This window comes from Vombatus ursinus, unplaced genomic scaffold (genome assembly GCF_900497805.2).
Source record: "Vombatus ursinus unplaced genomic scaffold, bare-nosed wombat genome assembly UNPS02014785.1, whole genome shotgun sequence".
Classification (NCBI taxonomy): Eukaryota; Metazoa; Chordata; class Mammalia; order Diprotodontia; family Vombatidae; genus Vombatus; species Vombatus ursinus.
The window spans coordinates 10,166,744-10,310,922 of record NW_020954563.1 but is presented as its reverse complement, the minus strand read 5'-3'; the positions used below and the strand labels follow the sequence as shown (position 1 = coordinate 10,310,922).

General features: G+C 40.4%; 4 protein-coding genes across 15 annotated transcripts in view; 1 reads left to right on the top strand and 3 right to left on the bottom strand.

Annotated features, from left to right (window-relative positions):
- Positions 1-34,828, bottom strand: part of PIGU (phosphatidylinositol glycan anchor biosynthesis class U) — a 111,143-nt gene extending 76,315 nt beyond the window's left edge. Inside the window, exons 1-3 of the mRNA XM_027867090.1 lie at positions 34,688-34,828; positions 5,110-5,174; positions 4,262-4,321 (exon numbers count right to left, since the gene is read on the bottom strand). Coding sequence (XP_027722891.1) covers positions 4,262-4,321; positions 5,110-5,174; positions 34,688-34,817 — 255 coding nt within the window. The 5' untranslated portion in view covers positions 34,818-34,828. The remainder of the gene's footprint in view (positions 1-4,261; positions 4,322-5,109; positions 5,175-34,687) is intronic.
- A 20,900-nt stretch (positions 34,829-55,728) lies between these two features.
- On the top strand, positions 55,729-67,723 carry TP53INP2 (tumor protein p53 inducible nuclear protein 2). Of its 5 annotated transcripts, none has more exons than XM_027867324.1 (4): positions 55,729-55,781; positions 61,960-62,143; positions 62,809-63,073; positions 64,311-67,723. In XM_027867324.1, the coding sequence occupies exons 2-4, from the start codon at positions 62,014-62,016 to the stop codon at positions 64,558-64,560; spliced, it is 645 nt and encodes a 214-aa protein (XP_027723125.1). In that variant the 5' UTR covers positions 55,729-55,781; positions 61,960-62,013; the 3' UTR covers positions 64,561-67,723. The 5 variants fall into 5 exon arrangements, with proteins under 5 accessions (XP_027723125.1, XP_027723127.1, XP_027723124.1 ...); XM_027867326.1 differs by lacking the exon at positions 55,729-55,781 and adding an exon at positions 58,730-58,994 and having other exon boundaries at positions 62,902-63,073; XM_027867323.1 differs by lacking the exon at positions 55,729-55,781 and adding an exon at positions 58,730-58,994.
- Positions 67,724-69,041: 1,318 nt separating this feature from the next.
- On the bottom strand, positions 69,042-138,319 carry NCOA6 (nuclear receptor coactivator 6). Of its 8 annotated transcripts, none has more exons than XM_027867267.1 (17): positions 138,269-138,319; positions 129,531-129,675; positions 123,403-123,474; positions 119,734-120,015; positions 115,400-115,555; positions 115,132-115,218; positions 110,394-110,516; positions 106,094-106,222; positions 99,881-100,708; positions 97,435-97,581; positions 94,343-95,468; positions 86,049-86,170; positions 80,577-83,576; positions 77,970-78,038; positions 74,674-74,710; positions 72,726-72,874; positions 69,042-69,626 (listed from the first exon to the last, which is right to left on the bottom strand). In XM_027867267.1, the coding sequence occupies exons 4-17, from the start codon at positions 119,966-119,968 to the stop codon at positions 69,580-69,582; spliced, it is 6,255 nt and encodes a 2,084-aa protein (XP_027723068.1). In that variant the 5' UTR covers positions 119,969-120,015; positions 123,403-123,474; positions 129,531-129,675; positions 138,269-138,319; the 3' UTR covers positions 69,042-69,579. The 8 variants fall into 8 exon arrangements, with proteins under 8 accessions (XP_027723068.1, XP_027723074.1, XP_027723069.1 ...); XM_027867273.1 differs by having other exon boundaries at positions 81,879-83,576; XM_027867268.1 differs by lacking the exon at positions 138,269-138,319 and adding an exon at positions 137,715-137,802.
- Positions 138,320-140,236: 1,917 nt separating this feature from the next.
- The window catches only part of GGT7 (gamma-glutamyltransferase 7), a 37,471-nt gene continuing 33,528 nt past the window's right edge, over positions 140,237-144,179 (bottom strand). Inside the window, exons 15-16 of the mRNA XM_027867078.1 lie at positions 143,423-143,522; positions 140,237-140,942 (exon numbers count right to left, since the gene is read on the bottom strand). Coding sequence (XP_027722879.1) covers positions 140,779-140,942; positions 143,423-143,522 — 264 coding nt within the window. The 3' untranslated portion in view covers positions 140,237-140,778. The remainder of the gene's footprint in view (positions 140,943-143,422; positions 143,523-144,179) is intronic.

Sequence of the window (144,179 nt, the reverse complement as noted above, 5' to 3'; positions counted from 1 at the left end):
TAGGCTCTTTTTTTATCATGGCTTTCAGGTAATCCAATAATTCTTTTTATTTTTTTAAGGCAACTGGGGTTAAGTGACTTGCCCAGGGTCACACAGCTAGTAGGTGTCAAGTGTTTGGTCTGAGGCCGGATTTGAACTCAGGTCCTCCTGACTTCAGGGCCAGTGCTCTATCCACTGCGCCACCTAGCTGCCCCTAATCCAATAATTCTTAAATTATCTCTCCTCCATCTGTTTTCTAGGTCAGTTGTTTTTCCAACGAGGTATTTTACATTTCCTTCTATATTTTTTTTTCATTCTTTTGATTTTGTTTTATTGTACTGTGATGTCTCATGGAGTCATTAGTTTCCACTTGCCCAATTCTAATTTTTAAGGCATTACTTACTTTTTTTTAACTTGAGAAACATATTTTACCTTTTTTTATTTTTGAAACTTGTCCAATTACAAATAAATAATCTTTGATACACACTTTTTTCAGACAGATAAGAACAACCACCAAGAATACACTGAAAATGAGCTTACATTAAACAACCAATTACAACATACAACTGGTCATTCAGTTACAATTTCAGCATGGTCCAATATGTACACTATTTAAAAGTGGACCATTTTATATAAAACACAGATGTATACAATTTTCTTATAGGCCCAAGAGAATGAACATACATCAGAACTCAAAAAAAAAGTTGTTATTACAGGGCCTCTAAGAGTTCAAATACAAAAATGTTTATAAGCTTGTGAATTTTAGTAGCAAATACGAAAACATATGCCAGGCTACCCTATTCTTGTTGGCAGGTGCTGGAAAAATTGACAAGTTCCACAGGATTTTATAGACATTATCAAGTCGAAATTTTAAAAAGATTATTACTTAGAGAACTGACATCACCTAATGCCATGTATTCAATTTTGCACTGCATTCAGTTTATATCTCAGCAAACTATTTTACTAACAGAAGAATGCTTCCTTGGTAGGCACATCTTATCTTCAGTAAACTGTGGAGATCATTGCATCAACAAACTTATGAGAACCCTTCAGATATCTCATTTTCCCAATCAATAAGAAATTACTTTCTTTAGTGAGCTTTTGTACCTCCTTTTCGATTTAGCTAATTCTACATTTTAAGAAGTTCTTCAGTGAATTTTTGCAAATCTTTTTCCAGTCGGCCAATTATGTTTTTAAAGGTATTATTTTCTTCAGTATCTTTTTTTGTGTGTGTGTGCCTCCTTTACCAAGCTGTTGAATCTTTTTTCATGATTTTCTTGCATTACCCTCATTTCTCCTCCCAATTTTCCCTCTACCTCTATTACTTCACTTGTAAAATCCTTTTTGAGTTCTTTCATGGCTTGAGACCAATTCATATTTTTCTCAGAGGCTTTGGAAGTAGCAGTTTTGACTTTGTCTTCTGAATTTGTGTTTTGATCTTCCCTGTCACCACAGTAAATTTCTATGGTCAGATTCTTTTTTCACTGCATGTTCATCAGCCTATTTCTTGACTTTTAATTTTATATGTTAAAGTTGGGCTCTGCTTCCAAGGCGAAGGTGGCACTGTCCCAAGATTCAGGATTTTTGTGTAGCTGTTTTCAGAGCTAGTTTCAGAGGAGTGGGGGAATCTGTAAGTTTTCAGTTCTTCCATGGATTTTTTGTTCAGCTGTTTTCAGAGCTAGTTCTGGGGGTCTGTAAGCTTTCAGTTCTTCCAAAGTGGTATGATCTAAGGAGAGGTATGTTTACTTCTCTCCTGGCCTGTGCTATGATCTGTGAGTGTCCATAAACATTCTTTTCCACCCTGGAACTGTGACCAGGATCCCCACTCCCCTGAAGCCACAAGCTCTGGCATGCTGGTGCTTCTCCTTGCAACCCAGGACTGTGACTCAGATCCAAGTATGGGTAATGCAACAGAGTCCTGCACTGCCAGCAAATGGACCCCTGTAATCACCTTCTGACCACCTGTCCAACCCCTTATCATCTGTGGGCTAAGAGCTACAGAAGCCTCAGCTGCCAAGTTGATTCAGTCACCCCCAAGGCCTGCTGCTGGTTTGCTGGAGCACAGCCTGTGCTGGACTGCACTCTACTCTCATGCCATGCAACAGACCTTTCCTGCCAACCTTCTGAGTTGCCTCAGTCTAGAACCCACTTCTATGGGTTCTGCTGCTCCAGAATTTGTTTTAAGCATTATTTAAAGTTGTTTGGAGGGGAATTTGGGAGAGCTCAGGCTGTCTTCTGTCTTTTCTCCACCATCTTGGCTCCACCCCCCCCAAGAATGTTTTTAAATGTAAAAAATTAAATACATAGTTTTATAAAGGAAATCAACTGTATTGAAATACAGATATCAATTTTTTTTGTTCACACCCCAAGTTAAGAACCCCTAATCACTTAGTTCAACCTTTCATTTTATAGATGAAGAAACTATAGCCCAGAGAGGTTAAGTGACTAGGCCAAAGTCACACAGGTAAGTAAAAAGAGGTCAACATGAAGGTCTTGAATCAGAAGGTCTAGGTTTAGGTCCTGGCTTTGCCACAGGTTCTTAACTAGATCATACTGTTTAATTTCTAGAAGATCTATAGTTTCCTCATTTATAAATAGTCATATCAACATTTGGCCTATCATTTCTAAGGATCAAAGGAGGTCAATATATATATAATGAACTTCGTAACTGTAAAGCACAGCATGTCATACATATTAAGCACATATTTAACTTGTTTAATATGTTAGTTTTTTGAAGATTAAGTGACAAACATGAGAAAATGACACCTTTTCTATAAAGAACTTTTCCTTATTCACCCACCTACAAATGCTCTCTCATCTAATATCACATAGCATCTTCTATTCCTTTTATAAACTTGTCATATTCTAATTTGCATTATATCTATCTGTGTACATGTCTTATCCCCTTCCTAAAAGACTAAAAATCCCACAATGGTACACACTGTCTTAATTCATCTATGCTCCACTCTGAAGAATAAGAAAGGAGGGACTCTGAATACCAAGTGCCCCTTTTACCCCACTATACTCCTTCCTATCTATTTAGCCAGAGATTTTGGAAAATATTCCTTGCTTCCATGACACTACAACAGTTCTAAGAATTAACATGTATCAGAATTTGAGGCTACATATAAACTATTACAATCAAGATAAGTTCTGATAGACTCTTACAAACATTATAACAATGGTTTTTTAAAAAAGTAGATAGCTTATAAACAAGAGATAGAGAGCACTGTGAAATAAAAAATGGATAATTTTGATTACATTAAATCAAAAACTTGTAACTAAGATTAGAAAGAAAGTAGAAAATTGGGAAAAAAATTTATAGACAGTGTCTCAGGTAAAGGTTTCATATCTCAAATATATAGAGAACTCTGTCAAATTTATAAGAAATCAGTCATGCCCCAAATGATGGTCAAAGTATATGAACAGGGGTTTTTTTTGATGAAGAAATCAAAACCATATATGGTCATATGAAAAAATCCTATAAATTATTATTGATTAGAGAAATGCAAATCAGAACAACTTTGAGATATCATCTCACACCTATGAAGCTGGTTAAAATGATAGAAGGTGAACATGACAAATGTCGGAGGGGATGTGGAAAAATTAGGACATTAATACACTACTGATGGAATTGTGAACTAATCCAACCATTTTGGAGAGTAATCTGGAATTATGACCAAAGAGTTATAAAACTGTGTATACCCTTTGACCCAGCAATACTACTATTACGTCTGTTTCTCAAGGTGCTCAGGTGAAAAAGAAAAGAACCAGTATGTTCTAAAATATTTATAGTAGCTCTCTTTGTCATGGCAAAGAACAGGAAATTGAGAGGATGCCCATCAATTGGGGAATGGTTAAACAAGTTATGGTATGTGATTGTGATGGAATACTACTGTGCTATAAGAAATGATGAGCTGGCTGGTTTTAGAAAAAAAATGGAAAGGCTTGCATGAAATAATGAAAAGTGAACTGAGCAGAACCAAGAGAATGTCATATACAGTAACAGCAATATTGTTCAAAGAACAGCTGTGAAAGACCAAGTTATTCTGAGTATTATAAATACTCAATCAATTACAAAGGACCTATGAAGAAAGATGCTATCCATCTCCAGAGGAAGAACTTATAAACAGAAGTATGCCTAGTATGGTTTTACATCTATTTATAAATTTGTGTCAAATGGTGGCCTTCTCTAGTGTGAGGCAGGGAGGGAGGAAGATAGTTGGGAACTTAAATGTAACAAAAAAAATTAATTTAATTTTTTAAAAAGTACATTACTTACCATAAATACCAACTCCGCATAGTCAATCAGGAAATGGAAAAGATATATTACTAGCGGTGTCTACAAGATAAAAACAAAAAAGTTTAAGCTAAATCTCATATCGGCAAAAGAAATAACAAAATATTCCAGAATAACACAAAAACTAGAAGTTATTAGAATTGTAATCTACATCAAGGGAAAAAGTACCCATACATATAAGATCACAGAACCATCTAAATATTAACAACAAAATCTTAGTAGCTTATATCTGTACTATATTTTAGACTAACAAAGTGTTTTATATCTATTATGTCCTCACAAGCTTGATGTGGCTAGGGCAAGATTATCCTTATTTTACACAGAAGATCAGAAAGTTAAGTAACTTTGTCCAGTGAGTGGTAGAGTTAAGTCTCTCACTCAAGTGTCCTAAGTCCAATTCTCTTTCTCCTACCCCATGTCCTACTCATTAGTGAGACCTAAGAGTACAAAACCATTTCTTTCTTAATTTATGGAGATGAATATCTGTACTGTGGGTCTAGAAATAGAGATCTGGAAAGATAAGGTAATAATACTGTCAATAAAGGAACTTTGCAGAAGTCTTTCTATATTCCCAAATAACCTCTCTGGTCATATTTTCCATGGCCAAGGTCTGTTTCTTCAGTTTATACAGCAATCATTTCCATCACAATTGTGACACCAGTGTTACATGATGAGGACTTCAAACACAGAATTATTTCTTAAATGATTTTTCAAAGGATATTTTACATTACCTATTAAATAGCCAGTGTTTTATATTGGTTAGACTTTATTTGAATAGCAATAAAATATTTTTTAACACATGGAAAAGAAAGGGAACATTTAATACCTACTTCATGAAAAACTGCTCCAGAATAGGGAGACACTCCCAAATCCAACAGAGAGAGTCCTTCGACCACTGTAAAGACAAAAAAAACCAATACACATATCTGAGTCATTTGGACGCACCAATAAAAATCAAAGAAGTTAAGTCCTAAGAAACTCTGAGGCAGTTTAAATTTTGATTTTTCAGGCACTCACCTGAAATTAATGGTTGACTCTTTTATACAATCACCTACCATGTTGTAAAATGTCCAAATGCCCAGACATGAAGAGCCTGAGAGTAGGGGGATAGGGAAATGAATTTGTTGGGAACAAACTTCAAGAATCATTGTTTTTCCCACAATTCTGGGCTAATAATAACATGTATACAGCACTTTGGTTTATAAAATATTTCATATCCATTAACTAATTTGATTCTCAAATCCCTGTGAGCTAGCTACAGCAAAATGTGGCATGGTGGATAGGCAATGAATCACATGAGTTCAAATTCTAACTCTACTTGTATGACAATGACCAAAACAGTTAACCTCTCTCAGTCCCAGTTTCCCCATCCTTAAAAAGTACCTACCTCACCAGATTGTCATAAGGCTGAAATGAGATAATGTCTAAAGGGAGAAGCAGTAGTAGCTGGAACACTGAGCTTGGAGTCAGGAAGATTTGGCTGATTCCTGTTTCTGACACTTACTTGTGTGACCCTCTAGCCAAGTCACTTCACTCTTATCCTCAATGTCCTTATTTGTTAAATAGAGAAAATAGTAGCACCTACCTCATAGATCAACTGAAACAATCTATGTAAAATGTTTTGCAAAAACCTTAAAAGAACTATACAAATGCAAGCTATAATTACTATCCCAATTTTAAAGATAAGGAAAATGAGTATGAAAGTAAAGGGATTTGCCCAAGGTCAATTCAATTCAACATTATTAAATGTCTACTGTGTGCAAAGTCACATAGCTAGTACGTAGCAGAACCAACTCAGTACTTCTGATTCCAAGTCTATACGTACTCTTTCAACATGACACTAAAGAGCTTCTGAAGATTAGTTATTTTGAATCTGTTAATCGTAAGACCATAAATCTAGAGCAGAAAGGAACCTCAGAAACCATATAGTGCAAAGTAAAAACCACCTGGAAAAATGAAGGCATATTCCACCAACCCAGCCCAACACTTTCAGCCACTTTCAGCTGCTTTTATAAAACCAACAATTCTAATCAGGACCCTGGGCAGCAGCAGAATGTCAATGGTTGCCTAGGAACAACTATTGTATAGGAGTACAGTGTTAGCACAATGGAGCGAGCACCAGATGTCATTTCTGTGTTTTGTTTCCCAGATGGTGAGTGTTATACAAAAGAAGCACATTCAGCCCACCAAGAAACAATTTCTCATCTCTCAGCTACCCCCTGACAAAGTAAGATTTAGAGCCTCCCAACTAAAGAGATATTTTCCTCCCTCAGAATAGAAAGGACCTGTGCATGTTGAAAGGAAGGCAATAACCCCTGTCATTATAGAAGTGGTTCTCAAAAGGTATGCTACAGGATGCCATGAGCTCTCATTTACTAAATCAGAAACTACGGAATTTACATTTACAACTGAACACTCAAGTCTCCTAGAAATTATATGAAACTTCCACATGCAAACAATCATATGTGCATGTGCAATTCTACTGACTCCTATACCATAAGATGCCACAATCCCTCAGAAAAAAAAGTAAGAATGTGCTGTGACCAAAAAAAAAAAGTCTGAGAGCCATTGTACTATATTATACTTCTGGTTTTCCTCTACTTCTCAAACAACTTCTTTGTCCTATTTGACACCCACTTTTCTGGGACAAGCCTAACTCAGGCCAGGCCAAGCCCAGGGTTAGAATGCAGGGAAACTCTAGTAGACTACAAAATGCAATACAAATACTTTACTAATAACAAAAAGTTCCCACTGAGCAATGGGAATTCAGCTAAAACCTCTAACATCAACTCTCCACAGCATGGGCCTTTTATGCTTCACACAACAAAGAAGCCAAACCAATGATGATCCTTAGAACACCCTCCCTAATCCCTTCAACTGCCCAAACTACATAAAACAGACGTTGTTACTACCATATCTACCTTTTTACTCCTAGACTAAGTCAAAAAGTATGAATAATTTAATCACTTTGCAAGCACAGTTCCAATTCACAGAATAGTACTAGTAGGTCTGTCTTCCTACAGTTTCTCCAACACTGCCTGTTCTTTTCTTTTATTATCTTCAACAATTTTCTTGTTGTGTGTGTGATTAAACACTAATTTAGGGAGCAGCTAGGTGGCGCAGTTGATACAGCACTGGCCCTGGATTCAGGAAGACCTGAGTTCAATTCCAGCCTCAGACACATAACACTCATTAGCTGTGTGACCCTGGCAAGTCACTTAACTCCACTGGCTAACCAAAAATAATAATAATAATAATAATAATAAAATTAAGATAAAATAAACATTAATTTAATTTACATTTATACATGGAACATTTTTTTCAGATAGCTATCAATACTTTCCATTTTTTCTTTGGAAAATCATCTGTTATTCTCCAACTGATAAATGGTCAAAGCATATGAACAGGCAGTTTTCAGATGAAGAAATTAAAGCTATCTATAGTCATATAAAAAAATGCTCTAAATCACTATTGATTAGAGAAATGCAAATTAAAACAACTCTGAGGTACCACTTCACACCCATCTGATTGGCTAACATGACAAAACAGGAAAATGATAAATGTTGGAGAAGATGTAGAAAAACTGAAACAGTAATGCATTGCTGGTAGAGTTGTGAACCAATCCAACCATTCTGGAGAGCAATTTGGAACTGTCCCAAGGGGCTATAAAACTGCACATGGGGGAGGAGCCAAGATGGCAGAGTAAAAGCAGGTACTCTCTTGAGCTCTCCCCCAAACCTCTCCAAATACTTGTAGAAAATGACTCTAAACAAATTCTATAGCAGCAGAACCCACAAAAAGACAGAGTAAAACAAATTTCCAGCCCAATACAACCTGGATGGTCAAAAGGAAAAGTCTGTTGCACCAGGCTAGGAGAGGAACACAGTTTAGTGTGGGCCACACAGGCAAAGACTCGTCCTCAGCAAACCTGGAGCAGGCCTTAGGGAACTGAATCCAGGGGAGCTGTGGTGGTTTCCAGACTTCTCAACCCACAAATACCAAAGATAACTTAGAAGGTCAGTCTGTCAGCCCTGGGTGAGAGAGGAACATGGTCCAGCCCTGGCTCTAACGCAGCCCCAGGCAGTAGCCACATCTGCGGTTGCTTCTGGAGCTTTTGGTCCACAGACGGTGGGAGGATCAAGTGGCTGATTAGAGGGAGATTACAAGGATCTCTTTGCTGGCTCTGAGGCAGGATTCTCTTGCTTTGCCCATGCTTGAATCTGGGTCCAGTCCTGGGTGGCAGTCCTGGGGCAAGGAGGAGTACTGGCATAGCAGAGTTTGTGGCAGCAGTGGAGAAGGAACACTCCTCTCATTTCCAGGGCAGAAAAGAGTGCTTGTGGTCACTCACAGACCAGAGCACATGCCAGGAGGGAAGTAAACACCTCTCCTTAGATCACACCACCTTGGAAGAACTGAGAACTTACAGTTCCCTAGAAGTATCTCTGAAAACAGTTGTACAAAACCTGTGAAGCTTGGGACAGTACACCCTCCACACTGGAAGCAGAGCCTACCTTAACAAAGAGTTAAAAAGTCAAGGAACTGGCAGGGAAGATAAGCAAACAGAGGAAAAAAACTCATACTATAGAATCTTATTTTGGTGACAAGGAAGATCAAAACATACAATCAGAAGAAGATAACAAAGTCAAAGCTCCTACATTGAAAACCTCCAAGAAAAATATGAATTGGTCTCAGACCATGGAAGAGCTCAAAAAGAATTCTGAAAATCAAGTAAGAGAAGTAGAGGAAAAACTGGGAAGAAAAATGAGAGTGATGCAAGAAAATCATGAAAAACAAGTCAACAGCTTGCTAAAGGAGACCCAAAAAAATGCTGAAGAAAATAATACCTTAAAAAATAGACTAGACAAAATGGCAAAAAAGGTCCAAAAAAGCAATGAGGAGAAGAATGCCTTAAAAAACAGAATTGGGCAAATGGAAAAGGAGATCCAAAAGCTCACTGAGGAAAATAATTCTTTTTTTGTTGTTGTTAAGATTCATTATTTATTTTTCGTTTTCAACATTCACTTCCACAAGATTTTGAGTTCAAAATTTTCTACCCATCTCGTCCCTCCCCCAACTCCAAGACAGTGTGCATTCTGAATACCCTTTCCCCTAATCTGCCCTCCCTTCTATCTCCCCTCACCCTTCTCTTATTCCCTTCCCCTTCTATTTTCCTGTAGGGTAGGACAGATTTCTATACTGTATTGCCTGTATATCTTATTTCCCAGTTGCATGTGAAAACAATTTTTCAATATTTGTTTTTAAAACTTCTGGGTTCCAAATTTTCTCCCTTCCCACCTACCCTCATTGAGAAGACAAGCAACTCTATAATATAGGTTATACTTGTGTAGACATGCTAACTATATTAGGAAAACAATTCTTCAAAAATTAAAATGGAGCAAATGGAAGCTAATTACTCTATGAGAAATCAAGAAACAACAAAACAAAACCAAAGGAATGAAACAACAGAAGACAATGTGAAATATCTCATTGGAAAAACAATTGACTTAGAAAATAGATCCAGGAGAGATCATTTAAAAATTATTGGACTACCTGAAAGCCATGATCAAAAAAAGAACCTAGACATCATCTTTCAAGAAATTATCAAGGAAAACTGCCCTGATATTTTAAAACCAGAGGGCAAAATAGATATTGAAAGAATCCACAAATCACCTCCTGAAAGAGATCCCAAAAGGGAAACTAGGAATATTATAGCCAAATTCCAGAGCTCCCAGGTTAAGTAGAAAACATTGCAAAAGCAGCCAGAAAAAAACAATTCAAGTACTGTGGAAACACAATCAAATAAGATTTAGCAGCTTCTACATTAAGGGACCAGAAGGCTTGGAATACGATATCCTGGCGGTCAAAGGAGCTAGAATTAAAAACAAGAATCACCTACCCAGCAAAACTGAGTGTAATCAATGAGGGGAAGAAATTGACATTCAATGATGTACAAGAATTTAAGGCATTCTTTTTTTTTTCTTATTTTTGTTTGGGCAATGGGGGTTAAGTGACTTGCCCAGGGTCACACATCTAGTTAAGTGTTATGTGTCTGAGGCCAGATTTGAACTCAGGTCCTCCTGAATCCAGGGCCAGTGCTCTATCCACTGCGCCACCTAGCTGCCCCCAATTTAAGGCATTCTTAAGAAGCCAGAGCTAAAACCATATCTGATAAAATATCTACTGTAGTTTTCTGACTACTTACATTATATGTTACCTGTGTACAATGCAGTAGAATTAGGGTCAGAATCAATATCTGGCTTATCAGCAGATACCAATTTAACCTATGTTTCTCTCACCTGCTCTAAGAAAGAAGTTCTTTGTGTGTATGTATCTTTATTTACTCCCCGATTATGAACACTGTATCATTAAAGGATACAGGGATTATTTTAATGTGACAACAGAAAAAATTATATGGTGGTAGGTGACTTAGCCAATTGATAACAAGTTTCTATTGAATAAGTGATTGAGCATGATTAAATATTATGTAATAAAAAGTATTTCTGATAGCAAAAAAAAAAAAAGCCAGAGCTAAATAGAAAAATTGACTTTCAAATACAAGACTCATGGAAGCATGGAAAGGTAAACAGGAAAGAGAAATCATAAGGGACTTATAAAAGCTGAACTGTTTACATTCCTACATGGAAAGATGATATTTGTAACTCATGGGACCTTTCTCATTATTAGGGTAGTTGGAGGGAATATATATAGACAGAGGGCACAGGATAAACTGAATATGAAGGGATGATATCTAAAACAGAAAATTAAGAGGTGAGAGAGGAATGTACTGGGATAAGAAGAAAGGGAGAGGTAAAATGGGGTAAATTATCTCACATAAAAGAAGCAAGAAAAAGCTTTTACAGTGGAAGGGAAGAGGGGGGAGGTGAGAAGGAATGAGTTAACTGTACTTTCATCAGATTTGACTTAAAGTGGGAATAACATGCACACCCAATTGGATATAGAAATCTATCCCACCCTACAGGAATGTAGGGGGGAAGGGGATAAGTGAAGAAGGGTGATAGAAGGGAAGGCAGATTGGGGAAGCGGGTAATCAGAAGTAAACACTTTTGAGGAGGGACAGGGACAAAGGAGAGAAGAGAATAAATGGGCACTGGGGTAGGATGGAGGGAAATATAGTTAGTCTTTCACAACATGACTATCATAGAAGTGTTTTGCATGACTGCACATGTATAACCTATACTGAACTGGTTGCCTTCTCAATGAGGGTGGGTAAGGAGGGAGGAGGGGAAAGAATTGGGAGCTCAAAGTTTTAGAAATGAATGTTAGAAATTGTTTCTGCACGCAGCTAGGATATAAGATACACAGGCAAAGGGGTACAGAAATCTATCTTACCCTACAGGAAAATAGAAGAGGAAGGGAATAAGAGAAGGGGGGGGTGGAAAATAGAAGGGAGAACAGATTGGGTGAAAGGGGAATCAGAATGCAGGCTGTCATGGAGTAGGGGGAGAGGAGGGATGAGGAGAAAATTTGGAACTCAAAATTTTGTGGAAGTGAATGTTGAAAACTAAAAGTAAATAAATTGGGGGGGAAAAAAAACTGTGCATACCCTTTGATCCAACAATACCACTACTAGGTCTGTATCCCAAAGAAAACATAAAAAAGGAAAAAGGACCCACATGCACAAAAATATTTATAGCAGCTCTTTTTGTAGTGGCAAAGAATAAGAAATTAAGGGGATACCCATCAATTGGGGAATGGCTGAACAAATTGTGGTATATGAATGTAATAGAATATTATTGTTCCATAAGAAATGAGTACGCAGATTTCAGAAAAACCTGGAACGATTTACGTGAACTAAGTGAAGTGAGCAGAACCAGGAGAATATTGTACACAGCAACAGCAACATTGTGTGATGATGAACTCTGATAGACTTCGCTCTTCTCAGTAATGCAATGATCTAAGACAATTCCAAAAGACTAAAGATGGAAATGCTATCCATATCCAGAGAAAGAACTATGGAATCTGAATGCAGATCGAAGCATACTATTTTTCTCTTTTTTGTTGTTTTTTCCTTTCTTGTGGTTTTCCCCTTTTGTTCTGATTCTTTTCTTGCAACATGATTAATGTGGAAATATGTTTAATATGATTGTACATGTGTAGCCTATATCAGATTACATGCTGTCTTGGGGAAGGGGAAAAAATTTAGAACTCAAAATCTTATAAAAGTGAATGCTGAAAACTAAAAAGTAATTAATTTTTAAAATGTATAAAAAAAGAAAATCATCTGTTTAGATCAAAGAAAAAAGAAAATATTTATAGAAGCTCTTTTTGTAGTGGCAAAGAACTAGAAATTAAAGGGACACCCATCAATTGGGGAATGGATGAACAAATTGTGGTATATGATTGTGATGGGATACCACTGTGCTATAAGAAATGGTGAGTAGGATGCTTTCAGAAAAACCTGGGAATACTCATATAAAGTGTTGTAAAATGAAAAACGCAGAATCAGAACACTGAACAAAGTAACAGCAATACTGTATGATGATCAAATGTGAATGACTTAGCTATTGTCGACTTCAATAACTCAAGACAATTCTTAAGGACTTATGGTAAAAAAAAAAAAAAATGCTATACACCTCCAAAGAAAGAACTGATGGGAGTGTGAATACAGATAGAAGCATACTTTCTTACTTTATTATTTTTCACTATTTTCTTTTGCAATATGGCTAATATAGAAATATGTTTTGCATGACTGTACATGTATAATCTGTAGCAAATTGCTAACCATCTTAGGAAGGAGAAGAGAAAATGGTGGGAGAGAAAAAATTTGAAACTCAAAATTTTTTTTAAAATGAGTATTACTGATTAAACATATATAACCTATATCACAAAATGAAGTTTAATAGGAATAAATATAAAGTTCAACACTTGCGCTCAAAAAATAAATTTCATAAGTACAGATTAAGGGAAGTATGGTATGGTAAGGACAATATCTTAATCCCCTCCCCCATGCAAGTTAGGCTAGTTTTTATTCAAAAACTATTGAGACATTCCTCAAGACTGGCTCAGGGGACTAAGAGCTCAAACTGTTGATGTCATTTTCTTATTGCCTGAGAACAAAGCAGTCTAGAAGATCTGGAAAGACCTTGATGCTTGACTAGTGGATTGAAAAGGAGGGTTTCTCTCAGCTGAATTATCTCAATGACTATCCTTACTGATTGAATAGACTTCTCCCGCTATAGTGAATTAAATCTCCTTTTGTTAACTGTTGAATGAGCTACAAGTGCCTCATTTTTCCCAAAATCAAACCAAAACTACCAGGCGACTGGCCTAAGCCAGACCAGCAACCAAAAATAACTACTATCTGAAGATACTTTATGAGCATAAGAATGAGGGACTTACTTGACAATTCCACTCACTGAACTCTATTCAGATCACATATGGAATACTGAATTACTTTTAAGATGGGCATTAAAGGGAGTAAGGGGCACAAAGAGTCAATATGGTGAAGTGAGAGGTAGAAAAGTTTTCTTAGCTTCTTCACGCCTTTTTCCACAATGACCTAGAAAATGTGTCCAACCAAATTCTGGTGGAGAAAGCCAAGAAAAAAATACAGTGAGTCATTTGTCCAGCCCAGGGTAGCTTAGGAAGATAGACGAGAGATCTTTGGACACTGGGGTCAGGACTGTCCAGGAGCACAGCACAGCAGCAGTAGTAGTAGGGCAGCAGGCAGAAGCAACAGCTGGTTGTGGCTGTGATCACAGCAGCAGCAGTAGAAGACAGCCCAGGGAGTAAGGGGACTGAACATCTGGGAAGAAAGATATCCCAGGGGACTCCTGTACTAGCTCTGTGAGCATTGATGGGTTTCGCAGCTCTGGAATGGGTATCATTTAGCAGCTCTATCATCCATTACCCAGTTCAGAGTCAGAGGGGTGCAGAAAAGTGGTCATGGTCATGAGGAAACAGGGGCCCTACATGTGTAAAGAGGAAGGAGTAATTTCCAGAAATATAGCTGTGTGGCTCTGAGACCAAAAGAAGAGTGAGGACTCCCAACCTTTAGCCCTATTACAATGAAATAAAGAGGAAAGGAAACCAAAACCAAGGAAAAGTCAGCAGATCAGTCACTCTGAACCTGCAGAACCTCCCAGAAGGCTGTGACTGAGTCCAGCAGCAGTCTAAGGAAACTCAACCACACACAATCCAACAAATCCAAACCAGATCAGGAATTTGAAGAACACAGACCAGGAGGAAGTGAAGAGATTTTGGTGTGAGCTTCCCAAATCACATCACTTTGGAAGGACTGAAAATTTATAGGCCTTCAAATTAAGCTGTGAAAACAGCAAAAGGACATAAAAGAAGTTCAGGCTAGATAGTCCCTGCCCCCTCCCCCCAGCCCTACCCTCACACACACAAAGGTGAGCAGAACCAACAATAACATAAAGTCCAAAAGTGAGAAGTAGGCTAGAAAAATGAGCAACCAAAAAAAGAACTTGACCATAAAAATCTACTATGATAATGGAGAATCTCAAAACACAAGAACAGGTCAATAACATCTATAAGCAAAATCTCAAAGAAAAATGTAGATTGGACACAAGCCCAACAAGAATTCTGAGGAGTTCGAGAAAGAGATGTTTGGAATACAGTATTCTGGAAAACAAAGGAACTAGGATCACAACCTAGAATAACATACCCAGCAAAACTGTTAACTCTCCAGGGAGAAAATGATCATTTAATAAAAAACGTGACTTTCAAGTATTCCTGATGAAAAGACCAGAGTTAAATAGAAAATCTGACATTCAAACACAAGACTCAAGAGAATCATATAAAAGTAAACATGAGTAAAAAAATCGCAAAGGATTTAACAAGGTTAAACTATTTAGAAGATAATACATGTAACTTCTCAGAACTATATCATCACTAGGGCTATTAAAGGGAGTTTCTCAGACAAAGGGCATAGGTATGAATGATCTTAAAAAGAAGAATGGAAGGGTGAGAAAGAGGGATTCACTGGGAGAAGAAAGAAGGGAGAGGAAGAATGGGGAAAATCATCTCATAAATGGGACACACAAGGAAGAATTTCTACAATGGAGGGAAGAATGGGGCAGGGGACAGGCAACCCTTGAACCTCATGCACATCTGAAATGGTTAAAGGAGAGAAGACTACACACACATACACACACACACACAGAGTTCAGTACAGAAATTCATCTTACTCAATAGGGAAGTAAGAGGGAAAGGAATTAAGAGAAGGAAGGGGTGGGGGAACAACTGGGAACTGAGAGGATAGATTAAAGGAGGTGGGAGTCAGAAGCAAAATATATTCTTGAGAAGGGAAGAGGGTAAAAAGTTTAATCTTTCTTCCAGATAACAATAACTATTATGCCCTCCCTAAGTTTTTTTTAAAGGTTAAAAATATTTTTATCCTTCCAATAATTCAATTCCAAGCATTTTAAAGTATCTACTCTGTGAAAGCCACTGCCTAATATTTATTAAATTGAATTTATTTTAATGCCAAAAACAACTAGCACAAGACTCATTAAATACTCAATATTGTTGAATAAACCAAAGAACCACAGAACATACGCTTTTTATTTTAACTTAGACTATGGCAGTAATATAATGATCCAAATGTGAAGGTTATTCAAATGGAAAAGTAGTAGATCTCCTGAATAGATTGCAGTATATGATGCTATTATTATATTTCTTTATTATAATAATACAAAAAGACCTTCTGGACTTGACATTGAATCTTTTAATCAAAATGCCCACTGCATGTATAGGAACATTAAATTGAAGGAGAATTGCTACGTATACTCCTGTTAACCACAAAAACTGGCATGAGTTATCCAGCCTACATAGGTAGTATAGATAAGCTTCATATGAGCCAAAAGTGTAAGTACCTCAAAAAACTAAAGCAATCTCAGGTTAAATTAACAGGAAGCAGAGTGTCTATAGCCTGAGAGATGATGGTTCCACCTTGCCCTACCTCGTCAGACAAACCTCCAAAGTTTTAAGGTCCAGTTGCAGGCTCAATATTTTAAGAAAGGGCAATGACAAACTAAAGTTTGCATAGAGCTAGGTGACCATGATACTGAAGGGCTTGAAAACATCTCCAACATAATTTAAGCTCCTTGAGGACAAGGACTATTTCATCTTACTTTGTATTCCCAGTACCAAGCACTGGCTTGCAGACAGTAGATACTTTAAAAATGCTTTGATGTGAACTATTGGAAGGATGCAAACATTTTTTGCCTTAAAAAAAAAAACTTAGGGAGGGCATAATAGCTGTTGTCATCTGGAAGAAAAATTAAACTTCTTTAGGCTATATTAATAACAAAAGAATCAAAGAGGAATAGGATCGCTGCTTCGGATGGGTCAATCAATCAGTCAATCAATAATAAGCATTAATTGAGCATCTACTATGCTGGAAACCATACTACATGCTGAAGATACAAAGACAAAATAAAACAGACCCTGCCCTCGAGAAATGCACATTCTATTGGGATAAACAATATATACATGTAACTATGGCTTCAAAATTGGAGCATGTGCATAAGTCATAATTCATTGGTAGAAAAATTATGATTTCTTGCAAGCCCATCCAATGTGTGGAAATGGTATAAAAACTTTGAAAAGGAGATATTTTTCTTCCTTCTTGTTTTGATAGAGGGAACATGCAGTTGCAGATGGGACAGACAAAGCAGGAGGTGGAGAGAGAGACAGAGAGGGAGAAGTAGAGAAGGAGAACAGATTTTAGAAGGCAGACATATAGAGGAAAGCTGGCTCTTCAATATGTCCCTTATGTCCAAGTAGCCTCCCTAGAAACTTCAAGGAATTTTCCCTTAGATGAGATTAAGGGCTCTCTCCCAGCTGACCTGAAACATCTTGCTCCCAGTGAAAGAGCTTATGTGCTCTGTGTATTATCTGATATATTCTAATCTATATAACTTCTCTGATTTCTGTTTGCTATCTGTTTGTATAAATTGATTTACTCATTATCACTATTTCTGACGGTTTTTTATATAATTAGCATTTGGCAGGAAGGGGTCAAGCTTTCAAATATATGCTTCAGGTACCTCTTCCTCTTTAAGGAACAGCAATCAGAAAAGTACCTTGAACCTAAGAAAAAATCATTACTCTAGCCTACAATATTTAAGGGTGCAGACAGATATAACTCTAGTCTAATAACCCTCTCTCTCAGAGGAGAACAAACAAAACGGTGAGCTTCATAATCCCTTCTCCTGTTCCCCTTCAGGCAGGAATCAAACTCTCACCTGGCATGGGGTGGGCAAGATTCTCAAGATATCTACCAATGCTTCCTCAGAAGATGCATATAGACAACCCATGTGGACATATGTATAACCTACATGTGCAGTGTACACATCCTACACACACATGTAAATATATACAAAATAAATATAAGGTCATTTGGTAGGGGAGGTATTAATAGGTAGGATCAGGAAAAGCTTCATGTAGGAGGTAGTACATGAGCTGAGCTTTGAAAGAAGCCAGGGAATTCTAAGATATGGAAGAGAGAAAAAAGTACATTCCAAGCATAAGGGCCAACTTATGGAAAGGCATTGAGACAAGAGATGGAATGTCATGTTCAAGGAACACAAAGAAGGCCAGTTAGGCTGGGATGATTGAAAGGGAGTAATGTATAATAAGTGTAGAAAGTTAGATTGGGCCAAGTTGTAAAAGGTTTTACCAAATAGAAGAGAGTTAATCCCAGAGGCAACAGAGAAAGAGTGAAGTTTACTGAGCAGGTGACAAAAAGAGACCAGTGTATTAATTTAAAATATCACTATGGCAGCTATGTGGAGGATATATTAGAGAAAGGAGAATCTCAAGACCGGAAGACCAATTAGGAGGCTATGCAATAGTTCAGATGAGAGGTGATGAGGCCTTGAACTATGGGGGGTCACAATGCAAGTACAAAGGGGACAGATGCAAATGATGTGAAGGAAGAATTAACAAGACTTGGCAAATGACTGGATATGTGGGGTGAGAGGGAATAAACAGTAGAGGATGATTCAGAAGTCTGCAAACCTGGTTGACTGGAAGGATGGTGGTACCCCTGAAAGAAGGAAATTAGAAAAAATGATGAATTTGGGAGAAAAGATAATGAGCTCTGCTTTAGATATGCCTTGAGAGTAGCAATTTGGTATAGTAGATAGAGTGTTGGATTTGAAGTCAGGAAGTCCTGGGTTCAAATTCCAGCTCAGGCACTTACTAGCTGTGACCCTAGGCAACATGTAACATCATCTCATTTAACATTTAACATCAGTTTCCTCACACATAAAATAAAGAGGTTGGACTCAATAACCTCTAAGGTCTCTTCTAGCACTAAATTTGTGATTTTATGCTGAGTTTGAGATGACTATGGGATATCCAGTTTGAAATGTCCATGGGCATTAGTAACACAGAACTACCATTCAGGAAAGAGACAAGATATATAGAGTCATCTGAATAGAGATGATCACTGAACTCATGAGCTGATAAGGTCACCAAGAAAAAGTGCAAAGAAAGACCAAAAGAAAGTTGAAGACAGAGCACTAGACCACTAGTCCACTAATCCACAGTTAAGGGACTGGACATGGATGATGATCCAGCAACAACAACAAAAATCAGAAGAGTAATCAGGCACATAGGACAAGAACTGAGAGACAGACATGTCATAAAAACCCAGAAAGGAAAGAGTATTTATCCAGGAAGCCAAATGCTGCAGAGAGGCCAAAAAGGATGAGAATTAATAAAAGGTCAATTAAGAAATCTTTGGATTTTAGAAAGAGTTTCAGTTGAGTTATGAGATTGGAAGTCAGACTGAAGGAAGTTAAGAAGCAACCTTTGTTATAAATAATGGCTCACTAGGTGGAGAGACTTGGGAAAGGATGCATTCAGAAAGTAAAATGTTATAAAGACAGAAGGTGTCAACAAAAATAAGACAAAAAAATTTTAATAGGTCAGGCCAAACTAACCTCATTTCCTTTTTCTGATAGTTACTAGATTGATAGATCAAAGCAATCTACAAATTAATACTACAGATTTCAAGCAAAACATTTGATAGTCTTTAGTGCTATACCTATGAACAAAATGGATCAATATAAGCTATGTGATCATAAAGTTAATTCACAATCTGTTGAATCCTCAGGACTTGTTATTAAGGAGTCTAGTTTAGACTAGGAAAGGTTTCTAGTCGAGTGCCCCAAGAATCTAGTACTAGATAAATCTAGTACCTTGTGCTATTTTATATTTTTACCAATGATCTGATGGAATTATAGATGGCAGACCTGTCAAATTTGTGGATGACACAACACTGAGAGGGAGTTAACATCATGGATGGCAGATTCAGGATCCAAAAAGATCTGAAAAGGCTACACTTGTTTATACATACAAACAACATGTAGAGGATAAACTGGAAATAAACATCAGAAAGAAGGCACTAAAATTAAGGAAGACAAAGAAAGGCTGCCCATACAAAGTAGAATTTTAGCTGGAATTTGAAGAAAGCTAAGAGGAAAATATGAGGAAGGAAAGCATTCCAGGCCTCTGGCACAGCCAATAAAAATGTCCAGCGTTAAGAAACAAATTGTCTTGTTTTAGGAATAGCAAGGAGGCCAATGTCATTGGCATGTAGAGCATATAGGTGAGAACAAAGTATAAGGAGACTGTAAAGAAGTAGGAGGTGGGGAGAAGGCTATGAAGAGCCTTGAATGCCAAAGATTTTATATTTGATCTTGAAAATAATAAGGAGTCACTGGATTGATTGAGTTGGGGGGGGAGTGACATGGTCAGGCCTACACTTAGGGAAGATCTCTTTGACAGCTGATGGTCGAATGAACTGAAGAAGAGGGTAACTTGAGGCAGGGAGGCTATTGCAAAAGTCAAAGGCATGAGGTGATGTGAGAAAATTGGAACATTAATGCATTGCTGGTGGAGTTGTGAACTGATCCAACCATTTTGGAAAGCAATTTGGAACTATGCCCAAAGGGCTATACAAATGTGCATACCCTTTGACCCAGCAATAGCACTTCTAGGGCTGTATGCCAAAGAGATAATAAAAATGGGAAAGGGACCCACATGTACAAAAATATTTATAGCAGCTCTTGCTGTGGTGGCAAAGAATTGGAAATTGAAGGGATGCCCATCAATTGGGGAATGGCTGAATAAGCTATGGTATATGAATGTAATGGAATACTATTGTGCTATAAGAAATGATGAGCAAGTGGACTTCAGAAAAATCTGGAAAGACTTGTATGGACTGATACTGAGTGAAGTGAGCAGAACCAGGAGAACGTTGTACACAGTAACAGCCACGCTGTGCGATGACTGACTTTGATAGACTTAGCTCTTCTCAGCAATGCAAGGATCTAAGACATCTCCAAATGTCTCATGATGGAAAATGCTATCCACATCCAGAGAAAGAACTATGGAGTTTGAATGCAGATCAAAGCATACTATTAGAGCTTTTTTTTTCTTCTGTTTTGTTTTGTTTCTTCTTTCTTGTGGTTCTTCCTATTGGTTCTAATTCTTCTTTACAACATAACTAATGTGAAAATATGTTTAATAGGAATGTATATGTAAAGCCTATATCAGATTGTGCAGTCTTGGGGAGGGAGGAGGAGAAAATTTAAAACTCAAAAGCTTATGAAAGTGATTGTTGAAAAGTAAAAATAAATGAATTAATTTTTTTAAAAATAAAAGGCATGACGTGATAAGGTCTGCACCAAGGTGGGGGCAGTGTCAAAGGGGAGAAGGGGGTTACGAGATTTGTTACAAGGTAAAACCAATAGGTCTTGACTACAGATTGAATATAGAGAATGACAGAGAGTGAGAAGTCAAGGATGACACTTAGGTTGGAAGCTTAGATAACTGGGTGGTACCCTCGACAGTAAGAGAAAGGGTTAAGGGGGAAAGATAATTAGTTCAGAGTTCAAATTTGGACGATGGTGAGTTTAAGATGTCTATAGCACATAAAGTGAGATGTCCAATAAGCAACTGGAGATATGAGACTGGACATCAAAAGAGAAATTAGGGCTGGATAAGTAGATTTGAGAATCATCAGCATAGAAATGATAATGGAATCCATGAGAACTGATGATATCAAATGAAATAGTATAGAGAAGAGGGCCAGGACAGAACTATGGGACACCCACAATTAGCAAGGATGACATGGATGAAGACAAAGCAAAGAAAACTGAGAAGGAAAAGTCAGATAAGTTGGAAGAGAATCAAGAAAGAGTAATGTCCTGAAACCTAGAGAAGAGTATAAAAGGGAAGAGGGTAATCAACAGTGTCAAAGGCTGTAGAGAGGTCAAGAAGGATTCAGAGTAAGAGAAAGGCCATTAGATTTGGCAATTAATGGACTGTTGTAACTTTGAAAAGAGTGGTTTTGTTTGAATGATGGATTTCTCAAGTTCAGCTGCAAAAAGAAAGAGAGATAGGGGATGACAGCTAGTGGGAATGGATGAATCAAGTGAGTTTTTTGAGGATGAGACACACATGGATATGTTTGTAGGCAGTAGGGAAGAAGACAATAGACAAGACGACACTGAAGATAAGTTAAAGTGGGGATGACAGAGCAGCCAATCTGCTGGAAAATACAGGATGAAATAGAATCACTTGTGCACATAGAAGGATTTGTCTCAGTAAGAAGACAGGTCACTTCTTCCTGTGAGAGAGAGGTGAAAGAGAATATAGTGGCAATACAACATGAAAATCAAAAAAGCTCATTAAGACAGTCCCATTGTCCTCTACCCTGATCAGACTAAATCAGAAACATGTTTATTTTTATTTACCACAATTTAAGAACACTAAAGACATTAAGCTGGAGCACATCTAGAAAAGGGCTACCAAGTTGGTAGAGGACAGAATGATAGAGTGAGAGGGATAAATAGAGCCTTCTTGAAGTATCTGAAGAGCTATCATGTGGGAGATGGATTAGACCTATTCTGCTTGGCACTAGTCAGCAGAACTAAGAACATGTCTGAAGTTATAGTGAGGCAGTATTGTGCCAGAAATTGTCTAAAAACAGAATGTAATGCCTCAGAAAGTAGTGGTTTACTCCTTATTTGGTCCTTAAAGAAAAATTGGATGGTAACTTTTGAGGGATATTATAGAATCAGGTATGGGGTGATTCTATTATAAGCCTCTAATGTACTTACAGTTCTGTGACTCTACTGAGCCCCAGAGAGAAGAACTACGACCACTGGTGAAAGTTTCAGGGAGTAAGATTTTAGCTTTATATAAGAAAGAACTGCCACTATTGAACAAGTCTAATTGTTGTTACAGCTGCCCAATAACGGAATGGGCTGCCCAATGAAAGAGCAAACTTTCTGTCACTACAGAAGTTTAAGCAGAGATTGGATGTCCATTTGTTGGGGATATTATTGAGGCCATTCATGCTTCAAGTTAGGATTGATCTACATCAGGGGTCCTTAACTCTTTTTTTTTTTAATCATGGCAGGCTAATAAAGCCAATGAGTCCCTTCTCAGAATGTTTTTCTTTTTTAGGCAATTGGGGTTAAGTGACTTGCCCAGGGTCACACAGCTAGTAAGTGTCAAGTGTTGGATCTGAGGCTGGATTTGAACTCAGGTCCTCCTGACTTCAGGGCCGGTGCTCTATCCACTGCACCACCTAGCTACCCCCAGAATGTTTTTCAATGCATAAAATAAAACACATAGGATTACAAAGAAAATTAATTCTACTGACATAAAGTTATAAAAAAAATTTTTTTAAGTTCACTGACTCCAGGTTAAAAACCACTGTTTCTGCCCTGAGACTTTATGATTCTATCATTTTTTTTGAATGCAACTGTATTGGAGCCAAGATATTTTATTACTCCATTCCTTTGCCTCGTTTTTTTTTTCTTACACCTCTCATCCTGCAATACATTTTCCACAATACTGAATAACCATACCATCTAGGTTTTGGATATGTTAAAAATATACATTGCTAAAAGATGCACACAAGTGGAGACTGTCAGATGCTACAAACTATCACCCTAAAATATTAAAATGATTAAGAAAAAAGATTAACTGAAAAATGAGCTACTCATTTAGCCGAAGGAACCTAAGGAAAGCACTAACCACTACTATTTTATACTTCTCTGAAATAAGTTTATTTTTAAAAGCACAAATATTATTAACCAAATCACACACATTTCAATATATTGTATAGAGATCATTAAGGAAATAACTGAACACGATTCCCTAACAGAGAGGTTTCAAAAAATATACTTGGAATGTACCTGTTTTCACAGACCTGTAAAATCTTAACTGACTTTCTCATACTAGCCACACCTACAACTGTTCTTCATGACACCAGATCTAGGATAAGACAACATAAATGTTCCAAAGTCATGTAAAAATTGTATGTGCTGCCTTATGAGATGAGGGGCTTTCTACCATTGGAGGTATTCAAGCAAAGACCAGATAGTCGCTTGTAAAAGATGATGTTAAGGAGGTTCATCCATTGGCCAGGGAGTTAGGTTAGGTGAAATGGAGGTCCCCACCCAGTTCTAGGATCCTGTAATTCTATTTCACTGACTAGTTCTGCGTTAATCTATCACACAGGCCCAAAAGGTTTTCATGTGCACATCAGTGCTATCTCTCTTGAATTATAAATTTAAAAGGCAAGCTTTATATAGCACTGTAGACAGTGTATTAGTGAAATACAAGTGCCCCAAATGAAGGCATCCCTCGAATTTGGGAACAAAACTTTTTTAAAATTGCCCTTTGTAATGATTTAACTCTGTTGCTGATAAGACATAAGAGTGCTTCCCAAATTTTATCAAGGAGATGAGGCTATCTGTTGAATTTCATCAAAGAAACTGAAATGATATGCTGCAAACTAATTTTAAACAGATGACAATGCTGTCACAAGAGGAGTGCCCTACATAGAGTCTTGCTGCTCTCTACATCCCAGTCAAACTGGACTTCCAAGCTGCTCCCCATCAGCTTGCTTGGCTTTGCACACTCCAAACACAGAATGCTTGCTCACCCTCCTTCCCTCCATTTCATGGAATCTTTATCTTCCTTCAAAGCATTGGCACTGTTTCGATGCCAGCTCCTACTGGGAAGGACCTCTCCTGATCCTCCCAGTTAATAGCCCTTTCTGGCTCTTGAAATTACTTTTTATTATCTTTTGTGTATTTTGTACATAGTTAATTGTGTACCTTTTACCATGCAACCAAAAAGTTCCCTGAAGAAAAAGACTTTCATTCTTGTCATTGTATTGCCAGTACCTAACACAGTACCTTGCATGTGGTGGCACCTAATATTTGTTGAACTGAAATGAGAGTCAACGTGTTATATAGAATAAATCACAGCGTTACTGTGGATTGATTCAAGTATTCTGGTCTGCTTAGCAGATCTATACATCCCAAAAGTAACACTATCCACTAAAACCCCCACAACTCCTTTTTCTCTGAGTCTATTCCCTATGAAGCTTTCCAATTTTAATTCCATTTCTTCTTAGTAAGAAGAGAAGACAATGACCAACTGACATAACAACAACATCCTTCTCTTGCCACCGCCAAATATCTATCCCTGACCCTCTCCTCTTGTGTATTCAAACTCCCCTTGGCAATTATATTTCTTCATGTAAATTTCAAAACTGGCATTTTAGCTTGTCTAATGAACATGAATCATTCAGTCCCCCTAAAACCTGATAATTATCAACTGAATAAAAAAATCAATTTTCTGAACCCACCAGGGTGGTGACCCTACCAGGATACAGATAACCTAGGAAACTCTGCCTGTTATTCTATCTTAATAGTAACAAGCAGCATGTACAAATAAATAGGCACTTTAATAATATGTTCTGGCAATTAACATAAGTACCTAACTTTAGCCTCATCATTCATCTAAAAATATAAATAAATCACTAAGAAAATACAATAAAAACGTAGGTCAGATAGAAAGGAAGTCCATATCTGATAAAAACTGCTAGGAAAACTGGAAAGCAGTCTGGAAAAAATTGGGCTTAACCCAATATACCTTATGCCATATTCTATTTACCCTCAGAATAAATTCTATGTGGTATGTGACCTTAATATTTAAGATCACAAAATAAAGCAGCTTGTATTCTTTTCACGGCTATGGTAAGAGATGTATTCTTAAATAAAGAGAGATAATTACAAAAGATAAAATTAATAATTTTGATTATATGAAACTGAAAAGCTACTAAACAAAAAAATTAATGAACATTGGATAAGAAGAGAAGTGGATAAATAGAGGGGGAAATCTTCATATAAAATTTCTCAGATAAGGTTTTCTATCCAAGATATATAAAATATCTAAACAACTAACAAATCAAAAGCCATGCCCCATGAGATAACTGGTCAAAGGATATGAACAGTTCTCAAAAGAAGAACTGCAAACTATTAACAACCATAAGAAAGAATGCTCCAAATCACAATAAGAAAAATGCAAATCAAAACAAACCTTAGGTTTCACCTCACACTCAGCAAATCGGCAAAGATGACAGATGAGAATAGTCAATGCTGGAGGGGTTGTGGAAAGATAGGCACACCACTGCATTGTTGGTGGAGCTGTCAAGCAGTATAACCATTTTGGAAAGCAATTGAGAATTATGCAAATAAAGTAATTAAAATGTCCATACCCTTAACCCTGAGATTCTATTACTGGACTTACCAAGGAAATCACTGATATGAAAAAAGTCACTATACATACAAAATTATTTATAGCAGCATTTTTTGTAATAGCAAAGAACTGGAAATAAAATCAATACCTATCACTTTGGGAATGGCTAAATAAATTGTGGCAAATTAATGTAATGGAATATCTCTGTGCTAAAAGAAACAATAAATATGATAAATGTGGAGAAGCATGTCTTATATGACCTAATGCAAAGTGTAGTAAGCAGAGCCAAGAAAACAATATACACAATGATGGCAACAATATAACCGAAAAGAACATCATCATAAGAATCAAAAGCAAATGTTGCAAAATTACAAAGAAAAAGAGATAAATGAAAAGACGTCCCCCTCTGCACACCTTCGCAGAGGTGGAAGGTCCGTGGGTATGGAACATTACATATATTTTCAGACTCCTTCAGTGTATTCAATGGTTTTACTGATTTTTTTTTCCTCTGCCTTTTTTTTTCCTTTAAAAACAGTATGTTATATGGGATGACTCTCCAGAAGGAAGGGATACTGGGGAAAATTCTGGTGACATAAAAAATATATCAACAAAATATATCAATAAAAATGTGTATTATAACTACATACAAAAAATAAACTTTTTATTACCTTTAGCATATTTGGTAAATCTCAACATATACAGGACCCCATCTTTTCTGATAGTTTTTAAGAAGAAATTAAAACTATCAACAGTCATATGAAAGAATGCTCCAAAATACTAATAAGAGAAATACAAATTAAAGTCACTAAGTTTTCATCTCACACTCATCAAATTGGCAAAGATAACAAAAGACAAAAATGGTAAATGTTGGAAGGATGAGTTGATAGAGTTAAGGACTAGCCAAACTATTCTGGAAAAAAATTTGGAACTATCCAAGAAAAGTTATTAAAATGAATATACTTTTTGACCTCAGGAAACCAGTAACAGGCAGAAATTCCCAAGGAAGTCAAAACACTGGAAAACAGGAAGCATGCTCCCCAACTCCTAACAAAGAAGTGATGCACTCAGGTGTAGAATGAGACTTAAACTTTGGCCATGACTGATTCAGTCATGATTGATTCATGACAATTTGACTTGACTATGTATATTTGTTATAAGGATTTTGTTTTTCTTTTCTTTTCCTCAGTGGGGAAAAGGAGATGGGAGAGGCTTAAAAAAAAAAAAAGAGAGAGTAGGAAAGTTCCCATATACAAAAACATTTATAACAGCCATTTTAGTTATTTAAAAAAACTGGAAACAAAGAATATCTCAATTAATTCAAGAAGAGTTGAACAAATTGTGGTATATTAATGTAATAGAATATTATTGCATCAAAAAATAAAGGAAACACATGAAGAGTTCAGAGAAATTTGGTCAGACATACATGAATAGAGTGAAGTAAGTGGAGCCAAGATAACAATTTATTCAATGACCATAATAATGTAAAAAGAAAACATTGATCCCAGAACTCTCATCAGCACAGTGACCAATCTTGAATTCAGAGTACTGATGGTGAAACATATCTTCCTCCCTTCTGCAGAGAGGTGGTAGATTATGGCTGCAGAATAAGGCATAATTTGTCAGACACGATCAATAAGTTGTTTTGTTTTAATTATACCTCTTTGCTAAAGGTGTAACTTCTACATGGGTAGGAGTTACTAGAAAGTAACATCAATGGTTTTTTTTTAAGTCATCAATAAACATAAAACCAAATTATTCTTACAAACTCATGTCCCAATTTTTTATTTGCCCTTGGTTACATGCTTCTGCTTCCATCATTTGTATATTGTCTTCTTAAATCTAAACCCATCTGATAATTCTCCTAAAACTACATTAGAACCCTCTTTAGATGCCTCTTCTCCCTTCTTCATAATCTGTATTATTCTCAACTGTGTTGTTGGCCTCTTATCTATTCCTCTTCAGTCAATTTCCTTTTCAGGCCATATTGTCCAATTTACTTTGTACCTTTACTTTTAAAAAATCTGCTTTACTATAAACTAGTGAATTCATTACCTATACCCAGGCTTTTCCACTCTAAAATTACACTTTATGCCAATATTCATGTACCCACTTTACCAACCAGTTTCTCCTTATCAATCAAAATTAACTATACTCTTTAACCCAGAGAATCCACTGCCAGGCATACGCTCCCAAGGCACATAGATATTGACAAAATATTTACAGCAGCACTTTTTGTAATTAACAAAGAAAAGGAAACAAAGTAGATGATCAACTGGGAAATGATTAAACAAATAATGGTACAGGAATGTAATAGAACATTGCTGTGCAGTAAGAAAAAACAAACATGATGAATACAAAGAAGTATGGAAGAATTTACATGAACAGATGCAAAGTAAGCAGAGCCAGGAAAACAATATTCAGGATAACATCAATATAAATGGAAAGAAAAATTACTACAAAATAAGTGAAGCTGAAATTGGGAAATTATAAAAAACTAAGCTTGGCCCAAAAGAAGAGACATGAGAAGACACCTCTCTCAACTCTTCTACAGTTACAGAATATTGCATGTAACAGATATTTTTCAATGTATTGATCAGTTCTGTTGATTTTTTAATCTTTTTCTTTTTTTAATTCTTTGTTCTAAGGAACAGATATAGAAGGGGCAAGGAGAAAGATATGAGAGAAATCTAGGCATTGTAAAAATAAAAAACCAAGATGTCAAAATTTATTTTTAAAAATTAATTCTTAGCACTCTAGTGTCTCTCATCACTTATTCTACCTTTTGAGGAATAAAACTATTAATCAAGCAAGTCAAAAATTAATTAGATAGAAAGCAGAGTCAAGATGGTTGAGTAGCAGGAAGTACAGCGAGCTCTCCTCTCAAAACTCCAAACAGATCTAGAAAATGCATTGGATCTAATCCTAATCGGAAATTTTAAGGGGGAAAAAATCATGGTAAGTCATTTGTCCAGCCCAGTTAAGCATAAGGATACAGAGAGGCCTGTAGACACAGGATGGAGTATGGCTAAGAGATGCTGAAAGGAAAGACGAGGTCTCAGATCCAGACCTCCTGCAGGGTATGGGAAAAGGTACCAAACAGTAATACTGTCACTTTTTTTTTTTTTTTTTTGGTGAAGCAATTGGGGTTAAGTGACTTGCCCAGGGTCACAGCTAGTAAGTGTCAAGTGTTTGGTCTGAGGCCGAATTTGAACTCAGGTCCTCCTGACTTCAGGGCTGGTGCTCTATCCACTCTGCCACCTAGCTGCCCCCAATACTGTCACTTTTTACGCAGTTCTGGGTCACAAGTTCAGATCAGATTGAGAAAGTAACCTGAGTCCAAAAGTGAGGAGAGGCTACATACCCTACAGGCCATATGTGGCCCTCTGGGTCCTCAAGTGAGGCCCTTTTACTGAATCCAAACTTCACAGAACAAACCACCCTTAAAAAAGGACTTGTTTAATAGGAAAAGGACCCACATGTACAAAAATATTCATAGCAGCTCTTTTTGTAGTGGGAAAGAATTGGAAATTGAGAAGATGCCCATCAATTGGGGAATGGCTGAGCAGGTTGTGGTATATGAATGTGATGGAATACTATTGTGCTGTAAGAAATGATGAACAGGCTGACCACAAAAACCTGGAAAAACTTGTAATGGTCTGATGCTGAGTGAAGTGAGCAGAACCAAGAGAATGTTGAATACAATAATAGCCACGTTGTGTGATGACTAATATTGATAAACAACCCTTCCTGGCAATACAAGGATCTAAGACATCTCCAGAGGCCTCATGATGGAAAATGCTATCCACATCCAAAGAAAGAACTATGGAAGTTGAATTGCTATTTTTTTTCTCTTCTGTTTAGTTTTGTTTCCTCTTTCTGATGGCTCCTCCTATTGGTTTTAATTTTTACTTACAACATCACTAACATGTTTAATATGAATGTAATGTATAATATGAATGTAAATGTATAGCCTATATCAGATTGTGTGCTGTCTTGGGGAGGGTGGTGGGGAGGAAGGGGAAGAAAAATTTTAAACTCAAAAGAATATGGAAGTGATTACTGATAAATCAAAATAAATTAATTTTAAAAAGTAATAAACAAATAAATAAATAAGGATTTGTTCTCTAAAACTTAGACTCAGGCAAAGGCCACACCCAAAGACCTAGAAGGCCACTTGTGGACTTTAGGCTGTAGGTTCCCCACCCTGCCCTAGTCTGCGTACCTATACCAAGTAAAGAGGAAGTACAGAAGCAAGCAGCAATTTTGTGGCTCAGACCTCCGGAGCAGAGTGGGGTCTCAGCTCCAGTTTCTAGCCTAATCAGAAATCTGTGAAAGGATAATTAGGACAGGAATTCCAAACCAAAGGGGATCTGGAATCTTTATCCCAGCCTACAGTTCTGTCACTCTGAACTAGTAGAGCTTTCCAGCTGCTGACAGTGGCTTAGTCTAGCAACACTCCACTGTTACCCAAACCCAGGTCAGGAAATTGCAAAGCTCAGACCAGGAGATCAATGATCAGATTTTGCTCTGGATATGACACTTTGGAAGTACACAAAGCTGGCAGGTCCCTAACGTGCATTACATTATCCCTGAGAACCTGGAATAACACAACACTCACCACCCCCAAGAAAGCAACAACAAGGCTGACCCAGCCCTTTCCTCTAAATGTGTACATGGCCTGGCCCTAATATCAATTCTAAAGTCAGAAAGAAGGCTGGAAGAATGAGCAAACAAAAAAAGAATATCACCATAAAAAACCATCATGGGTACAGGGAAGCTCTAGACACAAAGCAGGGAGAGATGTCCAAAAGGGGGAAAAGAGAAAGGGAATTAGCATTTAAACTATACCTACTGGCAAAGAATTGGAAATTGAGGGGATGCCCATCAAATGGGGAATGGCTGAACAAGATGTGGCATATGAATGTAATGGAATACTATTGTGCTATAAGAAATGACGAACAAGTGGACTTCAGAAAAACCTGGAAAGACTTGTATGGACTGATGCTGATTGAAGTGAGCAGAACCAGGAGAACACTGGACACAGTAACAGCAATACTGCAATGATTAACTTTGAAAGATTTAGCTCTTCTCAGGAATACAATGATCTTAGACAATTCCAAAAGAATTATGATGGAAAATGCTATCCACATCCAGAGAAAGAACTAAGGAGCCTGAATGCAGATCAAAGCATACTACTTTCACTTTTTTTGTTTTTTCTTTCTCTTGATTTTTACCTTTGGTTCTTTTTCTTCTTTCACAATACGACTCCTGTGGAAATATGTTTAATATGATTATACATGTATAGTCTATATCAGATTGCTCACTGTCTTGGGGAGAGGGGAAGAAAGGGAGAGAGGAAGAAAAAAAATTTGGAACTCAAAATCTTACAAAAGTGAATATTCAAAACTATCTTTACATGTAATTGGAAAAAATAAAATACTATTAAGTGGGAAAAAATTAAAAAAAAAATAAACTGTACCTACTAGATGCCAGACAAACAGAGGTCAAGTGACTTGCCCAGGATCACATGAACTAGTAAGTGTCTGAGGTCACATTTGAACTCAGATCTTCCTGACTCCAGGCCCAGCACTGTATCCACTACCAGCTGCAATCCAAAACATCTACAAGCAAAGCCTCAAACACAAACCCAGCTTAGGCATAAATTCAACAAGTTTTTGGAAGAAATGAAGCAACAATTTTAAAAAAAAAAGTTAAAAAGCATTTTTATAAACAAAATAAGTGCTAGAGGGAAAAAAATGGAAAAGAAATGAGAGTAAGTACCAAGCAGGTAAAGACACAGTGGATAAAGTGCTGGGTCTGGAGTTAAGAAGACCTGGGTTCAAATACAGCCTCTGACAAGTACTAGATGTTTGACCCTGGGAAAGTCACTTAAACCTAAGTTTAATTCAGTTTCCTCAACTGTAAAAAATGGGAATAAATGAAAAGAAGCGAGACCTATGGAAGAAAGAAATGGAAAGGGAATTAATAGCTTAGCACAAGAGGCACAAAACCTTGCCAAACCAACAACTCTGAAAATCAGACTGTACTAAATGGAAGCCAATGACTCCATGAGACAATATTAAACAGTAAAGAAATAATAAGACAATAAGAAATATTAAAAATCACAAGGCTTAAAAATAGAAGACATTGTATGACATCTCATAGTAAAATCAACTGACAAGGAAAACAGACCAAGGAGAAAAAAGTTTAAAGAATTACTGATTGTCGAAAAGCCATGACCAAAATAAAAAGAGCCTAGTTAGGGCAGTTAGGTGGTGCAGTGGATAGAGTGGATAGAGTGTTAGGCTTGGAGTAAGACCTGAGTTCAAATCCAACTTCAAATGCTTACTAGCTGTGTGCCTCTGGGCAAGTCACTTAACCCTGTTTACCTCAGTTTCCTCATCTGTAAAATAAACTGGAGAAGGAAATGGCAAACCACTCCAGTACCTTTGCCAAGAAAACTCTAAATGGGGTTACAAAGAGTGAGACACAACTTAAACAACTGAACAACAAGAAGACATGTTTCAACTTAAAAAAAAAAAAAATTGCCCAGACCTCTTAGAACCAGAGGGTAAAGAGAAATAGAATTTACCAGTCACCTCCTGAAAGAAATTCCAAAATCGAAACTCCCAGGAACAGGATAGCCAAAACCTAGAGCTTTTAGGTCCCACAACAAGAATCACACCAAATACAGGAGCCACTGCTATAACGGGGTGCACAAAAAGACATCTATACAAACAAGGAAGGGATAAAGGAAGCAGCTGAAATTTCAACCTCTCATATGAACTGATTAAAGGAGGACTACACACACAGAGTGGGGTACAGAAATATATTTCATTCAAACAGGGAAATAGGACCAAAAGTGGGAAAGGGAGAAGGTGAATTAGAGGGACAGTATATTAAAGGAGGGAGCAGTCCTAAGCAAAACAAAATCTAAGGATATACAAAAATATTTATAGATTTTTTTTTGAGGTGGCAAAGAACTTGAATCTGAAGGGGTGCCAATCAAACGGGAAATGGCTAAACAACTTATGGTATACAAATGTGACAGAAACCTAGGGAGACTTAGATGAATTAATGCAGAGTGAAATAACAGAACAATGAGAATAATTTATATAGTGACTACAATATTATGACACACTTTGAAAGACTTAGAAATTCTGAAAAACATAATGACTAGCCAAGATTTCAGATGACTACTGATGAAATGTGTTACCCATCTCCTGATAAGAGATGAATGACTCAAGAGTACAGAATGAGATATGTATGTGCATATATATTACATATATTCATACTTTTTTATTTAAATGTGGCCAATGAGGAAATTTATTTTGCTTGATTATATCCGTTTGTAACAACGGTTTTGTTTGGCTTTCATTCTCAATTGGGAGGAGGGGTAAGAGTTTTCTGATTGAAAAAATAAAATTTAATTAAAAAAATGAGTTATTTTGCATTTAGTGGAAAGTTAAGAATGGCAGATTTCCTGATAGTTGATTTATCAAGTCTCACTGTTATTTTCCCTCTAGGAAAATGAAAACTCTGAGAGCAAGGGCTGTCTTCTTAAAATTTGTAGTCTTAGTACTTAACATAGCGTCTGGCACATAATAAAACACTTAAGTTTTCATTCATTCATACATTCGTTCATAAGCACATATGCCATAAGGATATGCCTGAGATATGGAAGTTAAATGACATAGCAAGGGTCAGAGGTTGAATATGAACCCATGCTTTCCTGATTCCAAGCCTAACATCTTATCAGTCAATACATATTTATTGGTGCATAATAAATATTTTTAATTGAATTGAATTTTGAGATATGTATCAGAAACTCCAGGCCAGTTGGTCTGTAGTATATTCCCATAACAACACTTCTATTTCTCTTCTTTTATCCTTAAAAATGTTGTTTATCTTTCTTCATGGATTTCCACACAGGTGCCTGTTCCATTCTCGACACATACAACTCCACTGGCTCCCTCCCAATTTTAGAATCAAAGGATTCAGAGTTAAATGAAATCCTAGAGATCATCTACAGATAAAGAAACTGAAGCTCTAATAAATGCCTTGCGTATAGCCACACCCAGAATCTCCTCAAGAGTCCACTGCACAGTGATTCTTTGCAGTACAGCTTAATTGAATGAATGGAAGAAAGAGCGGAAGTAACTACCCCCTAAGGAGGGTGGTACTGGGGTATTATTTCAAATCAGTCCACTCTTCCAGAGCCCCGGTACTCAATAACCTCATCCACGAACCTGCCCAGAAAGCAGAGGACTACGCATCATCCTCCGCTCCTGCCCAGGGGTCCCAGGCTGGGGGAGGTGACTCACCAAGACCCAAGCACTGGAGGTGGGGCACTTCCACAAGACACGCCCCCTCCCCGATGGCCACGCCCTCTTCTTTGACTGGGAAGGTAGGGGACAGGAATAGGTGGAATACACCACCCCCCCCGGGGCTCACAGCCACAGTCACCACGGGTAGGCTTTCCAGGCTAGACTCCTACGGGGATGGGAGGAGGATCTGGCCTAAAAACAAGCCCCAGGTTTTAGGGGCCACACCCTCTACATTCAATGGCCCTGCGGCCCCTTCCCCAACCCCCATCCTGGAGGTAGAGGCGTAGGTTCCCCACTCCCCCCACCCCGCCCGCCTTCGATGGGCCCGCCCAAGCTCGGATCACCACTACACCCCCGCCCCGTAGGGGAGGGGGCAGCAGAGCCCCTGGGAACGAACGCGCCTCTCTTCTCTCCCTTCCCCAGCCCCCGCCTCACGGCGCCTGCTGAGGAGGGGCCAGAGCGGGGGCGGGGCCGGGTCCCGGGCGTCCGGAGGCGGAGCTGTCCTGCACAGACTCACCTCGTTTCCAGGCGCTGAGTGGGGACACCACCTCCACCCTCTCGGAGATGAAGTCGGCTAGGCTGGAGCGAAAAAGCAGAGCCCGTACAGTGACGGCAGCCACGAGCACCAGGGCGAGAGGAGCCGCCATGTTAGCGGGGGCGGGAGAGCAGGCGGGCACGCGGAGCAGGGCGGGGTCGACGCTAGGTGGTGCGGTACTCCGCATGGAGCATGCGCCCTACGCTGTAGTTCTTCCCGCCAAGGTGGGCACCACGACAGATAAGGGGGTACCTTAGAGAAAAAACTACGACTCCCAGAATTCCTCGGCCGTGGTGAGGGCCTGAACGACGGAAAGCGAGGAGGGATTATTCATTCTAGTGACGCAACTTTTTCGTTCCAGCTCGTAAGCCCTATGGGTGAGATGGAGATTTCTGTGCTCCACTGATTGTTAGAGACCTGGAGAGGGCGCTTGTTGCGCGTCTCTCCCAAACCCTTTGTACTTGTATCTGCAACCACGTGGTGCTTTCGAAGGGCGCTTTTCCAGGGTATAAGGCAAGGGGACAGGGCTGGGGAACGTGGAGCATGAAAGCTCGGCAAAGATTTAGGAATCATCTCTTTGAAGCTGTAGATTGAGGCCTTTGAAGAGCGTAGACTTCAGGGTTACCCAGTTAAATCATGAACAGAGCCGGGATTCAGGTCTCCTGATCCCAGGCCCAGGGACATTTCTGTTCCAGCCCGGATTCCGAGGGTCATCTCCCCATGAAAGCCTCCCAGATAGCCTCTGCACCCTAATGAGCCTGAGCTATGTATTCTACATGTATACATACTTTAACCAATTAATCAATCCACAAGCATCTATTAAAGCCTCACTATGTACATGTTGCCTCCCCATTAAAATGTAAGCTCATTACCAGAAGAGACTCTTTGTTTCTTTGTACTTGGACCTGTAACACTGCGTGGTGCAAAGCACTGACATGTTGATTGATTGTGTAAAGTCATCGTAGTATAGTGGATAGAGAGCTGGCCCTGGAGCCAGTAAGACCTGAACTTGTGTCCCAGCTCTGATGAATACTGGCTGTGATCCTGGACAAGTCATCTAATGTCTGGATGCTCTAGTCTAGGCAACTATCTAATAAGATATATTCCAGAGAAGGTGTTGATATAATGACCTAGCATTGGTAGAAGGCCTTTAGAAATAGTGACAGGTTCAGTCACCATCTCTATCCCTACTCTGTGCCAGGGCTGTGCTAAACACTGGAAATACAAAGAAAAAGCAGTCTATACTCCCAAGTTAACAAGCATTTATTAAACACTAGGTTACAGACAGTGTACCAAGCCTTGGGGATACAAAGCAAAAAGAGTCCCTACCCTCTAGAAGCTCACAATCTAATGGTGAGACAATATGCAAACAATTATGCACAAACAAGATATATACAGGATAAAGTGGAGGTGATTTCAGAGAAAAGGCACTAGCATTAAGGGATACTCGAACTATTCTTGCAGAAAGTTGGATTTTAGCTGAGACTTGAAGAAAACCAGAGAATTTAAGAGGCAAAAGAGGAGGGAGAGCATTCCAAATATGAGAGACTTAACAATGAAAATGCACAGATCAGGAGACAGAATGTCTTCTGGGAGGAATATCTAGGAAGCTAGTGTCACTGGCTTATAAAGTAAGTGAAAAGGAATAAAGTATAAGAAGATTAGAAAAGTTGAAAGGGGTCAAATTATGAAGGGCTTTAAAAACCAAACAGAGGATTTTATATTTCTTCCTGGAAGAAATATGGAGCCAGTGGAATTCACTGAAAAAGAGAATGACATGGTCAAACCTAAACCTTAGGAAGATCACTTTGACATGTGATAGCAGATGGACTGGAGTAAAGAGAGACTTAAAGCAGGGAGACCTACCAAAAGACTATTGCAAAAATCCAAGCATGAGGTAATAAGGGCCTGCACCAGAGTGGTGGTGGTGTCAGAGGAAAGAATGAGGCATATACCAGAGATATTTCAAAGGTGAATTGATAGGACTTGACAACAGATTGGCTAGGGAGTGTGAGAGACAGTGAGGAGTTGAATTGGTGTTGTCCTCCACCATCCTGAGAAAAAGGAACATAGGAGGAAGGAAAGATTTTGGGGTAAGGATAAAGAGTTCAGGTTCAGATATATGAAGTTTAGGTGTAGCTAGGTGGTGCAGTGCATAGAGCTCTGGCCTTGGAGTCAGGAGGACCTGAGTTCAAATCTGTCCTCAGACACTTGACACTTACTAGCTGAGTGACCCTGGGCAAGTCACTTAACCCCATTGCCTAGCCTAAAAAAGATATATTGATTTTAATATGCCTATAGGGCATCTAGTTTTGAGATGTCCAAAAAATGGTTGCATATGTAAAACTGGAGATCAGGAGAGAGGTTAGTACTGGATGAATGGATCAGAGAATCAACATAGAAATGATCATTGAAACTGTGGGAGCTGATGGGATTACCAGGTGAAATAGAACACAGAGAGAAGAGAAGAGAGCCAGGACAGAAACCTGTGGGACATCCACAGTTAGTAGGAATGACATGAATTAAGATCCAACAAAGGAAACTGAGAAAGAGCAGTCAGACATATAGGTAGAGAACCAATGTAAAGTAGTGTCCTGAAAACCTAAAGAAAAGGGAGTATCAAAGAGTATGACTGATAGTCTCAGAGGCTTTAGAGAGGTCTGGATGAATAAAGATTATGAAAAGGCCATGAGATTTGTCAATTAAGAAATCATCAGTCACTTTGAAGAGAGTAGTTTCAGTTGAATGTTGAGATACCAAACCAGACTGCAGTGTTAAGAAGAGAGTAGGAGGAAAGCGGAAATGACTATTGTAAACAGCCATCTCAAGGAGATTAGCCATGAAAAGAAAGAGAGATAGAGGATAATAACTAATGGGGATGGTTGGATCACGTGAGGGTTTTTTGAAGATGAGGGGAAAAACGGGCATGTCTGTGAAGTAACTGATAGGGAAAGACAGAGTAGGAATCATGAGGTAATCTGCTAGATAAAATGGGATGGAATGGGATCACTTGTGCATGCAAGTAGAAGAATTTGTCTTGGCCAGGAGAAGAGCCACCTCTTTATGTTAGAGAGGAGAAAAGGAGGAGATTGTTGCAGAAGGCATCTTGGTAAGATAAGAAAATGGGGAGAAAAGGCAGCTTACTGGCCAATTGCCTCAATTTTTTCAATAAACTATGAAACAGTGTTCTCAGCTGAGAGAGTGAGAGGAGGAAGAGCCATGAACATTTTGCGGAGGGATGAAAAAATTTGAAAAAAGAAAAAAGATTTGCTGTGGTGAGTGGGATAGTGAATTGATTAAAGAGGTATAAAAGGATTACCTGAGGGCCCAGTTGAGATTCTGTAACATAAACTTATACTGGACTCAATCAGCATGGTTTTGTGGTTTTGCCAGCTTCATTTATCAGTAGGAAGAAGGTAGCAGATGGTGGGAGCAATCTAAGACTGTGGCTTGGCAATGAAGGATCAGTGACACTATATAGGCGCAAAGGATTCAAGAGAAGAGGATAGTGTAGAGTTGAATTGGTTCAACAAGGAATCAGATTTGGGGAAGGAAGAATAGTGTAGCCAGTACAGGGGTGATAACCAAGGAAAGAACTATGATGTAGAAGGATTGGAAGTCATGATAGAGATGAACAAAGTTAAGAGTTGAGAGATAGAGGGACGGGTAAAATTAAACAAATTATAATCACATAAAGGAATATGAGATTTCATGAACATGAAAGTGAAACACTTGTGAGTGATGACAAGAGCAAGAGTATGACCATCTATAGCTGAGGTGAAGTGGGGGAGTAGGTCATGGGAAATGAGTAAGTTGGAGAATTAGAAAGTTTGAATGTTTAGTATAGTATCAATATGTTGAAGACTCCTAGTATGAGGGCATGAGTTGGGGGGAGAGAAACAAGTCTGTGAGTCAGGTACTGGACCTACTGACAAAGAAAGAGAGAATTCTAGAGGTCAGAAGATAATAGCTAGAAGAATCTGGATTGAGTGATAAATATTAATTGAATGAACCTCAAAGGAAGAAAGGTTATTGAGTGATGGTAGTAGAGGTAGAGATTGGAAGTAGCAATGGGGAGCAAGGACTATGTTGACTCCACCACTGTGACTAGTGATTCAGGGGGTATGAGAGAAAATGCAACCAGTTCTGAAAAAGAAAGCTAGCTGTGCTATCAGGAGGGAGCTAATTCAAAGAGAATGCAAGGAGATGGAAGGAATGAGAAAGGAAAAGATAAAAGCAAATTTGTTACCTATGGAGAAAGCATTCCATAGAGCACAGTGAGAGAGATGAGGAGATCTTAAGTGGTACATTGGAGTTGGGGGTTGGGAAGGTTGGTCAGGAACAAGTGAGTAGACAGAGGAGTGTGGGGAACAGGGTTTGTACAATTATAGCAAGTGTATAGGACAAAGCAATCAATCAACAAGCATTCATTAAGCCCTAACTATGTGTCAAGCACTCTGTAGGTAATAGAGATACAAGTACAATGAATGAAACAATTCGTGGGAATATGGTATAAGACCTGTTCTGTCTGGTCCCAAACCACAGGTATAGGAACAGACTATAGGGAAAAATGGTAATGAGGAAGGTTTTGGCTTGATACAAGTTCAGAGTGAGCACTACATGTGGAGAAGCCCACATGTTGCAAGGGGTTGAAACCCTATCTGTAGCAGGGGAGTGTTATTGTGTGACTCAAAGGGAAACAGAACAGACATCTCTAAACTTCTCCCTCCAAGGGAGTCTTTAATTCTTGCCAGGAGGGGAAGCAGGAGGTAGGGGCTGGAGGCCACTCTGCTCTCCTCAGAGAGAGAGGGGGTAAAGGGCTGGAATTATATCTATCTGCTCCTTTAGATATTTTTATTCTAGGGGATATTCTAGGGGATAGGTTCAATCTAACTTCTGATCACTGTAAGGGAAAGGAGAACCCCCAAGCTTTATATCCAAGGCTTGACCAAATACCAGTTCCACAATGAATATACATAGCAAATAGCAAAGAAACCCATGTATCCATATCAGAGAAGGTATACATAGGAGAAAATATACCAGATAATAGAGAGTGAAGGAGCCCTTCCTATTGGGATTGAGGTAATTCAGCTCAATCAAGACAGAGGGTCCTAGATCTCACTCAAGTAGAAACTCCCCATGGTCTCTAGAGTAGCAAGCTGGGCATGGGGACATGATAGAACCCCTCCCACTCCTCTCATGTCTTCCCAGAGTCTTTTCCTTCAGTAGCCTTAAGTGGAGTTGGCCTCTCCCATCTTCCCTCTTGAAGATGGAAGTCTCCATCTTCAAGCCTCCAAAGAGACTCCTGAGCTTGAAGAGTCCCAAAGAAGACTCAAAGCTCAAAGAATAAAGAAGGCTGGCAGTCTCTTGCGCTCAGCAGGATAGGGTCCTCTTCACCAAATGAGGAGTGCTTGATACCAATGGCCTTTGGGACAGGGGTTACACAAGGAAAAACAGGAATAATCAGAAAGGGCCAAAAAGAAAATGGAATGCCTCAAGAGGAAGTGAGTTTCTCCCAAAGCAGAAGTTGGATGGACACTTGTTAAGGATCTTGGGGGTGGGCATTCATAGTTATATTTGGATTAGACTAGAAGAGCTCTGAGGTTCCCTTCCAAATTTGAGATTCTGTCAATGCTTCAAGTGTAACTCCCATTGATATAACGCTTAAAGGTAAGTGGTGCAAATATCACTATCCACAATTTTACAGATGAGGAAACTAAGGCATAGAGTTATACTAAGTTCCTCAGGGTCACCTACAGAGAGTAAGTAACAGAGCTGAGAGTGGAATCCTTATCTTCTGAATCTAAACCTATTTTCTATAGGGAACTATAATATATATATAATTATAATATATATTTACATTTAAATATATATTTACATACATACAGATGCTCCCCTGAGCTCTCTAACCTTCCAGTTCCTAGCCTCCTTAAGTCCCATGAGCTACTCAATCACTTCACCTCAGTCACACATGTGGATGGTCGCACACTGGATCTCACCAATACCCACAAGTGTGGTATCACTTTCCTAATTTGACCATAACTTCTTGTCATTATATCTCTTACTACGCCTCATTCCTCCTAAACCTATTATTCACCATCATGGAGACTTCCCATCCTTTCACCCCTCAGTACTTTCTCAGGACACTGTTGCTGTTATTCAGTTGTTTCAGTCTTGTCCAACTCTTTGTGGCCCCATTTGAGGTTTTCTTGGCAAAGATACTGGAGTGGTTTGCCATTTCCTTCTCCACCTCATTTTACAGTTTAGTAAATTGAGGTAAACAAGGCTAAATGACTTGCCCAGGGCCACACAGCTAGTGTTTGAAGTTACATTTGAACTCAGGTCTTCTTAATTCCAGGCCCTGCACTTTATCCACTGTGCTACCTTGCTGCCTGTTCTCAGGATATTACCTCTGTTCTGACTTTAATTTTCCTTCATCTTCAATCTCAACCCAATGATTAGCCATTGAAACTCTACCCTGTCCTCTGATCTCAAATTCCTTGTCCCTTTGTCCTATTGCAGTTTGTATCTTGCTTTGTAATCCTCAATCATGGATTATGTCCATCATTGGCCTTTCTTCTGCTGCTGGATACAGCTGGAGAAAGCCTAACAAATGTGCTGAATTACATTACATTACATTAAAAATTCATGTTGTTCAACCTCAACTTGGCCCTCACTGTGGCAAGACAGTATTTTTATTTGTCTCTAGTTGATTCCCTATCTCACTCCCAGTGAAGCTATACCAATCCTCTTCCCTTTTCAGTCCCCTCACATCCTTTTCTCTTACTTTACCGAGGAAATGAGGCTATTTGATCTGGGTACACTTTTCTCCCATTCTCTCCATCTCTAAAACCCTTGACACCATCTCCCACTCTCTCCTCCTTTCCCCTTGTCTGATTTTTCTCTTTGGCCAAGGCCAACTCCTTTACATCTACACTTGATCCCATCCCTCCTAGTCTTCTCCAACAGATAGCATCCACAATCGTCCTCTATCCCTCTTGCATTTTCAAACTCTCCCAATCTACTGGGTTTTTTTATTATTGCTTTCAAATTTGTCCAAATCTTTCCCATCCTTAAATCTTCATTAGGCCCTACCATGCCCTCAAGCTATATCTACCTAAATTTCTCCTCGGCCAAACTCCTTGAAAAAAATGTTTATACTTACCATGTCCCCTTCCTTTCTTCCCATTCACTCCTCAACTTCTTTAATCTGACTTTTGACCTCACTACTCACTTGGAAGTGCTCTCTTCAAAGTTACCAATGTTCTCTTCTTCTTCTTTTTTCTTTTTGACTAGGCAATGGAGTTAAGTGACTTGCCCAGGGTCACACAGCTAGTAATTGTCAAATGTCTGAGGCTAGATTTTGAACTCAGGTTCTCCTGACTTGAGAGTCAGTGCTCTATCCACCAATGTTCTCTTCTTAATTACCAAGCCCGATGGTCTTTTTCAGTCCTTGGGCTTCTCAATCTCTCTGCTGCATTTGACAGTATTAATCATTCTCTCCTCCTGGATACCTTCTCTGCTCTGCATTTTCATGACACGACTCTTCTGGTTCTCCTCCTACCTGTCTGAGAACTCCTTCTCAGCCTCCTTTACTGGCTTATCAACCACATCATGCTTCCTAATGGTGGGTGTTCCTTGAAGCTCTATCCTAGGCCATCTTCTCCCACTGCACTCTCTCTCCATAATCTCATTGGCTCCCACTGGTTTAACTATATTTTCTATGCAAATGACACGTATGTATAATAAGTATCACATATCATATGTGCATATAATGTGTATCTATCTATATGTCTTGAATGTACATATCTTGTTTATATATGTATGTATGTATGTATGTATGTATGTATGTATCTATCTATCTATCTATCTATCTGTCTGTCTATCCCCATTTGCTCCTCTGAGCTTTAGTCTTATAATTGCCTATTGGACATTTCAGATTGAATTTCCTGAAGACTTAAATTCATCATGTCCAAAACCAATGTATTATCTTTCCCTCAAAACCCTCCCCTTTTCCAAATTTTCCTATTGTGTAGAAGGTATCACCATCTCTCCAGTATCCCAGTTTTGTAACCTTGGCATTATCCTATATTCCTTATTCTTCCTTACCATAAATATCCAATCAATTGCCAGATCTTTCCATTTGTACTTTTACAACATCTCTCTCATCTGATACTTTTTCTCTACCCACACAGTTACCATTCATGTTGTCATAAATTAATTAATTTATAATTAATTTATATAATTATATATTTTATATAAATAATATATATAATATATATAAAATATATGTATAAATAAACATATATATTTAAAATAAAATAAAATAAATAAAATAAAAATAAATAAAAATAAATACTAATAAAATAAAATAAAATTTAAAAAAATTAAAAAATAAAATAAATATTAATTTAAAATAAAAAAAATAAAAAATAAAAAATATATAATATATAAATAATTTATATGATTAATATATAATAAAATATTAATAAGTTAATAAAAAATTTTCTCCCCCCATCTTTAAGCTTTTGGAGAGAAAAAAAAAGAAACTTCAAACCCTTCTAACACATAAGCATAGTCAAACAAAACAAATTCTCACATTGGTCATATCCAAAAGTGTCTCATTTAGATCATGACAACAGCCTCCTTGCCTCAAGTCTCTTATCACTCCAGTCTGTCTTACATTCTGTTGCCAAAGTAATTTTCCTTAACTGTAGATCTGATCATATGGCTTCCCTACTCAATCACTCCAGTGGCTTCCTATTGTCTCTAGGATTAGATGCAAACTCTTCTTTTAAAGCCCTACACAATATCCAGCCTCACTAGATACAAATCTCTGACCTTTTCTCTGTTCCCCACGTACAATGCTTCCATCCTTGCTCCATCTATACTTCTGCACTGGCCATGCCACAGGAATGGAATCCATTTCCTCCTGACCTCTACTTCATACAGTTTCTCTAAGAGGTATCTCAAGTGTCATTTTCTACATGCAGCCTTTCCTAATTAGGCCTCTCCATCTCAAGCAAATGTGTATTGAATTGCTTTGCATATATTTGTATTTATTCCCCTTACATTAATTCTGTATATTTATATATATACTTGTCTCCCTATTAGATTATAAGCTTCTTATGAGTAGGGATTGTTATGGTCAAATAGGGTCAGAGTTTCAAATTAGGAAAGTGATACCACACTTGTGGGTATTGGTGAGATCCAGTGTGCGACCATCCACATGTGTGGCTGAGGTGAAGTGATTGAGTAGCTCATGGGACTTAAGGAGGCTAGGAACTGGAAGGTTAGAGAGCTCAGGGGAGCATCTGTATGTATGTAAATATATATTTAAATGTAAATATATATTATAATTATATATATATTATAGTTCCCTATAGAAAATAGGTTTAGATTCAGAAGATAAGGATTCCACTCTCAGCTCTGTTACTTACTCTCTGTAGGTGACCCTGAGGAACTTAGTATAACTCTATGCCTTAGTTTCCTCATCTGTAAAATTGTGGATAGTGATATTTGCACCACTTACCTTTAAGCGTTATATCAATGGGAGTTACACTTGAAGCATTGACAGAATCTCAAATTTGGAAGGGAACCTCAGAGCTCTTCTAGTCTAATCCAAATATAACTATGAATGCCCACCCCCAAGATCCTTAACAAGTGTCCATCCAACTTCTGCTTTGGGAGAAACTCACTTCCTCTTGAGGCATTCCATTTTCTTTTTGGCCCTTTCTGATTATTCCTGTTTTTCCTTGTGTAACCCCTGTCCCAAAGGCCATTGGTATCAAGCACTCCTCATTTGGTGAAGAGGACCCTATCCTGCTGAGCGCAAGAGACTGCCAGCCTTCTTTATTCTTTGAGCTTTGAGTCTTCTTTGGGACTCTTCAAGCTCAGGAGTCTCTTTGGAGGCTTGAAGATGGAGACTTCCATCTTCAAGAGGGAAGATGGGAGAGGCCAACTCCACTTAAGGCTACTGAAGGAAAAGACTCTGGGAAGACATGAGAGGAGTGGGAGGGGTTCTATCATGTCCCCATGCCCAGCTTGCTACTCTAGAGACCATGGGGAGTTTCTACTTGAGTGAGATCTAGGACCCTCTGTCTTGATTGAGCTGAATTACCTCAATCCCAATAGGAAGGGCTCCTTCACTCTCTATTATCTGGTATATTTTCTCCTATGTATACCTTCTCTGATATGGATACATGGGTTTCTTTGCTATTTGCTATGTATATTCATTGTGGAACTGGTATTTGGTCAAGCCTTGGATATAAAGCTTGGGGGTTCTCCTTTCCCTTACAGTGATCAGAAGTTAGATTGAACCTATCCCCTAGAATATCCCCTAGAATAAAAATATCTAAAGGAGCAGATAGATATAATTCCAGCCCTTTACCCCCTCTCTCTCTGAGGAGAGCAGAGTGGCCTCCAGCCCCTACCTCCTGCTTCCCCTCCTGGCAAGAATTAAAGACTCCCTTGGAGGGAGAAGTTTAGAGATGTCTGTTCTGTTTCCCTTTGAGTCACACAATAACACTCCCCTGCTACAGATAGGGTTTCAACCCCTTGCAACATGTGGGCTTCTCCACATGTAGTGCTCACTCTGAACTTGTATCAAGCCAAAACCTTCCTCATTACCATTTTTCCCTATAGTCTGTTCCTATACCTGTGGTTTGGGACCAGACAGAACAGGTCTTATACCACATCCCCATGACAGCCCTCTAAGTACTTGAAGATAGCCATCATGTCCCTACGACATCTTCTCTTTTCTGTGCTAAACATCATCCTTAGTTCCTTCCTTGGATCCTTATATAATATTGTTACCAGACTATTATTGTTGTATATATTATAATGTGAATCTAATATGATTGTTTCATATATTTTATGCAGTTAACAGATGGGCTATTTAATCTCTGTAAGGAGGTGAGGATCTATATCTTCTCTGTAATGTATAGTCTAGAGTTCCCTGGGCACTGAGAGATTAAGTGACACAGTAGCTATGTGTCAAAGGCAGGACAAAGCCTTCCTAATGCTGAGGCCAATTCTCCCTCCCTTACCTAGGCTCTTGGTTCCCATATTGTGCACAGTGGGGCCTTGGGGCACCAGGACAGACTCACTAGATATTTTAAGTTAAATTTTCAAGGGAAATACAGCAAAACTCAACATCTCTCAAACTTTACTTGTACTAGTAACTCAATGTTGGTTGTTTCAGTCATGTCTGACTCTTGGTGATCCCATTTGGGGTTTTCTTGGCAGAGATTCTGGAATGGTTTGCCATTTCCTTCTCCAGCTCATTTTACAGATGAGGATCTGAGGTAAATGATTAAGTGACTTGCCCAGGGTCACACATCCAGTAAGTGTCTGAGGCTGCAATTCAGTTCTTCCTGACTCCGGGGCCAGCATTCTATCCACTATGCCATCTACCTGCCTGTAACTCAGTGTAGTTCAATTTCAACAATCAATCAAACTACAAGCTACATTTTGTTTGATGAAGTTCTTGAATCGCTCTTTCTCTCAACTACTCCAGTAACTTCTCTAACTTTCTAGTTATCTCAATATCTCATCTCCTATCTTTGTGAAGGTGAGTTTTCAGTGGTTGCTGTGACAAAAAGCAATTATCCCTCAAAAATCAATATGAAGCAGGAAATAAGTCTGGTAGTATCCAATCTGATTCCAGAGTTTGGGAAGTTGTGCTGAATTCAACTATTCTGTTTATTCCTCTTTGTCATTTCCTGGCCAAGGCTACCATAGGCCATTTCCTCAACCCTATACCAATGAGGGAAGCACCTACCCTTGGCCTTGGGGTTTGTCAGGGTCTGAGGCTGCCGGAAAGATGGGGCCATAAGGACTTTACTTCACTAACTGGTTGGGCCCCAAGGGCTCCTCCACTTCCTTCCTTCCTGTCCAGCACAGGCATGTAAACACATCTGGGACTTGTGAAAAATCCATGGCATAATTACAAACTTAACCCAGTTGTTGCCACCTCTGCCACGAAGACTTGCCTGGCAGCTCTCATTCTCGTCCAGCAGAAATTACCTTTCCCTCCTCAGAGTTCTCAAATTAACTCTACGCCTTCGGCCTTTATGAGTTTTAATCTACTTTGAACTTACTATAGAATTGCAGGGGTTTCTAGATATACTGCCCCCCTCCCCAGCAAGACAGTTACCCTTTGCAAGGGCAGAGTTCAAGATTTCATTATTTATTTCCATCAGTTTTGATGACTACTACTCATACCCATCAGGATCACTAGGCTTTGCACATAGCAAGTTCTTACTGCCTGAAATGGTTGTTCAATTCAATTTAATAAATATTAGAATATGTGCAAGTCTAAAGGGGCATGGAGTTAGGAATGCAATCAGATGATTCTGGAGTCAGAAGACCTGGGTTCTAAGGGGCAGCTAGGTGGCACAGTAGATAGAGCACCTGCCCTGAAGTCAGGAGGACCCGAGTTCAAATCTGACCTCAGACCAAACACTTGACACTTACTAGCTGTGTGACCCTGGGCAAGTCACTTAACCCCAGTTGCCTAAAAATAAAAAAGAAGAAGACCTGGGTTCAAATCCCAAATCTAACATTTTATAGCTTGGTGACCTTGAGTAAGTCACTCAACTTTCTTGGGCCTCAGTTTCCTCATCTATAAAATGGTTAGGACTAACTGGCCTCTGAATCTTCTTCTAGCTCTGTATCTATGGTACTATGAAATGGAGGCTCATTAACTAGGTATGGACAGCAGATTTCATATTTTAAATTTCTGAGTAATATTCTATGTCCCTTATATTAATTTTAGACCTGACTAGCAAGGATTAATACACATTGTTTAATGCCTCCACCCAAATACGGGCTTGGAAGTGTGGGGAGTAGTCTAGGTATTTATAGACTGAGTATCCTCTGGTAGCCACTAAAGCCTTTTAGGGAGGCTATACTGCTTGTACTAGAAGAAGAAACTACTAAGGTTATTGGATTAGTGGTTGAAGTCAAGTACTAACTGGTAGGCAACTTAAATTTTGCATTCCCTTGCTGGATGATTAATATAGTGACATGCTGTCTTAATGCACACTTAAGGAAAGTAGAACTCAGAAACCTCAGGCACAAGGCAGGGTTATACAAATGTCTCATTTAGAAATTAATTTAGAAATTCTCATCATTATTATTACATTGGAATGGCCTTATCATTGGCAGCCTAGGCCAGGCAATGGCCAAAAGAAAATAATACTTCTCTCCCCATCAGTGGCTAAACAAGTTATAGTATATGAATTTTATGGAACACTATTGTGATATAAGAAATGATGAAGAAGATGGTTTTAGGAAAAACCTGGGAAGGTTTGTTATGAACTGAAACAAAGTGAAGTGAGCAGAACCAAGAGAACAATTTATTTAGTAATAGCAATGTTGTAAAGATAATCAACTTTGAAAGACTTGAAAATTGATCAACATAATGACCACCCACAGTTCCACAGGACTCATGATGAAATATACTCTCCACCTCTAGATGGACAGCTGATAGATTCAAAGAACAGATTGAAGCATATTTTCTTTTTCTTGCTTTTTTTTTGAGGGGGGGAGAAACATGGCTAATGTGGAAAATTGTTTTGCATGACTATACATATTTATAATGGGTTTTGTTTGGTGGAGGAAGGGGAGGGAGATGAGAAGAATTTAGAACTGAAAATAAAATTTAAAAAAAAAGTTAATACCCCTCCAATTATTTATCTTCCTTTATTTTTATAAAGTATTTAGTATTTGTATTTATATATCTTAAATGTATCTTAGTAGGTCATAGCACTTTGAAAGCAGTTTACAGTTTACAAAACACTTTACTTGCAATCAGCCTGAAGCAGGTTGTAAAAATATCTTCATCTTCCAAATGAAGAAGTAGGGGTTGAGAGTCCTTAAGTGACTTCCCCCCCGGGTCACGTAGCTAACAAGTGTCACAGCCAGCACTCAGGCCCAGGCCTCCTATTCCCGGTTCATTCAGAGCTCTTTTTCCAGAATCTCCCTCTTTCTCTTTCAGGCCCAGGCCCAGGCCCAAGTAGTCAATTTAACCTGACAGACGCTTCCAGAGTTAGGGACGAGAAACTACCCCTGGACCCAGGCATATAAGCACTAGAGGAATCTATCTGGGGAAGCAGGGTCCCATCTTTGAATGAATAAAAATGTATGAATGAAAAAAGCCTAGTCCCCTAGGTATGGAATTTGTCCCAATACTATTCTCCGATGACCTCTTACCCACTCCTAGCCTGAACTATAGCTTTCCTGGCTCTTCCTGGGTCACTTCCTAACAGGAAGAAGTAACGTATACTTGGGGCTCAGTCTCTGGCAGTTGGGCAAGGTAGGTGCTGGCAGATTTGTGCATTCAATGTGGCTCTCTAAACTTAAAGCCCTAATTTCCAGCTTTCTTGTGCTCTCTTCCCTGGCCCCTATTGCCTACTTCCTCTCTTTTTTTGGTCCATATGTATGCCCCTCTCTACCCCTACAGAATAGGAGAGTTGTAAGGGACCTCAGATTGTTGTCCCCATACTGTCCATGGGGTTTTCTTGGCAGAGACACTGGACTGGTTTGCCATTTTCTTCTCCAGTGGATTAAGGCAAACAGAGGTTAAGTGACTTGCTCAGGGTCACACAGCCAGTAGGTGTCTGAGGAGGCCCAGTGCTCTTGGTTGGTTGGTTGGTTGGTTAATGTTCTTCATTCTCAAAGAAGACCAAAATGGCATCACTATGTTGGGGTCAAGGTACAGTGTTTCCAACTATGGCTAATCAGACCAATATGAGCTTGGAAGGCTCTGCCAGAGGTCGGGCATAAATAATCCGTATGAACATTTGGAGCGAAGATATCTCTAAATTCGCACAACTCACGTTTCTTTTGAGCTACTGCAATTCTGCTTTGCACATAGAACACGGCACCTTCTTTGATGCAGGCAGGCCTTGCGGGGTGGTCCTGGGCCAGTGATTTCCATGTCATGTAATCAGTTCCAAAGTTCTTCAGAGAGATCTTGAGAATGTCCTTGTAAGGACACTTGTAAGGCCCAGCACTCTATCTATCCACTGAGCCAGTGAGCTGCCTCTGAGAGGCCTTAGAAGTCTAATCCATCTCCTTGCCCTATTCAGGAAACCCCTGGAGGAGATCCTCGGAAGGCATTGGTCTAGCCTCTGCTCATATACTTCCAACAACACTAAGAGCTAGCATTTACATAGCACTTTAAGGTGTGCAAAGCACTTTACATATATTATCTCATTTGGTCTTCACCAACAACCCTGTAAAGTAGATGCTATTATTGTCCCTAATTTTACCAAAGGAGACTGAGTTTGAGAGGTTGAATGACTTGTCCCAAGTCACACAGCTACTAAGTGTTTGAGGCAGGATTTGAATTCAGGTCTTCCTGACTCTAAGCCAACACTCTATCCAGTGCACCATCTATCAACAACAAAGAATTCTTCAGCTTCCCCAAACCTCACTTGTAGGCTCATAGGACTTAGAGTTGGAAGTTACCTTTGATATCATTTAATCTGATTCCCTGATCTTAGAGCTGAGGAAACTGAACTCAGAGAGCAGTAGATATTTGCCCAAGGTCCCACATCTAGCAAATGACAGAGCTGGGATCCAAACTCACATTTTTTTTTTTTGTGAGACAATCAGGGTTAAGTGACTTGCCCAGGGTCACACAGCTAGTAAGTGTTTGAGGCAGGATTTGAACTCAGGTCCTCCTGACTCCAGGGGCAGTGCTCTATCCACTGCGCCACCAAGCTGCCCCGAAACTCACATTTTTTTGACACCAGTGTACTTTCAGCTCTATCTTGCCACTAACTTCTCTCATTCCAGGCTCAAAGCTGCTGTCCATAGCACCTCTGCCCCACTCCCACTTCACATCAGCTTCATCCCTCAGCTCTCTTTCCGAAGGCTTTTTAAATTCTCTCTCCTTCATGAAGTTGTCCTTGACTGACCCCTTTGCCCTCAAACAAAATTTCCCTCAGAGAATAACCTTTAGCAGAGTCACCTTCTGAGGGCAGAAGCCCAGCCAGATTGTCAATATTTATCTATGGGTTTCTGGGTCTGTCATTGCTGTTGCATCACCTTGCCTTTCCCTGCCCCAACCCCCTTCTATCCCAATGCTCCATGAATTATGCTGTCATTCTGGTCTCATCTTCCCAGTTTTCCTGGCAGGGCCTTGTTTCCTCTGATAGCAGTAAGTTTCATAAATGCTACTAATAGGATGAAAAAGAAACATCTGAGTCCTGTCACTAAATAGATCATAGAACATCAGAGCTAGAAGGGAGCATAGAACATAGAACAAGGAATGTCAGCCTTAGGAGGGACCTTAGTACATAGAACATAGAATCTCCAAGCTGGAAAGCATCTCAGGATATAGGACACAGAGCTGTTAGGGATCTCAGTGCCATCTGTTACAGGAGTTCTTGACCTTCATAGGCCCTTTTGGCAGTCTGGTGAAGGTTATAGACCTCTTCTCAGAATCATATTTTTAAATAAATAAAGGAAATTAATTTATGTAGTGAAAATAAAGATGTAATTTTTTCCTGTCCAAGTTCAAGGACCTCCTGAAATCTATCTCATAGGTGTCTTCAGAACCTAGGTTAATAATCCCTAAACTACTCCAACTCTAACATGTTACAGGCCCAGAAAGGAAGAATACCTTGCATAAAGTTATAACAAAGAATCAATGTGTGATTGCCCAGACTAAAATTCTAGTTTCCTGACTTCTAGCCCGAGGACTCTTTCCATTACAGGACTGATTACAGCTGCCAGGGGTTGAAGAAAGAGAAAGGAGAAGGATGAAGATGGGGGATGAGGGGAAAAGTCAGAGCTGTAGGGCATCTAGTTGGAGTGTCTCATTTTACCGGTGAGAAAACTGAGGTCCATATAGAAGAAAAAAGGGCAACAGATAGTGACAAGTGAGAGAAGGGGAGGAGATGGAAAGGCAGGCAGATCTTTATGAATGAAGAGGCAGGGTAGGTCCTAGACCTGGGAAAGGGCCCTTTGGCACAGCCAAGATTTGATTGTATGAAGCACTGCGCAATATCAGTTTCCCTCACCTGGTTGCCCTCTCCTTTCCGTTCCTCTTGTTTAAATCAAACCCAACCCAGGCCCCACTTCCATAATGCAGTGTTTTCTGACTTATTGGACATTGCTAGCTTAGCTCTTTAGGGCCTTGAAAACTAATTGAATCAACTTCCAAAGCTTCTGTCCAGCTATTCTCTTCCAGGCCCTATTGAGGGGGCCAAGCAGGGCTGGGTCTCACTCTCCAGAAAGGAGCAGGGAGTGCTTAGTAGCTCCTGAATTTCCTAACACCCCCTACCTCAGGATCAAATTTCCAGCTTTTCTTAGGGAGTTATGTAAAAGATTGGATTAGAAGGAAGTTTAGAAATCATCTACTCTAATCCTTTGATTTTTTTTTTTAGATGAGAAAACAAGCCCTGTCTGTGAGGTAAGGCCACTTCATTAAAATCACCCAGGTGGCCCAGGTCATTTGACTCCAAATCCATTGCTCCTTCCACTGAACTACATTTCCTCTCTCTCCTACACACACACACACACACACACACACACACACACACACACATACACACACACACACTTCTTCTCTTAGTCCTGTGACCAAGCCCAGAAATGTCACATCCTCTTGACCTTTGAACTGCTCTAGCATCCCAAACCCTAACTCAGAAAAAGGGAAATCAAGGATGAACAAGGTAGAATAGCCCTAGGGCAGAACTAGGAATAGAATTCTAATGTCTTGACCCTGAGCTCAATACATAGCTCCTACTCAATTAATTACTAAGCACCTCTTAAGGACATATCACGTGCCAAGCATTGTGCTAGGTTCTGAGGATACAGATACAAAGAATGAAAGTCTTTGCCTCAGGCAGCTTATATTGTAACCTATTATACAGCACTGGGGCTACTTCCAAGACCTTTACTATCACTAGTAGTTCAGGTCATCCTGAGCAAGGGATAGCTCTTTCCTTGGAGTTCTGGGGATATCCTTTAGGGGCAATGAGGTGCTTCTTCTAAAGCTATTGCCTTAAGCCCCCATTTCCTTAACATGATTTGCTAGTTGCTGAGGTATCAATCATTGATTGACCCAGTGATTAGTATCCTGATATCATTTAACCAAATAACATCAATTCACTTTTACAAAGGGGTTATTTATTGAAGAGATACATTAAGAACAGCAGGGATCCACTCTCCTCTACCACTTGTCTCTGGGAAGAGTGAACTCAAACTTCAAGTTATAAAGCTTTAAAAAAAATTTAAAATGATCAAAGCTTTGCCCCACCAAAATTATTTTCCACTGCATGAGCTGTTCCTTTGCTTGAAGAAACCAGTATCTGAGGGTCTATTCAGTACTGGCCTGAATCAAGAAGGTGGCTTGGAATCTTCACTCCCCACTGGCCTTGGCTGCTTGTAAACTCTGACATTGTACTTCCATTCTTGGATTCTTAGTTCCCTCTCTCCCAACCAGTAGACTTAATTGAAGTCCTCACCTCCCCACCTCAAGGCATCAAGACAAGAAAGAAAACAAGATCAAATCATTAGAACCTTTTGTATTCACATTCTGTTCCAGCTCAGAGGCCAGCTGAAAAGTCTTTCTTCACCATGAGGACCAGAAACAGTTATACTTGTGCGGGCTTTGATGTTCATATGAGGGATTGCATCAGGCTGAACGTGCTGTGCGAGATCATAAGTGCATGGCTGTCCCTGGATGATTTCCATATTATACATAGTAACAGGAACATATTATACATATTATACGTAGTAAGAGTACATACTTATGTACACAGCTAAGTATATATATATATACACACACATATATAGACATATGTACGTGTGTATATATGTATATATATACATATATATATGTATATATATATATATATATATTAGAGTGTGTTCCAAAAATCTTGGTATAGTTTTAAGCTCTAATAATAGCTTTAGTTACTTAGAACTACACTAAAACTTTTAGGACACTCTGTGTATACAAAAGAAATACAAAGTAATTTGGAGGGCGGGGGAAGCCCTAACAGCGCTAGGGGGTGGGTAGATCAGAAAAAACTTCACATTCACCCATGGTACTTGAAGGTTTGTCCCAACACTGGGTAAAAGTGCCCACAAAACCTCAACATTACCAGCTATGTGGGTGCATGTCTGTAATTGAATATGCCTGTGTACATGTATGTGAATGTGTGCAGTTACTAGAACTCACATTTCTAGAGTGCCATTAGCTGACGTTTCTCTAATGCTTTGAGGATTGCAAAGTGTACATCAGCTTGCAAAGCTCATTTGATTCTCTAAACCAGTGGTTTTCACTGGTCTGGAGACTCCTAGGGGTCCCAGAGATTTTTTCAGGGGGCCCCTGGGGTCAAAACTATTTTTATAATAATATTAAGATATTATAGTTTCTAATATGGTATATATGGATAGGTATAACCCAAGTAAACAAAAGCTCTTTGCAGAGGATCCTCAATAATTTTAAGAGTATAAAGGGGTCTTGAGATCAAAAAGTTTGAAAATCACTGTTTTAAACAACCCTATGAGGAAGGTAAAGGCATTATTATCCTTGCTTTACAAAGAAGGAAACTCAGATTAAGATAGGTTAAATAATTTGCCATGGTCACAAATGAGTCAGAGGTAGGATTTAAATTCAGGTCTAGAACTTGCTCCTACCCTAAGATGCTTTTCCTTACAATAGTTCTGTGAAGTCTGTAGGTACAAGTGATTATTCTCATTTTACAGATGGAGAAACTGAGGGTCAGGCAGATGAATTTACTTCCCTCAGCATTACACAGCTAATACGTATCGGAGCCTAGACTTGTACTCAGGTCTTCTCATTCCAAGGCCTTCTTCTACCTTTATACATTTATGTGAGAGTGTGTGTGTGTGTGTGTGTGTGTGTATGTGTGAAAATATATACTGAGTATTTTTATAAGGGAAAGGGGAACATTCATCTACCTATCCACCTGAGGAAAAGTTTCTAAATTGCCCTCCAGTGGGAGCCTGGTCTGGATTGTCTTCTATATTCTAATCCAGTCAGGATTAATGATCATGGCTGATATAGTGCTCTCCCCTCAAAGACATAGTGCCACTAAATCTGGGCTGGGATGAAGAAGGGGCCAGGTCCTTGTCTCCTACTCTTGGTATCTGTAAAGAGAGGAGAAAGAGAATAAGAAGGTGATCTCTGAAGGCCTATGTAACTCTAAATCTGTGATCTTAGGAGAGTGTGTTTGTGAATCCTAGAAGTCTCCAATGCTTGGAATTCACTCCCTCATTATTACTTCTCAGGATCCTTGTCTTCTTTCAAGATTTGCCCCAGCTGCTAACTCTCCTGTGAGACCTTCCTTGATTCTGGGTTCTCCATCCCCTCCCACTCCCCCCACATACATACAAACACACCCCTGCTAATGCCCTTTCCTTCTCAAATTACCTTGTATCATACTTATGTATATATCTCTTGTATCCCTCAAGTACCATTGACAACTTCTTGAGGTTATTTTTTGAGGTAATTGAGGTATCCCCAGTCTAGCATGGGGGTATCTTGCATATAATAGATACATAGTGTTTGTAGAATGAAACTGAGATATGATCCATGGCCCCTAAAACCTGAGAGGCCCCAAAACGATACAGTTTCTCCCTCCCCAATCATGGGGAAGTTCTGGGATGCTATCCATTTGTTCCACAGAGTCCTTCAAACACCAAACCTTGACCAGGTCAGAGCTGTAGTCAAACCCTAACCCTGTGATCTTAGGGACTGATTGGGGTGTTGGAGCAAAGCCCAAGGCAGTGACCACATTTGCCCTTTCTGGGCTCTAAGATAAGAATTCTGACCCTCCGATTTCTCTGAGCCCAAATTCCTCCCCCTCAGGCAGCCAATCCAGAAACATTTATTGAACATCTGTTATGCACAAGGGCTGAAAGGCAGACAGCTGAATAACATTCTGTCCCTGCCGTTCAGGGTTCCACATTAGCTGAAAAACAACCAGTAGCTCCCTATGAGTTGATTTTCTCGAGGAAGCATGAGTTGGGCTAGGCCTTGAAGCATTTTAAGGTTTACAGAGGAGAAAGACATTCTAGGCAAGGGGTAAGTATGATCAAAGGAAGGGGGCGTGTGTGGGAGCCCACAGGGGATAGTCTAAGCTGGGGAATTATGGATGATACATTGACAAGGTAGGGAAGTGCCTGGGACTTGAATGCCAGGCTGAATAAATAGCACTGCTTTTGTAATATGAAGGCCTAGATTCAAATTCCAGCTCCAGGCTCTTTAGAGCCTGAGTTTTCTCATCTGTGACATAAGGAGGCTGGACAAGACGATCTCTTAGGTCCCTTACAACTCTAAATCACATTGTAATCCTGTGACTTTCTCCTCTGGACAATAGGAGCCATTGAAGCTTCCTGAGCAGGGGAGAGATGTGGTCAGAATCATAATTCGCACAGCACTTTAAGGTTTGCAAGGGGGATTATGTATATATTACCTCATTTGATCTTACAACAATCCCATGAGTAGGTGCTATTAGGGTGGGAGAAACTAAGTGGCTTAGCCATAGTCAGTCATAGCTATTAAGGGTCTGAGGTAGCATTCAAATCCAGCAGTCTGCTGACTCCAAATCCAGCACTCTTTCCTATACACATTTGTTGTCTTTTGTAGAAGGTTTAGAAACCAAATATTGGTCAAGAGGTCAGGGTGAGGGTGAGGAGTTCACAGCTCTTTTGCTGCTTAGGGGCTGGTGCCTATGAAGTCCTGGTGCCTGGGCTCTTAGCAAGGGCCAGCCAGCAAGAAGATTGAGTCATTACTCTGCCAGATTCAGGCATCCTGGGCCTCACCCTTCTGGGTGAGCCAGTCACATGGGGCCCCTTCCTCATGTCCTGGGGCCAGGCTTGGTGTGGTCAGTGACAAAGCAATGAGGCATGTACCTGGCCTAACCCCAGTTCTAGCCCAAGGTTCCCTAGGATTCCCAAGTCCACAGCTTCCTGTTGTGCCAAGGTAGGCAGACAAACATGGTCCCCAAAGAAGCTCATGGGTCAATCTAGGTCCCACCTACTGATCCCTTTTCTAGCACAGAGAAAACTCAGGCCCTACTTCCTCCCCTCCAATATCTCCTCATCCTGGGGGGGGGGCGCAGGTGTAGGACCCTGGGAGTGGCAAAGTCGGGGGAATCCTATAGCAAGTGAGGAACTGGAAGTATTAGGGTGTGGGGCTGTGGATTCTGAGAGTGGAAGCATAGAATTTTGAGTGGAAAAAGACTTTAGAAATCAAGTCCCATCCTTTCATTGTACAAGTGGGGAAGAAAAAAGGCTCAGGGGAGACAGCATTTGCCTAAAGTCACATAGCAAGTTAATGGCAGAGCTGGCTCTGAAGGAACCCAGTGAAAAATCATAGGACTTAAAGTGTCAGGAGACTTAGGTCCTCTGTGTGATTTGGACTCCTTAGTGTCTTCCCTTTTCTGGTCTTTAGTTTGTTTCTCTATAATCAGAGAATTGGACTACGGTCTCTAAGATGCCTTCCCATCAATTACCAAGCACCCACTAGGTGCCAGACACTGTGCTAAGTGCTGACAATACAAAGACAAAAATGAAACAGTCTCTATAGTTATGGAACTTGTTTTCTATTCTGTCTCCAGTTTTGAAGTGCTAGGTTTGTAGGTTGCAGAATTGGACTGCTGGGGAATGAGTTCAAATTCCACCCAGACTCAAGTTTGAGGGACTCCCTTATTCCTAAAACCTAGGGGCCCTCTCCGTTCTGCACTTTCTCTTGGTTAGGAAGTCTCTTTCCCCTGCACCTACTACTCCATAAAGATCCTGGGAGCCAGAAGCTTCTGAACTTTAACCTCCAGCCCTGCCTTGAGAAGTACCCAGCTAGCCCTTAACCATTATTTAAGGTCTCTGTCCTATATCCTTAAGCTCTGGAACGTCTGAGACCACTGAACCTGAGTGAACCAAGGTGGTTCAAATGTGAGTGGTGCAGATTTGGTTTCCATTGCTTCTAGCCTCAAATCCCAGGGGAGAAATCAAGTGGGAGACTTAAGGAAGTGCCATGGGCCATCTTGAGGAGTCAGACTTTGGAGTTGAAGAGTCAGAGGTTATAGACCGTAGAAAAAACCTCAGAGCTTAAAGGGTCCTTGGAGATCATCTAGACCAGGAGTTCTTAACCTGGGGTCTGTGAGCTGGGTTTAAAAAATCGATAACTACTTCGACATATTTGATTTCCTTTGATTTCTTGTGTATTTTATTTTGTGCTTTAAAAAATATTATTGAGGTGACAATTGGTTTCACCAGATTGGCAAAGGGGTCCATAGTACAAAAAAGGTTAAGAACACCTGATCGAGTCCAACTGCCTTATGTTGTAGATGAATAAACTGAGGCTGAGAGGAGCACGAATATACCTAAGGACACATAATGAGTGGACCTCTTGTCCAGAGCTCTATCACAAGAGCTTTTCCAGGAGCCCTAAAGACCAATTTAGGACTTTGTTTCTTTCCTCCCTATTCTTTGGGCAATCCTGTATCTTCCTGACGTCCCCCAGATTTCCCTGGGATTCCTCAGGAAGAATCTGATTGACTCACTCTTGAGAACCAGCAAGGGGCCCTTCCATGCAGAGCAATCTCCCCTAAAGCTACTAAGACCCGAGAGGCCAGTATTTCTGGATCTCTTCTCTCACCTCCCTCTTCTCCAGAGGATAGGGGAGGGGTTGGTTAAGGAATAGAGAGGGTTGATAGGGTCAGGAAGAACTGGGGAGGCAGCAACCCGACCCCAGAGCCCATGGTGGAAGGAAGAGAGGGAGCACCAGGCTAGAGAATAAGCTGGGCCCACCCAAGTGGGTCAAGCTGCCTTAACCCACTGGGCTGGCGCAGGACTAATGAAGGCTGGTCGGAACCTAAAAGTGTACATGTGCCCTGTTGTGGGTGGATCACCGGGTTGGGGGTAGGGAACCCGGGGACACACAATTCTTGATTGGCCTCGGGCAGCCGTGGCCGTGACGTGAAGGCGGGCGGGCCCCTTTGTGACGTCACAATCAGCTGTTTGAGCGTTCCAATTTGTGCCGTGAGCCCCGGCGGATCTGCTGCCAATACACCAACCCCTGCCGGGAGCGCTGGAAGCAAAGCTCGCATCCCCGCAACTAGCTACCCCCGAAGCCAGCCCCCAGTCATGCTGCTGGATCTCTAAGAAGCCTCCTGCCCTGGGACACTGCCACAGCAGGCTCCCTCCCCCTTCTCCCATCGCCTGCTCCCCAGCTCCGGCCCGGTCAGCTCCGCGCTCGCTGCCCCGGGACGTGGCCGGCGAGTGGAAGCAGTGCCAGGTCAGTGCAGTCCGGACTGGGCCTCTCTCTGCAGCTCTGAGCCGGGATGACCTGAGCGCTGTCAGAGGCGGAGCGTGGTGGGGGGGCTCGGGGCTATTTTTGTGGCTGCTCAAGGACCCGCACCACTCAGGGACTTCGGGGGGCCGTTTGTGGCTCCGACTCCCGGCCCCCGGGGAACGGCGCGGAGGTGTGGGCGGGAAGAGCAGCCGTTGGAGGTCGAAGTGGGTGAGGAAGGTGGCTTGCGGCTCTCTGTCGGACCGGGGGCTGCTCGGGGACGCTCCTGAAGCTACGCAGACGCTACTGCGGAGGGGCCTGAGCGGGGTGGAGGAAGCTCGGGGGCTCCAGGGATCGCGGCTTCGAGGCCTGGGTGCAAACCCTGCCTCTTCTGAACGCAGCGACCCCATGGCTGCCGAGGCTAGGCTGTCCCGGGACCGCTGAACCCTTCGTCCCGCGGGGCTGCCCTCCCTCCCTCGCTAGAAATCCGGCTTCGCTCCTGGGCCTTTGTCTCTTGGCTTTCGCCGCTTCACCAACCGCAGGAGCCCGGAGCCCTACTGCCCTCTGCCCATTGGCTCCCTGGGGTTGTCCGCTGCGGTTACGTCATCATATTTGCATATGACATTGAGTCGTCACCAAGGCCAGCTCCTCCCCGCCACCCTCAGCTCCCCCAACTCTGACTGTCCTCTGGTGACCCGGCTGGGTTGGAGCTGGATAGAGGCCTGATGGGGCGAGGCCTGTGGCTGGACTGGAGGGGCCCGGGAGGGATGGGGGGCGGCGGTTAGGGTTTGGCTTGGGACCCTATCGAGGAAAACCTGAGGCCTCACATCTGGGTTTAGTGGGTCTGGTCTCTCTGTAAGGCCACTCAGGGCAAATAATGATATGCATTAGACTTTAAAACTCCTGGGAAATTGAGACCTTTCTGTGGGATCAGAGAAACAGAAGCTCAGGGACTCCCAGGGTTGGAAGGTTGATGCTGATGCTGTTTCCCCTTAGCCTACCTAGCTCTTTCACTCCATAGTGAAAGACTACCCTGGGAATGAGGGAAGTGAGGCATCAGGGGCAAGTAATACAATCCTGGAGCTCATGACCTCTGGGACAACATTGCCTGTCTGTGGTCCAGTTGGAGCTGGTGAGGTTTGTATTACTTTTCTCTGCTGGCCTGTCTGCTTTTCTGCTTCTCTCCTTGCCCTTGAAGAGGAGCTAGGTTGAGTGGGCAGGCAGAGAATAAGGCAGTTATCCTTCTGAAGGCGTAGGGAGGGAGTGGTGCTAGTGGTAAATGTGCCTAGTACTTGGCCTGCCCATCCTGCTTGATGCAGTATAAAAAGCAGTGAATTTGGGGTCAGATTACCTAGATCCTAGGCCAGGCTGAGCTACGATGGGCTTCTGGGCAATTTTTTCCCCCTTTCCAACTGTCAAGTTTCCCCATCTGTAAATGGGAACAGTAAGACTATCTACCTCACCAGGTTGAAGTGGGGTAAGCACCCACAAAGCACTATAAATGTCAGCTGCTCATGCTATGATGATGATGATCCCCTTTCCTGTCAAAGCAGTTGTACCTGGAGGAGACCAGGCAAGCATTTGGTTGAGAGGCCTAGTTTTCAGAGCTGAGGTTCTGGGGTCCCATTCCTAGCTGCACCACTGACTCATTGGGAGCCACAGAATCTATTTTGGGCACTTCTTGCAATGACTAAAGGGATTTGTCCTCCCAAAGGTTATTTGGGGAAGTTAAAAACAAGGAAGTTGTTTGCCTAGTAGGAACCTGCTTGGGTTCGGATGCACCCCTGAAAGTGGTGGGATGGAACTGAGTGAAGGTAACCAGGTGTGTAAGGATCCCAATTCCTGAGAGTTGTGTGGAATGCTCAGTTCATGAACCAAATCTGCCTTGATCTTCAAATAAGCCACAATATCCTAGGATGTCAAAGCTAAAGGTGACCTTAAGAGGCCACAATGTCCAATCTTCTCATTTTACAAAAGGGAATGGTTCGCCTAAGGTCACACAACTAGTAAGTATCATAACCAGAACTGGAACTCGGGTCTCCTGACTCCAAATCCAGTGCTCTTTCCATCATATTTTGCAGCCCCCTGGACCTCAGAGCTCTTCTCCCCTACTCATCACTCTCCCTGTGGTACCAAGCCCCCTTTCATAGGCTGAGCAATCCCTTTTCTTGGAAGTGAGAGAGGTCTAGTACAGGGAATGCATGGTAAGGGAACTGCCTGTACCGATACATATCAGAAACTCTCCAGCAATTTATACAGTCTTACTTGCCTGGGGAACTGACTTGCTTGAGATCATATAATCCAGTGTCAGAAGTAGAACCTGAGCCTGGGTCTTTTTGACTCCAAAGCCGGATTCTCTATCCACTGTCCAGGCTTATTTTAATCCCCTAAGACAGGCCACCGTTCAGACTCTTTAGGACAGGTGGGGATACAGGAAGCACTGGGCAGAAAACCTAAGTGACTTGATGCCCAGTCTCAGGCCTGGAATATATGGGCCCAAGGCTCTGAATTGTCTCAGATAAAATAGATGAGAATATTTATTTAGCCTGCTGTCCTTGGGGGATAAGGAGGTATGGGAGGGAGTGGTGGAAAGAGGAAGATACTCAGTACTTATGGGAAAGACTGCCTCCCTGGGCCCACACTTTGTGCCTCAGGATTCCTCTCTGGAGCAGGAAACCTTGCTCAGCTTTTAATAGAGGGGAGGGGATGAATTTCTCCCTTGTCTTCCTTCTACTCCCTCCAGGAAGTTTTCCTTTCCTGCTAGGGTTAAAGGTTTATTACCCTAATCCTACATCCCTTTGTCAAAAACTGTCCCCACTGGGATCTGGGACATTGCTACCTCCTATCCCATGGCTTGGGGAGCATCCATGGGTGGAAAGAAGGGTCCTCCCTACGCCCAGCTTGATGAGATATGGGAGTGGGAGCCAAGACCTGACTGATTTTTAGCTTCCTTTTCCTCGGGTCTCTGCAGGATCATTGAAGCTGGGTCTTCCACTGCTACCTCCCCAACCCCAACTTGTGCATCATGTTCCAGCGCCTCACCAGCCTCTTCTTTAGCACCAGCCCTCCCTCTGAGGAGCCCCCCTCCCCAACAGCCTTCATCTGCCCTGAGGATGAGGAAGAAGTGGATGGATGGCTCATTATCGACCTACCTGGTAAGTGGCTGGAGAATACCTTGGGTGCCTGCTCCAGCTAAGAGTCTACACAAGGGTTTCTGGGCTCCGAGAGCTGGGGCTGGGAGTAAGGATAGAATTCCTGGGTCCTCATATCCCCCAAATTGGGAGGGGATGATGGCTAGGAGATATTCCAGAATTCTCTTTCAAGGCCCATTTGAAAGTATTCAGGGCTATTAGAGCATGTGGAGGTCCAAGAGAATGACTTCTATTGTAAGGGTTGGGGAGGGGGAATACCTCAGATCAGCCCAGAGAAGGGAGTGTTGATTCTTGAAGCAGAAGATCCTAGGGAAGGGGGCAGATCTGGATCCAGAGGGGGATACTAGGCCTCTGACTGGCTGAGCAGAAGGGGATTGTTGCTGAGGCCAGAAGGGTCTTTCACAGCTCCCTTCCCCCTGGGGCAGCAGCTGCTTCTACAAGGGTTGGTCTTTGCTCTTGTCCTAGGAGAATAGCAGTGGGCCTGGCCTGGGGGAGGAGGAAAGAAGACTTAACCAGAGAAGAAGGGCACCAGCTGGGGGGAAAGGATACCCTAATGCCAGTGGGCTTTGGGTCTGACTAATTATTCCCCTTTCTTTTCCCTATCCCATCATGTGTCCCTGTGTGTGTGGTCCCCTGCCCCTGCTGCTGCCCCACTCCCCTCCCCTCAGATAGTTTTGCTGCCCCACCAAGCCCCAAACCAGCCCCCTCCTGCTTGCTGGATGAGAGCTGGTTTGTTACCCCTCCCGCCTGTTTCACTGCAGAGGGGCCTGAGCTGGGGCCTGCCCACTTGGAAAGCAGCCCCTTGGAGGACCTGCTCATCGAGCACCCCAGTATGTCTGTCTATGTCACTGGCAGTACCATCGTCCTGGAGCCTGGGCCTGACCCCACCCTGACCCCACCCCGGACCCCGCCCCCAGCCAGAGCTGGCCAACGGTGAGCCCCAGGGACAGGGATAGGGAAGGAAGAATCTAGAATGAGACCAGGGAAAGGGGCAGGGCAAAGGCCTAGGGCATAGAGGGGACTGGGGGAGCTGAACCGACCTGAGAACACTGATGGAAAAGGCCAGTGGGGTCTGATAGGTGCAGCCTTCTACCAGATAGCCTACAGAGGCTGAGCCCTAAGGTTATCCAGAGGCAGAACCATGTCTGAAAGTGCCACTTCTGCTGGTCTAAGCACCAGGGCAGCATTCTTTACTGGGCTAGTATTGAGTGGGCTTGTGTCACCTGAGGTTGGATCACTTAGGTTTTATAGAGACCTTTAGTGCTAGAAAAGGGAGCTACTGTGTGTGTGTGTGTGTGTGTGTGTGTGTGTGTGGAAGGAGTGGGGGGGTTCACAATGGCATTTCTGCTCTGGAGCTATGGTGATGGTTAGAATCATCACCGTCCCTGGGAGTTCAAAGGGTGGAAAGGGAGGTGTCAAGCTAGGATGTACTGGTATCCTTTTGTCCCAGATCACTAGGCTACAGAAAAATTCTGTACCAGGTAGGGCTTGGCTATGCCTGGAAAGGCTAAGAATAATAGATTCCCTGGTGATGTGGAAGGTGAGGATATATGGCCTAAGCCAGGGGTTAACACGTGTGTGTGTGTGTGTGTGTGTGTGTGTGTGAGAGAGAGAGACAGAGAGAGAGAGAGAGAGAGAGAGAGAGAGAGAGAGAGAGAGAGAGACAATGGACCCTTTTAGTCCATGAAGCCTATGGATGTAATTTTTTTATTTTTAAAGTTCACAGACCTCAGGTTGAGAACTCCTGGCCTGAGCAGGACTCTGGTCCTTCAGTTAGCCCAGCTTGAGGGGGAGGGGAGTGTTCCTGAGTAGTATAGCCAGAGAGGAGCCAGAAAGTAAGGCTGCAAGAATCAATAAAGGCTATCCTTTGGGGAGGACTATAAAGAGAAGGAACTTGCACGTTAGATACATCATGTAGAATGGATTGGGGGAAGGAGAAAATGAAGGCAGAGAAGTTAGGTTGCTAAGAGTCCAAGCAGGAAATGATGAAGCCAGTTTCTAGACTAGCAGTGGAAAGGACACTGTGAATCAAAGCCTGGAATTAGGGGTCATGCAGGATGGGGAGTTTAGGGGATACTGGGGTCTGGGCAGTGGAGATGGGCTTCCTCCAAGCAGCCTACTCACTGAGTACTCTATATACTGAGTCTACTATATGTCTCCTCTCCCCAAGGGAGGTCATGCAAGTCCGAAGGGATCCAGGCCCCAGGCACCACACAGCCTCGATGCCCCCTCGGACAGCAGTGTTGGAAAAGGCCAGTCAGGCCCGGTGGGTGCAGCGGGCCCGTCAGAGGGCTGACAGACAGAAGCTGAGCCCAAAAATTGTCCAGCGGCAGAACCGTGTTCGAGAGCGCCATTCCCGCCGGTTTAAGCACCAGGGCAGCTTTCTCCACCAGCCGTGCCAGCGCCAGTTCAATTACTGACGTCCCTGAGGTCGCCTGTCTGCCCATTCTGGGCTGCTCCAATCTACACTGCTCTCAAATAAACCTCTCACCAGCCTCCCTCCCCCACCCCCTTTCCCCGCTGACACTACCCCTTACCCACTTATTCTCACCAGCCTGCTCCTGCCACCTGTTCTGGACCCAAGTGGTGACTCCCACGTGCTCCATGGACCTGTTGGCCAAGGCCCTGCTGCCCCAAGGGAGCCTCTACCCAAGTAGAGTCTAGAGGGAAAGAGGTGCTGCTAGCCATCCCTGTGGGGTAACTGTCCCTCTGTCCATTCCCCTGTCCAGAGATTCCAGTCCCTTACTTTGGATCTCTGCATTCCCCAACTGATTCCTCCCATTCCCTCCCTCTAAATCCTGTCCTGTGAATTCTGATCCCCTTCCTCATCCCCCAACCTCGATCCGGTTGCCCCTCCCTAACCTCTCTCCTAGTCTATCTGTCAGTGAGTGACAGAAGTCTCTTTCTAAGGCTCCCTGACAAGTCTTGGCAACTAGGTTGCAATGCCCTAAGGCCCAGTTCCTATTGTCTTTACTCTAGGACAGACTCCTTAGAGCTGGCCCAGGTCTCTGAAGGTAAAGTATGTTGGAGAGGGCTGTGAGATGTGAAATTTGAGAGTGAAAGAATGGAGGGATTCAGACAGGGACAGAAAGTCAGAGACAGACTTGAGAAAGATAAAGAGTCAGGAGAAGCAGCTCTGGAGGAGGGAACCCCCGAGCACAGGAAAGCTGGATTTTTACTAGCTGAGAGGGACCCATCACCCTGGCTTAGAAAACTGCTTTATGGAGTAAACAGGTGGTTTCTTCAGTCTGCTGCCACCACACACCGACTTCTGGTCCAGGTGACTCCTCCCTCCATTACTCTGCCCCAAGGTATTGGAGTTGGGGAGATCCAGAAGACCCTGTGAAGCCTGGGCTAGCAGTTTTCCTGAGGGTAGGAGAGGGGCTCTCTAAGGACTGGGTTGAGGGCAATGAAAAGGATAACTTCTGACCTCAGCCTGATGGCTCTAAATGACTAGGCTGCTCAATTTACTTCCTGCCTCAATACCAGAGTTCAGTGCTTTGCATTACAAATGTCTCACCCACCCTAGAGCTAGGGAGAATCCTCTCTGCTCCAGGATGGACAGATCTTCTGGTGGTCCCAAACCTTCCCATGGGGACTATTTAGATCCAGGCCTTGGAAGAAGGGCAGAGAAGCACCTCCTCTGGCCCTTTTACTGCCCACTCATTCTGAGGTTCTTACCCCTAGGAAACTAGAGCTATTAGTATCAACCTTTACTGAGGTTCCCTGTCTTTCCACCTGCAGAAACCAGGTGGCTGTTCTTTATTTTTTCCTGAGGTGTGTGGGAGAGGGAGAGAAAGTCCCAAAACCATGGCTAGCCTCAGACTTAAGAAGTAGCTGCCCGTTTTGATGCTGTGGGCTGTGAATTCTGGGCTTAGATACCAGCAACTGTCTCCTTGCAATGCCCTGAATCGCCCCTGTCAGTTTTTCTAGATGTCATTCTTTTTTCCTGTCTCTTCATCTTGATTTATTTCTTATGATAGTTCTGTCTCTTGACATTTTCAAGGATTCTTCCTCTAACACAAGTCATTCTGTCCACATACTCCTTTCCCCATTACTTGGCCCTGGCTCCATAGTCAGAGTACAACAGGGTTGGCTTCTGGAGTCCAGGTGCCTATAGCTTCATTGCTACATGGGCAGAGGCCCCAGCCCCAACGGGCAAACTAAATTATTTTTTAAAAATTAAAACAAGATGACATTTCAAAAATACTTTCAGCTTACTCAGAAGTCAGTGACTAATATTATACCCTGTCCCTCAACCCTCTTTCAAGAATCTTTCCCTAAACCGCCCCTCACACCCAGCTATGCTGTGGCTTCCTAACATCTGACGTTTTCAGAGTTTCCATCTTCCGTGTTCCAGTGCTGAGGAGCTGGGTTGGGTTCCTAGTAACTGTTTGACGGGGACTGGAATGAAGGAAGTCTAGAGAGTAGGAGCCTATCATCCTAAACCTTGCTTGCCTCCTGTTAATGCCTCCCCTCAAAACTCCTTCAAGTCTTTTTACCCAAGGATCAACATGAGCTGATCATAAGACTTTTCTATCATCCCATAGACACTGTAGCATCTAAGTGTGGCAATATTTTATGTCTAGATTTTTAAGACCTGACACCACTCTGTCCCCTGTGTGTTTGACTACAGAGCCACCAGATCTTCTCATACTATATGGACTGTGTATGTGCCTTTCACTCTTAGCATGGTTCAAGGTTTTTCAAACCACAGAACTTGAACAAATTAAGGAACCAGTATTCATGAAGTCCTATGCAACCTAAGACAGGGAGTCAGAGTTTGCAGTGACAACTGTTTCAGAGACATTGAGGAAATGACCAGTTTGTGGAGTATTAGCAAGACATCAGTATAACCAGCACTTCGACAAAATTGTGTGCATGCATGAGTGTGTGTGTGTTGGGGGGAGATGCCCATCTTTTTGTTCTAAGAGTTTGTTTCTAAAGAGTAAGCACTGTTCACAAGGGCAGCATCACTCTTTCCCTGTTGAGTCTTGAGAGCATGAACCTGCCCTTCCCTTGCCCCAAGTATCACTTCCTGGTCCCCTGCTCCCCACTCTTAGTCCCAAGAGGGCCACTGTGTGTGTGTGTGTGTGTGTGTGTTTACCTGTACGGTTGTGACCAGTTTTAAATATATGTGCAACCAGGAATCCACCAATCCACCCCTTAGACAGAGCGCCTCCTCTCCTCACTTAGAGGGCATCACTGCCCCCCCAGGTGCTCCAGATCTCAAATGCCTTACTAAATCCACATGGCTTTGAACTAGGGGGCTTAATGCAGACAAACCACCCACTTTCTGATACCTATGACTGTAGCCCTGCCGCCTGGTTCCAAACAAAGCTAACAAGCTGCGTCTCTGTCATATGCTGAGCCCAGACTGTAGAAGGAACCTTCCTTAGGATGTTTAAAATGTGTGTTGGTGGACTCAAGGATGCAACCACCTTGACACTGTCGTGGTGTGTGTGTATGTATGTGTGTGCGTGTAACAGGACTCTTGAGTGTTAGACTGTAACGCTATTCCTCTGTGGGGGAAAAAATTAATATAAAAGAAAACACAAGAAATAAAAATCTATTTAAAGCATATACTGAAGTTGAATTGTCTTGGTTTGGGGTGTGCCAGAAATCCCATGCTTACAGGGCACTGTGCAGGAAAAGTGACATGTGGGCATACAATGGGATAAGGCCACATTCCTAGTTCCCTTTTGCTTCCTGATGGGTGATGATGATGGGGGATGCTGACATCTTAAGAGAAAGGGCTGAGGCAAACTCAAGAAAGGCAGTCAGCCCAGCACTCTTCTCTCCCTCCCTAAAAAGATCATCTTCATTCTGGGCTGCTCTGCTCTAAATGGCATGAGCCTGAGAGTCACAGTATCCACAGGCAGAAGGCTTGAATATAAGGAAATAAGAGCACAGAAATGTGGCACCTCTTTGGCACCACAAGCCACACTTCTTGTTCAGGGCCTAGAAGGTCTAGCTCAGGGGTGGGGAGGTGGGGAGCCCCACTGGGCCTTCAAATGTGGTTCAGATTACCCCCTGGACACGATGCTGATCAGGATACTTTCTATGACAGTGACTGTCAAGTGCCAGAGAGGAAGGACCACAAACGAAAAGGCCTATTGACCTAATGGGAAAGATGACAGCACAGTTTGAAGCTGAAGACCCAGGGATAGAGCAAGGGAGGAAAGAGAAAGCAATGCACAGCCATCTTGGGCCTCCAAGGGCTCCTAAGAAACCTACATCAAGGATCGAATCCTCAGACTTCAAATCTCTTACCTCAGCTGAGGGAGATAAGAGTAAGGGATAACAGCTAATATTTATATAGCGCCAACCATATAGGCACTGTGATAAGTGTTTTACCATTATCTCGTTTGATCCTCAACAACCCCGGGAGGTTGGTACTATTATCATCCCCATTTTACAGATGAGGAAACTGAGACAAAGAGGTGAAGTGACCTGCCCAGGGTCACAGAGCTAGGGTCTGAGACTGGATTTGAACTCAGGTCTTCCTGACTCCAGGCCTGGTACTCTATCCACTAGGCTACCTAGATGCCCAAGAAGAGTTAGAAACTTGTGAAGAGAATGGCTGATGCTCAGCATCTTCAATGAATAAAAACTTCCTTCTATACACAGGGTGATAGATTTAGAACTGAAAGGCATCTTCAAGGTCACTTAGTCCTGAATTTGCAGTCAGGAGCTGGTTTTGAATCCTGGTTCTACCACTTTTTCCTGTTTAACCTTTGGTAAGTCTCATTTCACCTCTCTGGGCCTGTTTCCTTATCTGTAAAATGAGAGGATTGAGGTTCCTTCCAGTTCTGCATCTCTGATCTCTCATTTTATAGATGAGAAAACCTCGCCCTTTCCTCAGAGGAGGCTCCACTATTGCTAATAATACCCTTCATGGTCTAAAACAATGACATTTATTTAGAGCATTTGGAATTCCACATTATACAAACCCTTAGATTCTTTTTATTCACTGGTCCATTTTTCTACAACAAATATGTCTGAAATCATCTATAATAAAATTATTTACAACATTTCCAAAGGAGAGGGATTTTTTCTGCCCCCAATACAGCTATTCACAGAGTACTTCCACTGCACAAAACATCACCAGCTACCTAAGAATGGCCACTGTGTCTGCTAATTTGCTTAGGAAACAAATGTGAAATCTAGACATTTACAACAGTAGGTTGTCATTTCTTACAAGAGACAACAATTCTTTTTGGAAAACCTGAACTTCATCTTGCCACAACAAATGGGTCATCAACCCTGCCTCTCTTGCTGTTCATTAATAAAGAGGCTATGTGGTTTGAGAGACAGGCAGCATTATTAAAATGATTAACTGTACAGAAAGTGTTATGTTTGTTTTTAAAAATCACAGCTCAAAATTGCTTTTTGTAAAATTCACACATATTTACAAGTCTCAAGTTGCCTGAAGCGATTTACTTGGATTTCCTTCGTTTGGACTGCATCACGCTGGCTGCGGGCTCTGTGAGGAAGAAAGGAAAAATACGTACAGCTTAGGACATCTACTCCTTGGCTCCATTTTTCTACTAATCTTTGGCAAGTGCTGCAGTTATAAACCTTCCTCACTGGGGATCCCATGAGAGATAGAGCTGAGCTGAAAAGTAGGGTCTCCTTGGGCTGTATCATTACACCACAATTCTCAGGGCAAAGTACTGGTCGGCCAGCAGAGTAGTAGGCAATAGGATCAAGAGACTCAATTCAATTTAACATTAATTAACAATTATGCATCTACTGGGTACAAAACATTGCTTAGGTGCTGGGGATAGAAAGATTCTGAAAAAATGATAGTCTGTACCTTTATGGAGGCTACATTCGAATAAGGGCAATATGACATGCATACCATATAAAACAAGCATAATGCAAGATGGGGGCAAAGGAGAGATCTAGACAGACTGCCCCAGGAAAATCTGGAGAGGGCAATATTTCCGTTGGGTGGGATAGTGATGGTACGGAGCAAAAAAGTTCACAGACATGGAAGAGGTGACTAGGATGACGTATTCTCTGCAGCTGCTGGGTGTTGTTGAAGCAGTGCTTGGCATGTGTGCCTCTGGGGAAGCACATGCACACTCAGCAAAACAGACCCTCAGGAGAAACACTGAGTTCTCCTCCTGGAGTCCCAGAAGATGGCTGAGTGATCTGCCTACAGATTCATAAAAGCCCTTACCAGGAACAGCAGTAGCTACAGATATCATTACCTCTACAGAGTTAGCTAAGTGGCGCCTGTTTCCAAACCCTGCAGCAGTCTCAGGCCAGCCCCACTCCTCTCATCTAACTAATGCCTGAAGGGAGCCTGGCATGGGTTCTTTTGTAAAATTCTGAATTTAAACACCAAATAAAATATGCATTTCCATTTACACAGTAGAAACAAACAAAAAGTATTGTACATGAAAATTACAAGTCTATTATGTACAGCTTGCTTTTCTTTTTTAAATACAAATTCAAAATGGTCCTGCTTATCTGTGATTTTTTCCTACCCCTTCTGTGCATTTAATGACCCATTTTTCTTTCTTTACCTTTTTTTACTTTCTTCTTCTTCTTTTTTTTTTTTGGCTAGGCAATGGGGTTAAGTAACTTGCCCAGGGTCACACAACTAGTAAGTGTCAAGTGTCTGAGGCCAGATTTGAACTCAGATCCTCCTGACTCCAGGGCCGGTGCTCTATCCACTGTGCCACCTAGTTGCCCCACTTTCTTCTTTTTCTTGTCTACCCTGTCCCTAGCTTCCCTCCTACTCCTACCTCCCTAATCTCCAAACTGAAAAAGAAGAAAGCAGCATCCTTCTAACAAATATAACACATTCTGTGTAGCATTTCCTGCTGCAGACTGCTTTGGATCCCACTCTCCTACCAAGCATCCTAACTTGTTGCTTTTGTTACACTTCTCAATTTTTTGATGGTCTAGGTGAGCAAAGACCAGGAAGATCTCAACAACCCAAGGTGGCTTCCAATGTTGGCCATTTCAATGTTTATCTTTCTTCTGGCCTTAGAGGTATCTGAAGCAGACACAGCCCAGAGACTTCATGCATGTGAGTAAGGGCTAACAATGAGGAAAGGAAAAAGGGAAAGGTATTTCAGAACCTTTCTGTCTACAATCTAGATTTAGTCCTTTGTAATACTGAGTAGTGTGAATTACAAAATGGTTTCTGCTGAAAAGACAATTTTAAGTAAGAAAGGAAATCCTCAGACACCCAGCTTCCTCTTGCTCCTTCTTTCCTGCCTGAAATATAGCTGTGTCTATGGTGTTCTCCTCTGTTAACTACAGTCATGGTGCAAAGAATTTTGTGTCCCCTCAGTCTCAAGTGGCTATGGCATGGATTCAGGGAAGATGAAAATGGTAGTTGGAGATAGGAGGTAGGATTAGGTCTCCTTGAACGTCTACTCCCTTAAATCTCCTGCCTGTGGTCATCAGTTCCTTTTTCCTCTATTATAACGTCACTGGCTAAAGAATGTGCCCCAATGCATGCCACACATATCATCTCCTCTCAGGAACATGATATGCTGAGGCCACAGGTTGTTAGTTCATGTTAGGTGAACTGAAGGCACAGGAATCAAACCTACGTAGGTCTGCACAATCCTCTGATGTTAGAGGCTAGCACCTTGATTACATTTCTAACCATCTGAGAGCTGCCCAGCCAGGTAAAGACCAGATCAAACTAAGGCAGGGTTGCAAACACAGGGTACACACTTTGGGCGGGCGGGGGGGAGTCTCTTGGATTCTGTGCTCACCTATGGGAGCACTCAGGCACACTAAAGCCAAGAAACATTGATGACTTATAACACCTCTGTCAAGCCTGGATTGGCTTTAATGAGGTTAAATCTCCTAGTAAGTTAAGAAAGTTCATCAAGAATGGAAGCCCTTGCTTATAAGGGGTACTCGCTTGTTTGACCACTACACACATGCTTTTTTTCATAGCATTTCCTATATTAGAACCTCTTCTCCCTCCATGAACCCTGTTGATAGCCTATCTACCCTACAAATATTGCCTCAAATATGAAGCTATTTTGGAAACCTTCAAGTTGGAAATGATCTTCTCATTCTTCGCCTTTATGTACCATTTTGCTTAAGTTGCTCTTATACACTTACATAGTATAATATGCATTAACAGTATTTGGGCTTGTGTCATATCCTTCTACTATAACGTAAGCACAATGAGACTAAGGACCAAGTCTTATTTCTCTTATATCTCCGTAGGACATAACATAGCACTTAGTACATGGTAAGTATTTAGCAAATATTTGTTAAACTTAATTGCAGTGTCTTCTCTTCAAGGCCAGCTATTTTATTGTTCAAAATCTAGTTCAAGGATAATTACTACAGGAAGGTAAGACTCTGCAAGCTATACAGAGAGAGGTATGAGTTTCCACCCAACTACACTACAGTTTCTATCAATAGCTCGGTGTGATCTTGTCTACCTCTAAACAATAACAACCTTATAGTGGGACTTCCAAATTCATGTCCCTTTCATTTCACTCTTATGAGTGCCCAAGTTAAAACACTTGGTTGTAATGAGGCTACTCTTTTTCCTGTCTTGCTTTCCTCTATGTAGGTACACAATAGGGCCCACCTTTTGAAGTGCTAGAAGCTGATGCCGGCCGGGAGGAACGCTTGCGCTGCCCATTTTCCCCACTCTCAGGGGCAGTGGTGGGCTCCTCAGCTCTTGAGTTTCTCCGGCTTGGAGTTTTAGACTTCTCCCCTGTCTCCTTGGGCTCATTACTAAAGGAAGGATAAAAGCACAGAATTTCTAGTAAGGGGCACATACTTGGCTATAGAATTAGGGAAGGGTATAACAAGCAGAAGTTAGAAACAGGAGGCAGGTGTTGAAGGGGCAGATTAGAAGAAAAAGTCCCAAAACAGAGGTTAGCTGGCAGAAGGGTACACTATTTCACACAAGGGTAAAGCAGTAGCTGTCAAAAGACAGGACTCTCAAAATTCAGAAAGCGGCACATGATTTCACAAGGAATTGTTTTATTCATATTTCAGGGTCATTCCTAATAATCAGATCCCTTAAGTAGAAATGGTCCTATCTTATTAATACTTCCAGTCTTAGAAACGTGTCCCTAAACTGCCTGTTGTCTGAACTAACCACTATTTACACTTCAAAGCTTGCTCTTTCACTCTATATTTAAATGCACATGTACATTACACTGTACATTTAAAACACTGTCACGGGAGAACACGGCAAGCACTGGGCTGGCTGTAAGGCTAACATATTAACTTGTACACCAGTTACTTGGACTTCCATATATGAACCACTCATGACAAGAAATAGAATGAAGGCCTTAAATCTGCCCAGCAAGTATCTTTGAGCTTCCCATTAGCTCATTAAAACGTCAACGGAAAACTAAAGAGTATCTGTATAAATGTAGACTTTTTCTAACCAACACCCTGCTGTATTATACCTGTCCCCAGGTACATTAGTCTTCTTCCCTCACCTCTATCCAGTTGCTTCTCTTTTATATCTGCCTCATCAGAATGGACAAGGCTATTCTCTATTTAACTGCCCAAAAGAAAAGCCTTGTTCCACTGCAGCACTTTCCCACCCTTCTGCTAGTCAATCACCACCAATGGCTAGTACCAAATTAAGTTCCTCTCTTCTCTTTCCTCCTGCAAAAATCCTCCATCCTCCTTCTAGTATCACCACGATCAGGAATTCTTCTGTTGGTTCCCTTCCCTGAAGTCCCATTTTTGGATAGTTTTAATTGTTAGGAAGTTTGTTTCTTAAATTGAGCTGAAATCTGCTCCTGTGCAGTTTGCACCCAATTCAGCTTTCTAAGGTAAAAAATATCTAACTGAATTTTCACAACAGCCCTTCCTGACAGTCTTCAAGCAGACACTGAATGACCACATTATCAGGGAGATTTTATAAAAACGATTCTTAAAGTGGGTACAAGGTTGGACTGGAGATTTCTTAGGTCTCTTCTATCTATAAAATCCTGTGACTCTACATATGCTACGTGTTGAAAATAGCAGTATGATGGAAAGAACCCTGAACTAAACGTCAAAACTGGGCTTAGACATAGCCCTGCTACTTATTTATTGGGTGACCTTGGGCAATTAATTTACCTCTGGGACTCAGTTACCCTACCTGTACAATGATAAGGATGGACCAGATGTAGTCTAAGGCTCTTTCTTCATTCCAATATTCAAGAAATCTATGACCTCAAAAAGCTGTCTTTCCATTGGTATAAATAATTAGTTTAACTGTATAATGTCATTCATTTCCAACGGTGAGGAGATAAGGCCCACATTCTTGCGTGCACAAGAAGCAGATAGGCATACCTATACCCACAGTAAAATAGAAATCACCAGGCTTTATTAGGAGAAACCCTAGCTCTGGGGGCTAAAGTTAATCTGCAGTTAATGACAGTGACAGCTAGTCAATTTAGAGGGGAAATACAGGTGAATGAAGTGAAGAAAAAGGAAAAGGAGAGAAGTCATTTACAAACTGAGAAAGCTGACACTCTTCCAAGAGACTTATATTCCTGCTGAATCTGCAGGAACTATCATCTTACCTTTGACTGGAGACTACAGCAGCATTTGCTTCCAGTTCTGCAAGAAACATAAAAGGAGACTAAGAAGACCTCCTTTGCAGAAGCTGTTGTGACATGGCCACAACCAAAAATACAGATGTCTCAAGTCTCCCTGCCCAAGGACACTCGTGGCAGATGGCAGAGACTCATGGCTAGTATTTATACTGCACAATGAATATGGGCTGTATGAAACCTGGTCTATTTTTTCAACAACTCTATGCTGTAAACAAGACTTTTAACAGCAATGCCATTTGACATTAAAGTAACTAAATCTAGAGCTTGACTTTTAAATAGATCCATTAAGTCCTAGACTTCCAAAAATATTAGTATTCAAGTGCTACCTAAGAATTATTCATTTTAATGCTGTTATGCTTCAGGACTAAAGTAAGTCCCCATCAATTCTGACAGTCAATGAACACTATAAGACAAGGACAGATTTAGGAGATATGGGATGAATACAGGGTTCTGGGTAATGTTTCCACCCCTCTCTGCTTTTGTCTGCCATCTTGTGGTCACTTGAGAAAGTCAGCTGGGCTGGAGCAAATTCTTGCTGACAAAAACATTCCTCAGAGACATATAACTTCATTCCAAGATTTGACAACAGATCACTCACATCAAATAGGAATGCTGAATTAAACTTTTTTTTCTGCTAACTAGGAATATTTTCTATTTCTCCGTTTATATTAACATGACATTGACAATTAAGCAATGTTATAAAAATTCTAACCAGCATCTCATCACATAGGGTTTCATACTTTAACTGTCTATGCTATAAAATTAGATTTATCATCTCATTCACTAATTGTTTCATATTGTCTACATTTTACCCTTACAATGAGGCTTAGAATAGTGCCCAGCATATAGTAGGCACTTAATAAATGTTTACTGATTGGAAAACTCTTTATGGGCAAGGACCTAGTTTTATGTTTTCTTATGAAAAATTCTAAACAATAACCATCAACATAAACCAACATTTATATACACAAACAAAAGAAAAAGATTATACAGGAAACTGATTTACAGACTAAGGAGCTCATGTAGTCAGCCCTAGGGTGTGTTTCTGTCTCTAAAACGCTCCCTCTATTGCTTATGAAATAGGCCGCCTTCATTCCTCAGTCTAGCATTTGAGGTACTCCACCAATGGATGTTAGCCTACATTTCCAGCTTTATGTTTCACTACTCGCCCCCTACTCTTGGTACTCTATGCTCCAGTCTAGTGGGACAATTTGTTACAGTTAGTCTGTGCCCTTGTACATATTATTGTTTACTGGGGGAATGCCAACCCCAATTCAATCTCTGTCTGCTAAAAGCCTATCCATTCTTGAAGACTCAGTTTAAATGTGACCCTCCTCTATTAAGCCAAAGTGATATCTTTCTCCCACAAATCTTCATAGTACTTTCCAGTTTGTATGGTAGTTGTATATGTAATAACTTCCCATAAGACTTTAAGTTTCTCAATTGTCTCTGAATATTCCAGCTCCATGCCCAAGACTCTGCATGAGTTTAATACATATCTACTGAGTTTAATTAATAACTTTCAAATTAATTCAATCAATAAGTATTAATATTGAGTGCTTATAGGTCCAAAGCATGGCACTATGGGAGATACAATGAAATTAATTACATGATCCTTGTCCTCAAGGAGCTTAAAATCTAGTTTGATAGAAAAAAAAACAAAAATTTTGCAATTTTGGACTGGAATAATTGGGTACAATCTCAAAGAGGAAGGCAGGATTTGAGCTGGTCTTTGAAGGACAGGCAGTATTTTGATGGGCAGAGAACTGCTATGAGAACATGCGTAAGCATGCTTAGGAGAAAGCTAAAAGAACAATCAGGCTGGAGCAGAAAGTTCAGGAGGTTAAAGTCAGATTGTGGGAGGCCTAAAATACTACTAGTGGCTTCTTTATTTTGCATGAAGATGAAAAGTCATCAAACATATATGGATTTTTTTTTTTGTACAGAGGCATGACAAATGGTTTGGAGAGAAATAAGCTAAGATGCTTATTATCATGACTACGTAACACATTTTTCTTTTTAATCTTTTATTTGAAGGTCTTAGGAACATGTTGCTATGCTGTGTACTACAAATGAGACAGGATAAGAAAAATGGTGTTTCTCAAGTCTGATCTTCAAGCATTTAAAGCTTGTTATTCTTATCACAACACTCTTCCTGGCAACCCTCAGTTAAAAAAAAAAAAAAAGGCCTGATTACTTTCTCTCTCTCTCTCTCACACACACCCCCCCATCCATATCTAAAGTAGACTAAGCCATGACAAAAAGACTTCTTCAATTATCAGTAAAATTCAGGGGAAGGCCTAATTAATATAATTCAGGCAGGATATGTATATGAACTTAGATCCTAACAATTGTATCCTACAGTATCTGTCAGATCACTCTGGTTTCCTTCCTCTGGAAATACTACTCCAGGACTATGTGGAGCATCCTAGGCTTAGGGGACAAACAAAAACCTACACACACATGGCTGAAATGACTTTCATTTGCTAGAACTGTTTTACAATTTAATCAGAAATCTGCTACACAAAGTCCTGACTTTAGTCATAATTAATGTGAGCACTATTTAACAGCATTTTCATTTTCTGTTAGCTAGCAATTCCCCAAGGTTCCTGGGAATGCTGAAGCAACGGGACCATAGATGAGCAACAAAAGAATACTAAGAGTTCTGTTGGTTTACAGAATATGGCACTAGATTAAGAGCAAGGATAGCTCTGTTCTAGTTGTATGATGGCCAAGAGAAGAGCCATTAAAAGTGTTTGCATATTTTTGCACAGGGAATTAACAATCTGGTGGCTACGTGGAAGATGGATTAAAGGAGGCAGAGATTAAACTGGATGAGAGACCTGCTTGAATTGTCACATGATCATATAATACAATCCTCAGTCAAGGGAGTTGGACTAGATGACTAAATGGACTTCTCTTAGAATCCATGACTTTGTGACTTGAAAGAATTAAAGTGTCTTTTGTCAGTTAACTGGTTAATTACTACTACAAATAGGGAGAAGGCAGGAAGGCTAGATAGAGTATCTGAATGCAAGAATGGAGTCAATCAAAAGCCTGTCATCTTACAGCAAAGTTGGTTTCTAAAAGGACATATAAAAGTTTTTAATGGTTTCCTTCCTTGAGCTGATATTTTTTCCTCAACAGGGTAAGAATGTGTGAAAATGAAAGCAAGGTAAGCCCCAATAAGAGGCCTAAAGCTAAGCTTATTACCCTCCAGTCCATTCTAATCCAAAGAGAAGCTTTTCCAAAGTATACTCTACCTGGTCTGTGTGCAGGTCCCTGAGGTGGTACAGCTGGGATCTCCTTCTGGGCCAGATTTGGTGAAGGTGCTAAAATAAGTGAGGAAAGCAGGGTGATCTAATTTTCTTTTTCAAAGCAAAATAAAACGTAGTGTTGCAGTGTGTGGCTTGATAACAGAAAGAACTTTTAAGCAGCCTTTCTTATAGTCCTAAATGAAGTACGGAGGAGGTGAGGCAGACTTGAATTTACAAATAAATTCCAAGCCTTATTAAGAAGTTCATCTTTATTCACTGGCAAAGACCAGCACTTGGAAGTGTGTGTATATGTACACGCAAGAATGCCAGTTCTCCTCTTCTCCAGGACAACTGCCCCTTTACAGCTCTATTTTTTTTGTTCTTTAGAGTCAGCTATTCAAAGACACTTTAAGAATCCTGAATGAAGGTCTTGGCAGGAAATTCAATCACTTCCACAGGATATATAGTCTACCGTTAAATCTTATTTTGTCCTACTCCCTAATGAGATTATAAGCTTTCTAAGGGCAAGAATCACCTCATGTACTTCTCTATAACCATCACAGTACCTAGCAGTGCTGGACATGAAATAAGTACTTAATGTGTACAAGTTTAATTAGTCCAAAATTCTGAGATCATATACCAAAATGCAAAACAAAAACAAAAATGTAGATGTCTTTTAGTAAACAGCATTATAAAGAATCAGGGCAGGCAGCCCCTACATCCCAGCATCGGAGCTGTTACTATGAGCTAAAGGCACTAGGAAATGCTTATCACTACTCTGGGGACAGCTGTCAATAATTACAAGCCTGGGGGAGGGGAGGAGGAGGAAGGGGACATAAATATAAAGGGTAGTACCAATAAGCCACTAGCTGTGAGATCTCAAAATGTGGGTCTGAAAGAATATGTAGAAGCACCATTCCAGGGCAGTTTAGAAAGGGTGATATGGATTTGAAGCTGAGGTTTCCAGGACCCATATTTTAAATCAAAGCCCATTGTTGTGTCAGGTTCTATTCCCTTACTGGTTAGCTGAATGGTTCCCTAGGGCTTTTGTCCATGTGACTGGAACCAGAGGGGATGAGTATTTTCTAAGAATAACCAAGTGATGGTGGTGGTGTCTGAAAAGACCCCACAGCTGGGGTTGTCTAAAGGTTGTAGAAGTAGAGTTAAGTGAAGGATCTGAATCATTACAAGTCACTCAAAGAACAGCTGGAATGATAAATTAACCCCAGGCTTGATTGGTATCTACTGAGGCCTTTCTTTCTCTCTCAGCTAGGGTACAATAAATAGCAGAGATGAAGCTGCAATCAACAGTAGAAATTCCACAGTCATATAGGGTCCTTGATATTTTATCCTCATATATCTACTTGGTACGATGTACTAGAACGAACATCAAACAAATGTTTCAATTCAAAGATTAGGTGGTGATGCTGACTGTAAGAGCCCCGAAATAAGTTTTGTTCTTTCCTAGAAACTACAAATTGGTAGAATCCCCTTTTTCTTCAATGATGTGGTCATTCACATGGATTCTTATTAATGTTACATTTTATCTCCTCTGACAAAGTTTAATACTATACTGTCAACCTTTTCTACTACAATAATGCCCCTTATCACAAGGAATTACACAGAAGGTATTTGGAAATTAAAGCAAATGCTCACTAGAAAGCAGTACCTACTCTTAAATAGTTTTCCAAATCCTTCTGGATAATTTTAGATGCAAAGATTTCCCTGTCACTATTTCAATAATACTATATAGTTCTGAATGCCATCTAATCATCTCAGTCTTCCTGATGTGATTGTAAATATTATTAGTTTCTTGGCATGTGAGGTAATAATGTTCCCTGAAGGGAAGAAATGCAAAAACACAATAGGAAGAGTCTACTTTAAGCAACATCTGGCTTCCACTTCATTTTTAGGTTTCATATGTATCAGTAGAATGGTGTTTGAAAAACAAATACGGGTATCACTTTTTAAATACTAGCTGCTTCTTTGTCTTAAATATCTAGTTCCAACTCTTCATATGTAAGGCGTATTTTAAATTGGGTGTCTCGAGGACAGTCTGTCTGTACGTGTCGGCAAGGATTTAGCAAAATCACAATGTGGCATAATGGAAAAAGCACTACAGTAAGAGTCCAGGGATTTGGGTTCTAATGCTGGTTCCATTACTTAAAGACAAACTAGTCCTTTTTTGTATCCGTAAAACATTATCAGCATAGTGCCTGGCACATAGTAAGCACTTAATAAATACTTATGATTGAAGAACCTTGAGGGAGGACTCCCACTTTCTCTGGGCCTCCCTTAGAAAATGAGAGGCCTGGGCTTGACGATCTCTAATGTCTCTTCCAACTCTAAAATTCTACAAATTTATAACAATGTTAATGAAAAAAAAAATTATATAAGCCTATATTAATTTTAATGCACTATTAACCAGTCTGCCTACATAAAATAAATAGCTTCAGTGGAAGAAAGGCCTTATGTTTTTTGTCCTTCAGGATAAGACATCAGGAGGGTCTTAAATCAACTTCCTTTCCTCTAGCCATGGCCCAAACTTCTTAAATTCACTGTTAAGTTGCTAACTCACTGCATGAGAAAAACCACAAGGCTCGGAGTACATACCTATATTCTGCAGAAGCTCTGGGTGGGTTCCTGCTTTCTCTTCCACTAGGCCAATTCCAAGCTGTTCAGTCACTATGCCACCATGATTACTTTTAGTATTTGGGGTTGTGGAAGCAAGCTCTGAAATCACTGGGGCATTTACCATGGATGGTGCGCTGGCAGGAGAAGCACTGCTCAATAAGCTTGGCGCCACTGATACTGAGGAAGAAGAAATAGCCATGGTGCTAACACTTTGTGTGCCAGGCCCAGGTGTGCTTATCTTTAGCAGAGTGGGTGCCGGGGGTGTGGTGGCCTTATTGTCCGGTTCTGTAGTTATCTGCTCAGTTCCCACATTACACAGGGCTGGCATTTCCAGGCCCTGGCCTTCAGCATCTCCATCCACAGAATACTGTTCCTCCCCTTTTTCAAGAGATCCTGTTACCTTCTTGCATGCCTTGGTCAACAAAATCTGACCAATCTTGTCCACTTTCCCCTTGCCCTTACTAGATGAAACTGGGCTTCTTCGGTTGCCAGAGGAACCTGGACTACTGGTAAGAAGAGGTGAAACCATCACTGCTGATTGTGCAGCTGCTACAGGGCACTGATCTGATGAAACACTAACTTGAGGACTAGCCTCATCTGGACTAAACTCTTTAACTTGCTGGACAGGGGTCTGTGTAGGAACACCTGAAGAAGCTGTGGATGGGGGAGAAGGAAGCTGCATGGGTGCTGCCCGTGAGTTAAGAACCAAAGACCTGTTGGTCGGTATGCTTGGGGAAGGACTACTGGATGGTGCACTAGGAGGTGCAGGAGCAGAAGAAAACTTTATGTTCTGGGGTATGTGCAAAGGGCCAACCACTGCCACAGGCTGTGGCATTAAATTGGAGTTAGAGGTCAGTGGGGCTGCAGGAATTGTGCTTGACTGAGATCCTTTCATAACCTGAATTATCGAGGATGAATTTATAAATACAGGTGTAATGAACTGAGGTCGAGCACTGGACTGAGCTGATGACTGCCCCTCAGAAACCATAACTTTGTTCCCCACATTGGGCATTGTGACTACTGTCGACATTAATGTAGGCTGCAGGTGAGATGGCAGAGGTGTTGATGTATTAGAAGAAGTAGTAATGGGGTTTGAAGTTACAAAGACAGTTATTTGGTTTGGTGGCAAAGGAGTAGAAATAGAGGAGCTGACAGGCCTGGACATTATTGGGGGTACGTTTGGTGTGACACTGGAGTTGACCTCACCCAATTCTTGGTGCATGTGGGCTGAACAAGGCTCATTACTGTGAGGCAAGTTTAAGGGATTAGAAGATTCCTTACCAGAAGGTGGATCCTGCAGTGGAGGAATGACAGCTATCTTTTTTAGTTCCTCCCCTGATGACACTGTAGGTGACACTTCAAGACTGGTAAGTCCAGGGGGCTTAATGGTAACATTAGGAGCTCCAGAATTATCAAGAAGTTGACTTAGAGATGTTGGGGCTTCTCTCATAGCAGAAGAGAGCATAGATTTGTTCTCTTCTACAATAGGAAGCTTGCTAGTGTCTAAAGGTTGCATCTCCTTCTTTTGCTGGTCTTCAGAAACCATCATCTTCATTTCCTGGATAGGAATGGCTTTCAGCTCAACATTTGCCTGCTCTTTATTACCCGCGGCAGTCTGGCAGTCACTGTCCGGGGGAACATTAAGACTGTCTTTGTTATCCTCCGTAATACTAGTTACTACAGCCAAAGGCACAGTTGGGTTTGGTGGATTCAGCATGTTGTTATTAGGAAAATTCCCAGGTACAGGTGTGGGTAAAGAAGCAGAATTGGCCAACACATTTCTTTGCAATTCTGCACCCTGCATCAGAGCTGGATTTGTCTGGGACGTCAAAGACAACTTAGGTGTTTTTGAGTTTTGTCTGCCTGGACTTGGTGTAGTTTTCCTACTTGACCCGGGACTAGACCTTCGACTACTGCTTGGACTAGCTCGCTTTGCTCCTCCAGCATTAGCCTGCTTTCCAGAATTAACTACAACAGAATCCAACTTATGAGTCTGTGGAGGAGTAAAGTTCGATGGATTATTAATAGTGAGATTTGAAGGGGCTTGTCCAATGGCCTTCAAAGTAGTTGGATTAAGACCCTGCTGATCAAATCCTCTATTCAGATTAGGCCTGGGAGGCAAAGGAATATTAATCTGAGGAGGAAAAAGACCTGCTATAGAAGCATTGAGCCGTTCTGGTGACAAACTTATTTCTGAAGGTTCTGTGCTAGGTGGGCGGTTGTTTGGTGTCTGAGGGTAATAGGGCCTCGGGCTCGCCCTATTTGGTGTTTTAGGCCTGGATGTCTGTGTAGGGGTGGCAACATTTGGAAAATGGTGACCATGAGAACTAGATAAAGAATTAACTGGTGGTTGCTGTGGACTTGCACCTTGAGTAGCAGAAAGGGTAGATGGTCCTGGTTTCGGCCCTGCTATCATTAATTGATTTTGAGAAACTACTAAATGTGAAGTCAGGTTATTTGAAGCCCCTGAGACTGGAGGAACTTCATTTCCACTTCCTTCAGGAAGTGATGCCACTTCTCCCAGAGGTGAATTGGAAGGATTCTGTATATTATCTGGGTATACCATCTTTCTTGCATTATTCCCCAAGGGAGGATTTACTGGCAATGGCATTCTTTGCTTATCGGGAGATGGTGGTACTGAGCCAGGACCTTGCAGGCTGACCATTACTGACATGCCACCACTCTGCTGCATGGGCATTCTCTGTGCATCTGGGTTTAGGGGACCCCTTGTGGGGTGAACATTTTGGGACACAGGCAGTCTGACTGATTTGGGATCTTGCTGCATCATCAGCATCATCATCATTTGTTGCTGCTGTTGCTGTGACTGTGCCTGAGTAGGGGGTGGTGGCGGGGGCTGTGGTTGAGGTGGCTGTGGTGGTGGCTGCTGTGGAGGTGGCTGCTGGGATGGCGGCACATGCTGCATGAGTTGAGGAGGCATCTGTTGTAGTGGCCTTTGTTCAACTTGTTGAGATGGATAACCTAGAACGAGCCCCCCAAATCAGGGAAGTTAGATTTCCAACAAGTTCAGGAATCTGTAAAGCATTTTCACAAATATTCAGTGATACTTCTGAGGAAGGCCACATCGAATCTATACAAACAGTGCAAGCACAATCATTTTTCCAGGACGCAGTCTTTTGGCACCAGGCATGCATATAGTTTAAGAAAACGTAAAGAAGCTTAGGAGAGGGCAAAATCACTAGTACTCCTGAGCCCCTGGGGTATGAATGAGGCGCTAGTGATTCCAGGTTCTGACAACCGTACAGCTATTCATTGCAAGAGGTAAAGTCCAGGTGACATATCTCCCAAAAATGTGGATTAAGGTGCCAAAGCCAATCACATGGATGCTTTTTACCATCTGGAACTTTTGTGTCATATAGATGCCATCTGACTTTCACTATACATATAAATGAAGTGATTTCCTCCATTGTAAGAATTAACTAATTTTCTCACATTTCTCATGGTTTTGTTGACAACTGTAAAGGAACAGATAGCTTTATGACTTGTAAAATTGAGATAGTTTTAAAACAAGTCTAGGATTTACTTCCTTAAGAAAAGTAAATCTTAGTGGCAACTTGGCTGTCCTGGCTCCCCAGGACATTTATCAGTTGAATGAACTATAAACTACAAGGAGATAGATACATATACAAACTCTGGAAAGGGACCTTTATGTATTTATTCATAAGTCCATTTTTTAAAATTGTCCCTTACCCCCTTATTTACTTATACTTCTTTATTTTTTCCACTTGCAGAAACATTTCTCGGTGACTCACACCATTAGAAAACATCAAGACCGAAGACATCACTATTTGACCTACTGGACAACAAAAGGAAAAGAGATGCTAGGGACATAACCACACAGAGCTTCATAAAGGCAAGGCTTAAATAGCTGCCTCATTGCTTACAAAGAAGCATTACTTATTATAGTACTGAAAATAACTACCAAAAAGGACGCTGACATCAACAATGAAGGTAAGTGGGTTGGAGGGAGAGGGGCACAGGGCTGAGATACAGCTTTTGTAATAGAAATTGTTAAAACTGTACAACAATCAGGCACAGCAGGTTTAAAAGCTTTGTAGAAGTGTTTTTTGGGTTTTTTTAAGACTTGGCAAAACTGAATGGACGTTAGCTTAATTACACACATGACTCAAGTGTTATTTTGACCCTTATGGAGAAGTGTCATCCAAGAACAGAATAAATGATAATTTCATCTGAGCTAAGATCTATTTGGCACCTAATGGTAAATGCTACAGAATCGAGATTTGGATGGTCTTATCCATGTTTTTTAAAATGCAATATAACTTCTCTTTTAAACAAACTGTTTCAAGGTAAAATACAGTATTCTTATATATTTAACTCTTGTCCTTGAGGTATTTCTCTCAAAATAAATGAGGAAGATACCTACTAACACAATCAAGCATATTATGTGATGAATATAACATTCTTTTCTATATGAGGCACAGATTCTACAATGTGCATTACTTAATATCATGCACCAAAGCAGTTATGGTTTCTCCATAAGTTCCCTGATGCTAGTGCCATGATACAGGTGAGAAAGATCCTCTTTCAAACTGCTGCTTCAGCAGCTGGTACATCTTCCCTGAAACAGGAAATAGAGCACCCATCCAGAGTGTAGCAGGGAACACTGTAGCATCATCTAGTGGAAATTACAATCCTGGATATGGATGTACTGAAAGGTCCAGGGACTGGCAGTAGCTGAACAGTCACAGAGTTCCTAACAGTGTAAAAGGTGAACAGACAGATGGTTTATGTGGGAAGATCCTAAGGAAGATCAGGCAGGAGCATCCAACGCCCTTCTACCATTAGTTACTCCTATGGACAGAGTATTGGCTCTACCTGTCCCAGGTTGGTGAACAGACATCTTAGTGAACCCTACCATTTATAGATATAGACGATATTACACCTGAAATGGGTCCTATCACATTCCTAGATGCTAAAGTGACAGTACCTAAGACCAGCACTTCTTTTTGACATCAAGCTTTCCAGTACTGAATACATGTATCATTTATTTCTTGGAAATCCACAGCTTACAACGCAGAAAGAGCAGCTGAACATATCAGATCAGATAGTAGGGAAAACTCCTCATTTAAACTTGACTTCTCTGAATATGGCTGGGACTTGGCTGTATACTGTCAGGATCAGGGAGGTCCATCCCATTTCAGTCTTCCTTTGGAAGAAGCTGAAAGGTCCAAGTGGAGGTGAGTCCAAAGGTACATGTACCTTCAGACAGGCTTTATTATTATTTTAAAGATTTATTATTCAACAACACAACAAAATTCTCAAACATCACACACGCCAAAATGTTCAGGAAATACAAATGGGTCACAATGGACAAAATAGTGTTGCTTCTTCCTTGAGGGGAAGGAGGAACACCAACAAAGCCCCCTTTCATATGTCATAGACAAGACAAGTGACATCATTATGCTTTATCACCTGGTGGCCTACTTGCAAAATCTGAGAGTTTAGGGCCTGTGCTGTCCAAGTTAATTCCTTGTTCTCCAGACAGTGGTTGTTGGTCGGACTCTTCAAGGCCAGTTGGGCGTGTATCTGGGGTACTAGGTTGAAAAAAGAAGAAATAAAAGCAAAGCATTTGAAAGTTAACAAGCAAAATTAATTTGACCTTAAGCTACCCTTTTTTATAAGCCAACATTTACAGGAATTATGATTCTTCCTATGATTTAAATAGTCTATGTGATCTGGTAATTGGGTGAAATATTACAGGCCACCAAGTTAAAAATCACATTTTTCCAAATTATTTTTGCACAACTACAATTTTTACTGTAATATAATCACCAGAATCAAAGAATTTTGGAGGTGGAAAGAATGATTCACAGACTTAGAGGTTCAAATCTAAAGTCTTTCCCCACTCTCATCAATCCTCCCCCTTCTACTGCTAAAGTGATCTTTTTAAAGCTCAGGTCTGACAATGTCACCTTACTACTCAATAAACTCTAATGGCTCCCTATTACCTCTAGTATCAAATTAAAAAACCTGTTTGACTTTTAAAGCCTTTCATAACCTGGCACTTCCTACCTTTCTAGTTTTCTTGTACTTAGTGATCCAAGGTCACTCCAGCACCTGAGCCTTTTCACTGGCTGTCTCCTAAGCCTGGAATGCCTCCCCTCCTTCCCTCTATCTCCTGGCCCTACTCCTGTTAGTGCTTTCTATCTGAGACGATCTCCCATTTACACCATATATACCTTGTACATACATAAGTTGTTTGCAAGTTGTCTCTCCCATGAGCTTCTAAAGGGCAGCTCCTATTGTTGTGTCCCTAGTGCCTGGCACATAATAAGTGCTCAATAAATGTTTGTTGATTGGTGACTAATTTGTTTTACAGATAAGGAAGCCAGGACCCAGAAAGGTTAAGTGACTCGCCCAAGGTTACACAGGTAGTTAACAGAGGCGTAATTTGAATTCGTTCCTCTGCTTTTAAATCTAGTGTTCTTTTCGCTGTACTATGCTGCCTTAGTTAAACATTTAATTTAATTCCTTAGTTTTACAGATGAGGAAACTAAGAGACCAAGATAGCTAAAACTGACCTGCCTGCCAAAGGTCAAACAGCAAAGTCAGTGACAGAGCTGGAGCTAGAACCCAGGCCTCCTGGTTCTCTTTCTACTAAACCAACCTGCCTCCCTAAGAGTCACAGGCAGAAGGCATAGTTCAAGACTTCAAAGAAGTTCTGGACTATTGGCATATGACAAAAATGGGTTTGAAGGTGCTGACTCTAAAATATCAACATCTGCAATACCACAACTTCAGAAGCTGAAAAATGTAACCAAGGGGCCTAGTACTTGTTTATTTATCGAGCAGTTTCTTAACAGTGGCTCCAAACAATTCAGTAAGTACTTAAAAGGGGGTAGTGGAGTGGGAGGACTAGAAAGTACGATGGGAAAACTAAACCAAAAAAATCTAGCTGATATTTACCAGCTCTATGACTATGTGACAGTCTAGTTTATCATAAAATGATGATAATACTTGTACTACCTACTTAGGACTTACTATAATCTACCAATATTCTCATCTGCCTGTTTTCAAAGATTATATAAAATTTAACGACTGCCAATAAGTTGAATTGGAGGAGTCTACTATCCTTTTTAGAATCACAGCAGATTAGGGCTGAAAGGAACCTCAAAGACTACACATGAGGACCAAAAAGAAGAAGGAACTTGCCCAAGGCCACAAGTAAATCAGAGGCAAGGCTGATAGTAGGACTCCTAATTCTCCATCTCAGAGTTTTAACACTACACCCTACTGTAACTTCATGGCTAGATTATTTTAGGTAGCCACCAGTCATTGACTGTCCTAGACTGATCCCAATAGCAGTGTGTAGTATATTAATGGAGGCAGCTTCTAGATGCTGAAGCGAGGCATACCTCCCTGAGGACTGAAGAAGACAGAGCAAGAATGTAAGAATATGCCAGTAGCAAATACATAACTATACATTTCAGTTTTTACCATTCAGACTATTGGGAAGAGAATAACCCTCTCAAAACAGAAAATGATGGTACTAAACAAATTATCTCATTAATAGCCACTTTTACAGAAAATAAGGTATACATAAAGTTAGAATTTAAGAAAATAAATCCGTTCTGAAATTATGGCTAGGAATCACTTTTTTTTAATGGCTAAAAGGGAACTGAAATTCAAGTGGGGTAATAGTAAGAGGGCATTTAACAGCCCTCAATGAATTAAAGTTCTGAAGCCCAGACAGATTATATTCTAGGGTCCTATCAATGACTTTTCAAAAATTATAGGGAATGGAAGAGGTGAATCGGGACTAGAGCAGCATATGAATTTGTCCTGATTTTCAAAAGGGAAAACATCTCCAAACTATAGGCTAATAAGCTGAGGAGTGAAAAAAATTCTAGACTGTATTATTAAAAGGCTAATTAAAGAGCATTTAGAAAGGGAAGCAGTGATGTGTTGGTTAGTTTTGTTGAACTGCTCTTCTCCCCCGTATAAAATATTTGGAAATAAAAGAGACTGAGAGATTCTTTTTTCTTTTTTAAAGGAAAGCAGTGACCACTAAGAATCAGTTTGGTTTCATCTAGAATTAATCACTCCTGATGAACCTCACTTCCTTTGTTGAAGGAGTTACTAGACTGCCATAGCGGTAATAGGTTAAAGTTGCAGAAATGAAAATGTAAATTTTATGCAATTAAAAGCCTCCTAGAAATTTGAGATCTTGAAAAGTGGAATAGATTGCATTGAGGGGTAGTGGATTTTTCTTCACTAGAGATCTTCAAGAGAAAGCAAGATGACTATTTGCCAGGGATGCTATAGGGGATTCCTGTTCTAGTACAAATGTCCCTTCCAATGGAAATTCTGTGAATTTGCTCCTATATATGCCTTTAGGAGATTAAATAAAACAAGTTTAATCCGTCTTTCAGCTGACATTCTTTCAAATATCTGAAAGCGGCTATTATGTATGTGCCCTTTCTCTTTTCCTGACTAAACATGATTAACTCCTTCACTTAATTCCCATATTCTGAGGTGCTATCTCATGTAAGTAAACACACTCTCCAGTCCTCTCACCATCCTGGTCAATTTCATCTGGATATTAGTCAACAAGCATTTATTAAGTTCTGGTTCCAGTTTGGCAATAGATTTCCTAAAATATGGCTCTCAGAACTGAAAACAATACCTCAGGCATGGTCTGACCAGGACAGATTCCAGGTAGGACTGTCACCTCTCTTCTTCTGGACACTATGCCTCTCAACAGTACTCTGTTCATCCCTATTACATTTGTTCTTAAATTTGGCTCCTTCAAGCCTGCTAAGATCTCTTTGGAGCCTGACTTTTACCTAATATATTAGCTGTCCCTACCAGTTTTGTAGGTCTGTGTTACCTGCAAGTTTGATAATTGTATGGAACAGCATAGGGTCAAAGACAGATACCTAGGCCTTTCCACTACAGACATGAATCCACCTAACTGGACAATCAATTACACCACTTCTCTCCATCTTATCCATAAAGATGCAATGAGAGGCTTTGTTAAAAATATAGGCATCCTATGATAAGGACTAGGGAAAAAAACAACTTCATGAAACATTTCTGATTCAAGTATGGCAGTCAAACTCCACTGGGAATCAATACAAATCTCTAAGATAAAAGGTCATTCCCCAATAGGTAAATGATCAAAGGATATGAACAAATAATTTTTAAAAAATGCAAACTATCAAGAACTATCTTTAAAAAAGCTCAAAATTATTAATAAGAGAAATAAAAATCAAAACAATTCTGAGGTATCACTTTACACCTATCAAACTGGCTAAGAAAATAAGAGTTAGAAAAAGTCAATGTTGGTGGGAATGCAGGAAAATAGGCAGATTATCTGGTAAGGAACTATGACTTATTTCAACTATTTTGAAAAACAATTTGAAATTAGGTAAGAAAACTTACAAAACCATTTGTATTCTTTGACCCAGTGATCTCATTCTTGGGTTCATACTCCAAAGAAGTTAATTAACAACAAGAAAAGAACTATGCATAGAAATATTCATAGAAGCATTATTTGCAATAGCAATAAAGTTAAAAGTAAGTTGTGTGCCCACTGAACGGGAGAACGATTGAAAAAAACTGTGGTATATGAATGTAATGAAATATTATTGCTCCATGAGGAGCACTGATTATGAAGAATCCAAAGAACTAAGAGAAAACCTACATTAAATGATATGGGGTGAGTAAAACAGAGTATAACATGGAAATTACTACAGATATATCTAAATGAAGACAACTTAAACAACAACAAAATGCAGATAAAAACTTTGACTATTACTGAGTTTAACTTATAAAGTATATACCCATCCTTTCTTTAAAGAAACTGAAAAACCACTGAAGTGTAAAGGTATATTCAGTATCAGTTAAAATTAAGCTTAACTGCTTTGAGGGATTGTACTTGTGGTGGATTCAATTTTAAGAACACAAAAAACTTATTAATAAAAATAAAAACTAAAAAGAAAAAATTACTAACAGTGGCTCAGTATTCACATCTGCCAGTTTTTGCAGAATTCTGGGAAGCAATCTGGCTACGTTTGATGAGGGGACCTAGGTATTCTTTTATTATCTCATTATTTATCTTAGGTTCCAATTCCTCATTAAACATTTGTGACCTATTTTTCCCAGTCAAAAGATCATTCTTCTTGGCAAAGAAAACAAAAGCATTATGCCTTTTTTCTATCATTCATTCAATGTAGGAAAATGCACAATACTTCGGTATTTATGATCATTAACAAATCAGAGTAATCTTTAAATTATGAGCTCTCCTAGTGTTTTTTGTATTAAAATTTCAAAAAATTTGATTTTTATACAACTTTTCAAAAACACATTTCTGCACAAAGTGAAGGAGAACAGTGCTGTCAGGAGTGAAGGTGAATCATTGTCTCCTGTTTCAGAAATCAAAACACTTCTAGCTTCTCTGTGACTCTAAAAGCACTTGATTTTACCTGTATGTGAAGTAAACCTTCTTGGTGTTATCATCTACCAATTTAAAAGTATAAAAACAAATGAAACGCTAGAGGTGCCCATAAAGATCACCAGAGATCTGCTCTATTTCTAATATAGCAAAATCTATGTGGTTGAGGTCAGAGGTTGGGGAAAGCACATGCTTTTTCCCTCTAGCCAGTCCCTGAATTGCAAGGAAAAAAAAATTATCTCAACCCTATACACCTTTTTAGGAAAAAAGCCTAGAAAACTTAAGTGTTTTGACTCAGGTCACACAACCTTTTTAGGAAAGAAAGTTTCCTACATCTTTTTTTTTCCCCACCCTCAACTTCTGCACCAAATAAGCAAAGTTTAGACAGCCAGGGTGGAAAAGACAAGTAGTGGGAAAATGTTAATTCCTCTGCATCGATTCTAACATTTAATTTATGATCTGTATTAGGTAATGATTAAAATAGTGGAAAACAGTCAAAACTTCCAGTGTTAAAGATCACAACTGCACACATCTGTCTTAAGAACAAGAGAATATAGTGGGATTTCATTAATAGAAAGTCTTGTCCTTTTTCCTGTGGGGAAAAATGTCAAGCCCAGCCAAGTCTTACTGAATTCTTATTCTAAACACGGATAGTACTACATAACATTCTGAGACCTTTCAGAAACTCAGCAAATTTGCACAAAACAAAGTCACAAAAATAACAACAAAAACTATGTCTCTATAAACTGTTGATAACCTGTCCTCTAGATAACATTCCTAATAACCATCTCTTATCAATGTAGATTGGCACCTATTCGGCAATTCAGTCTTCAAGAGGTTAAGTGGCTTGCCTACATTCACATGGCCAACCCAGGAAAGCTCAAAAACTGCAGAGATCAGACCATCCTTAAAGAAGTACAATGCTGGTGCAGTTAAGTTGGTGCAGTGGATAGCGCTGGAGTCAGGAGGACCTGAGTTCAAATTTGGCCTCAGACACATGACACTCACTAGCTGTGTGACCCTGGGCAAGTCACTTAACCCCACCGCCCAGCCAAAAAAAAAAAAAAGAAGTATGATGCTAACAGCCATTTTACTATCCTGCAAATGATAAGATTCAAGTCCTGCCAACCTCAACCTTCACAAAGTGAGCCTTTGCACCAGCCAGAATACTGAGTTTTTAGGATGTTTGATTACAAACATCCTTATGGCTTAAAGAAACCAATGAAATCATCTATAAAATTTAAAGCAAGAAGGGGTTTTGCTAGTTGCATGCTATATTTCTTAATATGAGTCTTTGAAATACAGTGCTACTCTGTAGCCACCATGACATTATATTCTAAGTAAATCTCAATGAATATATCCATCTTGGGATAAAAAGAACATTAATAAGTTCAGGGGGAAATGTACTTGGGAAAACTTCTATCTGCAAAACTAACAGGCCATTCAACTAATCTGATCTTTTTCAACCAGTTTTTGGTGGTTTATCGTCTTCTTTGAATATTTCATTATCATGTGGAAGGGGCTCCGAGTTCTCAAAGAAGAGGCAGGTTAAAAGAGTAAAAACTTTCGTTAAGCATACAAGCAAGTCAAGTTTTGAGTAAAGACCAAGCAATAAATTATGTTTTTGTCAGCAAAGAACCAGCCCAGTTTGGCATGGAGGCCCAGCTACCAAGGGATGGTATTTCTTCTTTGCCATGGGAACTCTTTAACAGATTATAATCTGCATCAGTGTGGGGAGTACCTATGCTGATGAAATCACAGATTTTTCAAAGTATTCTTATTGTACATACAGCAGGTGCTTTCTACTTTAGATTCAATCCTAATGCTCCAAGTAATGAATAAATACTACTCTGTTCTCTTCTTTGCTCACTAATCTTGAAGACGTATGATCACAGTAAAGCCCTTTGTAAGGTTGGCAGTGAAGCTAGGAACTAAATATTTACTTTTAACTTTACCAACAGGTAACTTTCAAACAGCATGGTTCTTGTCCCACATGATTATAAATAAAAACACATGCAAGGTAACTCCTCTTTAATTAATAGAATCACAGAATGAGAATTGAAAGGGATTTTAGCAGCCATCTAATCCAACCAACACACAGAAGGAACCCTCACAACATACCCATCAAGTGATTATTCAGTCTCTTTTCAAATATCTCCAAGGGAACCCAATGGACCTTCTGAGGTAGTTCATCATCTGACAAATTAATTTTTGCCAGATCTCAACCATGAGTCTTTAAAAATGTATTTCTTACAAGTGAAAAGTGGTTTATCAGATTTGATATTTTTAATTTAGCTGCAGTTGTCACAGGGGAAATCTGCAACAGCTAAAGCCTTTGCTCTGTAGCCTAATACCTACTACATATTTTTGTTACTAAAGCCCAGACCAGACATAAGGAAGAACAATTAGCCACTTGTTAATTAGGGTCCTGTTTATACTTCTACTGTCAATTCCAATTACATATTTGAATTAACCTTTTCTAACTGTATTGAAGCAATCAGTGTCTTAGTAAATTCTAACTATTACATCTCTGTCTCACGTTTTGAAGCAGAGAGAAATAGTTAAAGTTTCCTTGAAAACACTTATCATCAAGGCACAAAACAAGTCAAACTAACATTCAGCGTTCGGAAATAGAGTATAAATGAATTTGTTAATCATTCTGCCTTCTGTGAACATGCAAGGCACTCATCTGTCAGAGATGGAAAGAAGGCCTGATTTGAAGTGTCTAATCTTCCTAACAGATTTTAAGCCTCTAGAAATGATTAAGAACCAATATTCTATGAAGACACCTGTCAAAAAAACCATTTTCTGTGAAACAGCAGGGAGCTTTCTTAAGCAGGTTTTGCTTTATCAGTCATACAAGCTGTTTTTCAAAATATACTTACCCACTCTGGTTTACTAGCCATAATTAAGCCTGAGAATATAGTCAATAGCTGCTGAGGATCTATTTCTTTAGCTACAGTGCCCTGGTGACTTCCCAAGGGGGATGAGCCATGGGCTCCCTAGGACTAGTCTTCACCAGCCAGCCGGTGATTTCAATGTCTAGAGGGCTGACTAAATAAGACAACCTGGAATCATGAAATGTTAAAGCTGAAGAGTCCAAAAAAATCATTGATTCCAACCCCCTCATTGTATAAAGGACCCTAAGACCCAGAGAGAAGGGACATACCTAAAAATTACACAAGTTGGTGGCAGAGCTTGGACTAGAATTCAGTTCTCTTGACTCCTAGGCTAGTGATCTCTTTACTACAGGGTCCCCCTTGATACAGAAACAAACAAATAACATTTAGGCAAGATCATTTCAACCTACTTAAGTTCTCCTTGCTGATTACTTTTCTTCTTCCTTGGTGGTTTCTTCTTCTTGGGTTTATTTGCATTTGTATTATTTTGCTTATTGTTCACCCCAAAGTGGCCTGCAGATATGTCACTTTGTAGTAAATTCACTAATAAAGGACTTGTTAGAGTGACGTCTTTATTGACAGGGAAACCAGGATTCTGACCACAGGAGATCTGATTTCCATTTGTTGCTCCACTGAAGGGTGCATTAAAAGGCATCCCATGCCCTGAAAAGTGGTTCCCTGAGGTGCTGTTTCCTTGCATTGCCTGCATGTGGGGTGGCACCATGTTTGATGGCTGCATGGTAACATCAGGCATCATCTGGGAAATGTTGACTTCATTATTTGTGGGGGTAGTGGCATCATTATGCTGCTGGGACATATGTGAGCCAGGTCCTGGTTGTCTTATAACCTGTCCCTGAATTCCCATAACCTGAGATGGATTGCTGTTCACAGGGCCTTGCTGGGCCATCATTTGTCCTGCCATCTGTCCTGTAAACTGAACCATGTTTCCTTGCATGTTTGGAGTTGGTCCTCTCATTATCTGAGCTGGTCCCGTCATAACATTGGATTGGTTCTGACCATTAAATGGCTGCTTATTTCCTTGCATTTGATTGGTCATTATTTGTTCTATCATTGGGTTCTGCTGTAGCAAGACCTGGCCTTGAGGTCCCATCATTTGATTATGTGGTGCCATCATCTGCTGGCCCTGCTGGGGAATCATTTGTTTGGGAGGGGTCATTCTTTGCGGTGAAGGCCCAAGGTTTTGGTTTTGAGGGGCTACCATCATTTGGCCTTGTGGCATAAGTTGGGCACGAGAAAGGATCATTGGGTTTTGAGGGTTCAAGCCTCCTTGAGCCTGAGAGTTCACCATCTGTCCTTGGGAGGACACAATTTGTTGATGCATGCCCATCATTTGAGATGGGGGTCCTTGCTGAGGCTGACCTTGCATGTTGCCCATGTTCACCTGAGGAACTCCACTGTTACTAGTTTGTTGACTGGTTATATTGCTATGAAGTCCCATCATATTGGGCTGCATCATATTTGGTGGCCCATGTGACACTTGCATCTGGTTCTGGGGAGGACCAGCTCCTTGGCCACCTTTAAAAGAAAAAGCAAGACTTTAAAAAGAAATTCTTATGAATCAACTGGCATTAGTACATTCCAATTACCTTAACTATAAAGATACCCCACTCCCCACCATTCTGATTGACCAATTTAAATACCATTACCTGTCAACACACTTGAGAGTGCTTTTGGTGGGTTTTCTGGGTCATAAAGGTGTGACGCTGTATAATCATCTACATTGAGATCTTACTGCAAACAGGGATAGAGGTAAACAAGTTCTCCCCACTCCTGCCTGGCAACTCAATGATACAAATTTTTTGCTGGATAATCAAGCTTACATTCTCTCAGATTACAAAGGGAAGAGGACATAATCTCATTGTCAATACTGAATAAGATGATTGTTGCTACCTGTAAGATGAAGAAAATTAAAAACACTTTTGGTCAGTGAACTAAACTTTGCCTCAAGAGCAGCTGGGGAAATATAAGATGCAAGTGCAGAGACTTTAAGATAAGATGCTTCCTTCCTATCAAGCAAATTCTGAAGAATCTGGAGAGGCCTAAAAGGTTTCTTGAGAAGGTCATCTGGACTTTCCTCTTTAGCTACCTGGGCAAACACTGTTACATATGTAATAAGAAAGGTCAACTTCCCTTCTCAAGAGGTCACATAAATTTTCACCAGCTATAAACAAGGCTTTTCTAATTCTTTCTTAATATGCAATTAAACTGGGACCAAATGATCAAATTAACCCCAAATAAGAACATAGGGCTATCAACATATTTTTGATGGCATCAGACCAATGTTCCAATTTAAATGATGCCTTGACATAAAGGGGTAAGATAGGAATAGAAAGAGTCACTTGGTACATACATAATTAGAGAGATGAAATGTGGTCCATTGAGCACTTCTTGGCTCATTCCTGGAGTAATCAGATTCAGCCTCTTCCAATGTGTTTCCTGTAAGTGTGCGTACTATGGGGATTGACTGCACTAGAATGTTGTTGTTTCTCTGACCAATACAAAAGGAACCAGTAGCTACTCTCTGTGTGAGTCAAGTTAACATGTAGTATGCATTTTATTTACTGATTTCTAAAAGTTATTCACAGGACCTGACACTTCTCAAATAGACTGTGGAGAAAAATCCCTGGCTGAAGGGATAAGCCATTACAGATCTCCTTGACCTTTATTTTCACCTATCTTCAATCTAGCTTTACTCACTCTTCCCAGAACACATGGTCAGCTGCTGTTGATGGTAGCATTACACTCAGCCTCTCAAGTGTACTGGCTGCCAGTTAACCTGGCCCAGATGTGGACAAATTCCATTTATCCTTATTTCAATTGAGAAAAGGTTAAAGTGAGGAATAAGCACAGAAACATCTTAATTATAGGAACACTTTATTGGAGGCTTCAAGCTCTAGCCAAGGAAGGGAGTCACTGACCTGAGGTCCTTTCTTGGAAACTCTTCCCTAACTAATTTAAAGGCTAAAGTTACTAACTTCCCCAACTTGTTCCCGAACGACAAACAGCCTATTTCACTGACATTTATTGAGATGTATATGCATCACACAATCCTAGGATTTAGAAGGAACCATAAAGCTCAATTAGTTTAACCTCTATCTCAAAGGATGAATTTCTTCTCTAATATCCTGGACAAGTGGTTTGTCTGGCCTCTGTTTAAGCACCTCCAGCAAATGGGACACTTGAGGTAGTCTAGACCATTGGGGAATATCTCTGTTAAGCAGTTTTTCCCTTACAGGTAGCTGAAATCTGCCTCTTTTTAACTTCCACCTATTAGGCCAAGTCATACCCTCTGTGGCACAAGAGGATAAATTTAACCCCTCTTCCACATAACAATCCTTAAGATATCTTAGGACAGTAATTGTGCCTGTTTTATTTACCCCACCAGCCTCAAGTCTCCTTTGTTCAAATTTGGCATAAGAGAGAAATAAAATCGGTAAGATGAAAGGCTCCTATCCACAGATATAGGGAGAGAGACACAAACCTGTGTGCTGTACACTCTGGTTTCCTTGTAGCTGAGGGGCTCCTGTGTTCCCAGGGGTTCCAGAGGCTGTTGAAGGCACTTGGCCTTGCATAAAATTCTGATTGGCCTGTCCTGTCGAGAAGCCAGGTGGGAGCCGTTTAGGCATTCCTTAATAGAAAACAATGAGTAAGGCAGTTACCTAGCAAATTTGCACTTGTGCTCAAATACGGAATGAATAAGGAAGGATGAACAGCATGAGGAGTCCATTTACTTAGTTTTTTAGTCACACTGGCTATATCTTTATATTAAGTTTAGAAAAGATGATTTAAAAAATCAACACAATCTCTCACATGAGCTCAAAATAAAAAGAAAATATTTTAAAAATTTAAACTCAGAACATGCCAAGGAAAAGAGGGCAACTTGCTACCTAGAGGTGACCAGAGCTCACTGGCACAGCTAGGTTCACGTGCTCACACTGTTCTGTAGCCTACCAAATCCGGAAAATCCGAATTTCCTCAGCACAGACCCCAAAGAAGCATCTGAAACAAGGGAACATGCTAAACCCTGAAATGTGCAAAAGCATGAGAACAGGTTGATATGCAACATATCAGAATGAACAGTTGAGTTCTGATGTTAAAAACAGGTAAGCAGCTTCAATCCCATCTAAAGAAATAAATGACAATATTCCTCCATCCCTCCCTCCCCCTTAAATATTATAGTGTTGGTCTCCTTATAATGGGTGGTAGACAGAAGCTTCAAAATGAGGATATCATCAGTTTAACACAGAACCTGCCCTAAGGTTCTCTGCTCCATCCCCTGATGGTCATGATACAAAGAATCATTGTAATACGAAGTGGCCGAAATCTTGCTTCTCTTTTATAAAAAAGTTTGATGTCTGAGAATTAATTTAGAAGGAGAGTAAATAATAGAGGACTGGATGTGGTCAGATCACCTAGGTGAACCCATGAGGGACTCAATGAAAGGCATTTAACTCAAAAATCTCCTTTCAAATTTACTTGTATTAAACAAGTTTCTCGCTTTGAAAGTGTTATGTTTTCAAACTCATTCTCCTTAAAAGACATTTTCTGCATACAATTATGCATCTGTTTAATAGCGTGTCCCCTTGCACCATTTGATGGTACCTGAAAAGACAGTAATCAAATCTGTAGAACTGGACCCAGACAAAACCTGGTTGATGATCTATATCAGAATGTCCAGAATGTTGGGGGGGAGGGGTGCTGAAGTTTGGGGTTGAAATCATTTTTTTTTTCCGGAAAACATGAATTTGGTAGGGCCCTTTTCTCCAAGAGATGCAAATATTAAAGCCATAACTATAGCCCATGTCAATAAAATAAATTGCAAGCCAGTGAAAAGACTGATGAGCAACTCAAGTTCACCAGAAACTATGAGAACATGCCTTTACTATGCTGTACTAAAACTTTAAGGAGTATATTGGGGGTGGGGAAGTGACTTTCTTTTCTGAGCATGTTTATCAGATGATAATTGTAACGGTGCTTTCTATGTCTTATTGAAAAGCTCCAAGCACATTCTTGTGCACTAGATAAATGATCAATAACAATAAATAATAATAAACATGGAGATGGATAAGTTTTACGGTAATCGTTTTACCTCTCACACATTAAGCTCCATTGCTTTTTCTTCATACGAGAGACACCTTAAAAATTAATAAATAAATCTCCTTTAGGTATAACTAGAGGAGCTCCCTCTCTAAGGAGCAGTTATCTGCATTATAATACTGTAAAAGTCAATGCGTTCTGAACTTATCTTTTGCATTTGAACAAAGTTTTACCAAATTTATCAAAAGATCATGTTTACTATTTTACCAGCAGCTGGTGTACTAAAAGGGTCATCTAGGTGGTGAAGGGGATAGACAGCTGGGCCTGGAATCAGAAAGACTCATCTTCCTGAGTTCAAATCCAGCCTCTGATACTTATTAGCTGTCTGACCTTGGGCAAGTCACTTAACTCAGTTTGCCTCAGTTTCCTCATATCTGGAGAAGAAAATGGCAAACCATTCTGGTATCACTGCCAAGAAAACCCAGTGTCTTTGCTGAGAGAACCCCAAATGGGGTCACAAAGAGTCAAATACAACTTAAACTACTAAATAACAACAATGTACTAAATTTAATAGATAGGTTGTGAAGGGAAAATGTGCTTTTCTTGACACATTTTCTTATCTGACAAGTCAAAGGATTTCAAAAAACAAAATTAACACATCTAACCTGGTTACCTGTATTTGCACAAAGATGGCTGGCTCAGTTACCAAGATATCATATGATACATCAAAGTAGCTAAGTTAATGTGACAACACTACCCATGCAGTGTAAAACATAAATAAGATCCTTACATTAGAGCTTTTCCCATGCCAATTGAAAAAGTCAGATGAAGTTCTAGCAATTGTTCTCTCTAAGAAACTGAAGGGCAAAAATATGTTCAGTCCAGCTCACCTCCAAGACCTGGATGTAAACCCTGTGGACCCTGATTTTGCTGTTGCATCACCATGAAGTTGGGAGGCACATTTCCCTGTTGAACCATAGGATTTCGACCAGGAGAAGTGACAGGCTGCTGAAATCCTTGGGGAAGAGGGTTATTTTGAGGTGGCCTTGGTCCCATCTGCTGCTGTGTTTGGTTAACTGTTGGAGATGATGCAGGAGATCCCTGCTGAAAGGAGGAAGGAGATGACGCAGGAGACTTGTTCGTTAGGTGAGGCTGCTGAAGTGGGGTAGGAACCCGGGAAGGTCCCCCTTGAAGGCTCTTCATTTGAGGAGCAGTAAATTGACCTGGGTTGCTCATTGGAGGAAAGTTTGTATGGGACTGTGAGGCTTGCTGGCTACCAAAGGGATAAGGAGGTGGAGGGTGGGAAGGAGTCTGTACTGTGGCTAGAGATGGTCTTGCCTGAAGCTGCTGCTGCATAGGACCAGGAAGGGGGGCTTTTTTCCACCCTTGATTTGCTGTCAATGTACCCAGAGCACCCTGGGCTGGTGGAGGCTGAAGAGCTCCAGAAGGCAACTGGTTCCAGCCAGGAGGCACAGGCACCTGAGTCGGGGCAGTAAAAGGAGGCCGAATTCCCTGTGGCTGCTGCTGCTGATGTTGCTGTGGGGGTCTAGGTTGCATCTGCTGTTGCTGCTGCTGCGGCGGAAGTTGCTGAAAATTAGGTGGATTTATTTGTCTATTAACTGGTACAGGTTGCATTTGGTGGAGTTGAGGAGCCAAAGATGCTGAGGTATGACTCTGCTGCTGTAGAGGAAGCCCAGAGAGCAGTGGATCCACTGAATCTGTTTTGAAGACAGCAAAGGGATAATTCACTTAATGTCACTGAAAAGTAATAGTAGCTCACTTTTCTAAAGCACTTTAAAGTTTACAAATCATTATTATATTTGAAGGCTTACAAAACATTTTCCTCAAAATAACTATTATAGGTAGCTTAAATACTATTATCCCTACTTTAGAGAGGCTGAAAAAGAGAAATGACCTGCCCATAGTCACACATTAAATGCCAAAGGTAGGAATCAAATCCAGGACTTCTGATCCTCAGTCTATCCTAGGCTCTCCTATGACACAACATGTCTCATGGATTTAATCATCATCTCTGCAGACGATTCTCAGATCAATTTACCCAGCCCTGACCTCTTTCCTGACACCCAATCTAACTGCCTATTGTATATCTTGAACTGAATGTCCTGTCCAAGAGGCATCTTTAACAACATGTTCCAAAATTGAACTCATTGTCTTTCTTCAAAAACCCTCACCTCTTCCTAACTTCTTACTATCAAGGACAACACCATCCTTCTAGTCAACCAGGATTAAACCATAGGTGCATTCTTAATTCTCACTCTCTCTCTCATCTCCTATAACTAATCAGTTGCCAAGTCTTGTTTATTCAGTCTTCAAAGCATCTCTCACATATGTTCCTTTTTCTCCTCTGACCCTATCATCACACTAGTGCAGGCCCTCATCACTTCAAGCCTAGACTACTTGAAATAAGCTTTCTGGTGGGTCTTCCTGCCACAAATCTCTTCCCACTCCAGTCCATTCTCCAATCAGCTTTCAAAGTGACCTTTATAAAGTGCATGTCTTTTTAAAGCCCTTCATAACTTGGTCTCTTCCTACTTTTCCTATTTTCTTGCACTTTACTCCCCCTCTGTGTACTGAATCCAGTGACACCAGCCTGTCTGTTGTTCCTCAAACAAGGCACTCAATCTATTGACTCCAGGTGTTTTCACTGGCTGTTTCCCATGCCGGGAATGCTCAGCCTCCTGGTTTCCTTCAATTTTCAGCTAAAATCCTACCTTCTGCAAGATGACTTTCCTGGTGAACTTTAAGGCTAGTACCTTCTCTCTTAGATTACCTCCAATTTATCTTGTCTATATCTTGTTTGTACCTGGTTGTCTGCATGTTATCTCTCTCATTAGAGTGTCAGCTCCTTGAGGGCAAAGACTACTTTTTGCTCGGTATCCCTAGGGCTTAGCACAGGGTCTGGCACATAATAAGCACTTAAAAATTGTTTGTTAATCTGACTGGACGAGAAACTGCACTAAAAGGATGATTGTTGTAAAGCAAACTGAGCACGTGTGCACATGCTATTGTGTTTGATATGAATGGAAATTGTTAAAGAATTACATAAAAGCAGTAAAAAAGAAAGTATAGGTATTTATCACGCAGTATCAAATGAACAGAGCAAGAAAATTAGAGTGTGCCTATCTAATCACATAATAAATGCCTTCTGCAGAGCCTAAACAAATTAATGGAATCATAAAGGAAAGGTCTACTCATAGGCTTTAAAAGAAACAAAAGTTTCAATATGAAAGTGCTCATGCAAGAAGAAGCATGGCATAGTGGGCTGTGCTATCAGCTAGCCTTGGAATCAGACGACCTGAGTTCAAGTTTTGCCTCTGACTTATAAGGGCTGTGTGGCAAATCACTTAACCTCAGTGCCCCAGGCAATGGATTGTAAATGGTAGAGTAGGTCCCCAAAAGAGAGAATTTCCTTACTGAGAGTTCCCTATACCAATGAAATCACAGATCCGGTGGCAAACAAACATGGCTGGTGCTTAGACAGACTAAGGCACTTGAAATGGTTAATGCTGTCACAGAGAAAAATGGTCAAACAAGGGAAGAAATGGTGAACAAATACCTAAGATAACAAGATCAATGTTATCTAGAGTCAATGCCTTTGTTGGCTTCTCAAGGCTCAATGAGAAATAAGTTGGTACTAAGAAGTCATACACACATATGCATATGGGTATATGAGAATATGGCCAATGTGGAAATTTGTTGTGCTTGATTACTTTGTAACAGAGATTTTACTTTCATTCTCAATGTAGGGAGGGTGGGAGGCAAGTTTCTACTGTTTGGAAAAAAAAAGAGTCAAAAAAAATTTAAGTTAGGAGCTAAGCACTAACGGAAAACAGATCAAATCACACAAGCTACTTCCATAATCTCAAGAATTCAAGAACTAAAGAGAAAATAAACATTGAGAAGCATTGACATAATCAAGTTTTCTCCCTGATGACTGTAGACTAGTAAGAATTGATTTCCACAGGGGTGGAGGACCTGTGGATGAGGCCACATATGGCCCACTCCTGAATTACAGCAAAGTTCGATAATGAGCCAAGGTTCAACTTCTGTGAGTAGAAAATAGGGGGAAAAAAAAAAGAAAGAAAAAAAAAGAAAATAGGAGCTGTCCCACTGGGGACCCAATTGAAACTGGACAGGTGGGCAATACAGCTCTCTCTTTCTTTTTTTTCCTTCTTTCCATTTCATCTGTCCACATACGGTATCACACCCTTATCTGCAGGTGCTCTGCCCAAAGGAATGTACATTTTCATAGCTGAAACCTCCCCCCCACCACTTAAGGACCACACCTTAAACCCAAATCACTCAGGCTGTCATTGATTGGCCAATAATAGGTCCCAGGTCAAGCCCCACTTGGTCAGTGTTTGGCCCCTGATTGGCTCAGAGTGAATGTAAATAGCAATTGTTTCTGCTTTGGTCAGAAACCCAGAGGGTCTTCCCCTCTCAAATTAAACTTTCTTTTTTTGACTAGGTAAAAAGGCCATTCTCTACCTCATTTCTTACCTAGTCTTAATTACTGAATGGGTGTTGCCTCAGTCAAACTGAGGCCTGTTGAAGACCATAGCTTAAAAAGGCCAGGGTCTCCCACTGCATCCAGGGCCATCTCCAGTCACCCTGATTTATATCTTACCACTGCACCCAGATGGCTCCAAAGGAGAAAGTGAGACTGGTGACTTTGTACAGCACTCCCACACTTAAATCCAATTCGCTTGCATGCCATGACATCACCTCCCTGATGTCATGGTTCTCTTCAAGAATGAAAGACAAACAAAAAGGTTCAATCCCTGTGTTGTCTAGTTAGCTCTGCTTTGTTCCACAGCTATAATCTGCATGCCTAGTTTAGACCAGCTGTCTGGGAATTTGTATCACTGGTTACAAAGGGGACCATATAAAGGTATTAAGTAAGGTAAAACAGAATAAATCTAACCCAGACTATGAAAAGCAGTTCAAAATTTGTATCCTATTAGTTTCTACTGAGATCTTGGATTGGAATAGAAAGCCTTTCATAGTTCTTCCATCTCTGAGATTCTATGAAGATACATGATCTTCAAATCATGTATCTTTTTTTACTTGACAAGATTAAGGAAATAAAATAATCTACTAATTACAAAAAACCCCACAACAACTATGAAATAATAGGCAGGACAGAATAATAGGAGAACTAGATTCAGTAACAAAACTCAGGTTCAAATTTTGGCTCCAATATTCATTAGAGACTATGGGTAAGTTACTTCACCTCTATGAGCCTTAGTTTTTTTCTCTGTAAAAACAAAAATAATAACACACTTTCCACCTCAGGGGGTTGTTATAAGGAAAAGGCTCTGCAAATCTTGTACTGCATAAACATGAGCTAATAATAAGGTCCCTCAAAGTAGCTAATTGCTAGTATGCTTACATAGGTAAAAAATTTAGAAATCCCAGATAAAAATGGTTAAGCATCTAAATCTTTTTAGATCTGATTCCTCCTTTGTAAAATGTGGTAGGCAGAATAGCATTTTCCAGGCTTCTAGCACAACTCCTGTAGTTATCATTCAGAGAATCAGTTCTTGTGGAGGTAAGACCTAACAACTGCGTCTGCAGATGCTGCAGCCACAATTACAAAACACTGGGGAAAGTTCTTGTCACTGAAGCCTACCAAAGCACTGTCAAATGACTCAATATCAGAAATGGACATGGCGTTATCAGTAGAAACAATATTAAAGAAGATGCATTACCATCTGCTTTGTTGCTAAAGCAAAACTAAGAGTTAAGGGGCCTTACTATCTGACCGTGTGTTCAAACATTCTATGTGTATTATATCCCCTTATAAGAATATGAGCTCCTCGGGGCAGCAAGGTGGCGCAGTGGATAAAGCTCCAACCTTGGAATCAGGAGAACCTGAGTTCAAATCCAGCCTCAGACACTTGACACTAGCTGTGTGAGTCACTTAACTGGGCAAGTCACTTAACCCCGATTGTCTCACCAAAAAAGGAAAAAAAAAAAAGTAATAATATGAGCTCCCTGAAAGAAGGTACTGTCTTGTGTTTTTTATCTGTATCCTAGGTGCTTTCCACATAGTAAGTGCTTAAGATATGCTTGTTCAGGGGGTAGTTAGGTAGCCCAGTGGATAGAGCACTGGCCCTGGAGTCAGGAGGACCTGAGTTCAAATCTGACCTCAGACCAAACACTTGACACTTACTAGCTGTGTGACCCTGGGCAAGTCACTTAACCCCAATTGCCAAAAGGAAAAAAAAAATAGAAATTCTTGTTCATTCATCATAGCTCTCACATTCTATGAATGTGTTAAAGGGATAACTCCCAGAGATAACCTAGAAGTTACCCCAATTTTACCCCAATTATTCTGTCATTTTAAGGAAATGAGAGCTATTAAGATGACCAAAAAAACAAAAACAAAAACAAAAAAACAAAAAAACCAACACACATAATACGTACTTAAGAAATGTTTGTTGACAAACCTGGCCCCAAACAAAGGCAGAAAAAAGTACATCTTCCTCTTTTTTGCAGAAATAGGGGACAATGGGTAAGGAACACAATAGATAATGTCTTTTTCAATATGTTGGTTAATTTTGCTGAATTTTTCTTTTCTCTTTTGTATTCCTTATTATAAGACAGCTTTTTTGAGGGGGAGGGGGGTATAGGGATATAGATATTAGTTACAATTCATTCTTTAAAAAAGAAATGTTGAATTGTGAAATGATGAGCTTCAGGATTCTGTCAACTACTACAATTACCTATTCAAAGGCATAGAAATGTGTAGTCAATGGTTCAAAAAGACAAATACCACGTGTTCCCTTCCCCAGAAATATACAAAGTATAAACAGACTAACAAATCACAACCTCTATGGGCCTCATCTGTAAAATGAACAGGAAAGACTCAATGACTTGTTGGATTCTTTCTAACTCTAAATCTATGAATCTATGATCCACTCATTTTGGCTTAATTTTTTCCTTTCCACTTCTCAACATACTCTTAACCTAAACAAGTGAGTGGGTGCTTAGCACAACAAAGAGTTGGACAGTAACTACATACTACCACTTGATACCATTCTGCACTTTACAATGAACTTTACACCTGAGTTCATTACCTGACTGTGAAGCAGGTCGAGGTGCTCTGGTCTGCAGCTCTGGGTTAGCACCAGCTGCTATCATGGAAGAAGATACATTTCCACCCTGGGACATCATAACAGCTGCAGGATTGTTCATCCTTATTAATCCTATTAAAAAATGTGTAATCCATTAGTTTTTGTTTGTTTGGTTTTGTTTTTTGGTGAGGCAATTGGGATCAAGTGACTTGCCCAGGGTCACACAGCTAAGCTATTAGTTTTTCTTAGAGCAGAGTAATAACTTAGAATCATCCTCAAAATGCACATTTCCATAGCACTTTAAAGTTAACCAAGTGTTGTTTTTTTAATAACAACCCTGTGAGGTAGGCAGTGTAAGTATTATAATTCATCTTTTACTGAAGAGAAAATTGAAGATCAGAGAGATGAAACGACTTGCCAAGGGACACACAGCTAGTAAGTATCAAAGTTAAGATTTGAACACAAGTCTCTCCATTCCAATTAAGAATTTTCCAATATACCATGCTGCCTCATTTAATTCAATAAACATTTATTAAGCTATGCACGATATACTATATGCTACTAGCATGTGCTGTTCTAGGGATACAAAGACAAAAAGAAAACAAAAACAAACCCAGTCCTTGCTCTTAAAAAGCCTACACTCTACTAAAGGGATACAAAAGATATACAAGTAAAGTATACACGGAAAACTAAAGAGGAAAAAAGCACTAATAACTTAGGGGGTAGTGTGAGAGGTCAAGAAAAATTTCATGGACAAGGACACCTGTGATGAGTCTCGATGGAATAAAAGGATTCCAAGAGGTATAAATTAGAAGGGAGTACATTCTAGATATAGAAGATGGCTTGTGCAGAGGCAGAAAGTGACAGTCAAGTTCGGAGACAAGGTATGAATGGAACATAAAAGGCTGAACAGGGAGTATTTTGAAATAAGGCTAGAAAAGCAGGGTGGTGGTCATGTGAGTTGAAAGAACATGATAGATGCAAGGAACATGACAGAAGTAGAATCAGCAAGACTCAGCAACTGTTGTTTATGGGGATGAGGTGAAATAGAGGACTACTCGAAGTCTGGAATCTGGGAAAACGAGAGGATTGTAGCGCCCTCAAAAGTAATAGGGAAGTTTGGAGGAGTGATAAGAGAAGATAGGTTTGGAAGCCATTTTTCAAGGAGCTAAGATATGAGTGGATGATCAAGCAGAATCAGCAAGAGTAGATGATTCTTTTGAGGCATGTAGCAAGAAAAAGGAAGACATAGGATGAAAGCTTAGTGAAGTGGAAGGGTCAAGCGAAGAGGTTTTTTTGAACATTTTTGTAAGTAGTTTGGGGCAGGGGGTAGGGTGCTGTCCCAATATGGAGCCAGTAGACAGGAAGAGACTGAAGACGAAAGAAATGATTAATGGGATAAGCTTCCACAGGAGGAGGGAGGGGAGAAAAGAGGATCTATGATAGACACAGAAGGGTTGACTTTGGAAAGAAGATTCACCTGTAAGGAGAAGGGGCTAAGTAAAGATGTAAAGAAGTTTTAAGATATGGAATAAAAGAGATGAAGGAATTAATGGATCACTTCAATTTCCTCAGGATACTAAAAGGTGAGGACAGCTAGGAGAAAAGAGATTAGAGAAGCTGGAGGATTAAGCAGAAAAAAGTCTGAAACCACTGCTGAATCAAGTGGAAAGAACAACAGAGAAAGAATAAAAGTTATGCCATGCAATGAGGGTCCAGTTGAGATAAGAAACATGAAAATGGAATGGATCCAGTTGGCACAGAGGTATGACTTTCTTCAGCATAATGACTGAGAGCACCAGGAGACAAGGGAGTCAGTTAAGGGTGGAGGACAATATGTAAATGAATTAACTATAGAGTTAATACTGTTAAGTAAATTAATATGATTAATGAAGGCCAGAACAAGGATAATAAGTTGGGAGAACAGGGGGGGATAGAGGTAGTGGAGGTTGAGATAAAGATGAAGAACAGGAGGAGTGCGACAGAAATAGAAGATGTACTGGTAGCTCTTTTCAGACATCTGTACTTGCTTGCTGATCCATCTCATAGAAGCCAGATCCCCAAAACAGGAAGTATTAAATAAAAGCAGTTAGTGGATGATAATTTATTTACTGTATCTGAGTGTTATTCAGTTGTTCAGTCATGATCCCATTCGGGGCTTTCTAGGCAAAGATATTGGAGTGGTTTACCATTTCCTTCTCCTGCTCATTTTATAGATAAGGAAACTGAGGTAAACAGCATTAAGGGACTTGCCCAAGGTCTCACAGCTAGTAAGTATCTGAGGCTGGTTTTGAACTCAGGTCTTCCTGACTCTAGGCCCAGCACTCTATCCATTGTGCCACCTAGCTGCCTTATTTCTAACTGCCTATTTTCCATCTCAAATTGTATGTCTCATAGATCTCTTAAATTCAACATGTCCAAAAATGAACTCATTATCTTTCTTCCCAACTATCCTCCCTTCTTCCTAACTTCCCTATTACTGTTGAAGGTATCATTATCCTTCTGTCACCCAGGTTCCCAAACTAGAGGTTATTCCTCATGTTCAATCTACTGCCAAGTTTTGTCATTTTTATGTTCAAAAGTTCTCTCCTTTATGCCCCCTTCTCTCTCCTGACACTGCTACCACCCTGGCATAGGTCCTTATTATCTCACACCTAGACTGCTGCAATAGTCTGGTAGCTGGTTTCTCTACCTCAAGTTTCTCCCCCCTCTAGTCCATCCTGTGCTCAGATGATCTTCTTAAAGTGTACATCTGACCATATCATCCCTTATTCAATCAACTCCAGCCACTCCCTTTAATGTCCAGGATCAAATACAAAATTCTATGTTTGGCTTCCCCGTCCCCAACCTTACTTCCCTGCACAAGCTCCAATCCAATGGCACTGGCCTCCTACTCCCTATATCTGACACTCCACCTCCCAGCTGTAGGTACTCTCCTCGGCTCTCTCCTATGCACAGAGAAGGAAACGTGCATCTCCCTCCTCATCTCCACCTCCTGGCTTCCTTCAAGTCTTAGCTCAAGTCCTTCCCCCTGATATTATCTCCAATTTATCCTGTAAATATCTTATTTGTAAATAGTTCTTACTTATGATCTTCCCCATTAGACTGTGAGCTCTTTGAGGACACAGATTGTTTTTGCCTTTCTTTGTATCCCAGTGCTTAACACATTGCACTGCATATAGAAGGTGCTTAATAATTGCTTGTTAACTTATCTTATTTGCTACAATAATCCCTCAAGAATAAACAGGTAAAAATGTTTCACAGGCTCCAAAAAAACATGAAAAGATTTACATAATATTATGCAAAGTGCAGCACCAAGAAAACAACATATACAATGACTACGACTACAGAAAGACGTAAGAGCAAATGCTGCAAAATTACATAGAACAAGTACAGCTCCAAAGAAGAGCTATGAGGATACCCCACCACATACACCCCATCCCTTTGCAGAGAGATGAAAGGTCCATGGATGTGGTACACTGCAAATATTTTCAGACTTTTTCAATGTACTGATCAGTTCTGTTGATTTTTTTCTCTCTTTTAAAAAAAGTTATTATTTATTATAAGGGATGGCTCTCTAAGAGAGGAACGGGATACTGGGGAAATTTTTGGTAATCTAAAGAAACAAAAGATACAAATAAAATTTATTTTCAAACAAAAGAAAAATAGTACACGGAGAGATTATTTGTTATATGGGAAGGAAAGATAATAGGAAAAATTTTGATGCTTAAAAATAAAATATACCAATAAAATTTTTTTTTAAAAAAATCACAGACCTTTCACATATTCACATGTGTGTAATATATACTAACACATACACTGTGAAGAGGAAGATTAAGGTTTAAGAGGAATAGGAAATTTCATTAGTCAATTACCCATCGACAATGGAAGAAAAGTAGTAGCAGAAAACTCCCCAAAACACATAAACTTCACTGCAAGTCATTCAGTTGAACTATAGACTTGATTTATTTTCTTTCTGCCAAAAAAGACTTGTTTGTTTCTGTCTGCCTTAGGTCAGTATTATATTTAGTTTGCATTTCACTGAGGATGCTGAACACATTCAATGAGGATGTTGAACAAATTTACTGTGGATGCTGAAAACTGACAACTGGTTGTTTCTTAAATAAATATATTGACAATATATTACACATATATTATGTAAGTCAATAATATTATATTAAATGTTAAATAATATATTGCCATTCTTTTCCTCCCATAAATGACACAGCCGACCAAAAATGAGTCCTAGAGAGTTCAAGTGGTTACTAATAGAAGTACTTAATAGTGATAAGTTAATTCTTACCTGGACCACTTGCCATGGGAAATCCTGTTTCCATTCTAACAGAATTCCCAGCTCCCATGGGACCATTCATTCGAACATCTTGGCTTCGATTCTGAGCCAGAGCCAGGTTGATTGCACCTTCACCTGAAAAGGGCAGTCAGGTTGAAAAAAGGAAACTACTTCAATGAGAATAATCAAGCTTCTAAGGTCAATTCTGAAAATGACCTGGATCTTTCCCAACGGACTTAAGTATACAGTCTTAACTGGCAAGATGTCAATCCTTTCTATAGGATATGATAATTGGACAGCTAGATAGCGAAGTGGATAGAGTGCTGGGTCTGTAATTAGGAAGAATCATCTTCCTGAGTTCAAATCTGGTCTCAGACACTTACTAGCTATGTGACCCTGGGCAACTCACTTAACTCTGTTTGCCTCAGTTTCCTCATCCATAAAATGACCTGGAGAAGGAAATGGAAAACCACTCTAATATCTTTGTCAAGAAAAAAACAAATAGGGTCACAAAGAGTTGAACACGACCAAAAACAAGATAATGATAACTATATGAGGTAGTATTAGGGACAAGGGTTGTAACTGCTATTTTATTGATACAAGGAATTCTTAGGTGAGAAAATTTCCTATCCCAATGCAGCTTAGCAACTTCTGGGCAACTTAACAGTCTCAGAGAGTTGCCAAGAGCAATGAGAGGGTAAATAATTTGCCCAGGATCACACAGCCAGTACATGACAGAGGCAGGACTTGAAACCAGGTCTTCCTGGCTTTGAGGTTGGCTCTCCATCCACTCTACCATCTTGCCTTTATACAAGTTAGTTTTATATGAGGAAAAATATATAGCCTAGAATTCAGTATCATATGGCTCCTTCTGGAACCCTGACCAAAGGGGGTTACTTAACAGAAGTACTGTTGTGTAGTAAAGCTATTTATCTTAGTGTCTTAGCCCTCTCCCAAATGGAAGAAACCATGTCTTATCTAAACTCTCTGTCCTACAGTCTAGCATGTTGCCCTGTACACAAAAACCACTTATTAAATATTTGTTATTGTTACAGAAAGATCATATAATAAAGGCTCACTATAATACAATCAACAGCAGATACCAAGGATAGGCAGTTAAAGTTAAAGTGATACTTCAATATTGCTAATGCTAACTACATTCAGCCCAGGACAATGTTACGAAGAGTCCTCACATGAATATAGGATGGCTATGTAGCACTAAAGTCCTTGTAATTGTCCAAAGCAGTATATGTTGAAATTAAAAGAGAACTCAACAACCAAAAACTGAAACCTAAAAAGGTTACATAAATGTAGATACCATAAAACTTTTCCAAAAAGAAGACTTAATTTACTATCTACCAAATAGACCAGTCAACTAAGCAAAGCATTTCAACAACTCAGTATAGTGTTAAATGGCAGCTTTTATTAAACATAAAAGGCAAAACATTAGGTCCAGCAATCTTTAAAAAATGGCTTTTAAAATTAGTGACAACTCTGATGAGGATATGATATCCACAGTGTATACAGAACTAACATAAATATGTAAGACCAAGGGCCTTTCCTCAATGGTTAAGTGGTCAAAGGATATGAATGAATAGTTCTCAAAAGAAATGCAGACTATTAACAACCTTATGAAAGTCTGCTCCAAATTACCAATAAGAAATACAAATAAAAAAAATCTAAGGTTTCACCTCATACCAAACAAATTGGAGATCATGTCAAAAGACAGGAACAGTCTTAGAAGTATTATAGAAAAATAAGCACATTCATATACTTTTAGAATTGTGAACTGGTCCGACCATTCTGGAAAATAATTTGTAAAACTGTCTAGACCCTTTGGCTGCATATATATGCCAAGGAAGTCAGTTAGAAGTTCCATATATACCAAAATATTCAGAGTAGTACTGTATGTGCCACAAAGACTGAAAATAAAGTAGATGATCATCAAATGGGGAAGAGTTAAACACATTATGGCATATGGATGTCATGGAATATTATTATGTTGCAGGAATTTAGACTGCTGAAATGATTCAGTGAAATAGGCAGAACCAGGAAAATAACTTACACACTAACAATATAAATAGAAAGAACAAAAAGAAAAAAATGAAGCTGAACTAAGCTTGGCTTCAGAGAAGAGATAAGAGGGGGCAGCTAGGTGGTGCAGTGGATAGAACACCGGCCCTGAAGTCAGGAGGACCTGAGTTCAAATCCGGCCTCAGACCAAACACTTGACACTTACTAGCTTAGCTGTGTGACCTTGGGCAAGTCACTTCACCCCAAGTGCCGAAAAACAAACAAAAAAACAAAAACAGAGACGAGATAAGAAAATGTACTTCCCTCTTCTCTTTGTAGATATAGGGTACCATGGGTATGGAATACTGTATATATTATTGGATATACTGATACATTGTTTAGTTTTGCTTTTTCCTCCTTTCTTTTTTATTCTTTGTTACAAAGACTGTCTAGCTCACTGTAGGGATGGGGCACAGGGAATATATTTGGAAATAAAGATGATATAAATAAAACTATTAAAAACAAATTTTAAAATGAAATAAAATTAGTGATAAGTAACAGTTAAAGCCACTAAGCAGAAATTGCTCTGGGAGCATTAGAACACCAAATTTCCAAACTTAAAAGCCCCCCAATAAAAAATAAAAAATAAAAATCAAGGTACAAAAAGTCTTACAGTTACATAATTTTATGAATTAGAAGAGACCTCAAGTATTATCTAGTCCAACTTCTTTCCCAACATAGGAATTACCTTTGTAATATTCTTGATAGTCATTTACTTAATGTCTTCAGAAGAAATTAATTTTCTAGCTGCTAAGTTTCTTCTATGAATTGGATAAGCCCCATGGATAAATGAGTCCCTCCCTATGACATTAACAGATACGAAGTATCCTGAGGCCTTTCATAATCTCTCCATGTTGAGCACTAACGTACTGCTTCCCAATCAGTGGGATGCTTTGATGAATAAATAAAATAAGGTGGAAGTATGGAACAGGCTGGAGAGGTCAGGACTGGCACCAAATAGGTATACATATAAAGTGGTTGCGGTAAGAAGTATAGATAAACAGATGACTGTTCCCCATTGTTTCCAACAATTTCACAAATGTGTCAGTTTTTTTTTTTTTTTGAAGTTGGAAAATGCCATATAATCTTCTGGCAAAAGTTTGAATGCTGAGTCCCCAAGGAAAAACATCAAAAAGGCCAACCTCCACCTTCTTCTTCTTTGTTCATTTCTAGCAGAGACAATGTAAACAGAACTCAATGCAAAAGTGGTCAACCTCTTATCAAGGGATGGTATAGAACGGTCTATTCCAAGGCAAAGGAGTTGAACTAGATAACCTTTCAAGTCTCTCTCAGTTCTAGAATTCTAGACAATCATTGCAGTGAAAGACAATATCCAGAAGATGGGATTTGCCTCTCTCTACCAAACCTGGTGCCAGATACCATTTCCTGAACTGAAAAGATTTAATTAGATACTCAATGTTGAAGCAATTTTAACTCTTAAGTTTGAACTGGATATAGCAATTATTTAAAAAGATCCAGAAAGGAAAAAAAATCCATTTACCAAAGTAATATTTACTGACTTTTGTACAAGGAGAAATGGTCCATACATGAAACAAAGGAGTTCCAAAAAATAAGCCATGTGGTAGTTTAATCAAATTTTCTTTCCAGGAAAATAGCCCCATCTTGTGGACAGAGAGAAGCACAGAGGACTAGAGTTTAAAAATGTGTGGCAGTGAGGACTTTGTGACCTTCCTTACTGAAGTCTACGGCTATGTAACCAGCTGATTAAAATATAGTGTTAACAAAGCCAAGAAAGTTACTTTGCTCTGTTCCACAGTCAAACCTGTGTTGGTCTTTGGGCTACTAACTAGCTGTATGGCTGTAGCCAACTGTGTAAACTCTCTGAGACTCAGGTTCCTCTATTATAAAATAAAGAAGTTTGGATCAGATGATCTCTGAGGTTCCCGACAGCTCTAAAATTTTTATGAGTCAATCTAAGGCTCTTAATTACAAAGAGGACGAAGAGAAAGTGAATAGAACAACCAGTGCAAATTCATCCTCCACTACAAAAAAACTGAATATTCACACCATACTAATGACATAATCAGTAGTATTAATTTTGTGTATCCAGGAAGGTACATGTTTACTAGGGACTGCTAGAGGGACACTGTGACTTGTCTATTGAAGGCTTCTCACTACCATAGAAGCAACCCTTTTAGCAAAAACTGTCTGAAATTGCTTTGAATTAGAGAGTATGAAATTAAGTAAGTAAATTAAAAAGAAAAAACCTCATGAACATATTAAGTATGCTAAACCTAGAGTCTTTAATTTAGTAAAATCCCGAAGTGCCTTAAAAAAGTTATTAAAGCACTAGTTCCCAATCTTGGGTCACAACTCAAAGTCAGGTTGCCAAGAATCTACAGCAAGGTTATGAATGATCCTTAGAAAAAGATGGTTCCCTAATGTTACTCCAAACATGGATTAGTGAGGATAGGAAATGATAGCTTGAAGGAGAGGACTGTACCCCAGCCATAGCTAATAAGATGGCAGCACCTCCTCCTATTAGTACAGCAAAAGTGGCCACCACCATCTCTACTATTTGTTTGTACCCTTGGGGATCATAGGGCAGAGAGAAGGGGGAGCAAGTGCCCTAAGGTCTGCTGTACACGTACCCTAAAGTTCGAAAGCTGTTTATATCATGACAACCATTGTTATATCCATGAATTTTATCACTCACAAATGCAGTACAGTTGGATCACAAAGGGGACTGGGTAGCAGGGTGACAAGACAGCACCAACCTCAACCCATCTTCCACTCTTAGCTGCTAAAACAGGAAACACAGATTGGTTTATGATCTGGCCATCATTCAACAGGCCCGACAATTATATAACTTAAAAATATCTATAAAGTTGCTCCAATACACAATGCAGGCTTTCTATTCCTGGTGATTCCTACCACTGCCATTATCGAAACTACCAACATGAGCAAATGGCAGAGTGAGATACCTTCAATCTGAACGGAGAGAATTCCTAAGTCCCGGAGCTGCTGATTGTTGTTCTGAGCCAGAATTCGTAACCGCTCTGCAGCTTCCCGGGGGATGCTAAATGTAACACGGACACTGTTCCAAGGTTCCACCTTCTGTACTTTCAGCTTGTTGGATTCTTGGTTAAAAGAGAAACAGAAAAAAAAAAATGTGTCAGCCATGGAAAAGAGATCAATATGCTCTTCTCAGCCATCTCCTCATAAGGATGCCTACATTCTAGTCCCAATCATCCTTGGCTTCCCACTGCAACCTTGGATCCCTCACTCTCTTGACCCTAAGAGGTGAAAAGTCTGCCCACGTGATCTGGAATGAAGCCTCCACACGATGCTGCCTTATATATACACCTGGCCCTCCCTTTCTAGTTTCCTTTTTTGGGTTATCTTTCCTCATTAGAATGTAAACTCCTTCAGATCAAGGAGTATCTTGTTTGCTTGTATTTGTAACCCCAGTGTTAGCACAGTGCCTGTCACACAGAAATACACGCTTTGTCTGTCGGTCTGGGTAAGATAGATCATGACACCTCTTCCATTAAGCTATCATCCTTTTCTGCCAAGCTTCACCATAAAAAGTCTTCACAGCAGTACAGATAACCTCAGGGGCAAGAAAGATGAAAGCATTACAATACTAGAAGTAAAAAAGTAAGGCTGAAAGAAGGGGCTATCCCAACAACCTGTAAGAAAGCTCTGTTACTGGAGGGTTTGACTTTACATTTCTTAAGTGCAACCTTCTTCTTTGAGTCTTTCCTCATCCTTCAAGTGAGAAGTACTATTTCCTTCCTGGGACATCACATAGCATTTTGCACTTGTGTTCTCATCATATTCTATTAAGCTTTATGGTTATTGCATAGTTATATATGTGCTCTTTCCCCCATTAGATTGTGAGCTGACAACAACAGAGGCCACTACTTATTTGTTTTTTGTATTTCCTCTAACACCAAACACAGTACTCTGTACCTGGTAGGCATTTAATAAATGGATGAGTGAATAATGCATTTCTCAATATAGATAAACAGCAAGTATTTCAAGTTACTACATGCAAAATAGTCTGTAATTCAGATACCATTCATTTGAACTCCCAATCTCTCCAATTATTCATTCATTCATTAAGCACTTAAATGTGCCAGGTACCGTAACAGGCAACAAGGATATAAAAAAAAAGAACAAAACAATATCTGATTGCAAGGAACTTACACTCTATCGGGGAAAAATATAAAACTCCACAAAAAGTAAATAAAGAGCAATTTTCAGTGAATTACTGGGGATCAAGTACAAGGGGGAGTCAAAATGGGCCCTTTGTAAGCTCATTTTAGTTGAGCCTTGTAGGAGCTAAGAATTCAGAGTGAGAGGTGAGAAGCAAGTATACTTCATGGAAGAGGTATTAGAATAGATGAAATACCCCAAATAGGGAATGACAGGTTTGGCTGCAACAAAATGTGTAAAAGAACAATGTACAAAAAATATAGAATGGTGGTTGAATGCAGAAAGACATTAAATGCCAAAGAGAGTTGTTCATAGTTTTTTTATTCTAGAGGCAAGAGAGAGCTACTGTGGCTTCTTGGGCAGAGCAGTGACATGCAGGATGGATAAGAAAAAAGAGAGTGGAGGCAAGAAAACCAACTAGGAAGCTACTAGAATAGTCTAGACAATAGTTGAGATGGGACTGAATTTTTGGGGTGACCATGTGTGAGTAGAGGGAAGGGAATAGATGTCAAAGATGTTGTGGAGACAGAATCAACAAGACTTGGCAACTAACTGGAAACAAGGCACGAGAGAGAAGAATTGAAGACGACTCAGTTACAAAACTGGGTGACTAAAAGGATGGTTTAGAAATAGGGCAGTTAGGCAGAGGAAGGTATTAAAAAATAAATCTTACTTTGGATACACTGAGGTTGAGGTGCCCATGGGATATCCAGTTAGAGATGTCCAACAGGCAGCTAGTTATGTGCCACTGGCATTCAAGGAGAAACTAGGTCTGAATATACAAATCTAAGAATCATCTGCCTATAAGATAAACCCACAGGAGTTGAGGAAACTGTGAATTATTCCAGATTTGGGAATATGGAGCCTGGAGAAGTAGGTTACATAACAATATAACATAGCATTAGCTCAAGACTTAGGACCAGGAAGAAGAGAGTTTGAGTCTCGGCTCTGCCACTTATCAATTACAATAGTAATATTGTTATTGTTTTTGATTTTGAACTGAAAAGGGTCTTAGATGTCAGGTAGTCCAACTGTCATCTAGTAGATGAGGAAACGGAGACACACAGAAGTCAAGTGACCTTTCCAAGGTCACACAGATACCAAGTAACAAAACTGGGATTAAAATCCAGGTCCTCCAACCCTTAATCCAGTACTTTTTCTACCGTACAATAATAAGACCCTGGGCTAGTCATGTAACCTTTTAAGTCTTAGTTTTCTAACTGGTAAAAGAGGGATAATCATGACTATACTGCCTACTTTACAGGACTGATAGGAAATCTCTTTGCCTACTGTAAAGCATCACATAAATATAAGTTATTACTAATAAAAATTAACTTAGTTCAAATTGAGTACACAAATTGAGGATAGTAGATGAAAGAGTAATAATGAAAGGCTTACAAGAAGAAATAAGTTTTAAAGGGAGTGACACAGATGGTGAAGGAAAAAAAGTGAATTCTAAAAGAGAAGGTTGGAAAAGGGAAGGTAGAAACACGCAAGAGCATGTGAGTATTAGATTGAAGTAACAGTGCAAAAGCAGAATTGAAAAAAAGATTAAAGGCTTTACCCAGGCAGTAATGAGAACTAAGGTTGGCAAGACAAAATATATTGGTGGGAGTCCCAGAATGCTAGGTTTATGAATTTAGATTCAATATAAGGAATAACTCTAGGTTCTTGAGTGGGAAGTGATGGACGAAAATGCCATTATGGTATAAGGTAAACAGCACAAGACTAGGAGTCTGGAAACCTGGATTCTAGTTCAGACTCTCCACTACCTCAGTGCAGGATTTTGACAAGTGACATCCTTTCCTTGGACCTCAGTTTCTTCCTTTCTATAAAATGCAGGCATTAGATTAAATGGGCTCAGAGGTTCCTTCCAGGTTTTAAATTCTATCACTATCAGACTCTAGTTTCAACTGTGAATGGAAGAAGATCATCCTACCCCTAGCCCCACTACAGTTGGTCCAATAGGGACTCTAATGAGGACAGTATATTATAATGGGTAATCACATTTGAGGTTAAGTGTTGAGCTTGACAACTTCTAAGGTTGCTTCCAACACTAGAGTTCTATGATTCTTTGAGGAGAGTTCTAGTGGGGCTAATTGAAGAGACTGATGGGGGCTCTTGGAATGTCTCTCATTGAGTCTGCTGGGGCAAGATAAAATCTTAGGCAGAAGGGGAAATGACCCTGCTGTTACTGGCTCCAGGAAAGGCTTTTAGAACATAAGCCCCTTCAGAAAGCACTAATCCAACTCTCTTGAGAAAAGGATCAAAAGTTTTCAGAGATAGCATACATTTATGCAAATGTAAGGGTCATTCAGAAGTATGGGATTGCCTAAAAGCATTTTCTATTTTAGAACAAGCACTCAGACTTAATGCTACCATTTTAAATTTAATCACTTTGTAATATTTCTTAAAATTGCCAAAAAAAAAACAGGGATTCTATATCTTAATAAGTCAGCAAAGCAATGCCAAATGCACCAACTTAACATGTTCTAACAGCTGGTTCATGAATAAAAAGGTTCTTAGTATAATATACTACATTGATAAATGTAACTTACAAATATAAGGTTTTGAATACATATGCTAAGTAACTGCTAAAGAAGTTGGTTTAAAGCAGCCAAATTCCTTGAAAAAAGATTTCTTCTCCAGACAAAACAAATTACACTACAGAAAAGCTAATTAATTCAGACTACAAGAAATCGCACTTTGCGGTAATTCTGAGAGGACCTACAACAACGTCTTCCTTAGCACTAGGGTGTTAATGGTAAGCACAAAACTTCTGGGAAAAATTTAAGTTGTTAAGAGGACAAACTCTTCTAGTCTTCTTTAGTATTTACGTATAATTATATGTATATAAGCTAACTGCTAATCATTCTTATCTGGTAAAACATATTCTAGAGACATCAGGCAAAACTCAGCCTAGTTACAAGCTCCTATTTGAAAATAACATATCTTAAATTCTTTTTAAATTTCTATAATTCAGATTTTTTTACAGTGCCAAGCCCAGTCACTCCCATATTCCTGCCAATGGGGTTTGACTATATAAAACTCAAGACAACCACATAAACACTAGAAAAGACACTTAAAGCAGATTTACCCATATGCAAAAGACTGGGAACATTCTCCAATATGGTGTCCAATTTCCATTTCAAGTCTGTATCATCTATATTTCCTTTGAAAGCCATAAAGATAGTAGAATCCCCTAAAATACTGTCATGTTTTGAGTCATCATCTTCCAGTCCAGAGTCAAAATCCACCTCTGAGTCTTCCATTGTTGGTGAGCACAAGGAAGTATAAATATCTTCTAAGTTTGGAAGGTCATCCAAAACCATGGTGATGATTATTCAATACAAACACACCAAGCAGACAGTGGGGCAACCTTTTAAAAGAGAGAAAAAAGACAAAATTTCTCATTGTGCATATATTACAATGTATGCTTATGTATTTCAGCTGTATTCCATGGTACTGTGAAAGCTGTAATTTATTTGTCAAGGCAGCAGCCCCCCCCCCCCAAAAGGAATTAAAAAAAAATTCTTTAACTGGGATGTCCCAGTAAGCATAAAAATAACAGATTTAGAGACAGGCATATTTAATCCCTCTCTAACAATAAAAGGTAAGAGGACTATGGGTATGGAATGTTGATTACACATACTGTCAGTTTACTAAGTTTTACTTAACGGATTTTCTTTGTTATAAAGAAGGGCCCTGGACGAGGATGGGTGGTATACTGGCAAACGAGCAGTGTAAAAAGCAAAAGGCATTAATGAAACTTTTTTAAAAAGTGCTTTAAATTTAATAAGAATATTTCCTTTCATTCCATTTCATGTTACTGTCATAAACATATAGGATATGGGGCAGGGAAGGAAGGAGTAGTAAGGGGGTAAATGCAAAAAAAGAATTAAAGTAAACTCCATAAATATGTATTTAGCACTGATCATGTGTCTAGCACTGTATATATCTTTACCTAGGGAATACATACACAGACACATATCTGGAAGACCAATCTATCTCCCTTCTTCTATGTCCATAAATTATACCAGAAAGATAAATATTATTTACTGAAGAATGGCTAGAGAAGGTGATTCAATCACATAATGAGTTATCTACAAGGGGTTAAGTCTCAAAAGTTACTTTGGATAGTATTGGTGTGATTTTTGTTTCCTTGTGTGAAGGACATCCACAGGACAAAAAATCTGTAGTACATTTTAAAATGTCTTTAAAATACTTTTCTCTACCTGGGAATTGGTGGGAGGGAGGAAAAAAAACTGCTTGACTGCTGAAAAAATTTTAAAAGAAACAATGAATATGATGAATACAGAGAAGCATGCGAAAACTTATATGAATGGATGCAAAATGAAGTAAACAACTAAGAAAACGATATTCACATTAACTACAACAGTGCAAAAGGGGAAAAAACTGAAACAATGCTTCAAAATTATACGACCACGTTTGGCTCCAAAAGAGAAACAAACAAGAAGGTACTCTCTCCTACTTTTTTGAAGAGGGAAGAGACTAAAGGTATATAATGCCAAGATTTTTTAATATGTTGATTAGTTTTGCTTAACTTTTATTCTTTGTTATAAAGTATTGCTCTCTGCGAGAGGAAGAGATATGCTAGAAAATGTAAGTGATGAAAAAACAGAAGATATTAATAAAAATTTACTTTAGAATGCAAAAAAAAGTAACCTAGTATGTCACACTTAGCAGTCATGCCAGGTGCTGATGACTTTATTCTAGAACAGTGGACCCTCAAAGCATTAAGATTTGGATATTACATTAGCAAACATCATTAATCAAAATATGCCCAAAACTACTGTATACCATTACTGTATGCACTGAATAACACCCAAACATATAATAAAATTAAATATAAAATTAGGATGTACCAAGTTTTACCAGATAAATTTTTAAAACCATAAATTTGCTAATTTACCACATGCTTTCAGTCATCTGTATATAATCAAGAAAAAGGGAAAAAAAATCTCCTTCAATAAAAAGAACATGTCTTACATGGTCTTACAAAGGTATTTACTTCTTTTGGGGTAACTCTTTAACATACATCACATAATGTTTATATTATAGTTACCAATCCTCTATTAGATCTGTTAGCAACATAAAAGCAAGGACAGTGTATCATCTAAACAAGGCAGCACCTAGCACAATGGGGTATCTAGTAAATGTTCAATGAATGAATGAAAGAACACACAAAACAAACAAAAAAAAACTGAATGGCTTAATCTTGTCTTTTAAGTATGTATTTCCTGCCAGCTTCCAAAGATTATTTTTCTAAAAAGGGATTTCCTTACTCTTGAAGAGTCTGTGGGTAAATTCACTTCACTCACCTTGAAGCATTCCAGAAAGGACAGGTCTTACTCACCAAACATCACAAAAGTACAACCCCTCAGTAGTTGGATTTATAGATTCAGAGGGCGGGAGGGTCATGGCTCATGGCTTAGGTCATGTTGGCAGATGAAGTACTGCTCAACAACTAGGGAAGCATGATTTTCCAGCTACTCGTCCTAGCAATAACAATAACTAGACATAATTCCCTACAGGAATTAGTGCATGTTTCTTGCTGGCCCCCAAAACCTACAGTTATTTCTTATATTTCTATCTAATGCTTTACAAATTTATTAAGCACTTTTGAATTCACTCTCAATTATCTTCACTACATCCCTGGAGAGATAAGCAGGGCAAGGATAATTATTCCCCCTTCTACAAATGAGGAAATGGGTTCAAAGAGGTTAAATTTCTGGGGTCATACACATAAGTGCAAAAGCCAAGATTTAAATCAAATTAAGGTCTTCTGACTCCAAGTCTAGGGCTTTTCCCATTACCTCATGAAGGACACTCTTTTAGCCAATAATCTTAGTCTTAGCCAATAATCAAAATCATTAATTTAGTTCCCACCTTGATGTTCTAGAGCCACAGCCAATGAAAAAATGAAGTCAGTTATGGTTCACAGAATTTAGAGCTAAGTGATAATTTTAAGTCCAAGAAAGGTTAAGTGGTGTGACCAAAGTTATACAAGTAGTAAGTAGCAGAGCCAGAATTTTCACCCAGGAAAACAGTCAACAAACATTTATTAAGTATTTACCACGGGTCAGATACTGTACTAAGCCACAGGAAATACTAAAAGAAGAAAAAGACAGTGCCTGCCCTCAAGGAGCCCACAATCAAACAAAATATGTACAAACAAGCTACATACAGGATAAGTAAGAAATAATTAAGAGAGAGATGGCACTAGAACTAAGTAGAGTTGGAAAAGGTTTCCTGTAGAGGATGAGATTTTAGTTGGGACTTGAAGGAAGCCTGGAGGCAGAGCAGAGGAGGGAAAACGTTGCAGGCATGGGGGGACAGGCAAAATAAATGCCTGGAACCTAGAGATGGAATATCTTGTTCATGAAACAGCCAAGAGACCAGTGTCACTGGATCGAAGAGTAAAGTAGGGAGTGTAAAAAGACTGGTGTAAGGTCCTCTGACTCAAAAGACTGTCCCTTTCAGGGCATCTGAGGCCTCTCCAGACAAGGTAATAATAATTTAAAAAAAAAAAAGGTTCACAATAGTCTCTAGAAACCCTATTTAGCAAAAAAAAGAAAGAACACTTACAGATGCCAAGGAGAGTAAATTAAGCTTCAAAATCCTTTCAAACAGGTATTACTGCTACAATCCCTTTCAGTCAGGGCAAAATGGACAGATGAAGAGAATAGCCACTGCCTCCTAAACACTCACCCAAAGTCTCTCACATTGATACGGTTTCACTTACCAAAATGATGTCTTGTCTTATCATTTAGCCAGACCACTGCCTTTAACTCCAAACAAACAGGCATTTGGGGACCTGTATTTTGCAGTAACAGTTGGGGAAAGAAATCCAGAAAAAAAAAAGGGAAAAATAAAATCATAATGTTACATAAATAACTGTTACAAAGGTGATCTACATTTACCACAGAAATCAATGTGAAGTAAACAAGCTTTTAAAAGATACAAAAAATCTGATTTTCATTAAGTTTGAGAAAAGATGTTACTAAGATCTCAATGTGGTGAAGAAACATATAAGGAGAGAATTCCCTCTTAATTCAGTACCAATGTAATATGGCTACTTTCACTTAATCTGGGGACATTTAAAGTGTGGCTCCTTTCACTAAGTATAGAAACCTCTAGATCATAGGATAAATACATTGAAAAAAAAAAAAAAAGAACGCAGTAGCCTAACAAATAAATGGCAGTGTCTGTCACTTAAGAACTGAAATACATTCTAACCACAAAATTTTAATGTTTCAGTTTAATTTATGAGGTACATAGAAAGTACCTGGGAGAATAAGTAATATGAATTGTTTAAAGGACACAGCCATAAGAGATTTAACATGAGACACATCCTATCCTTCCAACCCCTCTCATAAGGTTCTTAAACACTATTATGTATTTCTAGTTCTAGTCTAGAGGCCTCAGGAACCAACTTAGGCAAACCACAGACCAAAATAGAGAAAGTTAGTGTTCTGAATAGCTGACAAAATGCCTGGTCAAGAAATTAGAATTTTAATAGTGGGATGATCACAAATAGTGAAAATGGCAGATTTCTCTTTTCTTGATTTTCATCTCCAAGCCTCTCCCTCCGAGCTTTGAGGTTTCTCTTTCTGAGTTGCCATAATAATTTACACATTTCTTATGTATTATCACTTTTTACCTGGCATATTGTAAAAAGAACACTGGACTTGGAATCAGAAGACTTAAGTTAAAAGTTTCAGCTATTCCTCTTACTATCAGCAAATTGACTTCACTTATTTGAGCCTCACTTTCTTCATCTGTATGATGGGAGTAATAATAATTACACTATCTACGTCACAGGATTTTTATCAGGAAAGCTCTCTGCAAATTATAAAGTATAAGATATTATTGCCATGTTCCATGAAAGGGGGGCAATGCCAAATTCATCTCTTTCTAATACAGTACCTTTGTAATACATGGAGCTGTGTATATATTAGATAATTAATAATTATATGTTGAATCAAACTGACCAAGAAAAATGGCTGAGGGAATTTTTAAGACCAATAATCTTATAACCTTAGCTAAAGAAAGAGTTAAGAAACTGACCTATTAAACCTCCATCTTAACACAGACTGACATATGGGTAAGAACTTGACCATGGCACATTAGGCTGAAAGACAAAATCAAAAGCTCAAAGGCATTAACTATCCCCCCTCATACTAGATGCTATAGTAGAAGGAGAAATATCCTGAAGTATAACAAATGCTACAATCTTCCAAATCTCTAATCAAAATTTACAGTGAGCTTAGAATTTTTATCCTTTATGGCCCAGTAACAAAAAAACCAAGATATTTTTAATGTATCATCAAAAAGTATCAAAAATATAGTATAGGTTCTAGGTACCATCTCTTTGTTCTTTTTTTCTTAACTGGACCAATGATTTCATTTTCGTAAGGAATGCGTATTGGAGAAATTCCTTTCAACTTCTCAGTAAGTTATAGTCTTAGAGAGTTGCCTAGGACACTGAAAAGTTCAATGATTTGCACAAAGGCACAAGGCCAGTATGTCTGGCAGGAATTGAACAATGGTCTTTTTGACTCTGAGGTCAGCTCTCTACCCACTACACCAGGCCTGCACAACCTGTAGAGGAGGTTTTCCTCTACATTTTTCTCGGGCTACCCAAAATCCTTTGGTGGGCTGCAGGTTGTGCAGGTCTGCACTATCCCATGCTGCCTCTCAATGTAATAAAAAATTTTTATCAATTAAACAATAAAAACTTCCATGTAAATTGAGTAAAATTCAACAAATACTAAGTATCTACTATACAGAGAGCACTTTGCTAGGCTAGGGAAGTACAAAAATAAATTAGACACTGACATCTGTCTTCACAGACCTTACAGTCTTGGCAGGGGATATGACACTTACACAAATAACCATAATACAAAATAGAATAAGGTAAGTGCACAAGAGGTATAAACCACGTGTTATGTGAGCTCCATGGAGGGAATTGAAAGACTTCATTTCTCACCAGGGGAATTAGGAAAGACTTAAAGGAAGGTGTGGGTCTTGAAAGATGGGAAGGCTTTCAAAAGGTAGAAAGGGGTAGGGAAGGGAGGAGTTAATAGAGGAGATTTCAAATACAGAGAGTTGAATTAGTAAAAGCCTGGGGAAAGCATAGGATATAAAAATGGGATAAGCAATAGTTCAGTTGATTGGATCATAGGAAGGGAGTTTATGAGACTTGAGACTGGTCTAGAAAGGTAGGGTGGCACTTCCTGGAAAGGCAGTGTAAAGCCCTATCCCTAGTGCTAAGCTCAGTTAACACTCAGTTCCTGCCCTATGGGTACCACCTATGTGTACCACCTGTGCCTCTTCTTTCTCTAACAATAATTACTAAGAATTAATTGTACATAGAAACAATCCCTTTGATCATATTCCTCAGTTGTTATCCAACTTTAAGCACTGAATTTCTAGAATTCAAAATCTATAAAGCCTACATCCAATATAGATCATAACAATGTAATGAGGGCTACTGAACAAGAATGGACATATCTTTGAGTAATCATATAGACTCTAAATAAGTTCAACCTCCATCTGTTTGTTGAGAACTACTACAGAATTCATTGCTCCAATCCTCAGAAAAAGAAAGGAATACAGGAGGTCAGGGAGGATCCTAAAATCACAAAGCCCTAACGTTAAAAGAGAGATCAGAGGGTATCTTGTCCAAGGGTTCCTGAAGCAAAAATCTCCTCTACAACCTCCCCAGCCAGTCCTTGAGCATATGTTGAAGTACCTTTGATAACACGGACCTCAAACTTCAGAGGCAGCCTACTCCATTTTTAAATAACTCTTAATTGTTAGAAAATTCTTGGGGCAGCTAGGTAGTGCAGTGGATAGAGCACCAGCCTAAAATCTGGAAGACCTGAGTTCCAATCCGGCCTCAGACCAAATACCTGACACTTACTAGCTGTGTGACCCTTGGGAAGTCACTTAACTCCAAATGCCTATAAAAAGAAAAAAAAAAGAAAATTTTTCTTCCTTACTGAGTTGAGATCTACTTCCCTATAACTTTTGCCATATATTAGGATAAATCTAATCATTCTTCCTCATGACATTCCTTCTCATGGGTTTAAACCAGAGTACAATAGTGGCTATCCCCTTGTCACCTTACATCATTCTTACTGCAGGAGAATGTTGGGAGAAGAATGATCAAGTAGCAGAAAAAAAAATTTCATCTAATTTCATGGCCTGGGGAATATACTGGCCTTATCATCCCAAGGAAGAGCCTAACCACCAAATGAAAGTCTTTTAGCCCTTCAGAGATATAAGGGAAGAATAAGGATTTTACATCAGAATTCTTTTGATTGAGAAGCTTAGAAATTCAAGATGCCTTATGCAATTATCTATTCCAATCATTACCTGAAACACGCCCTCTATAGTCTCCACTTAAAGAGTCTTTATAGATCCCATTTCTCCTCAGCCAGTAGGCAATGCCAGTAAGGCACACAGATGACTGGGGAATGCAAGCAAGTGCCTCTGGCCTCTTCTCAATCTCCACTATGTGTGCTCTGTAAACTCTACAATGCCATGCACTCAATAGGAACTCAAAATTAAGTTAATCAATTATGATAGGTTTCCTTATCTTTCACACAGAGAAGCTGTTCTTCATAGTAAACACATTTACTGCTTCCTGAATACAAACTCTTACAGAACCATTTCCCACTCCTCCCACCCCCCATTAATTTCCCTCTACTCCAGCACTTTGGCAACAATTACTCAACTTCTGAACTTAAGAGCTGCCTGAGACCCTGACTGAGAGATAATATGACCTGCCCAGGGCCACAAAGCCAAGTGTGGGAGGCAGGACTTGAGTCTAGGCCTTCAAGTCTCAGAGGCAAGACCCCTATGCATTACATCCAGAGGCATTCTCTCATAAAGACAAAATTTTAACATAGCATATGAATGCGAGTTATTATTTTTATTACTACAGCTGCAAGTACTCCGAGAGGTCACCTGATCCAACTTATTACTCAATGAAGGAACTGTTCTTTAACACCCCTCCCCCAACCACGATTTTTCAGCTCATTTTTGTTTGTTGCCTTCCTTCATTAGAATATAAATTCCAGGGGCAGCTAGGTGGCGCAGTGGATAGAGCACAGGCGTTGGAGTCAGGCGGCCATGAGTTCAAATGTGACCTCAGACACATAATACTAGCTGTGTGACTTGGGGCAAGTCACTTAACCCCAATTGCGCTCCCCCCCCCACAGAATATAAACTCCTTGAGGGCAAAGGCTGTCTTTCTTTTTGTATGTATTAGCATCCTCAGTACTTAGAATGTTCAATTCCACAAGATACAGACAGTTCTGGCTTTTCTGCAGGTCTCTACATAAGGGGATTTAATGTGAACTTATGAATTTATTTTGCCAGGGGAAGTGAAGGGAGGGAAAGAGGTGAGAAGGGGGGCCATTACATAGTTTAAGGACAGGTGGGGGCCAGAAACAGGAGAAGATAGGGGAGACCATGGATCACTCAGGGCAGGAGCAGAGAGAGAGCACAATACTGTACAATCAAGTTAACAGAGGTGGGTTATTTTGGAATGAGGATTTCTTTCAGAAATGTTTTATGTAAAGTCAAATTTGTGTAATGCAAATTTACATAAAAATGAGAACTGTCTGTACTGGGAAAAGTCACTTTACCTAGTATAGGAGAAAGAACACTGCTGGCTTCAAATCCTGCTTACCTTTGTGACTTTGGGCAAATCATTTAGCCTCCCTAGGCCCTAATTTCCTCACCTGTAAAATTAGGTTGGCCTAAAGAGCCCTTCTACATCTAGATCTATGATTTGGGATCCTATGACCTCTCTATGCCTCAGTTTCCCCACTGGCAAAAAGAAAGCTCTATGATTTCTAAGCTTTTCTTAAGAGTTTTTCTCTGAGATCTAAAATCCTTTGATAGCAGACATGCGAATCCAGACTCTATTGGAACTTCTATTTGAATATTTTCTACGATAGGAAGCATTCTCATTCCACTTATAAATTTGTTTAATTTCTATACAGTTCTTCCTGACATTTAAACATAACCCATCTCTCTTAAAATATCTACAATAAAAATATCTACATTCGTACAGTACTCTGTACAGTTAAAAAGGACTTTATCTTACCTGGTCTGTGAATATGTCAGGGTGGAAAACCAACCCCATCTCACAAATCAGACAGTGAGGAAGGTTGAAAGATCAAGAAACCAAGTCCAAGACTTTTTTTATTAAATGTACCATCAGATATTTAAAAACTGTCTTCACATTTTCTTTTACTGTTTTTTCCACAGCTCTTGAGATGAGACAACATAGTTCCTAGGCCCTTACTATCCTTCACCTTCAAGGATCTTTCCTATTTCCTACTTTTTCCAAATTATTTTCACTACAAAGAACTCTATGGCAATAGTAAAAAAAGCCCTCCTTCATTGTGTCCCATGATGCTAAGCAGCATGATACGGTGGAAATAATCACGGACCTGGAATCAGAAGCGCCTTCATTCAAATGTTACATTTGATACATAATACCGATGTGACCCTGGGGAAGTCAGCAAGTCATATAACCCTGAGCCTAAATTTCATTATCTAAAATGGGCAAGAACTTACCATTTGATAAAAACTGCTGGGAAAACTAGAAAGCAATTTGAAATCAACTTCTCATTATCTGTAAAATGGGAATAATAGTAGTACACTCAGGGTTGTTGTCTAAGGATCAAATGACAATGTATATAAAGTGCTTTGCAAACATTAAAGCACTATATAAATGTAAACTATTATCTTTTAATCTCATGAATCACTTTATTTAGCAAATTATGCTTGACAATATTTTAGAATTAACCTTATAAACAGGTTTGTGTTTTCAAATACCTCCAAACTCACCTGGCAGTTCTCTACCTCCACAATCTTCAACTTTCTGGTAGGGCCACTCTCCTTCATCCCTATGTGCCACAAGTTGGCCACAGAAGACATCCTAAACCCTGAAGATCTCTGCAGCAGGCCAGGAGGGTGGGGTGATGGGGAAGTCCTGCAGTTGCAAAGCAGAAGAAAATAAGTCTGCAAAACGCTTAATGTGAAACCCAGCTAACCTAGATCATCATATTCATACATGAAAACTGTTAAGGACAACTAGCCAGAAAACGGAATAGAGCTGCTATAGAGCTGTTCTCATCATTGTGATTACATTTTGATTCCAGCATCTGAGCACCAACCAGATGTACCATAATGAAGAAGATGAAATTGAAATCAATAAAATAAAGTTGGAAAAATGGCTGACTATACCCTAAGGAAATCCTGGCTATGGACACACAATTTTAGAAGCATTGAAGGATCCATTTTCCAGATATCTTAAAGAAGGTAAGATACCAAAAAAAACATGTACAGTACCACTCTCCAAAAAAAGGCAACTGAGAGGACATCAGCATCTATGCCTACCTTCAGATCACTATAAAATATTATGAAAATAATGTACACAAGGATAACCTTGATGAATATGAGAATGGAACAGGCAGGCTTTCAATTAAGATTTTCTACAGTGGACCACATCTTCATAATCACAAAAGTGGCTGAAAAGTATAATACTAAAAAAAAAAAGAAAAAAAAAGATGATGATGGCTAACATTCATATAGTACCTATTGTGTGCCAGGAACTGCGCTAAGCACTTTACAAATATTATCTCATTTGAGCCTTACAACGCTAGGTGGTAGAGGCTATTATTATCCCCATTTTACAGATGAGGAAACTGAGGCCAATAGAAGTTAAGTGACTTGCCCAGGGTCACATAGCTTGTAAATATCTGAGGTCAAATTTAAACTTGGTCTCCCTGATTTTAAGTCAGGCACTTTATCTACTGTGATGCCTAGCTGCCAGATTTCTTCTGTTTATTTGCTGTTTTTAAAGCATTTGCCTAGGTAGAACAAAAAAGTAAGCCTATAAGCTATCCTCCAAGGTGTCTCCCTGCATATGTAAAAAATATATAAGATTATTGGACTGATTAAAATCACAGAAATAACTTTGTTTAATCCTCTATCGGTCTCAAAGTGGCATAAAACAGGAAGACATATATTCACCAAACTATTAGCTCTTGTTACAAAGGATTTTCTGGCAAAATCCCAATGAAAAATGGATTTTTTAATAAACGGTGAGGTACTCCAGAAGCTTCTGTTTCCAGGTAACACTGCACTGGCTGCATTGTACTTTTGGGCCTCTTCACTGAGATTCAGGGACAGTCAAAAAAGATCTCAAGATTCACCTGAGACAAAAAAAAAAAGTGAAAAATGCATACTGTTGGATGGGCAGTCTACTGAATTTGTCCAAGATGTATTCACGGACCTGTCAATGAACAATAAACTAGGCTCAAAATTAAATGGGAGGAAGAAAGAGCTGGACTAGCTTTGGGAAATTGTGTAGCACATTTGCCTCCCTGATAGCACTAAAAACCATCTTTTGAACACCAATGTGGCTAGAAATCATGCAATAAATACCACAATGTCCAAAAATAAATCAAAGTTTCTGGTAACCCAAAGGGTCATTGAGAGATGCATGATAATAATCAACTGTTTGATAAACTCAAAGATCCAAGATTTGCGGGCAAGAACTCACCATTTGATAAAAACTGCTGGGAAAACTAGAAAGCAATTTGGCAGAAACTAGGCAGAAACCAACCTCTCATGCTGTATACCAAAATAAGATCAAAATGGGTAAATGATTTAGACATAAAAGGTATTATCATAAGTAAATTAGGGAGCATGGAAAATTTTACTTGTCAATTCTACGGATAAGGGAAAAGTTTATGACCAACAAGACATAGAGAGGATATGGGAAAGTAAAATGGATAATTTTGATTACATAAAATTAAAAAGGGTTTGCACAAACAAAACCAACACAACCAAGATTGGAAGGAAAGCAGGAAACTGGAGAAAAAAATTCACAGCAAGTTTCTCTGACAAAGGCCTCATTTCTCAAATACATAGGGAGGAAGTGAACCAAATTTATAAGAATACAAGTCATTCCCCAATTGATAGTCAAAGGATACGGACAAGAAGTTTTCAGAAGAGGAAATCAAAGCTATCAATAGTCACATGAAAAAAATGACTACTGATTAGAAATGCAAATTAAAACAACTCTAAAGTACCACTTCACACCTATTAGATTAGCTAACATGGCAGAAAAGGAAAAAGACAAATGCTGAAGAAGAAGTGGAAAAATTGGGACAGTAATGCACTATTGGTGGAGTTGTGAACTAATCCAACCATTCTGGAGAGCAATTTGGAACTGTGCCCAAGGGGCTATAAAACTGTGACCCAGCAAAACCACTACTAGGTCTGTATGCCAACGAGATCAAAGATATGGGAAAAAGGCCTATTTGTACAAAAATATTTATAGCACTTCTTTTTGTGGTGGCAAAGAACTGGAAATTGAGGAGATATCCATCAACTGGGGAATGGCTGAATAAGTGGTGGTATACGATTGTGATGGAATGCTAATGTGCTCTAAGAAATCATGAGCAGGATGGTTCCAGAAAAATCTGGGAAGACTTATACGAACTGATGCAGAGGGAAGAGGGCAGAACTAGAAGAACATTGTACACAGTAACAATATTGTAGTGATGATCACCAATTCCAAAGGACCCGTGATGAAAAATGCTATTCACCTCCAAAGAGAGAATTGATGAATTCTGAGTACAGATTGAAGCATCCTTTTTTTCACTCTTTATAGTTTTGTTTTTGTTTTTTTTTGGTGGCAGCATGGCTAATATGGAAATATGTTTTGCATGACTTCACATGTATAATTGATATCATGTTGCTTGCCTTCTCCATGGGTGGGGAAGGGATTGGAGGGAAGGTGAGAATTTAGAACTCAAAGTTTTAAAAAAATGAATGTTGAAAATAATTTTTAAAAGAGAAAAACAAGGTAGTCAAAAGTAGGCTACTACTTATTAACAATCATGACTTGTGTACAAGAAGTAGTATAAAAGACATCAACCAGGGAGTTGGTCAGTCATAAGATGGCCACTTTTAACTGTCTAATGTAAAAAGCCCTAAAGGACAATGTCTAGTGCACTGGGTACATTTATGGGAGGCCAAGGACAAAAATCATACAAGACAAGTTGTAGATGAGTTGTGATTTGTATCATTACACCAATGTGATTAAAGAACCACTAAAGAAATATCCATGTAACATTTCTCTAGTGCTCTAATATTTACAAAGCACTCTCCTCACAACAAGCCTATGAAGCAGGTAATGTAAACATTATCATCACCATCTTACAGATGAGGAAACTGAGGCATTGAAAGGTGAAATGACTAGCCCAAGTTCACACATCTAGAAAGCAAGGATAAAAACTCAGGTTTCCTAATTCTACAACCATAACCCTTTTCACTTTAGTACATTTCCTCTTCCTCTCTGCCCCTGTAAAAGTGGTGCAGGTCAGTTTGAATATTAACAATGCAAGGAAGCTGCTAACTGGGAGCAAATACATCCCTTAGCAGTTCTGTTGGGTCATCTGGCTTCAAAAAGTCCTATCATGGTAAAGGCAGTTGATGGTAGTTCAAAAGCAGGAGACACAAGTATCATTAAGTAGCCCATACCACATATGCATCTATTTCAAGTCAAAGAGCCCAGAAAATACCTGGAAACTAGGTGAAGGAGGCACTGCCAGCCAGAACAATAGAAGTAACCAAGATCCTTTCTATAGTAAAAAGGACAGGTAACTCATTTATCCAACCTAGTGGCCTAGATCCTACATTTAGGCATTCAAGGCAAGATCACATACTTCCATTGCCCCCCCCCCCCCCTTGTTTTCATTGCCCCTTTTCTGATTCCAGAGTTCCAGACTGCAGGAGCTAAAAGAGCTCTTGGATATCAACTAGTTCAGAGGTTCTTAACCTGAGGTTATTTAAAAAAAAAAAATCTGATAACTGAACTTCAAAGTAATTGGTTTCCTTTGTAATTATATGTATTTTATTTTATGCATTTAACATGACTGTGAGAAGGAGTCTATGGCACAAAAAAAGGTTAAGAACCCCTGGCCTAGAGAATAAAATATAAACTCCTTAACTTGGTACCCAAGCCCTTCTACATCCTCCATCTTTTCTAAATTTCACATTACCCCCATTCCCTGAACTCTACATTCCAAACTGGACTACTAGTTGTTCTCAAATCTAACATGCCATCTCCTTCCTCCATGCAATCTGCCCTCCAAGCCTGGATTTAATTCCCCTCTTCATTTCTGCCTTTCAGAATCCTTGATGGTTCAAATTCAGATGCCTTTCCAGATTCCACTGACCTCCAATCCCCCCATTCTAGGTGAAAGTCTTCTTTTCCTCCTCTAATTTTCCTATGGCATCTTTCCTGGATCTCTCCTTTACCACATATTGTACTTATTTGTCTATATCATATCACCCAACAGATTGTAAGCTTCTTGAATGAATGAAAAAGCATTTATTAAGTACTTAGTATGTGCTAGGCACTATGTTAAGGCATTGGGGATATATATACAAAAAAAACCCAAAACATAACAAAAAAACCACAACAGTCTCTGTCCTCAAACAGCTCACATTCTCTAATGGGGGAGGCAACATATATAGGGAAGTGGTGGCCAATATTGGTCAGTGAAGATGGTCATGATGTCATTTTTTATCTTTATATCCTTAGCATAGACTATTATGCCTTAAAACATTGTAGGCACTTACTACATATTTTTTAAAAACTGAATTCACTTTTTCATTCACTCATTCAATGAACACTTATTAAGCATTTACTATGTGGAGAACACTATGTTAGGTGCCAGAAAGACAGAATTTAGATAAAGCAAGTTTGTATAATTTTCCTCATGAAACTTACATTCTAGCAGAGGAATAAATATATATACAATATTACACAATAAGTGCATTACAGATATGTAGTAGTTCAACTAGCTCATTTTACAGATATGGAAGCTGAGGCTCAGAGAGGTTAAGTGGCTTACCCAAGTTCTTATAGGTTTTAATTGGCAGAACCTGGATACTTGGGGCCACACCTTCTGGCTCCAAATTACCTTCTTTTTCTACTCCATAAACTGTAATTTTTATCAAATCAAATCAAATCAAATCAAAGCAGCTTGGAAATATTCACATCACCATCAAAAGGGATTACAACTGCAGAGGAAAATTATGAAGGTTATAATGTGGTTGAGGCATTTATTCTGAATATGTCAAGAAGAGAAAAATGAAATTTAAATTCACTTAAGTAAAATATTTCAAAGCAAAATAATATATGTTTCTCCCTATTCTGGGAGAATTGCTGCTAAAATACTTGACAGCAGCCCTATCTAAATGAAATATTTAAGATACTTTCTGAGAAAGTGAATTTTTTAAATGATGAGAGTAAGTAAGAAATTTTACATCTTCCCAAACAAAAGAGACAGCCTGGTATAAAGGATAGTGAACTGGACTTGCAATAAGGAAGACCACCAAATCGAATCCTGTCTTATTTATTAGTTGTGTGACTCTGGGCAAGTCACAACCTCCATCTGCCTTAGTTTTCTCATCTGTAAAACGGGGATAGTAATGGTACAAAGTTCACAGTGTTGTTATGAGGATCAAATGAGATAATATATGTAAAGCACTATGCAAACCTTAAATGTGCCAGGATAAATGTGAGTTAGGTGCAAAAAATGATGTGAGATCTGAAAATTGTTACTGATCAGGGAAAACTTAATGGATTAGGTGACAAATGAATTGAGAACTAAAGGACTAGTAAGGATTCAACAGAAAAGGAGGATAACGAAGACAACCTGTGTTTGAGTAATACAGTTTGGTTTAAGCACAGTATGTACAGAGGGAAATAAAAAGAAAGAAGACTGAAAAGGTATGAAGCCCCAAACTACAAAAGACCTAGAAGTCCTGGCAAAGAAATCTGAACTTTACTTGGTAGGTAATAAAGAACTATTAAAGTTTTTTGAGAAGAGCAACATAATCTATACAAAAGAAAGCATATTCTGGCAGTAATATGAAGGATGGATTTGAGAAGGTAGGCGGCCCCTAAAGAACTAGTGAATAGAAATGAGGACCTGTACTAGGGTGGTATCAAGATGTTGCAGAGAAATGGGCAGAACTTGGTACCTAGTTGGATATGAGAGATGAGGAAAAGACTGACAGATAATTGCAAAGTTTCAAATACAGGAGGCACAGTGAATGGTGGTGAATCAGACAAAAATAGGGGAGGCAAGAGGAAAGCCCAAAGAAAAGAAATAAGCTTGGTTTTGAACATGTTAGATTGAAGTACCAAGAGGACATCTAAGTGAAGTTTTCTTGGACAAAGCGGTTGGACATACAGGTCTAGAGGTCAGAACAGAGGTCACAATTGGAGATAATTTGGGAGTTAACTGTATAGAGGCAGTAGATGAAATAGTGAGAGTGAATGTTCCTTTGTCAATGGAAAATGTAAAGAGAAGAAAAAAGGGCTGAACACAGATGGTTAGGGAACATTCATTAAAAGATAGAAACCAAGCTGAGGACTTGGTGAAGGGCACAGAAAACGGTTTGAAAAGTAAGAAAACCTCTGGAGCATGGGGTCTCTGAAGCCAACAGAAAAGAGTATTTAATAGAAGAGGGTGGTCAACAGTGTCAAAAGACACAAACAAGTCAAGGGGGTTGGAAACCATTAGATTTGATGATTATAATGGTGATCCTCAAGAGCAAAGTTTCAGCAGATAAATGAGAACTAAAATCCCATCTTAAAGAAGAGAATGGGTGATGAGGATGTATAGGAATCTGGTATTGACAATTTTTCAATATGTTTAGCAGCATAAGGGGAAAAGACAGGATGGTAGCTACATAAAAGTGAATGTGTCAAAACGAACATATTTGAGAACTGATGAGGTACCAGTGGAGGAGAGACTGAAGAGATGAGTGACTCAGTGGAGCTGACTTAATTCTTAAGCAAGGTCTTCAAAGAAGGAAAAGAGATCAGGTTAAGGATCAGCCCTATTAAAAAGTCTGAATATCTTACTTCAGTGACTGGAGGGGCAGAGATAGATCATGAGGAATTTGAAAGGCAAGAAAGGAGTTCACTAAAAGTGAAAGGATAGAAGGGTAAGAAAAGAAAAGCTCAGAACCAGTGACTCTGGGAAAGGGGAGTTAATAAAATTTCAGAGAGCATTACTCCAATCCTCTAATTTTACAGATTGGGAAACTGAGACCTAGATGAAACATTAAAGTTAATTCTTTTAAATCACATAGGTAATGGCACAGCCTGAACCACCTATAGTCCAAAGCCTTTGCAACACCATTATGCTGCTTCACACAACTGGTAAGGTTTCCTAATGCACAGGTTTAATAACCAAGTCATTCATCCACTCAAAACCCTTCTCCATATTTGCTACACTAATAACTCCTCTCTCTGGCTTTTAAAGACCTTCACAACCTGGTCCCCATCTATCCAACCTTGTTACACATTACTCCTGTTCCTAGTCTATAGTGCACCCAAACTGGATTTCTTTCTGTTCTTCATACATCGCACCTCCACTTGCCATCTGTGCCTTTGTACTGGCCATTCCCCATGCCTGGAATAAAAGCCTCACTTCCTCCAAGAAGCAGCTCAGTCAAGACCTTCTACCCAACCTTTCCTCATACGCCCCAACTGCTGCCCTCCTTCCCTACCTTCTCTCTTTTTATTTCTTCTGTATATCCTTATGACAAGGTGTCCCAAAAGTCTGTGTGCAGTTTTAAGCCTTTAAAGATGGATTTCAAGCTCTCTGAGGACAGGGCCCTTTTTATTCCCAGGACCTTGCACAGTGCTGTGCACAACTAGAGCACACGTTTAAATCACATTAAGTTCGGTGGACTCGTGGTGGGCTACCTACACTGTCATTATTCCCGACTCCAAACTCTGGGGTTCCACATCGCTAGCCCTACACCTTGCTTCCTCACCCCGCACAATGATGACCTCCCCGTGTGACCCCTACTCGGATGCGGGCGGGGGTCCTCCCCTGGGTCATTGCCCCCCACAATGCCACAGCTCTTTTGTACATACAACACACGGCCAGGCCCCAAGCATCTCGAGGCTTCATTTCTTCTCCCCACCTTAAAGGATTCCGAAACCTCTGGGAGGGAGAAGCCTGCTCCTTTGTAGCACCCGCTGTCAAAGTCCCCGGCCGGGGCTCTGCCTCAGTGGTCCTCCCGCGTCCTTCCTGCCCTCGCCACCCCTCCCCCAGCACATTCGCGTACACACACCCGGCCCGGTAACCCCGAAACACAATGAGGTGGGCCTGCCTTGAACGCCCGCCCGGGCCGGGGCTTGGACACCTGCCTTCCCCGGCCCCGCTGGGGGTCTGGGAGGCGGAGCTCGGGCTCGGGCACCGCGGGGAGGCCCCCCTCCCTGCCGCAGGCCTGGCCCCGGCCGCCCCCCCAGCCCCGGCCCCCCGCAGGCCGGGGCCAGCTCCCCAACATGGCGGCGGCGGCGGAGACACGAGCGAGCTCGGCGGCGGGCGGCGGCTCCCGGCCCTGCCGGGCCTGTCATCCGCCCCGCGCGGCGGCGCCATTTTCCCGGGGCAAGGGACAAGGCTGGTCCCATTCGCGTCCCGTCCCGTCCCACCCCACCCCCCCGGACCCGGCCCGAGCTCCAGCCTCTGCCTCACCTGCGGCCCTGCCAGGGGCCTCCGACGGCGGCCCACTCTGGCGCGTGGCCTGCGAGCGCCGCTCTGTCCGTCCCCGCGGCCCGGAGAGCCGGACAGCGGGACACCGGGACTCCCGGACCCGGCAGCGGCCTCAGACCCGGCGGGGAGGGGGAGGGGAGGGGACCGGGGCCCGGGAGGGGGAGGGGAGGGGGAGAGGGAGGGGGAGGAGCGGGGCGGGGCCGGGCAGGCGGGGGCCTGGCGCACGTGACCGGAGCGAACGTCCCCGGGAGCTCGGGGCGGCCGCACGCACGCGCGCCCAGGCCCGCCCCACCCCACCCCGCCCTGGTCCCTCCTGGATGGATCCCGGATTTTTTCCTCCCCGATACTCAGCAGTTTTTCTCTCCTGTACCCCAAGTTACTCCTTGGTACCCTTGAACACTTGGTCTCTTTTCTCCAGGCAGGATTCCGCAGTCCCCGACTCCCCGTAGTCCAGAGCCCACAGTACCCTCCCTTTCTTCGCGATCTCCAGCCTGAGTGGACAGTGTCCCCTCTGGTTTGCCCCCTCAAGGAAATGATAGCCAGGAATTGGTCTTGGTCTGCCTGGCTGGTTGGTTCTTCAGAACCTAGGCCCTATGCTCTTGGCCCATAGTCTGCTCTTCAGCTATGCTGAGGAGGCAGTGACGGAACCAGTCCAAAATCTTCTCACTCCTATGGACTTGTACTTTCAGGGGTTTCTATCCTCAGCTACGGCACTTACATTCTGAATGACTGGCCCAGGTACCTTCACCTCTATGAGACTGGATGGTCTCAATCCCATTCCAGGTTTAAAATCCTATTCTATATCCTATATATCCTGTTAAATTTGGGGGACTAGTGGGGTATCTAGGTAGACTCATAAGATCATAGCACTTAAGGGTTGGAGTGACCCATTGAGAAGCTAGAGACTGAACTGAAATTAGGGAGAAAGGTGGGGGCTGGGAAGAGGAGTCATCTAAATGATCTCAGGCCGGTGGGAGACCAGCAAGAATGGCCTAAAAAATGACACATCCGAGGTCACTGTTGACACGCAAGAGCAGGGTTATGTATCTACTAGATTGGGAATCAGGAGGCTTTGATGTACAAGATGACACAAGTTGAAGGAACTCAGATTGTTTAACCAGGAGAAGAAAAGACTTAGGGGAAACATGATCAGTGTCTTCAGGTATTTGAAAAGCTGTCATATGGAAGAGGTTGTAGCTTTGTTCTTTTGGCTGCAGAGAACAGAAGTAGGAGCAATGGCAGGTAGAAGTTATAGGGAAGGAGATTTGGGAGTCAGTAAAAGGAAAAGCTTGCTAATGTGGAGAGCTCCACCTCTCAGGGTCCGTGAAGAAAAAGGAATTTTGTTCAGTTTCCAGTCAGACTAGATGACCTCTGGGGTTCCTTTCAACTCTTGGATTCTGTGCTTTGAGTACCATCTCTGTTAACTAAAGGCTGAGGACCTTGGGCATATACTCTCCCTTCTCTGGGCCTCAGTTTCCATCTCTGTACAGCTGGAGGGTCAGTAAAAGTTTCCAGCATTAGTATTCAACGAGGAAAAAAAGTGCCAGATGACATGCCCCACTCCACCCCACTTCCAAGACACAGAGACTAAGGAAATTTAAAGAGAGGTTGGGAAGATCCACTTTCTTTCCCTAGGGTCATTTCTTGATGAACTTCATGGGACTAGAATTGTTTATGGGTGAGTTAGGGATGACATTTTCCAGAGGTGGAGAGATGGTCTAAACAGCCTCCAAGGTTGCAGATAGCCTAAAGTGCTCATATTAGAAGCCTAAGTGAGGAGACTTCTCTTTCCCAAAAATTCAGCCATCTGTCCCAACTTTGACCTGGAGACCAGCTAACAGACCAAGCCAGAGATAAGATTTCTTAAGCAACTTTCTCTTTAATTCCTCTTGGGGAGGGGGAGCCCCCCCGCCGTTCCCCCCCCCCCCCCCCCCCCCCTTATGTGGCCCCTTCTCCCTGCACCTCTCCCTCAGATCCTCACTACTTCTGGGACAGAGAGAAGGAGAAAGAGGGCCCCTTGCTTCTGGATGGTCAGTTTAAAGAAAAAAAAAAGTCATTTAAGAAATGAGACTGAGGAGAGGGAAGGGGAAAGATGCTGAGGGCCGGTGGAAGGAAGGATAGTTAGGGCCACCTGGGTGGGTTTTTTGTTTTTTGTTTTCAAGCAAGCATTTCCCTAAGCCTCTCAGGAGTGGGAAGTATTGGAAGGAGGCAGAACCATTCTTCTGGTCTTCTTGCCCGAGGTGTGTCAGGCCACTCCCATCCACTGTGGAATTTGTCAGTTATTCTGGAATTGAGTTTTAAATCTCCTCTGGTCCCCAGGCCCTGGGCAGAGCTCGAAGGCACCAATTTGGAGCCTCTGGTCTTCAGACCCACTCTGTGCCTGTCCCCCCTCCCTCCCTTGCCCAGGGGAAGGCAGGGCTCCAAGGGGCTCTTGGAACATGCAAAGGGGTATTTTGTGCTGCAGCGCCTGCCCCTGCCCCACCCACCCAGCCCTACAAGATGGTGGCACCCGCTCCATCAGGGCTTCGAGGGTCCTTCACCCCAATGATGAAATTGTTGGTTCTCCGACCTCCATGGACCCAGGACAGAACGTCTACCTTCTCAACCCGATGGCCCCTAGCTTCCAAGAACTCAACCTCTTCCTCTGTGAATTCACCTGAAAGAAATCACATGCAACAAAATCAATTCAAACATTGATTAAGTATCTCTCCTGTATAGAACCCTCTTCTGGGTGGTTCAGTAAGCTCATATAAACCCACAAGTACTGGCCAAGAGGATTTATTTTTCAGGACTAGACAGTTGTTGACAAACTTTTTTTTTTTTTTGGACTAGGCAGTGGGGTTAAGTGACTTGCCCAGGGTCACACAGCTAGTGTTATGTATTTGAGGCTGGATTTGAACTCAGGACCTCCTGAATCCAGGGCTGGTGCTCTATCCACTTCACCACCTAGCTGCCCCTGTAGACAAACAATTTCAGCACCCCAAGGAAATCCCCATTACTTCCCCAATTTCTTTCCAGTCCCCCAAAACCCTTTAATAGAGACAAATCCCAGCATTCTCCAGAGATCAGATTGGTAGAGTAAATTCCTTTGGGAGAATTATAAATTGTCAGAGTAGGAAGGGATTGTAGAGATCATCTACTCTAATCCTCACATTTAACACCTGGAACAATCTCCAGACAGCTTAACTATGGGACTTGCCCAAGGCCACACAACTAGTTTGTTATGGAGTTATTAGTCACTAGCACTAGTCCAGTTTCCCCATTTTACAGATCAATGATCACTTATTGAGTTGTTTTGGGAATATTTCTTTGGCAGCTGTAAGATAGACTGGAAGAGAGATGGCTTGAGGCTGGGAACTAGAATGCTATAGAATTAGTCCAGGCCCAGGGGAAAATAAGGAGGATGGAATGAGGTCTTGAGAGGTGAAGGGATTGGCCTAAAGTCACATGACTACTGTCATAGATAAATTAGTATTAGGAGGGGAGTGTCTAATCCAATTTTCCTCATTTTAAAGGTAGGGAACCTAAGGCCCAGAAAGGGGGAAGTGGCTAAAAACAGCTTAATGATTATTAATTATTACTACTATCTTAAATCTCAAAGCACTTTCCAAGAACAGTCTTTGGGTAGGTGGGAGGCAACAGGGCACTGGGGATCAGAAGGGAGGTTGAGAGAGAAGGGGGCACCACTGAGGTGGGAAAAGGGCAGAGAAACAGGTAGCTCTTGGTGATTGAGACAAACTTTACCAACAGCAACTCTGCCATAAACTGGCTGCCTTCATCTGTCCAGCCATAGCTTAAAGCTCTTCAGAGAACCTGCCCTGGAGGACCTCCAGACCTCAACTGGATTATAGAGGTGAGTCCTCCGCCCCTTCCCAGCCCTTGAGGGCTCTAAACCCTGAGGAGACGGAAGAAATGCCTGTCTCAGTAAAAAAAGACCACCCATAAAGAACAGAGTGGAGGAGACTCTAAGCTTCTAACTAATATGTAGATGAACTTGACCTTTAATCTTTTGTGTCCTCAAACAACAGCAATTTAAAAGACATTTAAAAGTCTTGTCCAAACCCCATTTGGGTTTTTTTTGGCAAAGATACTGGAGTAGTTTGCCATTTCCTTGTCCAGCTCGTTTTACAGATGAGGAAACTGAGGCAAACGGTTAAAGTGACTTGTCAGGGTCACACAGCTAGTGCTGGACACCGGGTTTGAATTCAGGAAGATTAGTCTTCCTGGCTCCAGGTCTAACACCCTATCCACTGGGCCATCTGTTGCCCTCATATTGACTTTGAAATCCACATGTTAACGTTATCTATGCTGTATTGCATTTATTTATTTTGTCAAACATTTCCCAATGGCATTGTGATCTAATTCCGGTGCTCTTGGAAGTGTTGAGGGCTACATGTGGCCCACTGGTCCTCAGTCTGACACCTGTGTCTTAGATAACTCTAAGACAAATAATAGCAGAGAAGAAAATTTTCTCACCTGGGAGTTCCCTATACCAGTGAAATTACAGGTTCAGTCCCTACCTGTACCCATATTCTTGGCTACAAACTCTCTGGGGAGGGGAGAGGAAGGATATAATTGGAAATGAACACAAAACAAAAATAAAATATATCAATTCAAAAATTTTAAAGAGTGTTCAGAGAAATCATGCCCCTAAATAATAAATAATGATGTTGATAGCAACTCCAGTCTATAGCTTTCTTCCTCAGAAAGGCTCTGAGTAAATAATGAAAAGATTATTATCTCAGCAAAGTTCACTTAGCATCCAGGACAGGAGGAGAATGACTAAGTAATGAGTCAATTAATAAGCATTTATTAAGCACTTACAATGTGCCAGGCACAGTGTTAATGAGTAGAGATACAAACACAAGAGTCACATAATCCCTCCAATGTTCCCATAAATTCCCAGGTAGGGGGTGGTGGGTGGGTGTGTCTGTGCGTCTGTGGGTCGGTGTGTCTGTGCGTCTGTGGGTCTGTGGGTCGGTGTGTCTGTGTGTGTCACCTGACACATCAGAAGGAAAGAGAAAGCTAAAAGTCTCCTTCTCGGGAGGCACTTGGGGGTTGTACCTGCTGTTGGTGTGGCCCACCTAGGCTCCATAATCAGGAACCCCACCAGCCTGCCCTTCTCCCTGTACTCACTGTCCACCTGGAGGATGTTGGATTGGAGCTCAGGGTGGAGGCGCCCTAGGGACAGACTGTCACTGAGATTTCTGTTCATTGTCAGCACATTCACCAGGACCTGTAGGATGCCACAGAAGTAAGAGGTGCATACAGCCAGGAAGTATCCCCAAGGACCCCAGGCAAATCAACCCTTATAGCTGCAAAGCATCATATACTTTTAGGCACCAGGTGGTACGGTAACAGGGGTGTGCTGGAACCAGCTTGAACTGGCTCACAAATACCAATGGTTAAATTTTCAGTGTGAATGTTCACACCTTAGACATTGGCAAATGCTGTAAATCAGAGCTTGATTTATTGTTTTATTGATTGTCTAGCCTTAAGAAAGTAATGGAGAAAATGTTGTTAATGCAGATAAAATTTAAAAGTGTCATGGGCACAGTTTTTTCTTCCCAGAGAGCCTGTTGTTAAACCTCTGTTTGCCTCAGTTTCTCCATCTGTAAAATGTGGATAATAATATCACCTACCTCCCAGGATGGCTGTGAGTTTAAAATGAAATATTTGTATAGCACTTTGCCAACCTTAAAGCACTATATAAATGCTGTTATTAGTAATAGTTATCAAAACACTTCTTCACCCACTACCTCAGACACTAACAACAGCCCGTTGGAGTCAGGAAAGCCAGAGATTATTCTGATTTGACTAAAGGGAAAACTGAAACCCAAGGAAGGAAAGTAACTTGTCTACTAGCAACAGAAAGAGTTAGTGGCAGATCTGA

Bases quoted from the DNA above. Each gene is read 5' to 3' on its own strand.
- TP53INP2 (XM_027867324.1), top strand. From the start codon at position 62,014: ATGTTCCAGCGCCTCACCAGCCTCTTCTTTAGCACCAGCCCTCCCTCT. The intron at 62,144-62,808 runs GTAAGTGGCTGG...CCCTCCCCTCAG, and splicing joins GCTCATTATCGACCTACCTG to ATAGTTTTGCTGCCCCACCA. The intron at 63,074-64,310 runs GTGAGCCCCAGG...CCTCTCCCCAAG, and splicing joins CCAGCCAGAGCTGGCCAACG to GGAGGTCATGCAAGTCCGAA.
- NCOA6 (XM_027867267.1), bottom strand. From the start codon at position 119,968: ATGGTTTTGGATGACCTTCCAAACTTAGAAGATATTTATACTTCCTTG. The intron at 115,556-119,733 runs GTAAATCTGCTT...CTTTTAACCAAG, and splicing joins TCCCAGTCTTTTGCATATGG to AATCCAACAAGCTGAAAGTA. The intron at 86,171-94,342 runs GTAGGTTGAAAT...TTTTCAACCTAG, and splicing joins AATCAGCAAGGAGAACTTAA to TACCCCAGATACACGCCCAA.